Raw genomic sequence first — 144,179 nt, 5'->3', positions numbered from 1 at the left:
CATTTCCCACCCTTCTCATCAGTATGAAAGTGTTACATATACATTATCTTTTCTCCTTGCAGTGACTACTAATAAACAAGCGTATAAACAATGTTGGAAAAATAGCTCTGATGCTGGTTCTAATGGCTTTCACATTAGAGCTGAGTGCAACTGAGGGATCAAAACGCTTGTTCTGAATTCTTGCAGGGCTTTTCAGGTTGCTCAGGGCAGAACCAAGGCATCATAAAGGAGATTTCCACCAGATTCTGCAGGACCTTGATTAGGCTTCAGCCAGCTTGGCCATCACCACAGAATAGTTCTGAGCTTGATAGCTTGCTCCCAGGAATGCAAGAGTGTGAGGGCTATTGAAAACTACCCTGTGCCTTTGGTCTTGAGCTGTATGCGGGCTGAGACCGAGAGACTGGACCCAATAGCCAGACCCCAGTTGATTTCTAGGTTTGAAGATACTGCCTCCTTCCTTCATACAATGTATGGGCTGGTGGTGAAGGCACAGAACTGAAGGGCTGGAGGTCTTTATTCTATTCAATCATACTCTGCCAAAGGCCTTCTTATGCTCCCTGGCTGCACAATGTGGGGATGATAATAATAGATCTCACTGTGAGGCTCAGGCCATCCATGTTTGTGAGTGCTCAGATGCTATGGGGCAGAGACCCCTAGGAATACCATTTTGTTCTTTACTGGTTGGAACTATAGTAAAAAACAAAATTGTCAGACACATAGATGAACATAATTTGTTGGGAAAGAGTCAACATGGTTTTTGTAAAGGGAAATCCTGCCTCACCAAGCTACTAGAATTCTTTGAGGGGGTCAACAAGCATGTGGACAAGGGGATCCAGTGGACGTAGTGTACTTAGATTTTCAGAAAGCCTTTCACAAGGTCCCTCACCAAAGGCTCTTAAGCAAAGTAAGCTGTCATGGGATAAGAGGGAAGGTCCTCTCATGGATTGGTAACTGCTTAAAAGGTAGGAAACACAGGATAGGAATAAATGATCAGTTTTCAGACTGGAGAGAGGTAAATAGTGGTATCCCCCAAGGGTCTGTACTGGGCTCAGTCCTATTCAACATATTCATAAATGATCTGGGAAAAGGGGTAAACAGTGAGTTGGCAAAAGTTGCAGATGATACAAAACTACTCAAGATAGTTAAGTCCCAGGCAGACTGTGAAGAGCTACAAAACGATCTCACAAAACTGGGTGACTGGGCAACAAAACGGCAGATGAAACTCAACATTGATAAATGCAAAGTAATGCACATTGGAAAACATAATCCCAACTGGATGGGGTCTAAATTAGCTATTACCACTCAAGAAAGAGATTTTGGAGTCATTATATATGGTTCTCTGAAAACATCCAATCAATGTGCAGGAGCAGTGAAAAAAGCAAACAGAATGTTGGGAATCATTAAGAAAGTGATAGATAATAAGACAGAAAATATCATATTACCTCTATATAAATCCATGGTACGCCCACATCTTGGATACTGCGTGCAGATGTGGTTGCCCCATGTCAAAAAAGATATATTGGAATTGGAAAAGGTTCAGAAAAGGGCAACAAAAATGATTAAGGGTATGGAACGGCTGCCATATGAGGAGAGATTAATAAGATAGGGACTTTTCAGCTTGGAAAAGAGATGACTAAGAGGGGATATGATAGAGGTCTATATAATCATGACTAGATAAGTTGATGGAGGATAGGTCCATCAATGGCTATTAGCCAGGATGGGCAGGGATGATGACCCTAGCCTCTGTTTGTCAGAAGCTGGGAATGGGTGATGGGATGGATCACTTGATGATTACCCATTCTGTTCATTTCCTCTGGGGTAACTGGCATTGGCCACTGTGAGAAGACAGGATACTGAGCTAGATGGATCTTTGGTCTGACCCAGTACGGCCGTTCTTATGTAATACTAAAAAATAAAAGGAAAAAAAACAATAATGGGCTACATTTAGTGTTAGTTTGGATCAGGACTCTTTTCGCTCAAGTTCAAATCCAGGTTTCAGTCCATAGATGTGAAGTGTGGATGTGGCTCCAGAGTCTAGAGGCAGGGTATTTTTGTTTGGGCATCTCATTGTTTACCTGGGAATGCTCTGTGTTCAGGACAGTACCAAATTACAGTAGTGCTCCTAGAGAAGGACAGAGGAGTTCATAATTATATTCAGAAGCTCTATCAATTTGTCTAGTGTTCATTTCGATGAGGTTTTGCCCATATGCTTGTAACCTTAGGGTTAGAAGGAAGGGCAATGGCCGTCTAATCTAACCCCCTGCCAAGATACAGGATTTGTTGTGTCTGACCCATCCAAGACAGATGGCTATCCAGCCTCTTTATGAAAACTTCCACTGAAGGCACTTCCCCAACCTCCCTGGCAGTCTGTTCCATTGTCCTATTGTTCTTACAGTTAGGAAGTTTTTCCTGAGATTGAATCTAACTGTGCTATAAGGAATACATTTGGAATGCTGTTACTACAAACTGTTCCCAGAGATGCTCCGGCATGTTACTCAGGATGACACAGTACTATTCAAATAACTTGTTACCGTGTCTATTGTCATGATCAGTTGCCAGACTGCTTAGTGGTACTTCGCACTGTGTTTTACTTTTACTGTAAACAACATTCTTGGCAGCGGATTTCATTCAGAGAGTGGCTCTAGTATATTCCTATCAAGCCAGAAAGAAAAGCCTCTTTTCACCATAGCAAACTATAACATTTTTGATACTTCCCAGCCCAATTGGGCTTTCATTTCTCAATGTTCTTCTCAGGTTTCTGAACTCTATTAATCAAGCATGTACTCCAAATAACATCAGCTCAGTGGGTGAGATGTCAGGGACCATCTCTTTATTTTTTGTTTGTATAGCACCTAATACTATAATCCATAAGATAGCTACGCAAAACATGCCCATTTCAGGTCCGACTAGTTTCAACAAACTATTCAGGTGGTTTTGGGAGGTGGGTCTTCTCACCCTTTGCATTTTTTCCCCTTCAACTTTCGGTTTAAAAACCAAACAAATGTGATAACTGCCACATGCGCCGACTTTTCAAAGTGCCGGGGGGTGCTCAACCCCCGACTCTGCCCCAGGCCTTGCCCCCCTTCCCCTCTCCCTGCAAGACCCCACCCATGCTCCACCTCTTCCCACCCCTGCTCCACCCCCACCCTGCCCAGTTCCTCACCCTTGCTCCTCCTCCCACCCCCTCAGCTTCCTCCACGCTGCAAAACAGCTGTTTGCGACGGGCAAGAGGCGCGGGGAGAGAGAGAGAGGTGCTGATTTGTGGGGTCCACTGACTGGCGGGAGGCACGGGGAGAGATGAGAGGGGGGCTTCCAGTGGGTGCTCAGCACCCACCATTTTTTCCCCATGGGTGCTCCAGCCCTGGAGCACCCACGGAGTTGGTGCCTATGATTACTACAGTTACTGCCACTGGTTGGCTCATTAGACTCACCAATTGGACTTTGAGCTAGACTATGTAATGCAACCATATATTATTGTTACCCCATCCTCCTTTTCCATCCTGTCCACTTGCCCACCTGCTACATCTTGTCTTTCAGACTGTAAGTTCATTGTGGCAGGGATTGTCAGTTATTCAATGTCACTACAGTGTGTAGCACTGAGGGGGAAAAGGGGCAGAGAGAGGGTGACCAGGTTGACACTTCTAGGTGCTGCTGCAAAATAAATGAAAGTCCTTAGTATAATAAGTATAATAATAGATTCATCTGGTTTTGCACAAGCTGAGGAGGAGCCGATGGTCATACTACGCACAGGTACCAATGACACAGGGAAAGGTAGGAGAGTGGTCCTGGTGGCCACATTTAGGTTGCTAGGTAAGAGATTAAAGTCCAGGTCCTCCATAGTAGCATTCTCTGAAATGCTTCCAGTTCCATGTGCAAAGCCAGTGAGACAGGCAGAACTGCAAGGACTAAATGTGTGAGATTGTGTAGGGAGGAAGGATTTAGGTTTATTAGGAACTGGGGAATTTTTGGGGGAAGGAGAAGCCCAGTGAATAGGGGAGAAGCAATAGATGTGATATATCTTGATTTTAGTAAGGCTTTTGACACAGTCCCATATGACATTCTCATAAGCTAACTAGGGAAATGTGGTCTAGATGAAATTACTGTAAGGAGTTGAAAGACTGTACTCAAAAAGTAGGTATCAATGGTTTGCTGTTAAATAGGGGAGAGCATATCTAGTTGGATCCAGCAGGGGTGAGTCCTTGGTCCGGTCATTTTTATTAATGACTTGGATAATGGAGTGGAGAGTGTACTTACGGAATTTACAGATGACACCATGTTGGGAGGAGTTGCAAGCACTTGGAGGACAGGATTAAATTCAATAAAGACAAGTGCAAATACTTCACTTAAGAAAGAAAAATCAAAAGCACGATTACAAAATGGGGAATAACTGGTTAGGTGGTAGCACTGCTGAAAAGGATCTAGGGGTTGTAGTGGATCACAAATTGAATATGATGCAACTGCAAAAAAGGCTAACAGCCTGAGGTATATTAACAGGAGTGTTATATATAAAACATAGGAGGTAATTGTACCTGTGAGGGGGTTTACAGCCCCCACACTATACCAGGGTGGGGAGTGGAGCAATACTGGGCTAGGATGGCCCTGGCCTCAACAGGTGCAAGGCATGTGCCCAGTGGAAGAACAGTTTAAAATGACACTGGTAGCCCAGGAGAAGGGGGAATGAGCTGCATGTGGTACCAGGAAGCAAGGCTGATTGCTCTGCAGGGAGTGGCAACCACTTTGTGAAGGCTTCTCTAGCAGCAGGGACTTGGGTTCCCCCCCGTCATTGGGAGTTGAAAACCCAGAGAGAGATTGACTGACTGAAGTGGACACTGACTGATGGAGGAGAGCCTGCTAAGCCTGTGACTACACAGGGGGAGCAACCTGAGCCAGAGGGGGTGAGGGAGGCTGCAGCCGGGACACCTTCAGGGCCAACTAGAACAGAAGAATCTGTAAGACCATGAGCTGACCACTAGGTCAGCTAGTTACCAGACCTTCCCGCTACAGTCCCTCTTTACTCAGCACTGGTGAGGCCTCACCTGGGGTACTGTGTGCAGTTCCGGGTGCCACACTTTAGGAAAGAGGTGGACAAATTGGAGAGCATCCAGAGGAGAGCAACAAAAATGATAACAGTTTAGAAAACCTGACCTCTGAGGAAAGGTTAAAAAAACTGGGCAAGTTTAGTTTTGAGAAAAGAAGACTGGGGGGGGGGGGGGGGAGGGACCTGTTAGCCTTCAGATATATTATGGGCCTGTTATAAAGAGGACAGGCATCAATTGTTCTTCGTGTCCACTGAAGGTAGGACAGAGGCAATGGGCTTAATCTGCAGCAAGGGAGATTTAGGTTAGATATTAGGGAAAACCTTCTAACTATAAGGGTAGTTAAGCTATGGAACAGGCTTCCAAGGGAGATTGTCATATCCCCATCACTGGAGGGTTTTAAAAACAGGTTGGATGAAAACCTGTCAGGGATGGTCCTGCTCCCGCACAGGGGACTGGACTTGATGATTTCTTGAGTTCCCTTCATTTCCACAATACAGGAGGGATGGGCTCTACCTAAACCAAAATGGAATCAGACTGCTGGGACGTAAAATTAAAAACCCTGTAGAGGATTTTTTAAACTGTGGGCTGGGGGAATGCCAACAGGTCTAGAGGAGTATGTGTGTTGGGTGGAGACATCCCTTTGGAATAAAATTTATTGAAGTAGAAACTATTATGATGGATAGGAAAGAAGTCAAATGTAAAAGAGTCCCATTTAAACATAACACATGAAGGCAAGCAACTAAACTCTGATGAAAATGTACAAGTGCTTATATACAAATGGTGGCTGTCTAAATATTAAGATGGGTGAATTAGAGTGGCTGGTGTTAAATGAGAAGACTTGCATAACAGGAATTATGGAAACTTAGTAAAATGAGGATAGTGCATGGGACATAGTAATACCAGAATTTACAATATATAGGTATGACAGAGTATGTCACGCTGGTGCAGAAGTGGCATTATAGATTTAAAAAGAGACATAGAGGCAAATGAGATTAAAATCTTAAATCAAATAGTACCATAAAATCTCTATGGATAGAAATTTCATGCTTGAACAATAAGAGTATGGCGGTAAGAATATACTACTGAGCACCTGACCAGGATGGTGATAGTAATTATGAAATGCTCAAGGAGCTAAAAGAAGCTGCAGACAGAAAATGCAGTAATAATGGGGTATTTCAACTATCCTCATACTGACTGGGATATGTCACCTCAGGACAGGAAGCAGAGATAAGATTTCTAGACAACAGTAATGACTGCTTCTTGGAGCATCTAGTCTTGGAACCCACAATGGGAGAGGCAATTCTTGACAGTCCTAAATGGAGCACAGGATCTGATTCAAGCTGAATAGCTCAGTAATAGTGACCATAATGTAAGTAAATTTAACATCCTTGTAAGGGGAAAATACCAAAAAACGCCACCACAGTAACATTTAACTTAAAAAAGGGGAGCTACACAAGAATGAGGATGTTCATTAGACAGAAATTAAAGAGCAGTCACAAGGGTAAAATGCCTGCTAGCAGCATGGAGACTATTTTAAAACACATAACAGATGCTCAGACTAAATGGATATCTCAAATCATAAAAGACAGCAGGAGGACCAAAAGAATCCCACCCTAGCTGAACAGCAGAGTAATGGAGGATGTTAGAAGCAAAAAGGCATCCTTTAAAATTTGAAAATAAAATCTTAATGAGGAAAATATGAAGGAGCACAATGCTTAGCAAGTAAAATCTCAAAGTATAATTAGGCAGGCCAAGAAAGAATTTGAGAAGCAACTTGCTAAAGAAGCAAAATCTAACAATAAAATTAGAAACAGGAAGCTTGCCAAACAGCAAGTGGGCTACTAAACATGTTAAAGAGAACTCAGGGAAGACGCCACTGCAGGGAAGCCAAATTAATTCTTTGCACTGGTCTTCACTGCAGAGGATGTGGGGGAGATGCAGTGGAAAATACAGGAGGATATATATATGTTCTCTGTGTGTATATCTAATCTATCTATCTATCTTCCTACTGTATTTTCCACTTCTTGCATCTGATGAAGTGGGTTTTAGCCCATGAAAGCTTATGCTCAATTTGATAGTCTCTAACTGTGGTAGGTAACCTGTTGCTTAAATCAACCTGTGTACTAGGTGACTGGAAGATGTCTAATATGATGTAATTCTTTAAAAGGGTCCCAAGGAGATCCTGGCAATTACAGGTCCGTGAAAGTATAGTAAAGAACAGAATGATCAGACACAAAAGTAAACATAATCTGTTTAGTGAAGATTCAACACAGCTTTTGTAAAGGGAAGTCATGCCTCAAAAATCTACCAGAATACTTTGAGGAAATCCACAAGCCTGTGGATAAGGGTGATCCAGTCTAAACTGAGTTCTTGGACTTTCAGAAAGTCTTTGACAAGGTCCCCCACCAAAGGTTCTTACGGAAATTAAGTAGCCATGGGATAAGAGGGAAGTTCCTCTCATGGATCAGTAACTGGCTGAAAGATGAGAAATAAAGGATAGGAATAAATGGTCGTTTCTCACAATGGAGAGAGGTGAACAGCTGTGGTCCCCCAAAGATCTGTACTGCACTCTATATCTGACCGATCAGTCCTCATCCCCAAAGGAAACCGGCACAATGATTTCAAAAGACAAGCCTAGGAGCTTAAATTCATCACTTTGCTAGACAATAAAAATCATGGTCTTAATAAAGACATTAGATTTATGTCATATTACAGCTATCAGTAATCCCTAAAGCCCCCTTTTTGTGGCTACAGGGGTGTTAATGGGCCACTTATGGGCCTTATGGCTACAGGGGTGTTAATGGGCCACTTCACCTTGAATAGTCCCTTAGAATATATGCTAAGTACTTATGCTAAACTGTCTGTTCGATCTTGTATTTAGTTATGACACTCTCGGTACTTTTACCAGTCCCTTCTGGCCTTAAACTCTATGAATATGACTCTATTTAAATCAAGCAGACTACTGGTGGTAAGAAGCTTTCCATAGTAAGCATTTGCAGAGAGAGGTCCCTGGATGGCATTATGTTGATTTGCTTTCTTTTTTGGTTCTTTTCTACATCCCAGTAATACCATGGCAGCAGATCATGACATTGTACAGGTAGTGTTCTGATTATATGACCGGATTAAGTAGAAAAAGCAAGGGTTTGGAGGAGAAATGGTACTCAAACTTCAGTATCAGTAATGGTGCCAAAGAGAACAGACAGCGCCACTTGCAAAATCAATTCTGTTTGATACAAATGTTCTTTTTTTGTTCCTTTTGTTTATTTTTTAAAGTTGCCTCAACTGAACATCATTTTTAAAGCATGGAGGGGAATCTGCTACATCTTGCTCTGTTGTTGATATCAGATAACAAAGACCATTCATAGAAAGAATTAGAGGGTCATCCAGCTAAGATCGAATGATCTTGACAAATAATGTTGTGTGGAAAACTCAAGCCATGCTTATCTTCAAACCACAGAGAGAACATAGAAGTAAGTTTGTGTATAGAAGTTTGTGTATCGCCAGCCAATTTTGTTCTGAAATAATTGAGTAGACCCATAAATGTGTCTAAATTCTCAATGCTGTTGCATAACACTGCTCAGCATGTTTTGTACTCCTCCTTCTGGTTCGGTGACTCAACCACTTAGCTAATTATAGCTGCAAGTGGCAAAAGGCAGCACTAATACCAACTATGTTTTGAAGAAAATGCTTCTTCCCTTCCTTAGATGGGACTGCTTTCACTTTGCTTGGGAGATGTTTGGAAGGCCAATATTTTTTTTCTCTATCGTACAATTGAATTACAAATTGTTATCATTGTCATAACGGTATTCTCCTTTAGATCATAAACAGTAATCTGGGTTGGTCAGAAATCAGTTGGTCTGTCTATCCTATTATAAGCATTTATAGCATCTTCATTTCTGTCACGTCTGACCACATGTGTTAGGGGGCTTATTCCTTCACTCTCCCACCTCCCTGGTCCTTCTCGCATGAACAGAGAGCAACAATACCCAAAGTCCGAAGGTGCAAACAATTCGATGTTTATTGGGGTGAACTTCCAGCAAGCTTAAATCCAAGTTCCTTTTTCCTTATTTTTGAATCCCAACTTACTTCCTGTTTGCCCCTAATTTATATAGTAATATTCTTACCTATACCTTAACCAGTCATTCTACTGAAATTTACCTAACCAATCCTAACATATTGTAACATGATTAGCTAACCAATTATATCCCACCACCTTAATTAGTTTACACCCAGCAAAATTAATGATACAGCAGACAGAAACAATCACAGAACCAGACAGTGACCATGCAAATAAACAATAGCAAAATGGGAACTATAATGACAAAACAATACAGAAGGGAGGATTTCACAACTACATCTATAAAGACATAAGGGTTTCCCAGCTGTGTCTACTGATAAGTGAGTTCTTACCAGACAAAAAACTATCAGACTAAATTTCCTTTTACATCTTCTATGCTCTTCCCTTTCTCTAGACGTGATAGATCAGAACATCTTCCTAACAGCCCCATATTGACTAGTTTGGAGTGTGAGGATATGACCATTCACTTCCCAGCTTATGGCTGCCTCTGCTGCTTAGCCAAAGGCATTGACCTAAGAACAGGGCCTCAGACTGTCACAGTGAAAGAAGGCCCTTACACGGATTCTTTCTTGTATACCTCTATTACTAGCTAAATAATAAACATATACCTAAATTCTTAAAGTATAGGCCTTTACAGGCAGGCCTGAATATCTATATCCTAACAACATGTATAGACAGGGACCCAAGCACTGTCTACAAGATCATGAAAACTATGCCCACATTAATCTTGATTATTCAGAGAAATCTCTGGGGTCAAAGGCCCTGCAGATGCCAAAGGTCAGCCTCAATAAGTATGTATATCCAGTTTTGGACCTCTAGTTGTAAAGAAGAACTTGAAAATTAGATGCATTATTGGTTTGTGGCTTTTAGCTACAGCCATATACTGGGGTCAAGTCAGAGCACCGTGGTCCTAGCTGCAGCCATGGAAGGCGAAATGCCTTCTGGAGCACACCTACTGTGCATTTCCATTGGCAGGGGAGTTTGCGCTCCCCAGGACCCCAATCCCCACTCCCCTCTCTCACTCACACACACACACACAATTTGGGACAGCACGGTATCTTTGAGGCACTGGCAAGAAGACCACAGGAATTGAGATTGTGGTAGACCCCTGCACAGAAGGCTCAAGTGTGGGGAGGGCTTATTGTTTGACCCCTCCTGAACAAGGGTCAGTCCCAATCCGGCCCTGAATTTAGGGCTAGATGGTGATTTTGGCACAAGCCCGGAGTAGGACATACCGTGACTCACAATATGGACTCTGGTTCCCCCTCTTTCTCCAGTGGGGGAAGGAATATGCAACAGTCCTTTACTCCTTTACCCAGTACACATACATGCTTTGTCTTCTGCACTGGGTCAGTTGTACTTGCTGGTGTATTGGGTCACCCACCTTCCACCTCTGCCTGCCCACTCCCCGCCCACCTGTGCAGCTGGGAAGGTAAAGGCCCAATGAAGGCTGCTTTACCCACCTTCACTGCACTCCATGAGACAGGTAGCCCCTGCAGGAGAATATGGCAATGCCTTACACCCCATACTACTCCACAGTGAAATGCCCAGTGATGCAAGTGGAATCCATTTCTTACTGGTATGGGGGGTGGTGGTGTGGGGGGTACATGACTTCCTCACGTGATCTTCCATGTGACTTCTCCTCACCCCACCCCCAGCCCGGGCCTCCCATGCTCTTCCCATCCCCTTCCCATGATCCACCCCCTTATGTGGGGGTGGGACTTTGTCCTCCTCCTGCTGCACTGGAGAAGCAGAACGTGGGGCCACTGGGTGGTGCTTCGCCTGCAGCTCCTTTGGCACAGCTGTACCTCCCCAGGCCTTCCACACAGGGTCTCCTCTGTCTGTACAGCAGCCCTGTAGGAGGCCAGGGCTGGAGGCAGGGATGGGGGAGTACAGCCGTGCCGGAGGAGCTGCTGGCGTGGGGGCGCCCGGTGGCCCCATGTTCTGCTCCTTTCCCCGCTGCAGTTCCTGGGAGAGTCCTGTGGTTCTGCTTCTCTTCTTTCTGGTACACAGTATTAACTATAAATATCTTGCTGGTAGGGCCTACCGTACCGTACTGCGTTACTGCACATACCAGGGTGCAATTCAGAGCAGCGGGGGCTGTGTCACCCCTTCCCTGCAACCTTGGATGCCTTACAATGCCTTTCTGTAGAAGCTCCCACCTGGGTCACTCACAAACAGCCTTCCAGCATGCCAGTCACACCCTGTGTGTTTGTGTGTAACTGCAGCCGACCAACTACACCCTGGCTCTCACCAGCCTTGGTTATACTGCAGGGTGACCCCAACACACCCCCAGTCCCAGATCTTTCCCCAGAAATGTATGTTCTCCTGCACTATCCAGCCCTCTCCTGGACAGCACAAATATATTTAATCCATTATTCCTTTAAGGATTAATATGCCAGCTTTTATTATTTTAAATAGAGTACACAGTCACTCCAATTTAAACATACTGGATTAGATAAAAGAGTAAAACAAGTTTGTTAACTACAGAAAGATAGCCTTTAGGTGAGTACAAGTAATGAGGCGTAAAAGTCAGAAATGGTTCAAAGAAAAGTAAAGATAAAATGCTTACTAGTGCCTAATTTAACAAATTATTCAAGGAAAGTTTCTCACCACATGCTCTAGCAGATTAGTGACCAAACTCCCAGGTGAGAAAATCCCCCTCCAACCTTGAGTCCAATGGCTGTTTTCCTTTGTCTTCGTAGATGCAATGCCAGAGACAGACAGGGAAAAAGAGGAGGCTGTTTTGGGGTGTCTGCCCCTTCTTTTTGTAGCCCTATTCCCCCACTTAAAGAAGCATTTCCAGCTGGGATTAAGGCAACAGGCAATCTAGTGAAGAAAGGAAACTCCATGCTTTTTCTTTGCTAAAGTGTAAATTTTTGCTCCTGCCCCTTCCTTGCCAAAGAATGGCCACTTAGCAGGTAATGGTCCATCAGCCTTGTTGACACCTAGCTGAAGTGTCAGCTTTCCCTTTGTCTCTGAAGAACTGGTTTAGTCACTCCCCAGATTTACCTGGGAAACATACATCAGTCATGATTTCAACTTCTCTTCAGAACTTTACATAAAATGTCGCCATGTGCATTTTGCCATGATATTACTGATCAGTAAGTTACGAGTTCCTAAATAATACCTCACAAGGCACACCTTGTACAAACGTTATAACAATACTGTGTTGGGTGTGAACACATGGGGATATTCTGTCACAATAGCGCAGGTCACAACTGTGGCCATAGTAATTAAAAAGCACATGATCAGCTGATTTGGACACCAACATTTGAAAAGAGGGCTTGAGAACCCGAGTGCAACAGATAAATTGGCTTGACCTTTAAAAGAAAGAAAAAGAAAATCCAATGAAAATGTTGTTCTCCTGCAGTGTTTGCCGTTCATAGCACCAAATGAAGCTTTGTAAAGCAGACTACTTGGCTAAAATCCAGGAAGTTTTTATAGACCCAGTCCCGCTCCTGCTGAAGTCAATGGGAGCTTTGCAATTGGTATAAACAGGAACTCATTGTGCTAGGTGCTGTACAACATACTAAAAGATGGTCCCTGCTCTGAAGACAGACAAAGGGTGGGAGAAAAGCAGGGTTTTTTAAATCCCCATTTTACAGGGTGGGAGCCAAGGAACAGAGCAACTGTGTAATTTGCCCAAGATCCATAGGAAGTCTGGGGCCCAGTCAGGAACTGAATCCAGATCTCAAGTCCCAGAAGAACACCTTAACCTTAGCTGGTAAGGCTTTTTTTATTATTATCTGGTTTTTATCCCAACAATACATTTTTAAGCATATGAATTTAAATTCCTTATAAAGATCAGCAAAGTTCATAAGAATATTTGAAATATATTCCCTAAAGCACTTGAGACTATCTGAGGGACCTGGCCTTCTTCCATTCCAGTCAGTGGGCATGTTTCCATTAAAATTTTAAAATGAACAAGATCTGGTCCTTTGTTAACATCAGTCCCTCCTTGTCTGGGACCTGAACATCACCGAAGTTAGGACTGCATTGGTCAGGCCTATACATTTCCCTGACACAGGATTTTCAACAGGGTTACACTTCTTTCTTCCCTAGAGCAGATTTATTTCCCCCCCGCCCCGGTCCCAGACTGAGGTCACAATGCCTGACAAGATGTAACAGGTTCTGGACTGATCTGCACTATGGTCATGTCAAGAGAGCAAAGTGCACTTAGAAACGATGGCAGGCATTTTGATGGCTAAGTAAGCAAAGCAAACTCACTGATACTTTGCAGGAATGCCTGGCACTTAGTGGGATTTATACATTGATAATCTGACCTGACAAGTAGGGATCTAAATCTCAGGGGCATTTGTACCATACTTTTAGGGTCAAACAATAATTGGCTCTGTTTGGACAATGTAAGAATTAAGATTCTTTCTTGATGCTTTGTTGTTTAATGTTTGGGTTTCTTTGAGGGGAAGGGTTTACTGTAAATTTAGGGCTCATTATAGTCCTCATTTCATCTAAGAAACCAGTTAAACATGGGCAGCAGCAATACAAATCTCTTCTTTTTTCACCAGCATGCCTCAACCCTGACTGCGAGAGAATACCTCTAAGGTAACAGCTCAGTCCCTATGTCCTACTGCATTCTTGGCTTCCATGCTGAGACTGCCAACAAAGATACCAATTACCGCCAGCCATGGTAATTGTTTTAGGGAAGTGAACACCTGGTGGATACAAGCCACTTGAGCAGCCATTACACACTAATAACTTTTGATCACCACTGACCTAGTAGTTCATGTTTTACATCTTATTCACGTGAAATACTTTCTGGTGTTCACAAATGTCTGTAGCTCGCAAACTGGCCGTGACCTCAAGGAAGATTTTGATGTGAAGAAAATGAACTTTCTTTCCAGTTTTCCTTATTTTTTATAGTATTGTGTCAGTGATCCCAGTACTGAGTGACACACATGACAAGCTCTCAAGCATTGTCAGAGCTTAATTAAGGCCAACAGACGGCAGAGAAAAAAATGTGGGATTCCTTAGAGCCGTGGCTGGAATGCAGATGATCTGCCTATCCTCATCACTTCCCTCTTTTCCCCAGGATAAAATGTCTTGTGAAGTATTTGTAGTGTATTCCTTTCCTTTATGTGAGTAATCAAAGAGGTGAGGCATTGACTGAAATGTTCTATTCTCCTCATACTTTTCCAGAAATTTAGAGGTAGGTTCTCTGCTGCTACAAATTGTCATAGTTCTACTGAAGTCAATAAAGAGATGCCAATTTACACCAGTTAAGGATCTGCTCCTTAAGGGGTTAATTCTAGGGAAATTAGCTAGGGAAAAAAACACCCTACCTGATGTATCATGGAATTCCAAGATGGCTCTCTTTTGGGTGTCTCTCCCCCCCACCACCCAAGCTATTCCAAGTGTGCTGGCCATGATCAGAGACAGGACACTGGACTAGATGTATCACTGGTCTGGTCTAAGCTATTCAGTTAAGATTCTTATACCACCTTCACCACTGTGGTGTCTGAGCACTTTCCAGCCACACAACTAATATGTTAAGTGTAGTCTGGTTTGGTAAGTCCTCTGTATGTTTATTTGGGTTCCTTTGTGTTGAGTTGGGGCAATACTGAGGAAGTTATGCAAAACAGGAGCTACTGAAACTGGTTTCTTATGAAAGGCAGTGACTTGAATAACCCTTTCCCTATTAGAAATGTAACTTTCTGTGGTAACGTCTCATGGTCTCTCAGAGGCTAAAATCATCAGTTAGTAGGATTCAGTCCTACAGTCAGTACAAAGAATGAAATTTGGTGCTCTTTAGCTGAGATAATGTTCTAAAGTCTCCACCTAAAAGGATGATTGGATGACTAAACATGGCTTAGATTTGTGGCTGGTTTTCATTTATAAGCTAACAGTACAGGTGCTCTGTGATCCCAGCACTTCAAAGTGCTGAGAGCCTCCTGTGAGGTGCTGAGCTCCTTCATCACCAACTGACGTCAAGGGAGATCAGCATCTCACATTAACCAACGTATGATGGGCCTCACTGTGTTCTTCATTAAACCAGTGTTACAAAACATATGTAACAATGGTATAATCTAGCATAAACCCAAGTGGCCTGATTCTCCTCCTTCACCAGTGTAAATGAACAATAACTCAATTGAATCAATGGAATGACGCCAGCCTGAGAAAAGATTCAAGTCAGTTAGATTTATTCTGGGTTTACACACATGTAACTGAGATCAGAATTCAGCCTGCTGCATATGAAAAAAAGAAAAAGATGCTTTCTGTTGTGAGAATTAAAAAATATTGGATACCTAATTCTGCTTTAGGATTATTCAGATGTGTTTTAGTTGCAGAACTGTATGCATTTAAAAAAAATCAGATTAGTTATGTGTATTAGAATCTGTGTTGAGTGTGGTATGGAAATATCTCCTTTTTATGGCAAGTAAACATCATCAGTCCTGTAGACATCCTGTACAGGAAATGTTCAACAATTAAAAAAAAAAAAAAAAAGACCGGAAAATAACAGTACCATTAAGCGACAGCAAATTCAAGATTACAACCAGTGTTGTCCCTGGGGTTACGATTTTTGTTTTTATCCAGCACAAGTGCTGGGAAATGAAAAATCAAATCAAATACTCTTATAAAGCAACCCTCATGTTTTGATGCTCAGTTAGAAAATACAAATGGGGAGGTTTTGAAGCACTTTGCAATATGCAGGTGAAAACACCGGCTCCCATTCTTCCCTTGATCTTTGTGCAATTAATGTCAAAAGGATTTCTGTGTATAAAATGAGGAGATAATATTTTTTTCATTTCTGGAGCACTTTCCGTCCAAGGAGCTCAAACACTTTACAAAGAGTAATGAATGAAGCCTGAGAGGTGAGTATTACCTCAGCTTTATGGCTAAAGAAACTGAGACACAGAGAGGTTCATGGCAAGTCAATGTCAATCCCAGGAATAGGACTCACACCTCCTGACTCCTAGTACTTTGCCTTACCCACAAAACCATCCTTCTTCCCATAGTATGTAGCCCAGTATTGCGTATGCACTTATATTATAAGTATCACAAGAGCCATACAAACAGCAGCTCCTATCTGAGACCAGCATAGCACAGATTCTGCTGGCAAGAGCAGGTTCCCCTTTGGCTCAACATCTGGAGCACCTGATCTGAGAATCCCAATTGGAGTCAGAGCTGTTACTTGTGAGATGCACACACAGCAATGTCGGCCACTGGATGGTGGAGCTCTGTCAATAGGTTACATCTTCTATAGTGTCTGGCCACCAGCTGGCAGATGCAATAACCAATAGATACAGCACCAGACATTTTTTCATGCACAGTCATACTTTTGTGGGAGATATTGTGATGGATATGACTGTTTCCTGCAATATCCTGGACAACCCTTATGGAATTAAATTAAACTCTATTGAATTAAGTTAAACCTCATTGAATTAAATTTAATGCTTTTGAGGTCCATTGTATTAAAACGGCAATTCTTTATGTGTTGTTGTAGGATTGCATGTGACTTCTTCAAAGGATTTTTGGAACAATAAAGTGAAGTGGATTTCCTAGGAGATGAGGGGACTGCAAATGACCCACCTTGAATCCATCCTTTTGAAGCTGCCCTTTGAGCAGAGACCCGTTGTCTGGCTGATTTGATTACCTATCCATGGTCTCCTCAAAGAGCCAAACTGGAAAAATGAGCGACTCTTACTCATGAAACCACAGGAAAACCCCTGGATGGAAGTTAAAGGAGTACTCCTGCCAGATCCCATGTTGCAGTTGAGGTGATGTCCAGTAAGCTTATTAGTATGTGTGTAGGTTTTTTATTATGTTTTCTCTGTAATGCTTCTACCTTAAGAATAAAATGTGCTTGCTTCAAAAGAGCTGTGCGGAAATGCATACCTGTGACAATGTACCTATGTACCACTTCTTAAGAGAAGGCAAAAGAATACTTAGGCAGCCTGTCTTTTTTGTTGGGGATTTCACAGTATAGTCAGGGGAGCGTGCAGCTTGGAAACTCCCCATTTGGAAGGGAAAGAGGTATTTGTCTTCACACAAGAGAGCCAACCCTAGGGTAGGTGCCTTTGCTGGAATATAGAAGGAGAATACAGGTGAAGTTGCCTGAATTGTGACATATATTACTTGAGTTACTTACTAGTGGTCCTAATGTGTCCATACATCCTGTTTTGGCTGGGATAGTCCCCTTTTCAAGCCTTGTCCCAGACATTCTGACTTTTTTGGCAAAACTGTCATTTGTCCCATTTGTCCTTGTCAACTGATCATCTGTTGGCAAGAGCAAATGGGACAAATGCCCAGTTTTGCCAAAAAAGTGGGGCACGCCCTCCTAGGGGGCTGCAGAGGAACGTTCGGGGGGGGTGGGGGGTGAAGTGGCTCCATATAGTGAGACTTGGGCCGGCCCTGCATGTGGGGGACGGGGAGAGGAGAACTCGGGCCAGCCCCGTGTGGGGAGTGGCCTTGGGCTGGCCCAGAGTGGTGTCCCATTTTCACTTTGGGAAATATGGTCAACCTAAGTGGTACGGTTGGGAAGTTTAAATGTGCCTACCAGTATAGCTTCTCATTTCAGCTCTGAGGCTAGCTGCTAATAGAGTGCAGTGGTTAGTGGTAACAATTTAGACCATTTACTGGTTGTCCATCCTTTTCTTTAACTAGTTACTCATGACAGTTGGCCTTCATTTCTCTGATCCAGACAGAACATGGTAGATTCAGCATGTGAACAGGCAGCTGCTTGAGTATGTTTTGTTCAGGCACTTGCTAAGAATAAACAAGGTGGTGACTCAGGGCTCCAAATACTGTTCTTGTGGTTGCATTGAGGTACATCTACCCAAAAATCCTGACTCCTGTCCTTTTGGAAAAGAGTTGGTTTTTATTCTTTGTTTTTTCTTTTCAAAATCAGAAGCTGTACCCAAGTCCAAGAGTTTATCCTTATGTCTGTAATGAACACACCCTGAATTCAAACACCCTAGAAGTTTGAAAGTACTAGGGAGAGGGGGCTGACATCTGGATCTCACTTTGACAGCCTGGGCCCATCGCTGTCTATTGCTTCTATTGGCTATACAGTGCCTATTTAGCAACTTCTATCATCCAGGCACTGAAAAGTCTTTAGTGGACGCAATGAGACTTTGGTAGAAAGCTATTACTGCAACACTGCTGTGGTTTGATATCAAGTCTGTTCCTGGGGCAGGGGGATGCAGATAGAGGTAGAGAGAGAGAAAGATACGTAGGATTATTTCTGTTTTGTACCCTAGGGTCCCATTTGTTCACATCAGTATCCATAGCAGAATAAAATCCTTTTTATTGAAACATGTTTTCAGTCGTTGGCAGCCAGCCTGCTCCAATTAGTTCTCCTATCATATTCCTCAAAGCCAGGCTCCAAGGTGAACAAGTGACAACCTGACAATTGGAATGTAAAGCTTCAGGTAAGATTAAGGGCTTTTACAAGCCCACACTGCACGTGTATATTGTTTTCTGTAATATCAGGAAGGAAAAGGAAGAAAGAGACTTTCTAATCTCACTGGAGACAGCACCTCTCTGTCTCACCGTCAATAAATCTTCAGACTTCAGCCATTTCAGTTCTTCGCTATTTCCAACCAGAGAAGGGACAGAGCAGAAGATTTCAGAGCTAGATCCAGATCTCGATTTCAAATAGTCCCAAAGCTCAGGGGTAGAGCAAGTCAGAAAACTTCAACTGAACCATTTTTGTCAGGAAATGCAGGTCTATTGAAATCAAAATGCTGCATGAAGAAACTTTGTCTCAGAGGGAAAAAAAGGGGGGGGGGCAGAGTTCAAACAGTGACAAGACATTGCATTGCAACATTTTCAGAATGCAATGTTGATTTTTTTAAAGTGACTTTAGTTTTCATTTTTTTGTTTTGTGTTATATCTTCCAATATAAAATAAAAAAGTGAAAATCTATATGAAACATTTAAATTTTGGCAAAAAGAAAACAAATGTCAAAATCCTGTGCAAAATAGAATATCTGTCCCCTGCACAGCTCTGTTTGGAGGTATTTGGATCGGGAGGGGGGCGGGGAATTTGATCCATTCTGAAAATGGATTCTGAATACCACTTAATTCCAGGTATGCTTAGATCCAAAGTTCTGGATTACACCAATCTCAGTTTTCAATTTAGTTTTGATATTGGGTAGGGGGAAAGTGTCTGAGTTCATTGTATATGCAAGAAATGGAGACTGGTTTCTCCTTCCACTGGGATAAAGTGAAACTTCAGGTTTCCCTGATGAGAAGGGTATAAAATATGAACTAAAATGCACAAATGAGACTAAGCCATGCTGGAAAATCTCCCTCCTGTCTCACCATGAACCTCTTTTTCAGCAACAACATTAATATGTTAAACAAAGCATATGAACGTGTATTGCAGGGGAAAATGCTACTGCAGCAGCAGATGGACTAGATGACCTAATACTCGTCTACTCATTGACCACTTCTGCACAGATGAAACAACTGTCTTTTAGTGTCGTGCAAACTAGCTATGGCTCAACCAGGTTTGACATTGGCCAGTGTGAACTAAAGATGACAACAAAGCAACACACAATCCAAAGTTTCTCCCAAATTTGGAGAAGTTCAGTACATCTACCTATACTGTGGTATTTTAAAAATCCACTCAAGCGTAGCTATGGGGGCGTAAAAGCTCAGATACATCAGTGAAGAGCACAGTTTAAAGGCCTAGAGGAGCAGAGAGAGATGATGTTCACTGTCCTATCCAGCTCCCTCCTCTCTGATGAATGGATAGGTGTCAGTCACTGCAACCTCCTCTCCTCTGGGTTCCTCCAAGTTTTCAAAATCCCAGACAGACTCCAGTTGTGTTTGCAAAGTACTGTGAGGTCCTTTGGTATTATCACTGCTGCTATACACTTTCCTCAGTGCACACGGGTAGCTGCCACTAGCATACCTGGGTGTTGGGAGCAGGGCTACAGAATATATGCCTTGTGGAGATATTGTCTGCATGTGAAAATATACCCCATGTCACATTTATTAATCTTCTTTATCAGAGCATCTATCATTAATACACACACAAATCCCCAGCTGTAGCTGTCTGTTTAAATGAATATCTGGAGAGTGAGGACTATGAGAAACATTTCTGTATAGGAAAGATTAAAGAAACAACAGAGAATGTATAAAGGCCAGCTGCATGAGTGTTGTCAAGGTACCAAATGTATTGAGGTTCTGAGCACCTCCATTAGGCACTCTGCTATATGCCCCCAATTGGCTGCAGTGTATGGTTTTAAAAATAAAACGTTAAAATGTTAAATTAAAAATGATTAAAAATATTTTAATGCTGCCAGTAAAAATCTCAGCTGTGTCTAATTTATACTCAGGGTAGCTGAAGAAGATGGGAAAGATGGCGGTAAACTATCTCCTGATACATTTGATCCTAGGGCCACAAGGTGCTGAAATAACCCTGGGCATATTTTAGAACAGCTTTAGGGCACCTCTAAATTATGTATGCTGGATGCATTTTACAGAGTTGGCTTTACCAGCCAAGGCTTGGCCTGAGCACTGTGTGCTCTGACTTCATTTCTTCCCCCAGGAACTACTCTTCCTGCCCTGACACACCCGTATGATTGAAGTAAGGGGAGAGGGTGGAATAAAACTGGTTTTTCATTCTTTGAATATCCCACACTGGAGAAATTTTCTGCTACCTCTTTTAGGCATCTTTACATCCCTCTTGTGCTGCTGGCATGGTTCAAAGGCAACTTTACACAAGATTGAGGATCTGGCCCTTTATTTTCACAGCAAGAGCCACAGGTTGACTGAGTGAAAATGTGAAGCTTTAATGAATCTTATGTGTTTCTTGCTCATAATCTATTATTTATAAAGGCTGTAAGAGGACATGACTGAAATTTGACTCTGCCCTGAGGAGTTTCCAGACCAACTTGGACACATGCAGTAATTATGGTACCATTGATGGATGGCTCTGTCTAATCTGGTTCTCTCTCTATCACCATCTCATGTAAATGGTCAGACCCCAACCTGAGAACAGACAGAGTTGCATCTTTGGAAAGTTAAGTATGATATAAAGATGTAGATATAAAGGATATAGATATAGGATAAAGATATAAAGGATTTGACGGAGGAAATGAAGATCAATTAGGTCATGGAGGCTGGAACAAAGAGGCTGCCTATTCCTGGGTGTGGAGTTCTTGTGGAAGGAATTGCAAAGCCAGGAGTGAGAGTGAATATTAGGCAAAGCATAGGGTGTGAGGCATGTGGCTGGGTGTAGGGAAGGAGCAGAACGGAGAGCCCAGGAGTGGGTGAGGCAGATGTGAAGAGCCTCGAAGCTGAGGAGTTCTAAATTATTACATGTTTAAAGAAACATCCCAGTCAGAGGCCTGTCGCTAGAACTCTCAGACTCAGTCACATGGTGCGTAGTGCGTGTTATCACATCCTGTGCTGGCGCTTGTTGAGAAAGTGTTTTTTTGTGAACATTGTTGAGAAAAGTGAAAAACCTTTTCCTTAAAATATTGCCTCTTTTTTTTCCCTTCAGGTTTTCATTGAAAAAAATAACTGAAATCTGAAAAATATTTAGCTGAAAAGTGAAAATGTTTCCATGTTTCTCTGAACAGTTTTCACTTTAGTGTTTGTTCACATAATACATTGTGATGGTATTATCGGTAAGTAGGTGAGTCTCTGATACGGTGCCAAAAAGTGTGACATGTATTGTAGATGGCCCGAAGCTCCAGCCAGTTGATATGGAGTGAGGACTCCTGCTCCGACCACAATCCCTGTACTTTAAGTGACCCTCGCTGTGCCCTTCCCAAGCCATCATGGAGGCGTCGGTACAACGGACTTGGTTGGCAAGGGCCAGACAAAGGGAACGTCTTGACAAATGTTCTGTGGACACATCCACCACTGCAAGGAGTCTAGGACCAGTGGAGGGAGATGAACCAGGAGCAGTGTCTTGTGAGGGGGTCCCTGAAGAGGGATGGGGGTATGGTGGGGAGGACATGTAGAGAGGACCTGGATGGCACAACCGATCTGATGGTACTTAGGAACCAGCTGTCGATGGTGATCAATCCCCAAGCATTGTGAAATCAGGCCAGCCTGTCCCAAAAGGGGGGAGGTGAGTTGGGAGGAGCAATGACTGGAAAAGTGTTCTGGACCAAGGAGTCAAAATTGGCGCTTTGAAGGCACCAAGGGAGGGTGTGTGGACTGGCTGAACCCTGAACCCGACTGCTTACTCCTGTGGGATGTATCCTTCTTTCTGAGGTAATTCCCTCACATCCCTGCATGGGAACAAAATAGCACTTTTCCATGTGCTTAGCCACAGGCGGTACTGAAGCCGGCATGCTCCAGAGAGTCTTAGCCAGTCCAAAGAACGCATTGTTGATAGGGAGGGCTACTTCCCAGGGCAGACGGCTGTACAATGTCCACCAATTTGTGGGTGTTTTCTTGCAAGACCTCTGCTGAGATACTGAAGGAAACATATACATGCTGCAAAAGGTCTTGGTACACCTTAAAATCCTCTGGTACTAAAGGGGAGGATGAGCCAGGCAGCACAGCAGTGTCCAAAGACAAAGATAAGGCCCTTAACTGAACCAAAGCTGGATCCTTTCCAAGGCTTACGGACTCGGACAGGGACAATTCTGGAGGGTCTGCAGGGGGAAAGACCACTGGTGCCTGGGCCTGCAGCAGATTGACGGTCACCACCACAGACCTGACTGGTGATCTCATCTTTGAGTGAGATGAAGAGCGGGAACTCTGTGACTGAGGAGCATCCCACAGATTCCACGGAGGGCATTGACATGGATAAGGCATGGGTGGCCGGTAGGCGCCATGCCAGGGACTTCCATCCTGACCACGAGACATGCACCAATCGTGGTATCTGTAATGGGATATCAGTGGCCCTTGATGTTGGTCGGGCAATGGAGAGTGGAAGACTGATAACCCTGACGCACATGCAGATGAGCCACGGGATCCCGGAGATAAGGGAAGAGTGAGACCAGAGGGAGAGAGCAGGCCATCTGACTCATCCATCGCCCAGAACGAAGCAGGAAGTAGCATTGCCATTGGAATTGGTACTGTCGGGACTGAGCATGCTGGTGCAGAAGTGGTGTTAGTCCCAAAGTGAACAGCAGTACTGGAATGTCTGGTGGTACCAACATCGAGGATGGGGAAAGATGTCACAGAAGCATTTGTGGCCCAACTACAAGGGTGTCAAGGAGGTTCCCGATACCGAGGTCCCCCGTACCAAGCCCAATACTGGCCCAACTTCCACAACGTGCGGAAGGGGAACATTGGGGTGTAGTGCTGACAGACCTGAGGGTTCAGCGGCTTGTTTAATCAGAGGGGCTCTAGTTGATGCAGTCCTGGCAAAGTCCTAGACCAAAGGAGAGGCTGGGATCAAAAGGTGGAGGAGGTCTGTAGCTGCCTGGTACACTGCTGATGTAGAAACAGTTGGTACCAGCATCTCCCCCATCGGTACCAGTCAATGGACCTCTGGAGGCTGGAACTGGAGTCAAGGGTATAGGGTTTCTAGCTTCCCTTCTGTACTGGGGAAGGGTTAGAGGTACCTGTGCCATCCTGTATGCTGGCACCAGCTCTGTGCCAGTCCATGCTTTTCCTGGGGGAGACAGATGGGTCACCTGAGACCTGGAGCCATCTTGATTGGCCTTATGAGATCTTTTCCTTGACACAGTTGATGGAGAACAGACCCTCCATTTCTTCTGGGGAGGCGCCTGTTCTGGAACATGCAGCAGCAGTGTTCTCAGAGTCCAAGGGCAATCTCTGATCTGATGAGGGCTTCCGTATTGAAGCAGGCCGCCTGGTCTGTTGAGTAGGTGCTGCTTGAGTCCTGAGCCACTTGAATCCATTTCTTAAACAATCTGCAGACCGTGCAATGCTCCTTGGCCTGGGCCTCGCTGAGACACAGCAAGCATCGTGTGTGTGTGGGGGGGGGGGCGGTGCTGGGGATCACTCCCCACACAAAGGACAATGTTTAAATCCCGAAGGAAACAAACGACTACTACTAACACAACTTCGCCTAGCAGTCAGGGTACTACTAACTACATACAATAAGAGAAAAAACTAAACTAGTTGAGAGGTTGAGACCACACAGAGCTCTGACTCCAGCCATGGGCAGTAAAAAGGAACTAAGGGAGGGCCAGGGTTGCACTGTCACATATAGCCAGGGGAGGCGTCATGGCCGTGAAGCATGAGTGCTGCCCCTCTATGTGTACTGCTAGGCAAATTTCTCCACCGCTGGGCCAACACACACTTAAGTGGAATGCATGGCTGTATCTACTTGAAGAAGAACGCTAGTTTGCTATATTTAAATCCCTAGTGGAAGATAATCATGCACGCAGAACCCCCCCAGGAACTGCTGCTCAGCGTGCAGTTCTGGTATCACTTGCATCAATGTCAACTAGTAGCAATTCTATTGAAGTAATGGAGTCATGCATTATTGTAAAACTGGCATCGGTGAAGTCAGAATCTGGAGACTGTAGTAGTGGTTGCTTTAGAAATGGGGATGTGTGCCAGAGAAAATGAATGAAAATAAAGTTGATTATTAATTATTTATATTATAATAGCACTGGAGTCCCTCATCTGAGCTCAGATGTCCATTATGCCAGGCATCAGGCAAACATGTAGAAAGTTCCTACTCTAAATTACTTAGTGTTGTTTAATGTCTTAAAAGCCAGAGGCTAAGCGACCAAAGGGAGCTAGCAAACAGGGGACCGCAAAGAGGGGAGGTTGAGGGGGGAGAAGGAGATTCCCCCGCTGAACGAACAAGGTGCGAGTACTAACTTTGGGGTGAGTGAGTTTGTTTGGCTGTTTGTGTGTTTCTTTCTCTTTCAGGTTATTTCAGTTATTTCAGTTACTGGGTCAGTTGGGATTGTATGTTTGGGGACTATTTGAGCCTTTGTTCCCTGGATCATCCTTGATCAGCCCTATTCAGCCTTGTGATCACCCTACCCCTCTGTGATTAACAAGGGGGTAGGGCTGACTTTTACTAAAAATACCCGTGACAGAATTTCAACCTCAGCTATAACACAGCAGTAAGCGAATGCAGAGGGGATGGAGGGTGGGTCTTGGAATACATCACATCTCTAAGAACCACAGGTAGAAACAGTTTCATCTTCTTTGAGTAGATGCAGCCGTATATTCCACTTAGGTGACTCACAAGCACTACTCTCCCCCCGACCCCCAGAAGGCAGGCTCAGAGCCTACCTAAACAAGGACTTCAGGATCACGCTACCAAAGTTTGCATCCGCACTGGAAGATGCGGTTATGGTGTAATGGTTTGTGAACATATGTATATGTAGCTTGCTCAGGAAGGACAGGCAGGGAAAAAAGGGAGGAGGTGTTGCCTTATATATATTAAAAATGTATACACTTGAACTGAGGTTGAGATGGAAATAGGACTTGTTGAAAGACTCTGGGTAAGGATAAAAGGGGTAAAAACAAGAGTGATGCTATGGTAGGGGTGTACCAGAGACCACCTAACCAGGAAGAAGAGGTGGATGAGGCTTTTTTTAAACAACTAACCAAATCATCCAAAGCCCAGGACTTGGTGGTGATGAGGGACTTCAACTACTCAGACATCTGTTGGGAAAATAACACAGCAGGGCACAGATTATCCAACAAGTTCTTGGAATGTATTGGAGGCAATTTTTTATTTCAGAAGGTGGAGAACGCTACTAGGGGAGAGGCTGTTCTAGGTTTGATTTCGACAAATAGGGAGGAACTGGCTGAGAATTTGAAAGTGGAAGGCAGCTGGGGTGAAAGTGGTCTTGAAATGATAGAGTTCATGATTCTAAAGAATGGTAGGAGGAAGAACAGCAAAATAAAGACAATGGATTTAAAGAAGGCAGACTTCAGCAACCTCAGGGAGTTGGTAGGTAAGATACCATAGGAAGCAAGTCTCAGGGGAAAAACAATTGAAGACAGTTGGCGGTTTTTCAAAGAGACATTATTAGGGGAAAAGGGCAAACTATCCCATTGCATAGGAAAGATAGGAAGTATGGCAAGAGACCACCTGGGCTTAACCAGAAGATCTTCAATGATCTAAAAATAAAAAAAAAAAAAGTCCTGCAAAAATGGAAACTAGGTCAAATTACAAAGGATTAATATAAACAAATAACACAAGTATGTAGAGACAAAATTAGAAAGGCCAAAGCACAAAACGAGATCAAACTAGCCAGAGACATAAAGGGTAACAAGAAAACATTGTACAAATACGTTAAAAACAAGAGGAAGACCAAGGACAGGGTAGGCCCATTACTCAATGATGGGGGGAAATATTAACAGAAAATGTGGAAATGGCAGAGGTGCTTAATGATTTCTTTGTTTCAGTTTTCACCAAGGTGATTGGATGCCTAACATAGTGAATGTCAGTGAAAATGAGGTAGGATCAGAGGCTAAAATAGGAAAAGAACAAGTTAAAAATTACTTAGACAAGTTAAAAGAAAAGGAGTACTTGTGGCACCTTAGAGACTACAGCTAATGAAAGCTTATGCTCAAATAAATTGGTTAGTCTCTAAGGTGCCACAAGTACTCCTTTTCTTTTTGTGAATACAGTCTAACACGGCTGTTACTCTGAAATTAGACAAGTTAGATATCTTCAAGTCACGAGAGCCTGATGAAATGCATCCTCAGGGAGCTGACTGAGGAGATATCTGAGCCATTAGCGATTATCTCTGAAAAGTCATGGAAGATGGGAGAGATTCCAGACTACTGGAAAATGACATGTATATTGCCCATCTATAAAAAGGGAAATAAGCACAATCAGGGGATCACAGACCAGTCAGCTTAACTTCTGTAACCGGAAAGAAAATGGAGCGAATAATTAAGCAATCAATTTGCAAACATCTAGAACAGTGGTTCTCAAGCTGTGGGTTGGGACCCCAAAGTGGGTCTCGACCCCATTTTCTCCAGTTCCCATTCACGAGTGGAGAAATGGTCTGAAGAAAAATGGGATGAAATTCAATAAGGACAAATGCAAAGTACTTCAATTTAGGAAGGAACAATCAGTTGCACACATACAAAATGGGAAATGACTGCCTAGGAAGGAGCACTGCGGAAAGGGATTTGGGGGTCATAGTGGACCGTAGGCTAAATATGAGTCAACACTGACACTGTTGCAAAACAAGCAAACATCATTCTGAGATGTATTAGTAGGAGTGTTGTAAGACATGAGAAGTAATTCTTCCATTCTACTCTGCACTGATTAGGCCTCAACTGGAGTATTGTGTCCAGTTCTGGTGCCACATTTCCGGAGAGATGTGGACAAACTGGAGAAAGTCCAGAGAAGAGCAACAAGGTCTAGAAAACATCACCTATGAGGGAAGATTGAAAAAAATGGGTTTGTTTATTCTAGAAAAGAGAAGACTAAGAGGGGACATGATAACAGTTGTCAAGTACATAAAAGGTTGTTACAAGGAGAGAGAAAAATTGTTCTTCTTAACCTCTGAGGATAGAACAAGAAGCAATGGGCTTAAATTGCAGCAAGGGAGTTTTAGGTTGGACATTAGGAAAAACTTCCTAACTGTCAAGGTGGTTAAGCACTGGAATAAATTGCCTAGGGAGGTTGTGGAATCTCCATCATTGGAAATTTTTAAGAGCAGGTTAGACAAACACCTGTCAGGGATGGTTTAGATAATATTTAGCCCTGCCATGTGTGCAGGGGACTGGACTACATGACGTCTTGAGGTCCCTTCCAGTTCTATGATTCTATGATAATGATATATGGAGCAGGTGAATGAAAAACAAAAAATACGTGGGAGTATAGAAGGATGAGATAATACATGCATGCTTTTGCACAGACCAGCTATGTGCACAATGTAGCTGTCATAATCAGAGATTAGCCGAGTCCACAAAATTTGGTGGTGATCTCCTGCAGTGTTCAGCATGAGGGTTGGATCTAAGACCTGGCACCTAATTAAAATGATCAAGTAATGCCTCAACTCTTGCAAATCAGCTCTCTCCACAGCTCCTTATGAGTTACAGAGAGGACACCACATCACTTTCTTTCTGATTGAAAAAGATAAATTAGTTACTGCCCCAGATAACATTATTATAAATGTCTTTCGGATCCTGACCTGCAGTTGTTGAAGGTGTTAAATAAAATAAATGAACAATGTTTTGCTTTCATTTGATTGAAAGATGCCAAGATTTTAGAATCTTTAAAAATATTCATGCTGATAGCTTCTAAGTTATAAATAGCAAAGCTGAATACATTTGGCTAAAGGTTACATTCCACTGGGTACTTGTAAGAGAAAGGATCAACGGAGAATGTTAAACTCATAAAATGTATGGTAGCCCATTGGACAGATGTATTGGTGGATGAGAAGCACAGACTGTATAACATGTAATTGTCAACTAATCTCTCAAAGATTTACTTCTCCAGAAGTCTCTGTCCTGAAAGCAACATATATTTAGATGGCTTTTAAACATATTCTTGGAAGTTTAAGTCTGCCTCGTCATTATTTACTGGAATCTATGTTTTTATTAAAGAGATTATGAGTAACCCAAACTCGCCTTTATATTTTGTGTTTATTTTGATTTAGTATAAAATCTAAAATATTTATTCTTTGCTTCTTTATATGGACCAGGATGAATTTAGGGCCCAAACTCTCATGATTCCTAACAACGCCCTGTGACATCAGTACATATTATTATCCCCATTTTATAGATGGGGAAATTGGAACAGACAGGCAGTGACTTTCCCATGTCATAGAAAGTCATTGGAGTGGCTGAGCTGGTATTAGAATTAAGATTTCTCACTCCCAGGGGCTTGCACTAACTGTTAGAATGTGCTACCATTTCATCTCATTATTTCACATTTCCTGATCTTAATGCAAAAGAGGCAGAGTGGAAGAGGTGCTGATTGACAGACTGCAGCTGCTGAGAATATTTGTGGAAGTGAGAAAGAAGCACAAGTGAGATAAAGCAGAGCTAGAAAAGGCTGTGACTTAAAAACAAAAAGTTAAATCTTACACACAACGCTGGCTAATACTTTGGAACCAGCGGTGCCTGGCCAGAACTGTAACAATAAGCTGCTTGACTTGTGTGTGTCAAACTAGAAACTGGGCTTCCGTATTCCGAACACCTTGTGAGCAGACATGCCAAACCTGCGAAAAAAACACAGAAATTGGGCTTGTTTTTGGCTTAAATGGCTTGTGAGTTGCTTGTTGGCTAGTTTTTGGCTTGTGGCTTGTTTCAGTTGTAGCTTGTAGCTTCTGTTTTTTGATTGGCTATCGGCAAGCAGGGGCAAGGTGGGGGCAAGCATGGGCAAGGGGGGAGAGTCAGAGGTGCATAGCAGGCCCACCACAGTCCCAGACTGCAAGCCGGGGGGATCTAGTCACAGAGTGTTGGGGTTCTTGGGGATTGGCTTGTTTTGGCCTTGTTTTGAAATGGGATTAGCTTTGGCTTATTGTGAAAGTCGGGTGCTTATTTACTGCGTGAAAGTTGGCAATTGTGCTTGTAATCTCAGGAAGACCATGTAAAGAGGGGAAGGGAGAGGGTACAAGAGTGTCATTTTACAGTGCATAAAGCATAGATCAAGATTTTGGTGGCCTGCCCATTTAAGCACTGGTGCATGCAAATGATGGGCACTCAGTTATTAAGGTGGAATGAACAGCTGAGCTAACCACTGTCCCAAACATTCATTTACAGCAGCCTGTGACTGTCTGGCCCAGCAGAGGATGGGGGCATCTTCAGGGCAGCCTGTTTATTTCCTGGGGGAAGGGAGTGCTTCATTTTTCTCTGCACAGAGAGTTTGGGCTTGTCCACACCAGGAAATCATATCATGCTAGAAGACACCCTGAGCAGTCATGGTAAGTGACATAATATTAAACACAGTGTAGATGGGGCCTGTTACGGTTCACCAGTCATCAGCTGACATGCTATTAAACAGTCCCAGCATACCTTGACTGCTAAAGTGTTTTTAACATCATGTTATTTACCCTGACTCTTCAGGGCTATGTTCTAAGATGTTGTTTTATAGTGAAGTCAAATTCTTTGTAAGATTGGTCCAAAATGGTCATTTTTTTCATGGAAATTTTTTGTTGATTTCATACATTCACAGATTTTCAGGCCAGAAGGGACCATTGGGATCACAGAATCATAGGACTGGAAGGGACCTCAAGAGGTCATCTTGTCGAGTCCCCTGCACGCATGGCAGGACTAAGTATTATCTAGACCATCCCTGACAGGTGTTTGTCCAACCTGCTCTTAAAAATCTCCAGTGATGGAGATTCCACAACCTCCCTAAAGAATTTATTCCAGTGCTTAACCACCCTGACAGTTAGGAATTTTTTCCTAATGTTCAACCTAAACCACCCTTACTGCAAGCCCATTGCTTTTTGTCCTATCCTCAGCAGTTAAGAGGAATAATTTTTCTCCCTCCTCCTTGAAACAATCGTTTATGTACTTGAAAACTGTTATCATGTCCCCTCTCAATCTTCTCTGATCATCTAGTCTGACCTCCTGCATTTCACTGGCCAAAGAACCTTTCCCACTAATTTTTGCATCAAGCCTATGACTTCCGTTTGAGCTATCACATATCTTTTAGAAATACACCCAGTCCTGATCTAAAGACTTTAAGTGATGGAGAATGTATCATATCCTTAGGTAAATTGTTCCAGTAAATAATTACCCTCACTGTAATCTACAGTTAATTTCTAGGCTGAATTTGTCTAATTTCATCTTCCCACTATTGGATTTTGTTGCCTTTCTCTCCGCTAGATTAAAGCGTCCTCTGCTATCAGAAATCTCCTCCCCATTTTTCATTATTTTGGGGGGGGGGGGGCTTTTTCAATGAAAAGCTGAAACCATAAACCAAAAATGTGTCACTATTCAAGTGGCATAATGGGAAACAAGAAAAAGGAGGAGGGAAGGGAAAAGGGGAGAGGAAAGGGGGTGGGGGGCATAAAACCTGTTTTTTACGAACCTTTTACTGTTTTTTTTTTAAAGTGCTGAGCAACTGTACACTGAAAATCAAACCCCTCTAAAATGCTGCAGGACTAGAAATGAAATGTTTTCATTGAAAATGACAGTTTTGCAATGAAAAAAATTCATTCCTAGTCCTGCAGCATTTTAGAGGCCTGATTGAGGATTGCTGGATAGAACTAATTTCAGTTCTCCTTGCCCAGATTAGTAGATATATTGACCTAAATTTTCAAAAGTAACCAGTGCTCCTGTGTGCTTCCATTTTTGGGACTTCAGACTGCTTTTAGGGGGGTTTGATTTTCAGTGTACGGTTGCTCAGCACTTACCGAGAACGAGGCTCAGATTAGCAATCTAAAAATGGAGGCACCCAAAATCGCTAGTTCCTTGTCAAAATGCAGGCCCTTATCAAATTCTATTTTTAAATGCCAGCCTGTCCATTAATGAAATCACACCGATAAGACACCACAGCAAATAAGCCTAACTGCCACCTCTGAAGAGAAATCTTTATTAAAGGAGGAGTCACCTTGTACAGAACATCTGCCTGACAGTCTGGCTTTGCTAACACAGGGTATATGCTTGCCAGACTGAGACCTTTGCTGGGACATCTATTTACACACTGGGAGGCAACATTTCCTAAGATGCTTTGGCAACATTTTCCTGCAGAAGCGTTTGAAGGGGTGACATCACATGCTTGGCAGTGGGTCAAATAGAAATAAACAAAGTCAAAAGAAAATCAGAAGATTTGGGGGGTTTTAAAAATAAAATGTCCTTTAAAGAGTTCAGGGCCAACATTTTCAGGCATAAAATAGGCACAGCTTCACTGAAGTGAACGCACTTGCATATGTCGCTTGACGTATAACACAACTCCATGTTATTGAACACCAGTTCACAGAAATTCACTGATAAATGAAACTGAGTTATATCCCCAAATGTTTTACTCAAGTCTGCACTGAACACCATACAGCACATTTATTTGTGTGTGTGTGTATAAGAAATATACACAATGGATATATTGTGCCTACCAACATCTGTCTAGGTACATGAAGAAAGATGTAAAGATCACACTCAATACGTCAATAATCTAGAGTTAAGATACTGAAAATATTATACTAAATGGACCTCCTATACATCTACTAAAGCCCTTCCCCCTCAACACACTTTTAAAGTATGTAAATAATCCCATTCTTATTCAACAAAGCACTTAAACACATGCTTAACATTAAACACATGCTTAAGGCCCACTGCACTTGGCACTTGTAAAGAAACCTATTTTATGAAGATTTTAGATGTCTGCTTGTGACGTATTCAGCCTTTGCAACTCCTTGCTGGGGGCCCTATGGTCTTCCTACACCTGCCCCAAGAAGCAGCAAGCTGAGAGGGAAAAAAGCAGAAAAGATGGGTCCTCCAAGCTTCCCTAGAGAGGACTTTCTCTGGCGCAGACATTTTGAAAACCACAGAGGTCTGGCGCTCCAAGGGCTAGAAAGGCTAGCAATAGACAATCAGGGCACTGCTGGCCCAGATAAAAGGAGCTGCCTGGCCTTAGTAAGTCAGATCCTGGCTGGGACTGGAGAGTAAGGTAGGGTGCTAATCTCTGGCCAACGGACCTTGTGGGATAGCCAGAGTTTGTTTTCTGAGTGCATGTTGCATAGCTGAGTATGCAAGGAGGGCTGGTCAGGTGGTGGCCCAGAGAAGCAGCAGCAATGGACTGAAATTGAATAGTATGTGGTTACTGTGTCTAGTGTCCTTGGGTTGGAACCTGGGGTGGTGGGGGGACAGACCTGGGTTCCCCTACTGGCCACAGGTAAGTGGCATAAAGCTAAAGATGGGGATGGAGCTTATTTGGGAGTCTGAACAAAGGGCTGGTTTTAAATGGGCCAGGGCTGGGGCCGAAGACCCCAGGGAGGGCAAACAGTCTGCTTGTTTGTTGGACTCTTTAATACCCCAGAAGGGATTCATTAGGACTTTGTGACTTGGCTGGAGGACCAAGCTACTGAAGACTCAACAAGGTCAGCTGGCAGCCTGCAAGGAGCACCAGGAGCAAGAAAAGGATGGTGATACTACACCCTGCTGCTTGGAGGTGCTCCAGAGGTGAGTGCCCTGTTGCACTGCTATTCTGTAGTGTCCACTCTGTTTGTGAGGTTGTATGTCACCTGCATTGGTGATACTGTGTCAGAAAATAGGGGTTGTAATTCAGTATAAATGGTGTTAGGGGTTTTAGAGGGGGCTGCCCATCCCCACATTGCATAGATTCTGTCTTCCACAAGGAGCCAAAGTTAAAATGCTGTAAAGTTTACAGTGTTTGTTCTCTCAAAGGGGTGTATTGTGTTGGGACTTCTCCCTTTGGTGGGGTTCCATTCTGCAAATGGACGTGCATGTGCTTGTGGTTGAATCTATAGCCCCCTCTCTACTCAGGCTGTCAAGGTTAGGACCACGATTCAACACCTTGCATAGGAAGCTGCTATGGAGTTGATGTAGGGTACGTTGTTACCGTTCTGGGTATAGCTTCATCTCTCTGCTCACCAGCACAGGACACTTCTCTGAAACAAAGCCCAGCTGAGATTCAAACACAATGAAAATGAGGTAAGAACAACAGAGAAAGTGAATAGGCACAGCCATTACTGTTAGGGGCCTCATCTTTGGAACAGAGACTGTACATCACCTAGCGTGAAGGCACCCCGCTCTCCTGAGCACTGCTGAAATACTTAATAGCCAGAGTTCATTTTAAGAGGTATATTTCTGATACCTCCAAGACAGCTACTATTGTAATGTGATTCTGTGGCAGAAAAAAACCAGGCATCTCACTTGTCACTTATTCCACACAGCAGGCCTGCATGAACTTCAGTCATCACCAACACCAGACTCTTAGAACACACCGGCTTCTAAAACATTTGAACTTCTATTGTTGGGGCAAGAGGTTCACAGTTCTCTGCATGCTGATGAGTGTGACACCCAGGAAGACACTGACTATGAAGTTACGCAGACATGTATGTATCACATTGAGTTCACTTGTCACTGTAAAACTGTCCAAGAAAACTCATAATCCAACACAAAGAACTGCATCAAGGACACACTGTCTCTTACTCCTTATCCTATGATGAATGAGCTAGGGGATCAAGAATGGATGGGACTGGTGGCATGAAATAAGCATGTGGGGTAATGCCTGGAAGTCAGTGGGACTCAGGATCCTAAGTTACTTGAGTGCTTTTGAAAATTTTACCCATGCTCATTTCAGTACTGTCAGTGTCCATAGAAGTGCAGCCAAAACAATTGCACTGATTGAGAAGGACGGAGAATATCACAGTGGATTTTTACTTTTAAAAGTATTGCTTCTTTATATTTTGTGTAGCTTTGCCTAGAAGGTGAAATTCACCCAGAAGGGATAACATAAAGAGTTTGTACCACTCCGAGCCAATGCAAACACCATTTTAAAAGGTCTTAAGAGCGCCTGATGCTGGCACTCTTCGTGGGGTAAATTTTACACAGAATGAATAGCAGTCTACCTTAAAAATTATGGAACAGAAGTGGCTCTCTTACCATTCTTTCACTATAGAACCCATACAGAAGAGGTATGTTGCTGTCCTGCACTGGATTTGTTCTTTTATTTACTTAAGTGTCTATGCAAGTAATATGCAATGCTTCTGATTCAAGTTTTGTGAGTTTTTTTATTTTTTATTAAAAAGAATTAGTATCAGTATTTCAGTTTGTCTGTGTGTTATTGGACCAGCAGATTATTCCTCTTTCTAAAATCTAACCAACAAAAAAAATTAAATTAAACACATGTGCACCAGAGAGGTCAGGCTATACATTAGTTATTGATTTGTGTTACCGTAGTGCCTTGGAACTCTAATCATGGAATAGGACCCCACTGTGCTAGGCATTGTACAAACACAGAACTAAAAGACATTTTCCCCACCCCCAAACTGCTTATACTCTAAGTACAGTATATGTGCCACCATTGGGGAGATTTATTCTCAGAGTGCTATAAGTGTAGACCACGCTTTACAAATGTGGGAGGATCCAAGTTATTTGGGTTCCACCACTGGAACTTAAACACGCTCTAGGCTGTCATTGCCAATCCATATGCAAGCCAGACAACATAAAATTCCCTTTAACATAAAATTGCATTCTATTAATGAAAATCTCCATGACAGTTACTTTCTTTTCTCCTCCATCTTTTAAGTTTAGATATGAGAGGTAAACAAAAAATGAATGGCACAGGGAATGACTTAGAGCGTTCCTATTTACTATCTCATAATTAAAGAGTAAGGACATATTTTGTGCAAGTGAGAGGCACCAGTGAATTAAAATCTGACAAAAGGAAATACCTTTTTACCTACCACAATTAATCTGTGGAACTCATTTCAACAATATATCATTGAGGCCAAAAGGTTACCACTAGTCAGCAAAGGATTAGACGTTTCATATAAGAAATGGTATCCTATTTAAAGGGATGGAAATTCTCATAACTGAGGGCAGAAGCCAACCACTAACTCTGAGTAAATTATTCCTTAATTGTCTTCTACATTGTTTCTTGCATCTGTCACTACAGCACTTACTCCTAGCCAAGGTCAGAGACAGGATACTAGATTAGATAGACCAATGGGTCTCATCCAGTATGGCAGTTTCTGTGTGACTTATCTGGATCCTCCCTGTGATCTTGTGTCAGTGGAGATAAATAGTGATGAAGCTGTCAGCAGCCAATTTGTTTTGGCTAATTAGTTAATTTAACCTGTTAATCATAAAGTACTAAGGGATGAATATATGTCACTTACATGCATATATTTGAGTGGGAAGAGTTTAGATCAAGTATTTTGATTTTAATTTAGGATTAATAGTTATGGAGTTGAGATATACCTTTGAAAGTAACTATAAGGTATGGCGCTGTCATGCCATCCGTCTCTGTGGTAGTAGCATAGATATATCAAGGCATGTTCAATGCCTGGCCTGTAAAAGCAGCACTATGGTTGGTAGTATGATCAACCCACACCCTTTTCACCTCTCTAACCTCCTACATATTAGATCCTATGGAGGAGATTTATCAGGTAGTGCTATGGTACCAAAGTCTAAAGATAAGTTGCACTATAGGTTCAATTCCCACCAACGGCAGAATTTCTTTTATTAAATTCTATTTTGCACCCTTCCATCTCCCTCCAGCAATAAACAGTTGGGGGAGTCAGTGGCTGGAAGCCACAAGACACAGCTGGCATACTTTTCCCCTGTAAATCCTAAAGACAGAAGACCTAGAAGGATGGAACTCTTTAAACATAAGAATGGCCATACTTGGCCAGACCAATGGTCTGTCTAGGCCAGTATCCTGTCTCTGACAGAAGCCAGTGCCAACTGCTTTTGGCCGTTGGAAGTTTAGAGACTCTTGGAGCATGGGGTTGTGTCCCTGACCATCTTGGCTAATAGCCATTGATGGATCTCTCCTCCATGAACTTATCTAATTCTTTTTTTTAACCCAGTTATACTCTTGGCCTTCAGAACATCCCATGGCAATGTATGCTGTGTGAAGTAGTACTTCTTTTGTTTCTTTTAAACCTGCTACCTATTAATTTCATCAGGTGACCCCTAGTTCTTGTGTTATGCGAAGGGGTAAATAACACTTACTTTCTCCATACCATTCATAATTTTATAGACCTCTATCATAACCCCCCTTAGGCATTTCTTGTCTAAGGTGAACAGTCCATCTTTTTAATCTCTCCTTATCTGGAAGCTGTGCCATACCCCTAATCATTTTTGTTGCCCTTCTCTGCACCTTTTCCAATTGTTCCCCCATAGGGGATGTTGGGGTTCTCCCCCCCACTCTGAACTCTGGGGTACAGATGTGGGGACCCCCCTAAGCTTATATTCTACCAGCTTAGGTTAAAAACTTCCCCAAGGCACATATTTAATTTCTTGTCCTTGGACAGTATTGCTGCCACCACCAAGTGACGTACACAAAAATTCAGGGCAGGGTCACTTGGAATCCCTGTCCTCCTAAAATATTCCCCCAAGTCCCTTCACCCCCTTTCGTGGGGAGGTTTGAGAATAATATACTAACCAATTGTCTTTAATGTAAGTACAGACCAGACCTTTTATCATTAGGACACTAAAATTAATCAGGTTCTTAAAAAAAGAACTTTATTATAAAGAAAAAAAGTAAAAGAATCACACCTGCAAAATCAGGATGGCAGGTAACTTTACAGGGTAATAAAAAGATTTAAAACACAGAGGACTCTCCTCTGGACTCAGCTTCACAGTTACAAAAACAGGAATAAAACTACTTGTTAGCATAGGGAAAATTCACAAACTAAAACAAAAGATAATCTAACGCATTTCCTTGCCTTACTTACAATTGTTGTAATCTTAGATGAATCATTTCAGGTATGTTTTCAAGAGATGTTGTACCTGCCTGGTCTCTCTCTCCATCCGGAGAGGGAACAAACAAAGAGCACAAACAAAACCTCCCCTTCCCCCATTTGAAAGTATCTTCTTTCCTTATGGGTCCTTCTGGTCAGGTGCCAGCCAGGTTATTTGAGCTTCTTAACCCCTTACAGGTAAAGTGATTCAGTACAGCTGCCAAGGAGGGATTTTATGTTACTCTCCTTTATATTTATGACTGGAGAGAAGGAGAAAAGCCTGTGCTGGTAAGCTTGATTTACATGAACTATAATGTTTACCCATAATTCCACCTACTGCATTTTGTTGGAATTTGCATATGTTTTGATTGATTGTATAGATCATTACTATTACTCTACTGATGAAAGGGGTGCAGGATTTGCCCTAGAGTGTGTGGGTCACCATGAGTGTACAGGCTGTGGACTTTGGTTTGATAATGAAACTCAAGCTCTACCAAGAAAGGGAGAAAGCTAGAGATCTAGGAGTTTTGGTTCAAGAGTCCTGTTTTTTCTCTGGGTTCTCTACGTGGGTGGAATCTGTGGGACCAGACCAGATCAGCCCAGTAGCAGTTGTGCTGGGGCAGAGCTGATTTTGTGGGAAGGATTAACTGGACTAGGAGTGGCACAGAGTTGGCTTTCCATTGAGTCCACAGATGACAGTGCTGCAGAGGTGAAATCATTGCATCCCGTCAGAGCAGGACCTGGCAGAGGTATGGAGGAGAGATGCCCTTTAAACTACCCCTGAGACTAATTAAATCTGTGAGGGAGGCTTGAGGTGACAGGGTTTGTGGTGGGACTAAGAGTTCTGGACCTCAAGAAGCTGGACAATTATTAATAGAACTGTGGGGTTCACTAAATGCACTGATTTAGGTTGCTCGTTTTCTTAGCTGTAAATATAGAGAGGGGTTTTGTATTCCTTTTGATGATTTCCCCCTTTTCCCGAAGTAAAATGATCCTTGTAGTCTATGTTCCCAAAGACTGAGGGCTTGTGAGCAGCAAAGAGCCAATTGCAAAAATGACCATGGGGGTTTTATTTTAATTTCCCGCAGCCTGAAGTAGGAGTTGAGCATGAGGGAGAGGGTGGGGGCTTAAGTCATAATTCTGTTTGTTTTAGAAAAGGACCCCTAAACAGGCTGAACCTGGCTTTTGCTGCTGCTCTTGGCACATGGCAGAAGGGTTAGAGCCCCAAATCTTTACAGAGTCAGCAGTGGAGGAGGAGAGAGTTACAGCCACTGCAGAGACACAGCGATAAATCCTATGTTTCTCCCCACCCTCCATATGCAGAGAAGGGAGGTAGTGGAGAAGTGAGACATTAAGGCCATTCCACAGTATCTGCCATTGGCATCAGGGAAACTTTCCCATGGGACCCAGGATCCTAGCACTGAAGACAATTTTCCCATTACATTTAAGCAGGTAGATGCAGCCTTAACCTTGCAAGGATTATTTAGCCATATGGAATTCATGACTTTAGTTTAATTTTACTATATTTCACTGATGGTACATCACAAACTTGCAGTGTGTGGGCTCTGTAAAGGCTCTGATTTTTCCTGTCTAGTTATACACAGAGGTAACTCCATTGCCTTCAATAGTTACTTTTGCTTTACAGTGGTAAAAGGAAGAGGTGCACAGCTGCTATGGGAATGAAGGCAGTATTAGTACCTACCTAGATAGGCAGGTAAAAAGAGAAGAGGCCCACTGGGCTGCCTGTACATCATGTGCAAATCTGTTTTGTTTGTTTGTTTGTATGTATGTACTGGGGATACCTTTAGTGAGGGGGCAGACATGGTAAATTTAGTAAACGTCACAACTCTAGGCCATTTTATGTATTACACCAAAATTGGCATAGATCCAGTTAATGCATTACATCTTAGTGCAAGGGGTTACATTTCCTCAAAGGAAATTTAACTCTGGCCTGAAATATGTTCCAAGTGTTTCCACTCAGTGTTCTTTTACGGTACTAAATCTGCTTTGAACGGATTAATATTTAATTAAACTGTAGATGATAGCTTAAAAATATCCCACAATTTACCTATTTTACCTGGCCTATTTTGCTTTTTTCTTATTTTTATTGCTATAGGAGTGCCTGAGCTCAGAGCCTCGTGGTGTGAGACACTGTATGTATACATAGTAAGAAACAGTCCCTGCTCTAAAAAAGAACAGGAGTACTTGTGGCACCTTAGAGACTAACAAATTTATTTGAGCATAAGTTTTCAGGAGCTACACTGAATGCATTCGATGAAGTGAGCTGTAGCTCCTGAAAACTTATGCTCAAATAAATTGGTTAGTCTCTAAGGTGCCACAAGTACTCCTTTTCTTTTTGCGAATACAGACTAACACGGCTGTTACTCTGAAACCAGTCCCTGCTCTGGCGCACTGAGCCGTCCCTATAGTGCTGAGAGGGTTAACATTTACAACACCCTTTTATGGGGTGCAGCATAATCCCCATAAATTATGAAAAAGAATCATAACTAGCCATCTGGTTATTCTCTCCACACACCATAGCTGGCAAGGACACAAAGGACACCCAGTGGATTTGATATTTTTTTATTTCATGTGACACTGAATAATTGTAAAGTTTGGTTTGAGTAATAAATGGGGTTGTCCTTTTCAGTAAAGCTGCCTTAGACATATTATTCCCTTTATGGCGTGTTCTGCCAAATTCCAGATGTTGCTGTTTATTCAAGACAAAGTTCATCCAGAAAAGAAAATGGAGTTGTTGATGGCAGAAAAACTGCATTAGCCTCCAAGTACAGTCAGTTTTTCTAGGTATTATTGTTACATAGAGCTTTACTCCGAGATAAGTTATTGCAAACTTATGAATTGTTTCTAGGTAGTGAAAATAACTGTCAGTTCCCATTCCCTCCATTAACCTTTTTAATGTGATCTTGTTAAATCAGTGTGTGGCCTGGGAAGGCTGAGGAGAAATTAGTACACAATGAAATAGATTAGAATCATTTCTGTACATAATGGTGAAAGAAACAACCCTTTCCTTATTTCAGTCTACTCCTAATGTAACTGTCCTACTCTATACTGACAGAATGGGACAAATGGGAGGAAATAATGCTGTTATTCTTTATATTGTGGTAGCACATAGGAGCATCTGTCAAGGACCAAGTCCACACTGTGCTAAGTGGTGTATGAACACAGGACACAATGACTGTCCCTGCCTCAAAGACCTTATAGTTTCTGTAGAAGGGCTTGTCTACACAGGGATGCTCAGAAAAGTTCATTTGAATTAACTTTTAATGTAGATTAGTTCAACCTGTGTGGGTGCTCTTATTCAGAGTTAGAGTGGTCTTAATTCAGTTTAGTTTCCATTCGTCTCTCTAAGTAGAATCTCTGTACATTTTAAAAACACCTAATCTTAAAAGTGCAGTCTCGCCAGGAAAGGAGAAGTCGGGCAATTGAAGAGCACTGCTATGCCTGCTTTCTCTAGAAGGAGCAGGAATGGCTGGGTGAACAGAGAAAGGGAGTCACAAAGTTGATATGGGTAGATGATTAACACATGTCAAAAGTAATGTTGCTACATTTTCCCATTGCTTTCAAAGTAAATGGCCAGCTCCTCAGGGCAGACTAATTACCCCTTGTGCAGCCAAGCTAGCATAGCTCTCTCTATGCTACTCACTCCCCTGTAATGGGTCTGCTGGATGGGAGGGAGCATGTCCAGAACATTGTACCTCAGTGATCCTGGACTGCCAGAAGAGTTCTTAAGGGACCCTTCCAGCCAGTGTGCATTAGAAAGGTATGTCTACACTGCAGTCTGAGGAGTGATGACAGCATGCGTTCTGTACTTGGGAAACAATCGGACGACGTAGTCTCATCGTGTTATGATGATAGCTTACCAAAAGTGATCACTCTCCTTACAATGTGTATGATAATCAAGTTGGGCCATCATACACATTGTAAGGAGAGTGATCACTTTAGATAAGCTATTACCAGCAGGAGAGTGGGGTGGGAGGAGGTATTGTTTCATGGTCTCAGTGTATATAATGTCTTCTGCAGTTTCCACAGTATGCATCCGATGAAGTGAGCTGTAGCTCACGAAAGCTCATGCTCAAATAAATTGGTTAGTCTCTAAGGTGCCACAAGTCCTCCTTTTCTTTTTGCGAATACAGACTAACACGGCTGTTACTCTGAAACATGTTATGATGATGACACTCTTTCCGTACCAATAGTAACTCATGAGGATGTTACATAGCAGCTGCTAAAGTTGGACATTTCTAAATCAGCCGGTCCAGATAATTTGTATCCAGACATTTTAAGAGACCTGGCTGAGGAGCTCACTAGACTGTTAATGTTGATTTTCAAAAGTCTTGGAACACTGGGGAGTTCTAGAAGACTGGAAGAAAACTAATACTGTGCCAACAGTTCAGAAGGGTAAACAGGATGACCCAGCTAATTATAGGCCTGTCAGTCTCACCTTGATCGTGGGCAGTAGCTGATATGGGACTTGATTAATAAAGACTTCAAGAAGGGTGATATAAATAATGCCAGTCAATAGAGGTTTATGGAAAATAGATCATGTCAGTCTAACTAGATATTTTTTGATGAGATTACAAGTTTGATAAAGGTAAGAGTGTTGACATAATAGACTTAGACTTTGTAAGGCATTTTGATTAAAAAAAATAGAATGATATAAAATTAACGTGGCACACACTAAATGGATTGAATGGCTAACTGATACGTCTCAAAATGTAATTGTAAGCAGGAAATCATTGAGCAAGAGTGTTTTTTCACAGGGTGTCATAGAGATCAGTTCTTGGCCCTACACTATCTAAAAAAATTTTATCAATGAACTGGAACACAACATAAAATGATAACTGATAAAGTGTACACACATGCAAAGACTGGGGTGTATGGTAAATAATGAGGAAGACTATTCACTGATACGGAGCAATCAGATCGCTTGGTAAGCTGATTGCAAGCAAACAATGTGTTTTAATGTGGCTAAATGTGTGGGTGGCTCATCGGAGGAGGGGGGGTTCCAAGTGGGGAGGGGTGAGGCTCAGTGGGAGTGTCTGGATATGAGGGGGTCTGGATGCACAGGGGTTGGGTGGATGGAGGAGCAGCTCCCTGTACACGGATCCCTCCCCTTTCAGCCGAGGAGCAATGGTTGGGGGGAAGTGTATTCAGAGCTTCCTGCAGCTGGGGGAGAAATCTGGGAGTGGGTTTGACCCAGCCTGGATGCCATGCAGGGGAAGAGGAAGTCCCATCCTCCCCAGCTCAGCCAGGACTAGCAGCTGAGCCCAGCGCAGTGTAGGAGCCACCAGCCGGGTCTTCCCCAGTCCCACCTTCATGCCCCAGAGTGATTTATCTCTCTGCCAGCTGCCTTGGGCACCCGAAACATACTTCTGGGGAGGGTCGCATGACTTCACTTGTGGCTTCTGTTTGCTTCCCCATCAGAGAGTCATTTTTCTGCAGGGAAACAAAGAAATCTGCAGGGAACATAAATTCTGTGCATTCGCAGTGGCACAGAATTCCCCCAGGAGTAATGACTAAAGGACTAGAAAACACGATCCAATTGAAACTGACAGTTGAAGCTAGACAAATCCAGGCTGTAAGTAAAGCGTACATTTTTAACAGTGAGGGTAATTAACCATTGGAACAATTTTGTAAGTGTTGTAGTGAGTTCTCAATCACTGGCAATTTTAATTTGATTGGAGTTGGGTTTTTTGTTTAAAAGATCTGCTCTAGTTCAAACAGGAATTAATTCAGGAAAGTTCCCTGGCCTATGTTATGCCAGACTAGATCACAATGGTCCCTTCTGGCTTTGGAATCTATGAATCCCTAAACCAGCTCAAATAACAATAGCAGTGAAGCCGTAGCATCCTGGGCTATACACTTCTGTTTGGGACCCTAGGTATGCATGCACATGGTTAACCCTTGCTGCTGTGGCCTCACTGCTCTCATTATTCAAGCTAGCTAGATCAAAGCTGATTCAGATAGGTCTACATGAATGCAGACATACCCTTAATTGGATCAGTAACCAGTTTAGCATAGCATAGTGGGGTAGGTATAACAAGTCACTGGCCCTGCCACATCTGCTGATGTAGCACACGTAGACAATGTGCTCTGAGTACAACCAAAACTTGATGTCTTATGTGGATACTCTGCTCCTGGAACGTGCTCTGGTTCAGTTACAATGTCCAAGTCACAACAGTGTAATTCTGTAGTGTAGACAAGGCTGCAGTTCATTAGCACTTTTCCTGTTGACATGTGCAGATAGATCTGATCATGAACCAGCCATTACAGGATTCTCCCATGGATTAACAACATGATCTAAATTTGGACCATAAAACCAGACCATTATTGCTGACCTATATTCAGTAATTTGTGTGAAAATGACTTTTTTAAATCATAGAAGCTCTACAATGGGGAAACAGAGGGGATATGATTGCTCTCTCCAAATAGCCAAGGGAGGTAAACATGAAGAACTATTAAAACTGAAGGGCACAAGGACAAATGGGCATAAATTGGCTATGAATAAATTTAGACTGGAAATTAAAAGGCTTCTAACGATCGGAGGAGTAAGGTTCTGAACAGCCTTCCAATAGGAGTAGAGGGGGCAAACCACCTAATTGGTTTAGATGGGGCCTGATAAATTTTTGAGTAGGACTATAGGGCAAAGGTTCCTGTGATGCCAGGAGACTGAACTCGATGACCCAGGAGATCCCTTCCAACCATTTTGACCACCTTTTCCCCTCCTTCAGTATATTTTAAAATTCTTATTAGGCATGTTTATTATGGTAGTGCCTAAGGGCCACCCAAGAACAGGGTGTGTGTGTGTGTGTGTGTGTAAATACACACACACACACGTTAGGGGGCTTATTACTTCACCCACTTACTTCCCTGTTCCTTCTCGCAAGAACAGAGAGCAACAATACCCGAAGTCCAAAGGTGCAAACAATTCGATATTTATTGGGGTGAACTTGCAGCAAGCATGATTCTAGTTTCCTTCCTTAGTGTCCCCCTTCCCAGCTCTGACACCACAGAGCCATACACCTGTGTCCCTGTTCCCATTCCTGCCCTTAGCAAAACATGATTCTAATTTCCTTACCCCCATTCCCTGTTCCCATTTCCCCCTTTAGCAAAACATGGTTCCAATTTCCCCACCCCCATTCCCTGTTCCCATTTCCCCTCCCCACACCCACCCTCTCACTTCCTGATTGACTGCAGACTATATAGTAAAACTTGAGTTCTGCTTAGCTATACCTTAACTAATCATTTTCCTGAAATTTAACTAACCAGTCCTAACATATTGTAACATGATTATGTAACCAGTTATATCCCACCACCTTAATTAGTTTACACCCAGCAAAATTAATTATACAGCAGACAGAAACAATCACAGAACCAGACAGAGATTATACAAACAAACAATAGCAAAGTGGGAACTATAATGACAAAATAATACAGAAGTGAGGATTTCACATCCCAGCTATTGATAAGTGAGTTCTTGCCAGACAGGATGCTATCAAACTAAGTTTCCTTTTACATCTTCTAGGCACTTCCCTTTCTCTGGAGGTGACAGGCATTATCAGGACAGAAGTGTATTCCTAACAGCCCAATAGCACCTTCTTTCAATGTGACTAGTTTGGAATGTGAGGATGTGACCGGTCGCTTCCCAGCTTATGGCTGCCTCTGTTGCTTATCTGTAACCCTTCTGCCCGTCAGAGTTGGCAGCAACAAGGGCCGGGTTCAATATCTAGGGGTTCCATTCCAATAACACAATGCAAACCGGCTTGAGCCCCCACCCAGTGACCTGGGACAAATATATACCACCCCCGCTGGGCGCCTCCAAGAGGCAATACTTCCCCTCTCGCAAGCACATAGTCTGAGTGTAGCAAAAGCCTTTTAATAACAGAGAGAAACAATGTGGCATTATGTTGGGGAAACACCACCAACAGGATTCATAACACAACCCATGAGCAAAAAAAACCCACCCCAGGCAAAGTGGGGTATGCCCTTTTCCCTTTGGTTCTTGAGTCCAGCAACCCCAAATCACCCAAAGTCCCAAAAGTCCAATGCCCCAAAAGTCTCTGTCCCTGGTCAGGGCAGCCCCAGAGTTCGAAAGTTTATCTGCGGAGCTTTACCTCCCAACCTGGGTGGAAATGGGACAGGGGTAAGAGGCACCTTACGTGATCTGAAGCTGACCGCCCCATAGCTCCATAGTGGCGCTCCGCTCCGCCAGCCGCCCCACGAACTCCTTCACTCAGCTCCACGGCCCACAAGCAGCTCCTGCCATCCACACACTGCGCAGCATCGAACTGCTCCACAATATATCTTCAGGCTCCCCCACTACTTAACACAACACTCAGTGATTTCAGCTCTTAGGTGAATTCAGCTTATAATAGGGGAGCCCCAGTGCTGGTGCACTGTCAGCCCAAAGTGAGCTCAGCAGCCTATAACTAGACTTTTAATGAAATCAAAATTAACTCTGATATTCCACAGTGGAGAGAGGAGGAAGTGCAATTAGCATGTAAGGCCCTCACCCAGAAGCCCATGCCACCAAGTATTAATACTTGTCCCCAGCCTCTCTCCATTCACACAGTTTTGGAACCCATGACCCTTGCCTAGCGAGTGCTACTTAGTTGATGGTGAATCCCTCCATCATAACAAAAGGCCACGTGCAGTTCCAAGCACAGTTCCCATAATCAGGGTAATAACAATTTATTCTTCCTGCCCCAATAACAGAGACACTGGGGATCCCACAGCAGCCAAAGTGACCATTTGGGCAGCTATGGTCTCATTCTAGGCGTGGTGGGCGTGCCTATGCAAATGAGATCGGCCCCTGAAGTTCTTTTCCACAACTTGCCACACCTCACCACCAGATGTCAGGGTGGAGCTCATCCTGACACTGCTTACATATCCAAAGGCCTTAGCCTAAGAACAGGGCCTCAGACTGTCACAGTAAGAGAAGGACCTTACACTGGCAGACAGTGATTTTGATTCTTTCTTTTATACCTCTAACTAGCCAAGTGATAAGAATACACCAAAATTCTTAAAGTACAGGCCTTTGCAGACAGGCCTGAATATCTATATCCGAACAACAGACAGACAGGCAGACAGACAGTGTGATCCCTGCCCTGAAGAGGTTACAATCTAATTAGACAAGACAGACGCAGGGTGGGAGAAAGAGGTGTAACACAGAAGCAGAGTGAACAATCTGATGGCAGCAAGTGGCCTTTTAATTCCACGATAGCTTTTGTTTTTATTTTGTAGGGCAAGGGCAGAGGGGCTTAGTTAGGAGGGGATTAGCTAAATGGAAGGGACAAAGGGGACAGGGCAGGAGAGAAGAGCATAAAAAGGGGAAGTGGGAAGAGACTGTGAGGAAGGGTGAGGGACAGGGTTGGAACAAACAGCAAATCAGCACAGGGCAGAGAAAGGCCAGTCAATTGTAGGAAATTCTCTGATGTCATGGAAGTGCTGTGTCCATGCACTTGACTCAAGTGCTGGGAGCTCTCACCACTTCTCTTATTCCACAGTCATTCTGGATAGTTACCATCTGCTGACGATAGCGTGAGAGGAAAGATATTTAATCACATTGCTCATCTACTGGACTTGACTGCCACTTGACCTTGCCTTGTAGAGAACAGTAATGTGAGGTGCTGAATAACCATCTAGTGTGGGCATAAGACAATGTTAGACTTCAGTTGCTAAAACTAGAGGCAGGGGAATAGTCTGGCTTTATGTGGGATAAGGGAGAGGCTGAAATGACTGCAAAGAACTAAACATGAGCAGTAGGAGATGTGGCCAAACAGCTGAAGAACACAGAATGGTAGCAACCTGTATGGTTGCTCTGTACACAGATGATCACTCTGCTAGATGATTATCCAGGTGTGAGGTCAGCAGCCATCTAGCACTCCCTCCCCACACCCTGGAGATTGCGCTCATGAGGTATACGTCTAAATCCCCAGGGGTGAGAATGCTGTCATTGCTGGTGGTTTGCAATTGGCACCTGAAAAAGAGCATCATGGATTTATCATTTCAGACCATCTGTTGGTTTGGAACACTGCCCACTTCTTGCAGATATATTTGTCTTTGGGTCTTTCCCCACCACAGTCACTACTAAGGCCTTGGTGATCTTAACTTTTTTTTCCTTTTTTGTCTAGTTGCAAAAACAATAAAATTCCAGAGGAAACAGAAGAGTGAGTGAATTGCTAACAAGGCTTTTTTTCCTCCTTTGTACCTGAATTGTTTTTCATCTGAATATTATTTTAACAAATACTTTGAGAAATTTGTGTAGGGGAAAAAATCCCACCACTTTTCAAATGACAGTTACAGGATTAGAATAACTGAAAACTGCACTCTGCTGTTTATTTATAGTGCAGGTGATACAAGTTCAATTCCTTGCTCTACCATCTTCCTGTGTAACCATGGGTGAGTCCGTTAGTCTCTCTATGCTTCAATTTCCCATATAAATCGGGGATAATAGCCCTGCCCTATGATGTGAGGCTAAATGTATTAAGGATTGTGAGGTGCGTGGATACCCCAGTGATAGGGGTTATATGAGTACCACAGATAGACTGTATGGCAGGGCTATAGAGGTTCCCTATTCAAGCCCACTAGTCAACATGAGTTACATCACCACTCTTGTCGAAAGGAATCGAACAAAATAAAATGATTACTGTCTGTATTACTGGGGCCTCTACTGGCCCCCAAGTCAAACAGCAGAGCTCCATTGTACTATACACACACAGAATGACAAGACAGTCCGTTCCCAAAGAGCTTACTCTCTAAGTAAACAGAGTTATCCACAGAATGCTTTGATAGTTAAGTTTCCTTTATGAGGAATGGCTACCTGGGTGCCACAGATGATCTCTCCAGAATCCCCCCCTCCTCCCACCCTCACTTCAACTTATTTAGGGTCATAAATGTAAATTTGAAACACCCAACTTTAGGCACCCAAGTTAGTAAGGGTTGCCTTCAAGAGTGAGCTCAAGAGATGTACCTGCCTCAGAACAGCATCGTGAGTCCTAACTAGACACCTGTATGTAACCCTTCTGCCCGTCAGAGTTGGCAGCAACAAGGGCCGGGTTCAATATCTAGGGTATCCTTTGCAATAACACAAGGCAAACCAGCTCGAGCCCCCACCCGGTGACCTGGGGACAAATATATACCACCCCCGCTGGGCGCCTCCAAGAGGCAATACTTCCCCTCTCGCAAGCACATAGTCTGAGTGTAGCAAAAAGCCTTTTAATAACAGAGAGAAACAATGTGGCGTTATGTTGGGGAAACACCAACAGGATTCATAACACAACCCATGAGCAAAAACCCCCCGAAATAAATTTGGGGCATGTCCTTTCCCTTTGGTTCTTGAGTCCAGCAACCCCAAATCACCCAAAGTCCCAAAAGTCCAATGACCCAAAAGCCTCTGTCCCTAGTCAGGGCAGCCCCAGAGTTTGAAAGTTTATCTGCAGAGCTTTACCTCCCAACCTGGGTAGAGATGGGGGTCGGCGGGAGAGTTCTCTTCTGCAGACAAACAACGGCTAAACTGTGCACCTTTTAGTGGCCCGGCTGTAGCAGCACAGCCGTGTCATTAAAAGGTGCACAGTGTAGACAAAGCCTAATTCCTAGCTCTGCGCTCACTCCTCTAGATCACGTAGACTGTCAGGGGCTACCACCAACGCCACCACTCCCTGACAATTCACTTCAAGCTACAGGTTCACACGCTTCTGAACTCACAAACAGTCCTGTTTTTATTGAACAATCTTCTGCGTCACCAGCTTTAGCACAGAACTATTTGCACAAAGAATTTCCTCTTCAGTTGTGATGGCAACCCTTTATTAATTAGTCTGGGTCGAATGGCCCCTCAGTAAAATAAAAGTTGAATGCAGGAAATATAGGAGTCTTTTGTCTTCATTTACTAAGAAAATGGAATCTTTTCCTTATTTTCCCAATCCACCATCCTTTCCTTAACCTCAGACGATTTCAAACATCTGTGGCATTCAAGGAAATAACTGTGACGTCAGTTATTGCAAGGTCGGAGGAAGGAGGACAGAGGCTCAGAATGTGTGACACTCCACGCCTCCCCTCCAACAAATATACACTATGCAGGGGTTATGTTTTGGTTATAAAAGGGATCCTCATGAGATTATTCTCTGCTTAAAATCCCCAGCTGGAATTTGAGGAAGGACTGCAAAGAACGAGGTTAATCATTGTATGAGTAATCTTTAGCTAGGGGGTTTCCTGCATTCAAAAAGAAAACTCACGTTGTAGCCGTTTGTAACAGATGGGAACAAAACATTAACTAAAGATAGCTTGATGTCACATCTGAACCCAAAAGTACAATCCATCTGCTTTAGGATGCATCTGAGCAGAAAGACCAGCCTAGCTACATTCGTTAATAACTTACCCTTTAATAAGAAAACCTTTCTGCAGTCTCTGCAATACACATTCACAGAGAGACTTTACAGGATGTGCAATACAGACAGCACTGAGCCCAAATCTCTCACATTGATGTAAATAAGAAAAAATCAATGGAAATCAATGGACAAGATTCTCAGCAGATATAAGTCAGCATAGCTCAACTGAAATTAACAGTGCTATGATCTTTCCCAACTGAGGCTCTAGCGTGAAATTATGCTGATATAAAGCTGGTGTAAATAAGAAGAGAATCAGACTCACTATCTCTATTGTTCACAATAGCAACCAGGAACATATGGTCAAAGCAATCAATTCCAGCATGGCTTGGATTTTCAAGCTATATAAATATCTTAGCACCTGCTCACTTCATAAAAGAACTTCCACTAAATATTATTTATTTGTGTGGAAGAAGCTATAAGTAAAGACCCACTGCCATTTGTGGACCATGTCAGTATTCAATATGCAGGAAAGATCTCAGCCAGTGGAGTGCATGACTTACTATTTGCACTGAAGTGTGGTATATGCACAGGACAAAATATTGGCCCAAACTGTGCTCAGTTACACCAGTTGAAACCTAGCATATTTTCACTGATATAAATGGAGTTACTCATGATTTACACAGAGCAGATGTTGGAGCAAAATTGCATTTGTATAAATTTAGGGTAGGATTTTCAAAAGCCCTGTTGGCCTAACTCTTCTCCCATTGAAATTAATGATACAACTCCTAATGACTTCAACAGGAGAGGAATTAGACCAACACTGAGCACACTTGAAAATTCCACCCATATCTACTGCATGCAGATATAAAACATGGTGGCCTAAGACACATATTTAGGTTGCTTTATGTGACAGGAAGCAATCCCATGCACTGTGTAATCTTATATCTAATTACTTGGGAAGTTCCATAGCATCTAAGTCTAGGACTCGGGGTCACTGTATAAAATGAAACAATACAGAGAAAATCACAAGTAATCCTCTGGAAAACAAATCATTCTCATCAAAAAAACAAACACAACACTGAACCAGAAAACAATTCCTGTATATCAAATGTCTGATCAATACAGCTGTAAACTCATCACAGTTATAACGCCCCAACTTCACACAAGAAGTAATATGCTCACTAGAAAGGAAGGATTATCTTGTGGTTAAGGCACCAGGCTGGGACTTTGGAGAGTTAGATTCGATTCCTGGTCCCACCACATCCTTCTTGTGTAATTTGGGACAACTCACTTTCTGTGCGTGTGAAGCTGATGCTGGTAAATGATGCCAGATGACAGCACTGCAGTTGGTCATTTCAGCTTACATGCAAATAACCAGCAGAGGTGCACATTTACCCACATTGCCCTACCAATGTGCTTCAAATCTGACCTGGAAGGTGAGAGTGTAATTCAGTCTCCCTGCCAATTCATGAGATAACTGGCTCTGAGGATGAGGGGAAAGCAGTGGACGTGTTGTTCCTTGACTTTAGCAAAGCTTTTGATACGGTCTCCCACAGTATTCTTGCCAGCAAGTTAAAGAAGTATGGGCTGGATGAATGGACTATAAGGTGGATAGAAAGCTGGCTAGATTATCGGGCTCAATGGGTAGTGATCAATGGCTCCATGTCTAGTTGGCAGTCGGTATCAAGTGAAATGCCCCAAGGGTCGGTCCTGGGGCCAGTTTTGTTCAATATGTTCATTAATGATGTGGAGGATGGCGTGGATTGCACCCTCAGCAAGTTTGCAGATGTCACTAAACTGGAAGGAGTTGTAGATACACTGGAGGGTAGGGATAGGATACAGAGGGACCTAGACAAATTAGATTAATAGATTCATAGATATTTAGGTCAGCAGGGACCATTATGATCAGCTAATCTGACATCCTGCACAACGCAGGCCACAGAATTTCACCCACCACTCCTGCAAAAAATCTCACATCTATATCTGTGCTATTGAAGTCCTCAAATCATAGTTTAAAGACTTCAAGGAGCAGAGAATCCTCCAGCAAGTGACCCATGCCACATGCTACAGAGGAAGGCGAAAAACCTCCAGGGCCTCTTCCAATCTGCCCTGGAGGAAAATTCCTTCCCGACCCCAAATATGGCGATCAGCTAAACCCTGAGCATATGGGCAAGATTCATCAGCCAGATACTACAGAAAATTCTTTCCTGGGTAACTCAGATCCCACTCCATTTAATATCCCATCACAGGCCATTGGGCCTATTTACCATGAATAGTTAATTACCAAAACCATGTTATCCCATCATACCATCTCCTCCATAAACTTATCGAGTTTAATCTTAAAACCAGATAGGTCTTTTGCCCCCACTGCTTCCCTTGGAAGGCTATTCCAAAACGTCACTCCTCTGATAGTTAGAAACATTTATCTAATTTCTAGTCTAAATTTCCTGGTGGCCAGTTAGAGGATTGGGCCAAAAGAAATCTGATGAGGTTCAACAAGGACAAGTGCAGAGTCCTGCACTTAGGACTGAAGAATCCCATGCACCGCTACAGACTAGGGACCGAATGGCTTAGCAGCAGTTCTGCAGAAAAGGACCTACGGGTTACAGTGAACGAGAAGCTGGATATGAGTCAACAGTGTGCCCTTGTTGCCAAGAAGGCCAATGGCATTTTGGGATGTATATGTAGGGGCATTGCCAGCAGATCGAGGGACGTGATCAGTCCCCTCTATTCGACATTGGTGAGGCCTCATCTTGAGTACTGTGTCCAGTTTGGGGCCCCACACTACAAGAAGGATGTGGAAAAATTGGAAAGAGTCCAGCAGAGGGCAATAAAAATGATTAGGGGACAGGAACACATGAGTTATGAGGAGAGGCTGAGGGAACTGGGATTGTTTAGTCTGCGGAAGAGAAGAATGAGGGTGGATTTGATAGCTGCTTTCAACTACCTGAAAGGGGGTTCCAAAGAAGATGGATCTAAACTGTTCTCAATGGTAGCAGATGACAGAACAAGGAGTAATGGTCTCAAGTTGCAGTGGGGGAGGTTTAGGTTGGCTATTAGGAAAAACTTTTTTACTAGGAGGGTGTTGAAACACTGGAATAAGTTACCTAGGGAGGTGGTGGAATCTCCTTCCTCTGAGGTTTTTAAGGTCAGGCTTGACAAAGCCCTGGCTGGGATGATTTAGTTGGGGATTGGTCCTGCTTTGAGCAGGGGGTTGGACTAGATGACCTCCTGAGGTCCCTTCCAACTCTGATATTCTATGATTCAGTTCATGACTGCTTTGCTCAGACTCTCAATACATACTGATTAGAGTGGATTTCTTATGGAGGGGACATTTGTCCACTAGAAGCTGGACTGAGACCTTACGAGTAAACCACAGAATCATTAGATCTGGAAAAGACCTATTAGATCATCTACTCTGTCAGTGAAGGATCGTTCCTTACAATCTATTTCTAGTGACTTCTTATATTTCTCATTTCTTCTTCCATCACTTTTCTTGGGAGATTATTCCAGGGTCACGAATTTCCTTCTGTTATTTTGCCTAAACTTTCCTTTTTCTCAATTTCATCTGATTACTCTGTGTGATAGAAATATAAACAACATACAATTGCTTTGTACTGTACTAAATGTGCCTCCTTGCTGACTGTCTTCTCCAATGTCTTGGAGTAGTACTTTTCTGTGAAACTACAAGTCATCTCTATTTATAAACAAATAAAGGCAAAGCTATTAAGTTATCTTACATCATTATGCTATTTTTGAGAGACTTCAGTAGTTGTGTTATTCCTGAACGAACTTTACAATGTTAGTCTGTGTCAATATCCTCTTCTGTTGGCTCCATTACTAGTAGATGTCCTGAACAATTTGTTCTGCCATTGTTTTGCTTGGTGTTTCCCTTGGGCAGGAGAAGGCAATTGGCAGCTGAAATTTGGCTGTTTCTGGTTAGCCTTTGTAGAATAAAATGTTGATGCACCATGCAGCTTGGTCAGAGGGCAGCATTGCATTATGGGAAATGCAATTCCCATTGCATTATGGGAAATGTAGTCCTCCAGGGAGCTGGGTCAGAGGAGATAATGGAACTCCAAACTACAACTCCACCAGACAATGCACTGATTACAGAATAATTAAACTTACTGTTTTGTTTACCTGATTTGCAACTAAATGTTCTGGGTCAGTTCAGAAAACTGAATATTCTGCTTCAGGTTGCACTGATCTGAAATGAAATATATTTGATTTTTCCCAATAGAAAAATCAAACATTTCATGCAAAATCAAAATTTTCCCACATAAACTGCATTTTCCTTTGAGAAATCATTCTGATGGAAAATTCCTGACCAGCTCTCCTTAAAAGCTCTTCAGGGCAGGGACTATCTTTTACCATGTGAATGTATAGCTCTGAGCACAATGGAGCCCTGATCTCTGTCCAGGCCCCTCGACACTAACATGGCATAAGTGACAATGATAACTCATAGACTTTAAGGTCAGACGGGACCATTGTGATCATCTGACCTCCTGCACATCGCAGGCCACAGAACCTCACCCACCTACTGCTGTAATAGAACCCTACCCTCTGGCTGAGTAACTGAAGTCCTCAAATCATGATTTAAAGACTTGAAGTTACAGAGAATCCACCATTTACACTAATTTAAACCTTCAAGTGACCCGCACCTTGTGCTGCAGAGGAAGGCAAAAACCCCTTGGGGTCTCTGCCAATGTGACCTCGTGATCAGTTAGATCCTGAGCATGTGGGCAAGACCCACCAGCCAGACACCTGGGAAAGAATTCTCTGTAGTAACTCAGAACCTTCCCCATCTAGTGTCCCATCACCAGCCATTGGCGATATCAAAACTTTCCAAAACATTCACCTTTTCTGGTGAAATGCTTCATATTTAGATTCTGCTGGAAGTGAAAATATTTTGGCGAATTTGGGTAAAATCTCTTCAGTCATATTTTTTGAGTTCAGTGAAATTAAAAATAATAGAATTTTTGCAAATTGCAAAAACATAATGATTTAATTTTAGAGCAAGCTGCAACAAAAATGTCTGAAGTTTGAAACCTATTGTCTCCTAATTGTGGTCAAGTGGCTTTGTCTGGCATGGAATAAGTTGATTTTGATTTGCCAGACCTGATCCACAGTCCATTGGAGTCATTGGTCTTTGGATCAAGCTCTTAGATTTGTAGTTCCATCATATTTCTGTAGAGAAAGTTTAATGGATGAATACCTCTCTGCTGTTCAGTTCTCTCATATAGACAACAAAAATGTCACCAACAATACTGGTTACAAAGAGGGACTTTAGTCATGTTAAATGCTTGGAGACTAGGCTTGACATAACAGTTTTTTGTTTTGTTTGTTGCTCTTGCCTCATTTACTGTAAAAGGACCTGACCCTGAAAAATCTTACTAGCAGTCCATTGATATCCTCAAAACCACTGCTTGGCTTTTGCCTAACCCTCTAGGTGCCTTAAGTCAACTAGCCACCTAAGTTGTGACGCTGCCCCACAACTGATGAGCTGCTCACTGGCCCTGCTCATGCCTAAGCCCCAGCAGGATTCTCAAATTAGGCATTCCCCTGCCTGTAACCTGTGGGGCCCTGTCCGGTAGTCATTCTTAGAATATTTCTATGTGGTTGCGTCTTGCACAAAAGATCGCCGGGGGCAAGCAAGACGGAAATTTTGTGTGCATGTTTGTGGCAGAGCATGGATTTGAATCTGGGTCTTTCACATCCCAGTTGAGTGTCCTAACTACTTGGCTATAACAGGGTCTCCCCCTCTCTCACTTTTCGTGAGATCTGCCTGACCTGGCTTAGGCGCTAAATGCCAGGAGAGGATTCATGGCTGGCAATCTTGAGCGAAGACAGTCACTTAAATACCTTTGTGAACCTGAGCGCTAAGCCCTCTCCTTTCCCCTGCACTGCACTCCTGCCTAGTGTAGGTAACTCCCCACTGCTGGCTTTTGCTTTTTTTTTGTAGGTGCCTAACTCTCCCCATATGTTGTATGGGGAGTCTGGGTGCCTAACTCAAAGCTGTGAATTCCACTGGGCAGCAGGTCACCCTAGGAGTCAGGAGTTGCAGGTCTAGTCCTTAGTGTCTTTCTCTCTCAGATGTTTCTAGGCTAGAGTGTTCTACTCAAGTCTGTTTGTGAAGCCACCACCCTCCAATATTCAAATCTCTCCCAGAACTCACTTGTGCTGCAAAACCAACCAGAGGACATGAAGAGGGAAGTAGATAGATGAGGGGAAAGGGTAAGCTAACCAACAAGTTATAATTTTTTTTAAAAAAAGGAACTGAACCACCAAGGAGAGCGTGTGTCTTATGAAGTAATCACTGATCTTGTGACAGTCACCCTTGAACTTCCTCTTCCCTTCACTACCCCTCTCTCATATATATATGTCCCTCACTTTTAGTTTCATATCTTTTCCAGATTGTCAGCACTTTTGGGGTAGTTACTTTCTTTTGCTTGTTCAGGAGGTGCCCAGCACATTTTTGGATGCTCAGATGATGATGATAATTAATAATACTGATAAGATGGTAATTCAGGCTCTATGCCCATTTTATTTTTGGCCTCTCTGCTTGACATTCATAACAAAGATTCCAATTCTTACCAATTGGAGGATGGATTATTTGATGAACAGCAGTCACCTAGCCACCGGTAGCAGGATACCTCAAACTCATGTCACATAGGCCTCCAAACAGCTGTCAGATGGATCAGGTCTGAAACGAAAACCTGGAGGTAAAAGGCCTTGAATCCCATCACAAATCTCTTGAGCCGTCAGGCAGGCATTTGTTTGCTTTCTGACACTGAAGGATTTAATTATTAGAGATTTATCATTTTTCAGCGCACCTCTAATTATTGTTAAGCATTGGTTTGGAGAACAATTTCCAAGAGCTCCTTTCTCTTTTTACTGTCAGTGTTTCTCTTCAGGTCAAATTTCATTATTATTATTTCAGAGTGGTAGCCGTATTAGTCTGTATCAGCAAAAACAACAAGGAGTCCTTGTGGCACCTTAGAGACTAACAAATTTATTTGAGCATAAGCTTTTGTGGGCTAAAACCCACTTCATCAGATGCATACATACATACAGTAGGGAGGTATAAATACACAGCATATGAAAAGATGGGAGTTGCCTTACCAAGTTGGGGGTCAGTGCTAACGAGCCAATTCAATTAAGGTGGAAGTGGGCTATTCTCAACATTGTCAAGAAGGGGTGGAAAACACTTTTGTAGTGCTAATGAGGCCAATGTAAACAAGGTGGCCCATTTCAAACAGTACAGCTATTCTGTACAGCTGTTTGAAACGGGCCACCTTGTTTACACTAGCCTCATTAGCACTACAAAAGTATCTACAACTCCTCCCAGTTTAGTGACATCTGCAAACTTGCTGAGGGTGCAATCCATGCCATCCTCCTGATCATAAATGAAGATATTGAACAAAACTGCCCCAGGACCGACCCTTGGGACACTTCTCTTGATACCAGCTGCCAACTAGACATGGAGCCATTGATCACTCCCGCGATCGCCATGAGTTTTCAAAGATAATGGCCAATGGCTCTGCAATCACATCCGTCAACTCCTTTAGCACTCTCGGATGCAGCATATCCGGCCCCATGGACTTGTGCTTGTCCAGGTTTTCTAAATAGTCCCGAACCACTTCTTTCTCCACAGAGGGCTGGTCACCTCCTCCCCATGCTGTGCTGCCCAGTGCAGTAGTCTGGGAGCTGACCTTGTTCGTGAAGACAGAGGTAAAAAAAGCATTGAGTACATTAGCTTTTTCCACATCCTCTGTCACTAGGTTGCCTCCCTCATTCAGGAAGGGGCCCACACTTTCCTTGACTTTCTTCTTGTTGCTAACATACCTGAAGAAACACTTCATGTTACTCTTAACATCTCTTGCTAGCTGCAACTCCAAGTGTGATTTGGCCTTCCTGATTTCACTCCTGCATGCCTGAGCAATATTTGTATACTCCTCCCTGGTCATTTGTCCAATCTTCCACTTAAGCTTCTTTTTTGTGTTTAAGATCAGCAAGGATTTCACTGTTAAGCCAAGCTGGTCGCCTGCCATATTTACTATTCTTTCTACACATCAGGATAGTTTGTTCCTGTAACCTCAATAGGGATTCTTTAAAATCCTACTACCACGCTGTCCCCAGTACCACAGGGGGATCTAGATCCTAAAGACCCCAAATAAAGTCATGCAGCTGCCAGAACATCTCCATGGGGATACAGTCCCCTCTGAAACCTACAGGTGCTATGGTCCCCTTCCTCTTTATACCTGTGTCAGTGCACAGTGGGAGTTGAAGCACCATTATCTCTCACATGGATATTGCTAGGTATTAATTGTGTCTCCAGGGTAGCAGCCCACACAGCAGTTGCAGACTCAGTCCCAGCCCTGTCAGACCCTCTCAACATCTGAAGCACAAAACCTTTGGTGTTGCAATGGAGTAACCACAGCAGGCTTGCGGGGGATGCGGGGGAGCGGGGGCGAGCAGAAGGAAACACACAGTGGATCCCCTTTACTCCAGCTTCTGCTCAACTCTGCAGGAGAGGTGTGGGGGAATATGAGTCCCTGTATTTTTGGGGTGATGTGGCTAATGGGACGTTTTAATGATGGGCACAGTGAGACTTAGTCACTGGAGCTCCTGCTCACTACTTCCATGCATTTTCCCATAAATGCACAGTGACGTTATCTAATTAGAGTATGACCATGAAAGTCATGTTGCTAGCACTGTTATATAATTGCAATGAATCTTATACAAAGTGTGATGCATGGCCAGAAAGAGTTAAGCATCCTGCAGGATAAATGACCCAGATTCAGTCTTTAGAGACATGCTAGAAAAGTATGCAAATGGTAATTAGGGCCATTCCATGCTAGATAGGCTAGAACTTTGAAGTGTAAACCTGTATTGTTAGAGAATTAGAGGTAATACTAGTTGTGTGTGTTTATTTATATCTTGTTAGATGCTAGCCATGTAGACAGACAGTTCCTGTCTGTCACAATAGCTATTGATTCAGAGATCAAAAGAGAATATTAACATTTAGATGAATCCTAGGTGCAATAATGTTATTGTCTATATGTCTCTTTAAAGTTTGTGATAGACTGCCTTGTGGCTAAATTGCCTTATGTTAATTTGTGTAGCTAATTACTGGTGATGCTTAGGAAATAGGTCTACTTCAAAGGCTCCATAATTGCCTATTGTTCGCCTAAGAACCCCGAGCTGTCAAAGAAGACCTGGAACGGCATAAAAACGCCTTTGGTCCTGATCCTTTTAATCTCAGATCTGCCTGATGCTTCATGCAGGGGAAGCTTAAACCATAAATCTGAGATCTCCAGTCCCAATCTGGAACCACCCTGAATATGAACATTGGACTATAACCTATGGATTAAATCTAAAAGAACTCTTTGCAGCTACAAATCTCACCCTGATCTCTACTATGAATTTACTCTCAAGAACTGTACTCATGTCTGTATGTATGTTGATCTTTTAACCAATACTCTGTCTCTCTCTTCTTTTTTAATAAATTTTAGTTTAGTTAATAAGAATTAGCTGTAAACATGTATTTGGGTAAAATCTGGAATATTCATTAACCTGGGAGGTAATGTATCCCAATCCTTTGGGATTGTTAGAACTTTTTTATATGATGAATAAGATTTTCAGTAATCCTCATCATATTTGACTTGGGTGTCTGAGTGGAGGCCTAAGGCTGGGTTACTTTAAGGGAACTGTGTTGTTGGCTTCTGGGAAACCAGCAAGGTATTATAGAAGCTGTTTTATGCTGGCTTGATAAATCTAAGTATTGGAATGTCCACCAGCTTTGGGGATTGTCTGCCCCATTCTTTGCAGTTCACCCTAATTGGCTCCCCTGGGACTCTGGTCACAGGCACATTGACTTATGCAAGTTGTAGTTCTGGAGGCTGATGCCTTCATTCTCCTCTATGGGCCAGGCTCCCTGGATGTACTACATCTCCCGTGATACATCCAGAGTCACAAGACTTCCAACATGACCTGAGGAAGACCTGAAGAAGAGCTCTGTGTAGCTCAACAACTTGTTTCTCTCACCAGAAGTTGGTCCAGTGGACTCCAGTAAAAGATATTACCTCATCCACCTTGTTTCTCTAAAGAAAACTTTGACACTTCCAAATCAACATTTTTCAGAATTTCTGTTTGGTAAAAAATATGAAATACACCCCACTTTTTTTTTTCAAAACTGGACATTTGTCACATTTGATCTTGCCAAGTGATGATCAGTTGGCAAGAGCAAACAGGACAAATGCCCAGTTTTGCCAAAAAAAATAAAATAAAATAAAAAAATAAAAAAGTCAGGACATCCAAGACAGGGTTTAAAAAGGGGACAGTCTCAGCCAGAACACAACATTAGTCACCCTAGTATTACAGTATGTGAACACTGACTCCTTACTATTCCCAGAAACCACTTTGCTTTACCACATGCTCATCAGTTAGATAAAAATCACAGGAAAGATCTGGATCATTATGCAGTTGCAACCCATATACTTTCTGGTGTGGTGTTCTGTCCCTTCTAGTGGCACTGAGACCACTTAGAGAGAGCGAGCCAGTGGACTTTTAGCTCATGCGGTAGAGACCTCTGACTACTATGTTTCTGCTCCAGCTAAGTGACATCTCTGCCGATCCTACAGGCTTCGTTGCCACTCCAGCCACTATATATAATTGTCACCTTTAGATAGAGCACTTCCTGCCACTTGTGGACAAGATCTGCCACTTCATAAAGTGGGGCCAAGCCAAGGAATGTGCAGTGGAGAACCAATCAGATTAGCAGAGGCCTTGTTTGCTTTGGCAGTAGAAATAGTAGTCCACTTGTGATCAACAATGGATTATACTTTGCACTTATGTAGCATCACCAACCTCAAAGCAATTTGAGACACCACCATCAAACAACCCCGTGATGTGGGTATTACAGCAACTATACCAATGAGTGAACTCCAGTACAATGAGGTTAAGGCCATTTGTAGACACCTAAATAAGTGGACTGATTTTCAGAGGTACTGAGAAAACACGCCATATGGCAGAGTCCAGCACAATTCAATAGGATTAAATTTATGGGTTTCTATAGATATTTAAGAGAAATTTCTCTAAAAAGCAATTTATAGAGTTCCACATCCTTTCCATAGGTTTTTTTTTAAACTACATTATAGGAGATATATAATTTTCTATTAATTAAATTCTATAGAATAGTCCAAAAACAGCTATAGAAATGTTATACCTTTCTATGAAGTTCTCTGAAACTTTTCCATTAGGTGTAATTCCCATTGGAATCAAAGGAATCACTTTTGGGCCCCCAAATCTAATATTTTTAATTGATGTAGAAACAACAAAGATCTGTTGAAGAAGAAATTAGATTTGCAACAACTGTTATGCCTGGAGGCATTCAACACCTTGGAGTATTGGTTGACCACAGGATGACTATGAGCCGCCAATGTGATATGGCCATGAAAAAAGCTAATGCAATCTTGGGATGCATCAGGTGAGGTATTTCCAGTAGAGATAAGGAGGTGTTAGTACCATTATATAAGGCATTGGTGAGACCTCACCTGGAATACTGTGTGCAGTTCTGGTCTCCCATGATTAAGAAGGATGAATTCAAACTGGAACAGGTACAGAGAAGGGCTACTAGGATGATCCGAGGAATGGAAAACCTGTCTTATGAAAGGAGACTCAAGGAGCCTGACTTGCTTAGCCTAACCAAAAGAAGGTTGAGGGGAGATATGATTGCTCTTTATAAATATATCAGAGGGATAAATACCGGAGCGGGAGAGGAATTATTTAAGCTCAGTACCAATGTGGACACAAGAACAAATGGATATAAACTGGCCATTGGGAAGTTTAGACTTGAAATTAGATGAAGGTTTCTAACCATCAGAGGAGTGAAGTTCTGAAATAGCCTTCCAAGGGAAGCAGTGGGGGCAAAAGACCTATCTAGCTTCAAGATTAAACTCGATAAGTTTATGGAGGAGATGGGATGATGGGATAACATGGTTTTGGTAATTAATTGATCTTTAACTATTCATGGTAAATAGGCCCAATGGCCTGTGATGGGATGTTAATTGGGGTGGGATCTGAGTTACTACAGAGAATTCTTTCCTGGGTATCTGGCTGGTGAATCTTCCCACATGCTCAGGGTTCAGCTGATCGCCATATTTGGGGTCGGGAAGGAATTTTCCTCCAGGGCAGATTGGAAGAGGCCCTGGGGTTTTTTTGCCTTCCTCTGTAGCATGGGGAATGGGTCACTTGCTGGAGGATTCTTTGCACTTTGAAGTCTTTGAACCATGATTTGAGGACTTCAATAGCTCAGACATAGGTGAGAGGTTTATTGCAGGAGTGGGTGGGTGAGATTCTGTGGCCTGCATTGTGCAGGAGGTCAGACTAGATGATCATAATGGTCCCTTCTGACCTTAATATCTATGAATCTATAAACCTGTGCTTGTCTAAATGCAGCCAAAAGCACATGGCCCTCCTGGTGCTGAGCTAGCTAGCAAACACTGGCTTACACACCTAGGTACCAGGCAGGTAGAGACACAAATGTGAGTCATCCGAAGCACAAGAAGGTGAATAACTAGGAGATGGTTTCAGCCCCGAAAGGCACAAACACCACATTTAGGGAAATATGGGTTTGCACAAAGCTAAACTTTTATCTACTCTCCTTTTCAAGTTTCTTTTTATTTGCCAGTTACACTTTTATTTTTCAGCTGGGCAGAAGTACTGAGTGAAGGAAATATGTGAGCCAGTCCCAGGCAGGTCTTTGAGATTGTTGGATCAGGAATATTACTAGGGAGCATTTGAGCTGACCCTCTCGTAGTGGATCACCTGTTGGTATGAGTTATCCATTTACTAACAGAGGCCCTGATGAGTCACAGTTGCACTAAAGCCCCTTTTAGCCCATTCTGGCAATAAACAGGAGCCTTAGCCCTTGTCTTCACTGGGAAAAACAGATGTAATCTGTATTAAAATCCTAGCGTGGGCAAGGCCAATTGTAGTTTTAACATGTTAGCTGGTTTGAGGTAAATTCTAGGCTCCTCCCTAGATCACTTCAGCCAGCCAACATGTATCAAAACTACAACCACCTTGTCTGCCTTAAGGTTTTAACACAGTTTATTCTAAGGTGGACATGGTCTTAAAGGAAGTAGAAACAGCCCCCTGAGCTCCACTTGGCATGGCCCTTCTTCCTGTCCAACATGGAGTACACATATCTCATCATGTGTGGGCGTGAATGTGGAAGGGAGGGAGGGAGGAAGGTGGTACACTGTGAATAGGAGACGGCATAATGCTTTATAGCTATTTTCTGCTTCCTGAGGGACAATAGCTCCAGGGCAGCTATAATTTACACCAGAAGCTGGGCAAGTTGTTGCCCATTATTGCAATTTTATACATTTGTTGTTTTTCTTAAGCCTCCAGCTCTTGGAGTCATGTGATTAGGTGAGAATCTCAGCTTTCATTTACAAAAAATTAAGTTTCTAGAGCTGTGGTTGCAGAGAAAGCTTGAAAACATGAACTCTAAAAGACTCCAAACCCAGAAGACTAATGAAAAGAACCCAATATAATTATTCATGATTATGAGGCCAGTCTAATAATTATAAAAGATTGTGGCTGGCAATACTGAGTGTATGGAGTGCAAAGGTGGTTTAAATCAAACTTTCTTCCCCCTAAAACCTCTGTTTTTGCCCCAAACTCAAGAACAAAGTACCTAAGAATTGGGTCCCCAGCATTCATTTGTAATCTGATTGCACAGACTACATTCCAAGAGGCCCAATCACTTACATTACTAGCCGTCCCTGTTCTAAGCAGGATAATTAGCTCTTTCTCCTAGTGTCTGCTGATAGCTACCTGATGCATTCCGCTCAAAAATGTGCTGATTGTTTGTATGCTATGCATAGAGTAACAGTTTATGGGGAGAAAGTCCATCAACATCCTTAGCCAGCAGTATGAAACAGCAATTACAATGTAGTCAGACAGCAAGGAGCCTGTGCTTTTAATGCTATTAATTCTGTCATGGCTTAATACATTCAGTGCACTGGAGTAGTCAAGACTGAAGTTTAATAAGCACAGCACTGCAAGTTTTTAACCTATTTACCTTCATATTTTTAAGAGAAATCTGCCCTAATCTGAGGCCTCTGATAAATTGCAAGCAGCAACAGCCATAAAAGTCTTTTTTTTTTAAATCTGGTATTTTTAGTTTCTCATTTTGTACATGCCTCACAAACTCTGATTTTTAAAAAACAAACCAAAATTACATACCATTTCCATGGAGTTTAAGGGATAAAATTTACCACCCTTCTTTTCCTATGGGGTGTGTATGTGGAGGTGCAGGGAGGACAATGGTTTGGGGTCCTTCACCACTTTTTAGGGGGGGGTTGGCGAGAGATGCCAGTACAGCATCTTCGTCCTGCTGATGGATGCTGCCCTTTTTCAGTTTTGTGGGATGGGAACATTGGCTAGCTCTAGGGCCTTTGATGGTAGTGGGGGGAGTGGAGGGACCATCCAATGAAGTGAGCTGTAGCTCACAAAAACTTATGCTCAAATAAATGCGTTAGTCTTTAAGGTGCCACAAGTCCTCCTTTTCTTTTTTCAGGCAGTTGTGTCATTTTCACACTTAATGGGGTCTGCTAATTCCATCCCCACAGCACCCCTGTGAGCTACAGAGGGTAATTTTCCCCTTAATTTTACAAATGGGGAAACTGGCAGGGAAATTAAGTGACACACGCGAGGCCATAAGGTGTCACTGTGTCATTATCAGAGCAAGGGTTAGAGCTCAGGATACTCCCAGTCCAGAACACTAGACTGCAGCTCTTTATTGTAACATACAAGGCTTTATGAATGTGAACAGTTAAAAACCTTCCCTTCCCACAATGTGTGCAAACCAATTTCATTTTTGCAAAGATTTTCTATTATGAGAGATAGGTGGGGGGGGAGGGGGAGTGGGGAATAAAAGTTTCCTGACAATATGACCTTGTGATCTGAACCAAGGTCAGATATCTAGGTGCACTTTTTCAGATGATTAAATGTATATGGCTACCAATATCACTGTACAGGGACCTTCCATCCCAGAGGATCCCAGAGAACTTTATTAACTATTTGCAAGGTAGGAATCCATTAACTCCAGTGGTGCAAGTAGAAATCATTTCTTGCCAGTACTGCATTCATGGGAGGGACACAAGGGAGGGCATGTGACCTCCCCATGTGACTTCTCCCTGCCCCAGCCCAGGGCCCCCACTCTCTCCCCATCTCCTCTGACACCCCCCTTTGTATATACAAACATCAACATGCGTAACTACTCACTTTCCCCCCGAAATATGTAGTGTTCAGTCTGTTTATATGGAATATGGGAGTTGGGTAAGGAGCCATTTCAGCATATGTATGACTTATTAAAAGACAAATTTTAAGTAGAACTGTATCCTAAACTGCTTTATGGTATTGTGCCCAAACATTGCATTTCAATGGGGGATTCAACTTCCTTTATAGGAACAGACTCCTGAAACTTTTACCAGCTCACAAAAGTGGTCCATAGTCAGGCAAATAGTCCCATTGTCTTCAATGGGATTGGTCACATGATTAAGGGTTTACAGGATTAGGTTCCAAGTTTGTAAATTGTTCTGGATGAAACTGACAATGTCTGAGCTGTCAGATCAGAAGGAGCTTCTTTCGAATAAAGGTGGGCAAATGTGTGATAAGTCTTAGCTCCATTGCTAAGATGAGGAACATATTTTCAGCAAAGTTCTTGGAAGATTCCCGAGGCAGCTAGCAGGCTTAAGGCTGGTTTAAGGCTTCACTTATAGTTTTCCCACCCACAAAGCTGGAAAATGAGGCATTTGTTTTCTTCGTTTTGCTGCTTCAGTTCCAGTTAACAAAATTCATGTTAGACTAGTTTGGCTGCAAAGAAGAATTCTAGGTACACTGGGGACAACACCTGATTCCCATCAGGCTGCAGAACTGGGCTGACATCAGAATCCAAACATCCTCTGGTCAGTGCAAGCAGAGGCATTCCTCTAATGATTTGGACTTGCTGTAATGCCATATGGATGTCATGGATAATTCGGAACAATGGGGAGAAACAGAATAAAAAACACTATTTAAACACCTTTCTTCCCCCCCCCCACCCCTCCCCTCTTGAGGACTCCTGACCAATGTAATAGCATAATATATATGCTAACAAACTTAAACAAAGCCTTTGTTTAAGTTTGTAAGCATATGTATTGTGCTGTTAAAGCCATATAAGGAATGAATGTCCTCTCTAGCCGCATTCTGCTCCTTTAAGGCGGGGCTAGCCCCAAGTCTTTCAAATACCCCGTACCCACTAAAAATCTCTTGCCAGGACTGCATACTGGAGGGTACCCCCTACTTGCACCCTTGGTTAACTCACAAGTGAAATTTAGCTACTTGCAGTATTCTGCATATGCAGCAGCTGTCTAGCAATACACAGCACCACACAGCTTTTTAAGGAAGGAAGTGAACAAGAATTCAATAGCCAATTGAAACTGCAGGGAGAATTTAGAACCAGAATTTGGCACTTGAATTAACAGTGCTGCTCTTGAGAAAAGTGTCCTGCAATCTGTAATAACAGCAAATGGTCAGGACCTCAGTTTGGACGTCCAATCCTGTCAAGGTTCCTCCCCCACTCTGAACTCTAGGGTACAGATGTGGGGACCTGCATGAAAAACCTCCTAAGCTTATCTTTACCAGCTTAGGTCAAAACTTCCCCAAGGTACAAAATATTACACCCGTTGTCCTTGGACTGGCCGCTACCACCACCAAACTAATACTGGTTACTGGGGAAGAGCTGTTTGGACGCGTCCTTCCCCCCAAAATACTTCCCAAAACCTTGCACCCCACTTCCTGGACAAGGTTTGGTAAAAAGCCTCACCAATTTGCCTAGGTGACTACAGACCCAGACCCTTGGATCTTAAGAACAATGAACAATCCTCCCAACACTTGCACCCCCCCTTTCCTGGGAAATGTTGGATAAAAAGCCTCACCAATTTGCATAGGTGACCACCGACCAAATCCTTGGATCTGAGAACAATGAAAAAGCATTCAGTTTTCTTACAAGAAGACTTTTAATAAAAATAGAAGTAAATAGAAATAAAGAAATCCCCCCTGTAAAATGAGGATGGTAGATATCTTGCAGGGTAATTAGATTCAAAAACATAGAGAACCCCTCTAGGCAAAACCTTAAGTTACAAAAAAGATACACAGACAGAAATAGTTATTCTATTCAGCACAATTCTTTTCTCAGCCATTTAAAGAAATCATAATCTAACACATACCTAGCTAGATTACTTACTAAAAGTTCTAAGACTCCATTCCTGGTCTATCCCCGGTAAAGACCAGCATATAGACAGACACAGACCCTTTGTTTCTCTCCCTCCTCCCAGCTTTTGAAAGTATCTTGTCTCCTCATTGGTCATTTTGGTCAGGTGCCAGCGAGGTTACCTTTAGCTTCTTAACCCTTTACAGGTGAGAGGAGCTTTCCCTTGGCCAGGAGGGATTTCAAAGGGGTTTACCCTTCCCTTTATATTTATGACAAATCCCAAAGACGAGGACATTGATTTCTCAAGGGAATTAGGTTATACTAGAGCTGTGCATTTTCCCTCAGGCTCAAAGCCTCTGCAGAAAATGACTGCTGAGAGACTTTAAATGGGTGTGCCTCATTGATATATTTCTGAAGAAAGCTTATTTGCTGGCAAGCCAGTGCAGACTGGTTTAACTTGACCAGTTTCAGAAGTCAGAAAATGTAGTTTCCTCAGTAAACTTTGACACATGAGGCTTCAAATAGTTAGGAACTGCTAAATAACAAACAACAATGTATTATGTCTTTCCTTCTGCCAAATAGCTTTTGCTATATGAATGCCATGGAAAAGTATACCCTTTTTATGCTACTATATTTCCCTTGCCATCTCTAGAATGATAGACCTTGTAAAGGTAAATGGAAAATAGTGTACCAAAGATTTATCTTGCTCTAAAGACATGAGGGGTGGAGATAAATCCTGATCAAGCCGAGCTCACATAAGATTAAATGCAATAGAAATGACAAAGTTTTCTAATTATGTGGAGATGGCAGAGCTGCTTCTGATACAAAAATATGTATAAGAACATACATGTTATATACCCTTCTGTGCTGGTACATATGGGAAAAAAATGTGTTCCGTTAATTCTTTTTCTATTGCCAGTAGGGTGACCGGACAGCAAATGTGAAAAATTGGGACGGGGAAGCGGGGGTAATACGAGCCTATATAAGAAAAGGACCCAAAAATCGGGACAATCCCTATAAAATCGGGACACCTGGTCACCCTAATTGCCAGGTAAAACTGGCAGCACACGTCTGGTGCCAGGCTGAGAATGAGGCTGCCTCTTTTACATATGCTTAAGTGAAAAGTGCTACCAAGAAACAGACTCAAGGGAGAAATTGTGTCCCATTCATAAGAACCGCCATAGTGGGTCAAACCATGTATGGAACTCCTGCCTCCCAGGTCCTATAGTTTTTCTGAGGCTGGGGCAACAGATGGGGCATTCTCAGTGTGTGAAACTCTTGGTGGTAGAATGTGCAATGCCTAACCCCATATAGGCTTAGCTACAGTCCTGCCAAGTTTAAGAGCATTTTGGGGCTGAGGGCCATTTCTACAACCTGGAGGGCTGTAACCACCTTTCAGTTAATGGAATTTGATTAATATGTGAATATTAGGGCTGTCAATTAATTGCAGTAACTCACATGATTACCTAAAAAAAATTAATTGCGATTAATCGCAGTTTTAAATGCACTGTTAAACAATAGAATACCAACTGAAATTTATTAAATATTTTGCAGGTTTTTCTACATTTTCATATATATTGTTTTCTGTGTTGTGATTGAAATCTAAGTGTATATTATTTTTTATTACAAATATTTGCACTGTAAAATGATAAACAAAAGAAATAGTATTTTTCAATTCACCTCATACAAGTACTGTAGTGCAATCTCTTTGTTGTGAAAGTGCAACTTGCAAATTTAGATTTTTTTGTTATATAATGGCACTCAAAACCAAAACAATGTAAAACTTCAGAGCCTACAAGTCCACTCAGTCCTACTTCTTGTTCAGCCAATCGCTAAAACAAACAAGATGGTTTACATTTACAGGAAATAATGCTGCCCTCTTCTTATTTACAGTGTCACCAGAAAGTGAGACCAGGCATTTCCATGGCACTTTTGTAGCTGGCATTGCAAGTTATTTATGTGACAGATATGCTAAACATTCATATGCCCCTTCATGCTTCAGTCACCATTCCAGAGGACATGCTTCCATGCTGATGACACTCGTTAAAAAAAATGCATTAATTAAATTTGTGACTGAACTTCTTGGGGGAGAATTGTATGTCCCCTGCTCTGTTTTACCCGCATTCTGCCATATATTTCATATTATAGCAGTCTCGGATGATGACCTAGCACATGTTCATTTTAAGAACACTTTCACTGCAGTTTTGACAAAATGCAAAGAAGGCACCAATGTGAGGTTTCTAAAGATAGCTAAAGCACTTGACCCAAGATTTAAGAATCTGAAGTGCCTTCCAAAATCTGAGAAGGACGAGGAGGGGAGCATGCTTTCAGAAGTCTTAAAAGAGCAACATTTCAATGTGGAAACTACAGAACCCGAACCACCAAAAGAGAAAATCAACCTTCTGCTGATGGCATCTGACTCAGATAATGAAAATGAACATGTGTCGGTCCACACTGCTTTAGATTGTTATCAAGCAGAATCTGTCATCAACATAGACACCTGTCCCCTGGAATGGTGACTGAAGTATGAATAATGCCGCACCAAAGATGTGCAGTAGGTCCTATCAGCAAAATGGGTCAAATTCTATACTGCTTGCACAGCCAAAATTCACACTGTAGGCTACAGGAATTTTTCCTGTTTAAGGAGCAAAGAATAACTCTTTAGAGCTTATAACCATTTCCAAACAGACTGGCTCACCAGGAACTTGCTATTGGGAGGTACTAGGATGGTGGTTGGCTACAGTATGGTTTGGGCTAGCAAGGCTCCCATTAAAATAAACAAACAAACAAAACAACACTCTGCACAGGCCAGGGAACCCATGGTAGAGTTGTGATTGCAACAGGCAAAACAGTTGTCAAGCACAGAGGAGGCACATTCATGCTCGACAGCTGGTTTGAAACTCCAATGTTACTAGCAGGCCTCCAGCTGAAGTGAGGACAGATTTGCTATGCCTACAGGACCCTGTGCATTTCCCTTTTTTTATATGTATCATGAAATAATATACTGCAAAATATAAAATGTCAGTATCGATCCAAGTGTGCTGCATGGGTTGTTCCAATTAGGAAAGGTCACAGAAGGAAGCCCTGCTTGAAGTGAGATCTTAGCAAGTTTAGCAAATTAGCAGACTGTGTAAAAGGAATTCGCCCACAACAAGAAAAGGAATCGTATTGCACATTCTTTGGCGCTGATTCACTGAGAGCAGAAGAAGCAGGCTGCTGACCCATGCCCCCAGATTCAGCTCTGGGCAGTTTTTTCTGTTACTTTAGTTGAAGAATGATTATCAAAGAGAAGTGATGAAAAGGAAACATCTAAGTCTGTAGAACTCAATTCTTTTAATAAAACCTCAGCTCTTTGTGTGTGTTTGGGGGCAGGGTGGATTGAATAGAAGATATTTTACAAAGAGAGCTCTTCTTCCCTTCTCTTTGCACAGTGTAGGGGGTGGAGTCCCCCAAAATTATGAACATTCTGCAAGAAATTTGCCCAGTGATAGCATGGCAGACAAAGATAGTGGGTCACACTTAATGTTAAAGTTCCATTTAAAAGTACTCTATGAAGATCTAATACATGATCAATAGACAATTAAGTAGATATTAAAACAATTGTTAGAGATGGTTAATATCCAGCAGGTCCATAGATTGCTTATAGCTAGGTCTAGTCAAAATGTGTCCACTGAACCCTTTTTTTTAGATGAAAAATTGGGTTTTCAATTGAACAAATATTTTTGCAGCAAGTGCCTGGTAGTTTTCAGATTTTTCTTTTTTATCAGAACCCAACTTTTTCAAACAAAAATGGAACATTTTCACATTTGGAGTTTTTCAAAGACAATTCAAAATTTTGCATGGGGAGGGAGAGGGGCTTTTTTCTGACCAGTTCTACTTATAAACATCTTTAACACTTCCTTCTGATGTCTTTATAACTCACTATCAAACATACTACTCTTGTCTGGTAATGACAACATGAGAGAGACAAGGTGTGTGAGGTAATATCTTCTGTTGGACCAACTTCTGTTGGTAGAAGGCACAAGGTTTTGAGCTTCACAAAGTTCTTCCTGAGGTCCTGTGAAGCTCAAAAGCTTGACCCTTCCCCCAACAGAAGTTGGTCCAATGAAAGGTATTACCTCACCCACCTTGTCTCTCTCATATCCTGGGACCAGCACAGCTACAACACACTGTAACAACATGCTTATATGTGTTAATAATTCATTAACGCTTCATAAACCATTTATAAATTAAACCTTAATATAAAGTATCCAGTGCATCTCTCTGAGTGTGGTGTCTTGTGGCAGATTTCCTTTTTATCTGTTTTCTGTCTAATCTGGGTGAATTTTCAGAAGGGCTCTGTGTTAGCCTAACTCTGTTTCTCTTCGGTGGGAGTTTTACCATCAATTTCCATGGAAGCCAAGTTAGGCCAATGTTGAGTTGGCCCACGAAAGCTTATGCTCCAATACATCTGTTAGTCTATAAGGTGCCACAGGACTCTTTGCCGCTTTTACAGCTCCAGACTAACATGGCTACCCCTCTGATACTTGATCTAGCCCAGTAACCCTGGGCAGCACCAGATACTTCAGAGGAAGTGGGAGAGCCCCACAGTTGGCAGGTGTGGGATAATCTGTTCCCCTATGAAGGTTGCATCCTAACTTCTCAAGCATGGAGATTAGTTTACAGCCCTGAAGTAGTTAACATGAACTATTATAACTTTGGAGGTTATTGTTATCCATATAGCCATTGCTCTTTCAATCTTGCTAAATTCTGGCCATGGTGACATTCTGTGGCAATGAATTTGGCAGTATTGATTTAATGTATAGAAGTTTAAGTCATTAATAAAGTACTGCACATATTACTGTAAATTTTCAGGGTGCTTTACAAACAGAGCTACTAGCGGCAAAGAGTCCTGTGGCACCTTATAGACTAACAGATGTATTGGAGCATAAGCTTTCGTGGGTGAATACCCACTTCATCGAATGCATGCTAGATCAGTGGCTCTCAACCTTTCCAGACTACTGTACCCCTTTCAGGAGTCTGATTTGTCTTGCGTACCCCAAGTTTAAACTCACTTAAAAACTACTTGCTTACAAAATCAGACCTAAAAATACAAAAGTGTCACAGCACATGATTCCTGACAAATGGCTTACTTTCTCATTTTTACCATATAATTATAAAATAAATCAATTGAAATATAAATATTGTACTTACATTTCAGTGTATAGCCTATAGAGCAGTATAAACAATTCATTGTCTGTATGAAATTTTAGTTGGTACTGACTTCCCTCGTGCTTTTTTTTGTAGCCTATTGTAAAACTAGGCACATATCTAGTTGAGTTGATATCCCCCCTGGAAGACCTCTGCATACTCCAGGGGTACATGTACCCCTGGTTGAGAACCACTGTGCTAGATGGATCTCAGGTCTGATCCAGTCTGGCAGTTTCTACATTCATTTATTTTTCCATGCACCCATCCATCCCAGAACCTGACGGACTCATCTCCATAACAGCTAAGCATTGAGGTAAAACACATTACAAGAGGAGCTATGTCCTTCTCCCTCTCATCCATTCAAATTCCTCCTTTGCATCTGTGCAGCAAGGGCCAAAGGCCCATGGTATCACAGCAGGCTAAGCCATTCATTGGGAATTTGTCAAGTCTCTGAGCCATTTCCCCCCCCGGCCCCTCCCTGTGCTATGCAAAGGATTGATCCAATGCCCTCTAGAGTTAATGGAAAGACTTCTATTGACTTCAGTGGGTGCTGGATCAGGTCCTGGGTCAAGAAGCAGTAAAGCAAGTGTAACCCTTCTGCCCGTCAGAGTTGGCAGCAACAAGGGCCGGGTTCAATATCTAGGGGTTCCATTCCAATAACACAATGCAAACCGGCTCGAGCCCCCACCCAGTGACCTGGGACAAATATATACCACCCCCGCTGGGCGCCTCCAAGAGGCAATACTTCCCCTCTCGCAAGCACATAGTCTGAGTGTAGCAAAAGTCTTTTAATAACAGAGAGAAACAATGTGGCATTATGTTGGGGAAACACCCCCAACAGGATTCATAACACAACCCATGAGCAAAAACAACCCCACCCCAGACAAATTGGGGCATGCCCTTTTCCCTTTGGTTCTTGAGTCCAGCAACCCCAAAAGTCCAATGCCCCAAAAGTCTCTGTCCCTGGTCAGGGCAGCCCCAGAGTTCGAAAGTTTATCGGCGGAGCTTTATCTCCCAACCTGGGTGGAAATGGGACGGGGGTAAGAGGCACCTTACGTGATCTGAAGCTGACCGCCCCATAGCTCCATAGCGGCGCTCCGTCAGCCGCCCCACGAACTCCTTCGCTCAGCTGCGCTCCGCTCCGTCAGCCGCCCCACGAACTCCTTCGCTCAGCTGCCCCACAAACTCAGCTCCACGGCCCACAAGCAGCTCCTGCCATCCACACACTGCTCCGCGTCGAACTGCTTCACCAGCCGTCCCGCAAACTGCTCCACAATATATCTTCAGGCTCCCCCACTACTTAACACAACACTCAGTGATTTCAGCTCTTAGGTGAATTCAGCTTGTAGTAGGGGAGCCCCAGTGCTGGTGCACTGTCAGCCCAAAGTCAGCTCAGCAGCCTATAACTAGACTTCTAATGAAATCAAAATTAGCTCTGATATTCCACAGTGGAGAGAGGAGGAAGTGCAATCAGCATGTAAGGCCCTCACCAAGGGGCCCATGCCACCAAGTACTACTACTTGTCCCCAGCCTCTCTCCATTCACACAGTTTTGGAACCCATGACCCTTGCCTAGCGAGTGCTACTTAGTTGATGGTGAATCCCTCCATCATAACAAAAGGCCACGTACAGTTCCAAGCACAGTTCCCATAATCAGGGTAATAACAATTTATTCTTCCTGCCCCAATAACAGAGACACTGGGGATCCCACAGCAGCCAAAGTGACCATTTGGGCAGCTATGGTCTCATTCTAGGCGTGGTGGGTGTGCCTATGCAAATGAGATCGGCCCCTGAAGTTCTTTTCCACAACTTGCCACACCTCACCACCAGATGTCAGGGTGGAGCTCATCCTGACACTGCTTACATCCTCCCCCCAGCCGAGACTTTGTCGTCCCGACAAATCACACTCCCTTTATACCAACTCATTGGTTTCCTCCAAAGGGCCTCAGGAAGCCCACTTTAGCTTCCACAAGCCTGTGTGCTAAATGTATTGGCTCCTCACTAGTCACCCCAGGTGCATCATAAGTTAACCGTTTCACTGGTCTTATCACCCTGTCTCGTCTATTGAGAATCTCTGTTGCCGAGGTAGGGGGAACATCCTCTTGAGTGACGGATGGAGAGGCTTCCCTGGAGGGTCCCTCGGCTACTGGCGTAGGCCCCTGCACTCCTAGTTCTAACGCTGGAGGGTCCAAGGTGCCCAGGACATCCTCTACCTGTCTGTCCCCATTGTCCAATAACCTGTGTTTGTCATCACAGGGGGGTCTCATCAGCAGCACCGGGGTATCAGAAAGGGGCCTAAATAGTTCCGCCATTGGGTTTAGGGCGGAAGAGGGAAAACTCTCGTTTGGTTCAGCTGATCGAGACTGAAATCTTGTCTCCATCCCAGGATACACCAGGGTTGTGTCTTCCTCCTCAGACTCACTCTCAGATGTGCAGAATAGGGGTAAGTTAGCTGCAGGGGGCCCACTGTCTGTGTTGGATGGCGGCTTTGGTCTAGCACCTCTGTTCTGCCCGGCGGCCCTGCCGTGGCCCATCTCACAAGGGGTGCTTACCAATTCCCCCACAGGGAGCAAAAGGTTTCTATGCACCGTCTTTATTTGCCCTGGACCGTCTTCAGGTTTGATCTTGTAGACCGGCAGATCTCCCAGCTTTTCCATCACCAGGTAAGGTATTGCCTTCCATCTGTCAGCTATCTTGTGTTTGCCAGCAATACCCAAATTTCGCAGCAGGACTCTGTCCCCCGGCTGGAGCTCCTGCGAACGCACTCTAGCATCATATCGATGTTTGTTGCGGTCTGCGTTCTTCCGAGCCGCAGCGGTAGCTAAGCGATAAGCATCCCGCAGCTTTTCTCTTAGTCGGGATACATACTGCTGATGAGTTTCATAGCTATCTCCATCCTCTGATACACCAAAGCACAAGTCTATGGGTAATCTTGGTTCTCGCCCAAACATCAAGAGATATGGGGTGACTCCCGTAGCATCGTTCTTTGTGGCATTGTAGGCATGCACCAGAAATGCGACATGCTGGCTCCAGGTTGCCTTCTGCTCTGGTCGCAAAGTTCCCAACATATCTAATAGGGTTCGATTGAACCTCTCGGGCTGAGGATCACCTTGGGGGTGATAAGGCGTTGTCCTAGACTTTTTAATTCCTGCTATCTTCAGCACCTCCTTCAGAAGGTGACTCTCAAAATCCCGCCCCTGATCAGAGTGTATCCGAGCCGGGAATCCATAGACTGAGAAATATTTGTCCCACAATACTCGAGCAACGGTGGTGGCCCTCTGATCACGTGTGGGATATGCTTGTGCATACCGTGTAAAATGGTCAGTCACTACTAGAATGTTTCCAACATTCCTCTTGTCTACCTCCACAGACAAGAAATCAATGCATACCAACTCCAAAGGTTTGTTGCTGGTGATGTTCTTGAGATATGCAGCCCTCGTGGGCAGAGTTTTCCTTTGAACACATCGAGCGCAAGTCTCACATTTCCTGCGAACATCTTCAGCCATTCGGGGCCAATAGAACCTACTACGAATAAGTTCCAGGGTCCTCTCCATCCCTAAATGCCCAAAGTCATCATGCAGGGCCCTCATGGCCAGGGCTCTGTACTTTTTTGGCAGTACTAGTTGTGCTCGTTGTTTTTGTAAAGGGTCAGTGGTCATTCGGTGTAGCACTCCCTGAATCAGTTTTAGTTTGGTCCATTCTCTCAATAGTAGTTTACCCTCCGGGTTAGGTGGGACAACCGCAGCTGGGCTTCGCCCCTCCCTTTTGGCAAGTAGTGTATCACGAATGTCAATATCTTGCCGCTGGGCTTCTTGCCAGTCAGCCGCATTGAGCATGGGCAAAGGAGATTGGTCTAATGCAATATAGTTCACCGAAGCAGAAGGCATGCATTCAGGGGGCAGGCCCAAAGCTTCTGCAACACATCCCTGAAAGCCTTCACGGGCCTCTGGCTCTCGGCGACTCACACTGCAAATAGCTCTCACTCCATCTGTGGGTATCACAGCAACTTCTGGAGCCTGCGGACGCCTGGACAATGCATCTGCATCTACATTGCTTCTCCCTGATCGGTACTGAATGCTGAACTCATAGCTAGCCAAGGCGGCCACCCATCTCTGCCCTGTAGCATCCAGCTTAGCACTTGTTAACACATAAGTCAGTGGATTGTTGTCTGTCCACACCTGGAACTGAGCACCATACAAGTAGTCTCGAAATTTCTCAGTGATGGCCCATTTCAAGGCCAAAAACTCCAGCTTGTGGGTGGGATAGCGAGTTTCACTATCAGACAATCCTCGGCTGGCAAAGGCTACAGGTTTACATTTGCCTTCCACTTCCTGGTACAGGACTGCTCCCAGACCCTCCAAACTGGCATCAGTATGCAGGATAAATGGTTTGCTTGGGTCAGCAAAAACTAGGACTGGAGCATGAGTTAGGCAAGTAATGATTTCTCGAAAAGCCCTTTCACATCTCTCATCCCACCGTGGCCCAAATGGTGCAAAGGGGCCATTGTGTCTCTGCACAGGAGGCTTTGGGGACCTCCCCTTATTCTTGGACTTAGATTTGTTCTTGCTGGACTGATGTCCCCTGGTAAGATCATTCAGAGGCTTTACAATCGTAGCATAGTTTTTCACAAATCTGCGGTAGTAGCCACTAAATCCAAGGAAGGTCTTGAGTTCTCTGTAGTTACTTGGACGTGGCCATGTAGTGAGTGCTTCTATTTTATCAGGATCGGTACTCACACCTTCTTGGGACACAATGTGACCCACATACTTCACTGAGGTTCTGCAGAACTGGCATTTGTCAATTGAAAGCTTCAGACCATAATCCTCCAACCTATCAAGCACTTTAAGAAGTCTTTCTTCATGCTCCTCTAAGGTTCTTCCAAACACAATCAGGTCATCCAAATAAACTAACACTTGCAGTAAATTCATGTCTCCCACAACTTTCTCCATGAGACGTTGAAAGGTGGCAGGTGCTCCAGAAATCCCTTGGGGCATGCGTTCGAACTGATAAAACCCTAATGGGCAGATGAAGGCTGTCTTCTCCTTATCTTCTTCTCCCAGAGGGATCTGGTAGTATCCACTTCGAAGATCCAACACAGAGAACCACTGGCTTCCCAGCAAACAGTCTAAGGCGTCTTGCACTCGAGGCATAGTGTACTGGTCGACCACAGTACGGCTGTTTAGGGTGCGGTAGTCAATACACATCCGGATTTTCCCATTCTTTTTGCGGACTACCACAATGGGTGAGGCGTATGGGCTGCGGGACTCTGTAATGATGCCATTCGCAGCCAGCTCCTGAAGATGATGTCGCACATCTTCCATCTCAGAGAGAGCAATCTTCCTAGATCTCTCCCTGAAAGGTCGAGAGTCATGTAGTCTGATATTGTGCTCTACTCCTTTTGCACATCCCACATCCCACTCATGCAGTGAGAACACCTTGGATCTTTCACAAAGTTTCTTCCTCAGGCGATCTTTCCAGTCCTCGGACACTGGTGAATCTCCAAAGTCAAACTTTGCTGGGTCTATTGCCGAAAGTGGAGTTTCATACTGGGGTTTTACAATCGACTCAGGCTCAAAGAGGTCTGCTATCTTTTGTCCTTGCTTCACAAAAATATCACGACTCGTTTCATTAGCAATCAGTATAGTCACCCTTTCCTGGGCTTCAGCAGGTAGGGTTATGACTCCACTGGGGACCAGCACTCCTTCAGGGAGCTCTCCTCCCATCGGCTGCTCTATCATTGCTAACGTCCCTTTACTGCCTTTCAGACAGGTACTCATGACAAGCACTTCTTGCTCCATCCTTGCAGGCACTACTAAGGGGGTTGTGCCCGCGTACTTCAGTGCCCCAAGCGGTAGCTCAGATGTGTCCCTTTTAGCGCTCTCAATTTTCCTATAGGCTTCAGCACAAAGCGTATGGATCATCAGGGTATTCAGGTACTGGTCCCCAGCCCGCCTTCTGCAGTAATCCGCGAGTACCTTGAAGAGACTGGAGTTGGTCCCTATCAGCACAGACACATCAGAAGTCCCTTTAGGGTCAGGGCATATTAAGGCAGCTGTGTCTACCTCTTCTCTTACCCCAGCAACCTCCTCTGGGAATTCCAGGTGCACTATGACATACCCTTGATAGGGGTATTCATCCATGCTGAGGCCACATAGGCCAAGGCCAGTCAGTGGCTGTATAGGCAGGTGCCTAAGCATCTGTTGGTAGAATGACTGAAATATAATAGTCACTTGAGATCCAGTGTCAAGCACTGCTTTACACTCCACCCCTTCGATCCTCACCATGACCTCTGCTCGAGGCCCTATCAGTCCTGCAGGGATCCCAGCTGGACAGTCTTTTCTGGGGGAATCTTCAAATCCTGCAGACCTGGGGGGTCCCCGTCCCCAGACCCTCTGGCAGCTACCGGATCTCTCCCAACTGATCCTCAGCTTTCCATACACTAAGGAGGGGTTTTCTTCATTACGGCACTTGGCAGCACTGTGTCCATCCTGACCACATCGGTAGCAGAAGAATTGACCTTTCCCCCTTCGCCTGGGGGGGATGGTGGCTCTAAGTGCGGGCTTCTCAATCGCCACAGTTTGAGGCTTCTTATTCCTAGAAGTCTTAACTCGGTCAACGGTACTTTGCAGCTCAGCTATCCGTTCCGTCAGGACCTGCATTTGTTGGGCAAGTTCCTCTCTGGTGCTCACCATCAGTACACTGGCCATTTGCAGTGGTGTTGTGCTGGCTGGCTCCGATGTTTGGGCTTCCCAAAACTCACTGGCAGCCTGCCTTTCTTCCTCCTCTCTGACCTCTTTTATCAGCTGGGAGTAACTTGGGGGATGTTCCCGTCGTTCTCTTAGCTGGAGATGAAGTAGAATCGGGTTCTGATACTGAGTTCCTCTTACAATTTGAGCCAGTCTGGTCTGATCCATCTGCTCAGCAGTCACTGCTCCCCTCATGACAGCTCTCTGAAGCAGTCTCTCCAGTCTCTGTATGTAGGCTGAAGCCTTCTCGCCCTTTTGTTGTCGGGAATTAAGGAACTTACAGTAGCTGTCTTCAGGGCCCTCTACGCTCCCAAAGTTGTGTTCAAGGGCCTCTAGGCAGTCCTTCACACTGACCCCAGGGTCAATGAGCTTCAGGGTGCGAATCACATCTAATGCTGGGCCGCCAAGGCTCTCTATAAGGCATCTTCGCTTTTCTGCATCTGGTACGGCCCACTCTTGCAGCATTTCAGTGGTATGCTCTAACCAGGGTTCAAACTCCTCCTCCCCAGCAAATAATCTTAACTTACGACAAGAGTCTGACTCAGCATGGGGCAGCACAACCTTTTCCAATATTTGCCCCAGAGCTTTTGTCCAATCATCAGCCGAGGCTGCAGCCTCCGAGCTAGAAGCTGCTGAGCCAGGGCCCAACAAACCTGACATATTAGCCATTATACAAACAGTAATTTCCTCAAAATATAAGCACAAAAAAAAATATAAATTGTTTCCCAATGTAGTGGATCACTCAACAGGTGCTTGCGAGGGGTACTGACCCAGGCGATCCCGGACGAGCCCCCAAAAATGTAACCCTTCTGCCCGTCAGAGTTGGCAGCAACAAGGGCCGGGTTCAATATCTAGGGGTTCCATTCCAATAACACAATGCAAACCGGCTCGAGCCCCCACCCAGTGACCTGGGACAAATATATACCACCCCCGCTGGGCGCCTCCAAGAGGCAATACTTCCCCTCTCGCAAGCACATAGTCTGAGTGTAGCAAAAGTCTTTTAATAACAGAGAGAAACAATGTGGCATTATGTTGGGGAAACACCCCCAACAGGATTCATAACACAACCCATGAGCAAAAACAACCCCACCCCAGACAAATTGGGGCATGCCCTTTTCCCTTTGGTTCTTGAGTCCAGCAACCCCAAAAGTCCAATGCCCCAAAAGTCTCTGTCCCTGGTCAGGGCAGCCCCAGAGTTCGAAAGTTTATCGGCGGAGCTTTATCTCCCAACCTGGGTGGAAATGGGACGGGGGTAAGAGGCACCTTACGTGATCTGAAGCTGACCGCCCCATAGCTCCATAGCGGCGCTCCGTCAGCCGCCCCACGAACTCCTTCGCTCAGCTGCGCTCCGCTCCGTCAGCCGCCCCACGAACTCCTTCGCTCAGCTGCCCCACAAACTCAGCTCCACGGCCCACAAGCAGCTCCTGCCATCCACACACTGCTCCGCGTCGAACTGCTTCACCAGCCGTCCCGCAAACTGCTCCACAATATATCTTCAGGCTCCCCCACTACTTAACACAACACTCAGTGATTTCAGCTCTTAGGTGAATTCAGCTTGTAGTAGGGGAGCCCCAGTGCTGGTGCACTGTCAGCCCAAAGTCAGCTCAGCAGCCTATAACTAGACTTCTAATGAAATCAAAATTAGCTCTGATATTCCACAGTGGAGAGAGGAGGAAGTGCAATCAGCATGTAAGGCCCTCACCAAGGGGCCCATGCCACCAAGTACTACTACTTGTCCCCAGCCTCTCTCCATTCACACAGTTTTGGAACCCATGACCCTTGCCTAGCGAGTGCTACTTAGTTGATGGTGAATCCCTCCATCATAACAAAAGGCCACGTACAGTTCCAAGCACAGTTCCCATAATCAGGGTAATAACAATTTATTCTTCCTGCCCCAATAACAGAGACACTGGGGATCCCACAGCAGCCAAAGTGACCATTTGGGCAGCTATGGTCTCATTCTAGGCGTGGTGGGTGTGCCTATGCAAATGAGATCGGCCCCTGAAGTTCTTTTCCACAACTTGCCACACCTCACCACCAGATGTCAGGGTGGAGCTCATCCTGACACTGCTTACACAAGGGAGGTGGAGAACAGGTGCCCATAATAATGCTCTGGGTTCACCCTAAGAGGAAGCACCTGACCTATTTCAAGGAATTATATTCACCTTTGCAGCCTCTTGGAGTGAGAACAAAGGTATTTGGGTCCTGATTCTGCAGAGTGCTGAATACCTCCTAGCATCCCATCAGATCATGGGAGCTTAGGGAGTTCAGAACCTTGCCATACCAAGCCACTGGTGATTGATGGTACTAAGCACTGCAGAGATGCCGGCTGAATGAGCCCAACCTCAATCCATGTGATCTGTGAGAGTAGATATGGAAGGAGGAGTCCAGCATTATTCAACATACAAAGTTCACACTAAGGGCTCCATTTGCCACCTGTTGAAGTCCATGGGAGTCTTTCCAATGACCTTAGTGCAGCTAGACCTGGTCCTTAATGTACACCTTGCATAAGACAGCATTCCAGTGCTCCCTAGGAAATAATCACCAATTACAGAATGTCTTGGCTCTATCATTTTTCTTTTTAATGAAGAATGAATTTAATGAAAGCCCCTCTATTTTAAACAAGTATTAAAGTTGCAAAGAGAGAGACTGAAAATCAGCAATTGCCAAAGTTAAGACTGCCCTTGTGCTTATGTTTTATTGTCGAGTCTTTGATTACAAGATCAGAAGCTGCCTCTTTTCCAAAGGACCCTGCCTGATTCAGGGCATGTGTTAGACATTTTGCAGTGAATGTGGCAGGGATATTTAGGGATTGAGAGATCAGGGGACTAAACATGCTAAAAGTCAGGTACATGCTCAGGTGCTTTTCTGAGGTGAGCCTGGGTGCTCAGTACCATGTAGGACTGAGCCCGGATTAATAAGCAAACTCATTAGGAAAAAAGCAGGCAATTTAATTTGAATGCTGAATGGGCTTTTTGGATTAAGGGATGTAGTTATGTCGCTATTCTTTTGATCAGAAGGGAATTATTACAAGAAGTTTTTGTCCTTCCCAAATAGTCTAAAAGGATATCCTTGTCTCAGAACAGAATCAAGCCATATTCCAGATGTTGCAAGAGGATGTTTATTAAATGACCTAGGGACTACAGACAGACTAGACCAAGACAACTATTTAACTACATTCAGTCATTAACTCTTGGATGCCAGAAGTTTGACTAGCCAAAATCATCTTGCAGATGCAAAATGTTCAGGCTAACATGGGAGCTTCAGGGCTGTTGATTTATTCGTTTTTAAAAAGATAATATTCTGGAGGGGGACAAGGTTTATAAATAAAAATTGTTTGAATGTCACAGAAGTGAAATAAATCTCTCCGGGGGGCACGGGTGGGGAGGAAGTGTCTTCCCCAGTTTGTGCAACCTAGTGAATTATATGGCCAAATAAAAATATATTCTCAAAAGATTGTTGCCATAGTTCAGAATGAAAGGGGGTGACTTATCACTCCAACGTAACAACCTTTACGAAGAGGAAACAAGAAGGGATTGTTGTTTTCTTATGCTCTATTTTTCCAGTAGCAATTTCTTCAGCTATAATGCCTGAGATTTATAAGTTTATAGAAATATTTTCATTGGCTCAAAATCCATCTGAAAGCTGCAGGCACAATAAAAAAAACCACCTTCCTCAGCCCAGCTTGTGTCCCTTGAAACTTCCCCATCTAACACAAATAAGGTCCTCACCACTCAAATTCAGTAAAATACATTCTCAACACACTAAGATCACCGCCCCCAAACACAATCCTGCTGGAAAGGCCATGGCTTATCTAAGCATTGGTGCATGCCGTTAAAGTCAATGTACCAGTGTCAAGGACCCTTTGCTGAAAGCACGCTTTGACAGTCAACAGCTGTTTAAGCTTTGTCAACCCACAGGCTACAGCTGGCTACAACTGTCACTGTCTTAAGCTCATCGAAACCTGCAGCAAACTGTTCATTTCTTTCCATCTTGGCATAAAAAGACTCCAAAGGAGAAGTAAGCAACTAAGAGATCCAGCACCATCATTAGCAAAGGTAAGATTCCCCTTTACTAACGTGCATAGGATTCCAGAGACTAGTGTTAACTTTAGAGTTATCAGTGACCTGCCCTTGACTCTTGCAGTAATTCAGATGCATGTATTGTCCACACAAAAACTATGTTAAAAGGGCATTATTAAAGTTGCAAAGTCAAACCCTCAAAAGTTAGGAAATGCCAGAATTAAGCTTCCATTCCAGGCTCTGTACAGTAATAAGCACAGACTCTTTTGCCTTTTCCTCCCAAGCGTGACCCCTTCTGCCCCATTCCCTTCAACCTGTCCCTGTCCTATCTCTTACCCATCCTTGATTCCTGGTCCCAGTCCCATTCTCCTTACCAGCCAGTCCCAGGTTCCCCTGGTCTGGATCTTCATCCAATCTGTTTTCTTCCCCTACCCTGGCCTCCAATCACGCCCCCACCCTTTGTACTCCAGGACAGATATGGTCACTTACTATGTGTAGGTAGAGTGCACAGCTGGGCTCTGATCTTGCTTGGGGCCTGTAGGTGCTACTGTAATACAAATAAATAATAGTAATAATAAACAAAAATATCACTTGGTATATATATGCACACAAATACACACACACACCCCCTGCACCCAAAGAGAACCCTTGAGTAGTTCCCCGTGCTGTTCTGGTCTTAAAGTGTTAACAGCTCTCTGTATCCTGGACATGGGTTTATTCAAAGCCAAACTGGGAGGAATTTATAGTCAGGATGCTTGGAAATTGTGTGCTTTTGAAAAGAAATAACAAATGAAAAAAATACATACTGACAAAAATGCTTGTCATATGGGAAAACACAAAGAACAAGATTTATTTGGAAGAACTGCCTTTCTGAGCCCTCTTTAAATTAATCTGAAAAACACTTCCCTAAATCAGTTAACCATTTGTATCATTTACCTAATGTTTTATAGCCTCCCTTATAAAACCGCAGGCAGCTGGAATTCCACTGCATTTGCAAACTTGTCCAAAGATTCACCTGATCATGCAGTCATTCCTGCCCAAGCTTTTAAGTCACCTATAAGGAACCAATTTCACATTCAAGTCAAATAGTGGGGAAGGGATTGTTATTTCACTGGAGGCCAAGTTATCTAGACTGTTTGTGCAGCATCAGTTAAAGGTCCCACAGCAAACAAGCAAGTTTGTTTGGAATCTTGTCCATGCTGACCCAAGTTATTTTCAATATTCTCCCAAGAGAAAGCACTAAGCATTACAATTGGTTGACACTAGTTAACACTCCTGCTTAGTGCATCCCAGAAAGGAGATATCGCACACATTCATATATCATCTGGCCCTAGGTATGAAAATAATTCAGGTCCCTGTTGCAAACAGTGTCCTGCTGTTGCCATGCTTTGGTAAAGCTGCTACTTTAAGATTAAAATGTGTAGCTAATCTCTTCCAATTACTGCATTAATAATGCTCTTATTAGAAATCACTGGAGCTGGCTGGATAGTTGAATTATGCTTGCTGTGACCCAGGGGGATCAGAAGTTCCAATAAGAAGTAGCAGTGCTGGGAGAGTGGTGTTATGCTGCTATTTAATCTCAAGAAAAGCCTTTTTTTCCATATCAAAGGCAGCAAAGACATGACAAATTTTACCAAAATGTTGCCATTTTATCATGGCATTCTGAAATCTGGAAAACATGACACAAAGCCCTGCCCTGTAATCCTACCATCAAAGTGGGCAAAAGCCAAGCACAGGACGGGAGCTGGGACACAACAAAAATAGCTGCCCAGTGGGCATATCTGGTTTCCCCTTTCATCCGAGGTGTTGATTTGCTCAGCTAGAGTGGCTCTCAAACTCTGGCCTCATGTGATACCCTTGTTGCTCCCTTTGTAGATACTATGGTGGCTTAACAGTGGTTCTGGGAATTGAAACAGCTTTAAAAAGTCAACTTTTACCTCAGTTTATTACTTAGAATCAAATGACAATACTGCTGTTATTCCTTAAGTAGAAGGAAAGACTGCAACAGCTGGGTGAAACCTGTAGGAACTGAGTAAATATGCAGGAAGGAATAGCTTCTCAGCTGGTGTGAGTAAGAACCGCTCTGTTGACTTCAGTGGACCTATGCTCAGTCACCTGATTCTGACCCCTGTATGACTGAGGTGAAAAGTTTTTCCTGTTCTCAACGGTCTACACCACAAGGAACCAGCCAGCTAAGCTCTTGGTGTGGTGTGCAGTCTTGAGCAAGGTAAAAGACACTGTTGGTGCCACCAGAACTGCCCTCAAGTGATTCCAGTCATAGCTAGAAAACGTCGGCGTTAGCTCTTAGGATTTGTGGAAAGCCTTGGACTGACCACTCTGGGCAGTGACAGTTCAAGCTACATGCCACGACTCACCAATGTATTTCAACACTGTTCCAGCAGACGCAGCTCTGGTGGCGTGAGGGAAGTTTGGTTTCCAGGCCTGGTTAGTGAATGGCTGCTTCGCTGTAACCATTCACTAGCAACTGAAGTTTGGGAGTTTAGGTTCTATCATTTCCTTATGGGGTTTTCTGTTTGTTGCACACACTTAAAACTGTGTAAACCCAGACATCACGGTTTTGAGGAGCTTATAAAGCTTCTACTTGGGCTGGCCAGCCTCAGAAAAAGATTGTAATCTCCACAGGCTTCTAAATGAATGATAAATATTTGGAAATGGAATTGAAGAAGCTGTGTGAGATACAACAAAGCTGCTAATCCAGAGCCTGCCAGTTGTCAAGAAAGATTTTGTTTCCTTATGAGGTTAAAGGAAAATCTTTTATTTAATGAAAAACAACCCTGAACATTTACAAGCTTCTTAATAGCATCTGACCAAGTCTGTAATTAATTCCCTTCTGGACCCTGAAAGAAGTGCAAAATGAAAGGGTCACTGACATGACCTTGGAGATGTGGTTAATCTGGCAAAACACCCCTTGATGCATACGTCAGGCCATAAAAGATTATTTTCCCTGCCAGGGCCTTTCAGCCTTGAGATAGCAGCCTAGAGCAAATTCAAATAGGTGCATCATGCTTTTCATCAGATTAGCTGCACTTTAGTTAGGAAAGAAACGCAATGAAGTGGTTGAACAAATATCTTTCAATCCATGTGGTCTCTGAAACCCAAGCATCCATTTCAAAAGGGTAACACAGCAAGGCTGTCTGTGTTTACATGTGCACGCTCTCTCTCTCTCTATATATATATATCTCCATACCTATGTATCTGGGGAAGGTCAGAGGGAAATGAGATATTGCCAGGCTGCCTTCACCAGCTTATTTTCCTCTAAAGCAAAAGTAAACAAAAGCTCCACGATGGGTTTATTCTGTAGATTTTAAAAAGATACGGAGAAGTAAAGCCGCAAGCTAATCTCAACCAGTTTGTGTGTGCACTGGTAACTATTAACAAGGCAAAAAGAATCCTATTGATCATACCTTGATATCCAAAAAAGAATCTGAGGAACAGTTAGCCAAAGACTCAAAAAGTAATAGCAATTTTATTTTAAGTACATCAGAAGTAGGAAGCCTGCTAAACAACCAATGGGGTCACTAGACGATCGAGATGCTAAAGGAGCACTCAAGGACGATAAGGCCATTGCGGAGAAACTAAATGAATTCTTTGTATCGGTCTTCACGGTTGAGGATGTGAGGGAGATTCCCAAATCTGAGCCATTCTTTTTAGGTGACAGATCTGAGGAACTGTCCCAGATTGAGGTATCATTAGAGGAGGTTTTGGAACAAATTGATCAACTAAATAGTAATAAGTCAGCAGGACCAGATGCTATTCACCCAAGAGTTCTGAAGGAACTCAAATGTGAAATTGCAGAACGACTAACTGTAGTCTGTAACCTATCGTTTAAATCAGCTTCTGTATCAGATGACTGGAGGATAGCTAATGTGACTCCAATTTTTAAAAAAACGCTCCGGAGGTGATCCTGGCAATTGCAGGCCCATAAGCCTGACTTCAGTACCGGGCAAACTGGTTGAAACTATAATAAAGAACAATATTGTCAGACATATAGATGAACATAATTTGTTGAGGAAGAGTCAACATGGTTTTAGTGAAGGGAAATCATGCCTCACCAATCTACTAGAATTTTCTGAGGGGGTCAACAAGCATGTGGACCAAGGGGATCCAGTGGATATAGTGTAGTTAGATTTTCAGAAAGCCTTTCACAAGGTCCCTCACCAAAGGCTCTTATGCAAAGTAAGCAGCCACGGGATAAGAAGGAAGGTGCTCTCATGGATTGGTAACTGGTTAAAAGATAGGAAACAAATGGTAGGTATAAATGGTCAGTTTTCAGAATGGAGAGAGGTAAATAGCAGTGTCCCCTAGGGGTCTGTACTGGGACCATCCTATTCAACATATTCATAAATGATCTGGAAAAAGGAGTAAACAGTGAGGTGGCAAAATTTGCAGATGGTACAAAATTACTAAAGATAGTTAAGACCCAGGCAGACTGCAAAGAGCTACAAAAGGATCTCTCAAAACTGGGTGACAGGGCAACAAAATGGCAGATGAAATTTAATGTTGGTAAATGCAAAGTAATGCACATTGGAAAGCATAATCCCAACTATAAATATAAAATGATGGGGTCTAAATTAGCTGTTACCACTCAAGAAAGAGATCTTGGAGTCACTGTGGATAGTTCTATGAAAACATCCACTCAATGTGCAGTGGCAGTCAAAAAAGCAAACAGAATGCTGGGAATGATTAAGAAAGGGATAGATAATAGGACAGAAAATATCATGTTGCCTCTATATAAATCCATGGTACACCCACATCCTGAATACTGTGTGCAGATGTGGTCGCCCCCTCTCAAAAAAGATATATTGGAATTGGAAAAGGTTCAGAAAAGGGCAACAGAAATGATGAGGGGTATGGAACGGCTTCCATATGGGGACAGATGAATAAGACTGGGACTTTTCAGCTTGGAAAAGTTTGTCAAGGGGAGATATGATTGAGGTCTATAAAATCATGACTGCTGTAGAGAAAGTAGATAAGTAAGTGTTGTTTACAACTTCTCATAACACAAGAACTATGGGTCACCAAATGAAATTAATAGGCAGCAGGTTTAAAACAAACAAAAGGAAGTATTTCTTTACACAACACACAGTCAACCTGTGGAACTCCTTGCCAGAGGATGTTGTGAAGGCCAACACCATAACAGGTGTTCAAAAAAGAACTAGATAAGTTCATGGAGGATAGGTCCACCAATGGCTATTAGCCAGGATGGGCAGGGATGGTGTCCCTAGCCTCTGTTTGCCAGAAGTTGGGAATGGGCAACAGGGGTGGACCACTTGATGATTACCTGTTCTATTCATTCCCTCTGAGGCACCTGGCATTGGCAACTGTAGGAAGACAGGATACTGGGCTAGATGGACCTTTGGTCTAACCCAGTATGGCCGTTCTTATGTTCTTATGTGTATACGAAATTATATTCCTCACTAGCATGCCACCTATGTGCACTGCCAAAAAAACTCTACACTGTTGGCTTATGTTAATAGCTGGCTCTAAACTAAATCAGCTACAGAACTGCTTTGTAGAAAGATGTTTACAATATTCCCCTGGAATCATTGTCTTTACTGAATTAGAAATGGAGCCAAGATGAATTTTTCCCTTACACTATAATCAAACTAAACAGTTGATGCATTAAGTAATGCTTTGTTAAGAGGCACCTTTATCACCCTTCACCTCTTCTCAAGCACAGCACACAGAGCTATGGACCTGATCCAAAGCCCAATGAAGTGAATGCAAGTCTTCCTATTGACTTCAGTGGACTTTGTATCAGGCCCTAGGTGGGATATTTTGTCTTCAACCAGCAGCTGTTCCTTTCTTCCATAAACTGTTAATGTCACATCAATGAAACATCCCGGCTCCTCCAACATAAAGTGCAGCCCGGGAGCTTACTTTTAAGCTTAGGTTTCATTCTTCTTGATTAACCACAGGAATATTCAAAAATCACTTCCATTAACCTTGGGAAATGGAAGAAAATTAATTCAAGGCCTCATTTTCAAGCTTTAGGGGCAATCCTTTATTCTTAATAAACCTGGTTTATTTTAGAGTCTCATGGTCTTCAACTATTTTGTGGATATTTATCCCAGGAGTAGATTGTAGGATTTCAGCCCACACCCAAAGAGTTGGGCTGGATTCCACAAGCGGACTGGATTCTAAGCCTGTATATGTAACTCAATCAAAGACTGAGTCTGTCTGTAAGCACAGTCTGAATGAGATCTCCCCTGACATCTAGTGATGAGCTGTGAAAAAAGACTTCAGGAGCTGATCTTCTTTGCACTGGGACACCCGCCCTGCCTAGGTGCTCAGTATGATGGGATTGCTTGCCCAAATGATCACTTTTGGTTGGCGTTGGATCCCAAGTCTCCTTGTTATTGGGTAAGGAGTAATAAAAGGTTGTTATCCTCATTGTGTGAATCAAGGGCAGCAGGATTGTGCTTGGAATATCCTGATTAAAGGGCTCACCCTCAACTAAATTGCACTCGCTAGGCAGGGGACATGAGTTCCAAAGTCGAGTGAGTTAAGAGAGGATGGGGCTAGACACTTGTATGTGGTGGTGTGGGCACTACTTAAGGGTCTTAGACGCTATTTGACCCTACCTCTCTCCACTGTGTAGTTAAAAAAAGCTAATTTAGATTCAATTGAGAGTCTTGTTACACACAGTAGAGCTGAAATTGCCGATACCTAGGTCTGAGCATTGGACCTGCTTTGGGACAGTATCACTGATGCAAGAGACTGCCTGGTATGCACCAGCAGTGAGGCTCCCCCACTAACAGCTGAAATCACTGAGAGCTGGGTTAAGTGGGGGGACCTGAAGACAACCAGTGGATTCATTATTGGCTGGCAGAGAGGCATGGTGATTGGCCAGCAGGGCAGCTGGTGGAGGGAGCTGAACATCAATTGGCTGGCAGGGTGGCCAGCGAAGAGGAGCAGCGAGAGTGTGCCTGGACAGCAGAGGGAGTAAGGTGCCTTCTTACCCCCCCCCCACTCACATCGTGGGTGGGAGGTGAACTCTGCAAATGCACCTCTGAACTCTGGGTCTGCACTGACCAAGGACAGCAACTGTGAGTGGGGTGCAGAGAAGGGACGGGAATGTTAAAGGGACTTTTGGTTGCTGGACTTAAGAACCTGAAGGAAAAGCAGACTTCCCAACTTATGCAGGGGTGACTCTTTTGCTCACGGTTTATGTTTATGAACCCTGTTTGCAGCGTTTTCCCAAATTAATGTCAGGTTACTTCCCTCCTTTTATTAAAAGTTTCTTTGCTACACTCAGACTCTGTGCTTGCAAGTGGGGAAGTATTGCCTCTCAGTTATGTAATTGCCCCAGGTCACCGGATGGGGGCTCGAGCCGGTTTTGTGTTGTATTGTTGAAAAGGAACCCCTAGATACTGAACTGGACCCTTCTTGCTGCCAACTCTGACTGGCAGAAGGGTTACATGTCTCCTACACTTCAAGTGATCCCAAGGCTCTTCTTGCCTCATCCAGTGAGAAGAGCTTAATAATCATAGTGAGAGTTTAACATAAGGTGACACTAACAATACAGCGCTGATTTTGCTATCATATTCATACTGAGTAGTACTTTAGCCCGTATGTTGGTTCCTCTGATCTCATAAACAGAGCAAGAGATTTCTCAATAGGTGTATAGGTGGAAGATTTGGCCCACAGTAAGACCTACCTGTATATTTTTTTAGAAAAATAATTATTATGGTAGAAGCAAGTGGGAAATCTTGCTGAATTCACAGGATGTTTGCCACTGTAATTGGCATAGAAGATGGGGAGTTGTGACAAGTATGTTCAGTTTGCCTGAGATTTAAATGCCACCTGATAGATTTATCCAAGTTCATTTTTACTGCTTGTGTTTTGGGAATAAGCTTTCACTCCAGAACTTGGCAGGATTGGCCTACTTAACCTGGGAATCAAAGCCTGTCGCTGCATGTTGGTCAGACAGGTTCACGGTACAAAACAACAGCTTAGAGACATGTTTGGAAGGTGGGGAGAGGGGAGAAAAATATATCTGCAAAGGCCCATTTAAAATGGGCAATGTGTCAATAAATTCCAAATCCCGGGGGAAGGGAATTAGTTGGTGCACAGAGATTATTGTGATTTTGCACCTATAAATATAGCAAGCTAGATTTTCAACAGCTCCACGTTTGCACTTGATGAGACCGTGGGAAGATGGCACTAGGCCACATTTTCACTTCCCTGATCCTTAGCTGGTTAATTACTGGGTAAGTTATAATGGTTTCAGAATGATCTTAAACTCGCTGGAATGCATCGGTAAACCACTGGTGAGTCTCTCTCTGTGCTTGATCCACCAAGGATGTGGATTTAACCGTACTCCCAACCAGTGCTTAAATTGTCATATAGCATTTTCCGGCGCCCCCCACAACCTCCCTATTCGGGGCTCTGGGCTTCAGCTGTGGGGGGGAGGGGGTCTCAGGGCTTTAGCTCTGCAGGGTGCTCTGAGGCTCAGGGCTTCAGTTCCATGGGACATGCTGGGGTGTATGGCTTCAGCCCCATGGATTTAATAATATTTACCAGAGCTCTGCTCTGGACAGCTCTGGCTGAATTTAAACCTGCCCCCACTTAAAGAACTTTCACTCATGCTATAGCAGTGTCTGCTTTTATCTATGGAGGTCACCAGTTTGATCCTCTTTGTGTTGGCCAAGATATTGGCCATCCCATGTCTTTTTAGGAGTTTTCACCAGTGTAACTAAATTGTTTCCACATGGAACTGTCCCTAACATTTAGCCTAGTGGTTAGGGTACTCCTCTTGGATGTGGGAGACGCACCTGAGAAGGGAAATTTGAGCAGGGATTGTCAGTGATGCTGGAACAATTTTTATAGTGGGGGTGCTGAGGGCAGAAACCAACTATTTGGGTTGTTCTTACTATTTCAAGCAAAGGGGTGCGTCAGCCCCCCTAGTTCCAGCACCTATGGGGATTGGTACCTCTCTAGTGACTGCCCAAGCAACTGAGCTCTCAGATAGTCTGATGTGGGCTTCCCTCAGTCTCTCATGTTGAAGCTGTTTCACTGTGGATTAGTAATAAAAGTATCGTTGCGTGAGAGAGAAAGAAACAGGGCAAAAGCATGAGTGAATTTCTGTTGCCTGGTGGTTACAGCACACACACAGGATCCGGGCCCACCCCCCAACTTCAGTGACTAATGATTTAGCCATAATGGAACAGTTTCAACAGGAAAGCGTGAGGGAAATCCACATAAGAATTGCCCAGTGGTTATGGCATTCACCTGAGAGATGGCAGATCCCTGGTTGTAACATAGACTCCTAAGGGCCTTCTGCGCCAACAAATTAAAAATTTGGTGCCAAAAATTAAAGAATCCACGCACAATATTTTAAAATTCTGCAAATTTTATCAAATAAATGTGGAGGCTCCAGCATGGCATTGGGGAGCACAGGCCACTGGCTGCACAGAGGTGGGAAATCACTGAGCAGCACCCCCACCCCCCAGGGGCACAGACTCAGCAGTGAGGCTGCATCCAATCCTGACATAGTACAAGGACTGGGCCTGCCCCAGAAACACCCCAGGGCCCTGCCCCTCTGTGTCAGGTGTGAGCTGAGAGGGTTCTGTGTGGGGCAATCTGGATGCAGCAGCTCAGTGGGGGATCCAGATGAGGGGGGGGTCTGGATGCACAGGCCTTGTTGGGGGGTTCTGGGTGCAACAGCAATGGGACTCTGCAGGGGGGTCCAGGTGAAGGTGGTTGGGGCTCAGCAGGGGGGTCTGGGTGTGGGGGTTCAGTGGGGGGTCCAGATGCTGGAGGAGTGGGGCTCAGTGGGGTGGGGAACCAGGTGCAGGTGGTTATGGCTCAGTGAGGTGGGGCTCATTGGGGGTTCCAAGTGTGTGTGGGGGGGTGAGACTCAGCGGGAGGGTCTGGGTATGAGGGGGTCTGGATGCACGGGGTTGAGAGGATGGTGGAACAGCTCCTTGTACACAGATCCCTCCCCCTGCAGATGAGGAGTGATGGTGCAGGAAGCAGGGCTTCCTGCAGCTGGGGGAGAAATCTGGAGGTGGGTCTGACCCTGCCCCAGATGCCATGCAGCGGAAGAGGAAGTCCCGTTCTCCCCAGCCCAGCTGGGACTAGCAGCTGAGCCCAGCACAGGGTAGGAGCCACCAGCCGGGTCTTCCCCAGTCCCACTCCCTGTCCCACAGTGATTTACCTCTGACAGCTGCCCTGGGCACCCAAAACATACTGCTGAGGAGCATCTCATGACTGCTCTTGTAGCTTCTGTTTGCTTCCCCGTCAAAGTCATTTTTCTGCAGGGAAGCAAAGAAATCTGCGAAGGACATCAATTCTGTACATATGCAGTGGCACAGAATTCCCCCAGGAGTAAACATACTGGTGCAATCCAAACCAGAGAGGGCTATGCACCCCTTCCCTGTAACCTGGGGTCCCTTGCAATGACTTACTGCTCTAGCCTCCCACCTGGACTGCTCACAACCAGTCACCAGCATGCCGATCACTCCCAGCTGTGTTTATGTAAGTACAGCCTGCCAGTCACATCCTGGCTTTCACTGGAATTGGTTATGCTGCAGGGTGTCCCCAACACACTCCCAGATTTCCCCCCAGAAATGTATGTCCTGTGCTACCCAGCCCCCTGCTGGACAGTCTAAATATATTAAGCCCATTTTTCCTTTAAGGGAATAATATACCTTAGCCTGCTACCCCAAATAGAGTTACCCTGACACTTTAACTTAAACACACTGGTTAATGAAACAAGTTTATTAACTACAAAGAGATTTTCAGTGAGTACAAATAATGAGGCAATAAAGTCAGAAATGGTTACAAGAAAAATAAAGATGAAACACTTTGTAGTGTCTAACTTAACAAGCTATATTAGATTCAAAGCAAAATTTCTCACCAGAGGCTTCCAACATTACTGACCAAACTCTTCCAGTCAGAATCCATAGCTTGAGTCCCCTCTTGAAAAACATTTCCACTGGAGAACCAGGAGACAGTCTGTGGAAGGATGTTCCCGCTATTTTTTTCATCTGTTTGAACCTCCTTTGCTTTCCCTTCCTGCTTGATGACTCAGTTTATGGCTTAAATGCAAATTAAGGCACGCACACATTCCTTTGTTTAGAACAGACCAATTCCCGATTTCTGCCTGGACAGGGCTGTAGCGTTTGGAACATGTGTTGATAACGCCATACAGGGGGATATTATAACTTCACATACAATGTTGCCACATATTTTACTAGAACAATACTGACCAGCAAATTATGAATTTTCAAATGACACCTTTGTAATACTGCACCCCATATTCTTCATCATAATATTATTATGATAAGATTATGGCATAATTATGATGCATTTTGTATGAGACGGGGCATATAAGGGGTCATTGGAAAAGTTATGATTTGCTGAATAGGATTATCCTATTTGTATGTGTGATGCACGTCTAAAAAAGGGTTAAACATCCTGCAAAATAAATATCCCACAGAAGCCATGTGGGGAGATAAGGTTTGTGTTTTTGTGTATTTACATACGTATGAGTAGGGTGGACAATGTGATCAACAGTCCCTGTCTATGCTGTATTCTGATAATTCAGAGGTCAAAAGAACATCCTATCATGTAAATGAATTGTAAACATGAGATATCTCAGTATTCATCTCTCTTTGAAATGTAGTGTGAATGGTGGAGGAACAAGCAAATGGTCTTATGTTAATTAGTACAGTTAAGTACCAGTGATGGACCTCCTTCAAAAGTCATCCCAATTACCTTTTGTTCCCTGAGGAATTCCAACTTGTCAAAAGACGTGAAATTGTATAAAAGATCCTTAGGTCTGATTCTGTGATCTCAGATCTGCTTACACTTCATCAGGGGAAGTTTGAGTCACAAGACTGAGGTCCCAGTTATGCTGGTATACTCTGAATAGGAGATTTGGACATTGGACTGTGACCTATGAACTGAATTCTAAAGGAACTCTTTGCAACTATGAAGCTCACCATCTCTGCTATGAATCTGCACCTCAATGAATTGAACTTATGTCTGTATGTATATTGATCTTTTAACCATACTCTCTCATTTTTTAATAACTTTTAGTTTAGTTAATAAGAATTGGCTGCAGCATGTTCTAGCAAAGTTGAGACTCACCGGTGCAGCGCCTCCTGTTTGTCCTCTGGGAATTAGCTCTTTTCCAGCATACAAAGTGCCCACTGCAGGCCAGTGTCTCTCCTGCCACTGGCCTCGTGTCCCTCCCGGACCACGGTGCCCCTTTACCTCAGGGTTCTGCCCCCAGCAGTAACCCACGATCTGGGTTTCCCCTCCCAGGGGAATCCCCAACCTTCTAAACCCACCTCGCCTCAGTGGCTTCTGCCAGTCATCATCTACCCCCTTTCCCTGGAGCAGGCTGCAGTCTGTAGTGGCCACGCATCACTGACAAGGGGTTAGGACCTGCTGCCTTTGCTTATTCCCAGGCTGCCCCTTTGCAGCCCCAGTACCTTTGTAAGCCTTCACCAAGGCCTGCAGCCTAGGGGTTTACCAGGCTGGAGCTCCCCAGCTCCTCTCGCCTTTTTCCCCAGGCCAGGCCAGGCAGCTAGCCCTTCCCACTCCAGGGCTAGAGTGAGACTCCTCCAGCTCCTGGCCTTCAGCCCTCTTATAGGGTCAGCTGTGGCCTGACTGGGGTGTGGCCCCAGCTGTGGCTGCTTCTCCCAATCAGCCTAGCTTTTCCCAGCAGCAGCCCTCTCCAGGGCTGCTTTTACTATTGGCTGCACCAGGCAGCCCTCTCCCAGGGCTGTTTTAACTCCTTCAGGGCCGGAGTAGACCACCCCGCTACACGTCTATTTGCGCAAGATCTGAAACATTCATTAACCTGGGAGGTAATGTATCCAATCCTTTGGGATTGGTAGAAACTTTTCTTTTATATGATGAAATAAGATTTACAGAAATTTTCATCATATTTGACGTGGGTACCTGGATGGAGGACTGAGGCTGGATCACTTTAAGGGAACTGTGTTGTTTGGACTTCTGAGTAACCAGTAAGGTAATAAAGAAGCTGTTTTATACTAGCTTGGTAAATCTAAGTATTGGAATATCCACCAGCTTTTTGGGGATTGTCTGCCCCATTCTTTGCAGTTCATCCTAATTGAGTGACCACAGCTGGCTCCACACTAGGACCCCAGTCACAGTGTGCATGTATCATTTTATTATTTGGAGTTACGAATATTAACTATGTATCTGTACTTCACATGTAGTCACACCTGAGCGACACCCACTAGGCAAAATGCTTCCAGTCTAACTAGCTGGTTGTGAAGGGCTCATTCCGGGTAATGGGCCATTAGGGAAAACAATAGGCCTTAGAAGAAGCTTATTCTTCTAAGCTTTAGGTTGGTTGAGGTTGGATATTAGGAAAAACTTTTTCACTAGGAGGGTGGTGAGACACTGGAATGCGTTACCTAGGGAGGTGGTGGAATCTCCTTCCTTTGTAGTTTTTAAGGTCAGGCTTGACAAAGCCCTGGCTGGGATGATTTGGTTGGGGACTGGTCCTACTTTGAGCAGGGGGTTGGACTAGATGACCTCCTGAGGTCCCTTCTAACCCTGATATTCTATGATTCCCCCACCTGGCGAACCTTCCTGTGGACATTTCGGCCAACAGGTAAGTGATGGCTGCTATGACTGTACAAGGGCATGTGACCAGGCCGCATGACTCTGGACTCCATTTTGGAATATCTGTATTTTTCCACAAACTAGTCTGGGAACCAAGTTTGAAACAAAGGGTTCCCACCATATGCTAAAGCTACATAAGTCAGGGAGTGACATCATCTGTTGTTCTTCACTCCCCTACAACTGAAGACCTTAGAGACGGTCCTAAGAAAAAGGACTTGGAATGGGAGTGGGGATCCCAAGTTGCAAAGCAAGTGCAGCTTGTGCCTTGAGACTCTGCAAGCCTGCTTGTATCATCAGCCAGGGTGAGAATTTGCTTATTCACAGCCTATCTTTCTCGTATCTTAGGCTTAGTTTACATTTTTGTTTATTTACTAGGTAATCTGCTTTGATCTGTTTGCTATCACTAATAATCACTTAAAATCGATCTTTTTGTAATTAATAAGCTTATTTTATGTTTTAATCTAAACCAGTAAGTTTGGAGTGAAGTTCTTGGGAATCGTAGCTCAAGGGGCAGGGGCTGTTGCATTTCCTCTTCAGATTGAGAGATGGGCGAACTCTATGAACTTATGTTGTACAGTTCCCTGTGCAGTCCAAGACGGTACAATTTTGGATTTATACTCCAGTGAGTGGATGCCTGAGGAGCTGGGGGTTATCTTGGCTGTAGCCCCTCTATTGCTGGTCAGAGAGCCTGCATGTAACTGCAGCTGGGTGTGTCCCTACTTGTGTGAATGCTGGTGGAAGTGTAGGACTGGAGCGGGTCAACAGCTTGTCACAGCAGCACAGTGTGAGAGGGAGCCGAGGCTGGTGAGTCAGAGGGCTCAGTGGTACCCCACTTCCAGGTGGCACTTCAGGGGGAACCTGTTGCAACCTTACAAGGCACACATTGTTCAAAGATTACTACAGTAGTGTGTATGGTGTGAATACAGGGGTGTATTCCATCACACTTGTCAAATCCTTTCTCCTCCTCAGATGGAGGGGGGCCGAGAACTGGGGTTTCCCAGATGAGTACCCTAACCCCTGGGCTAAAGCTATGAGATAACTCCTCCTCCTCCTTCCCCAAGAAGGGGTTTGCAGCTGAGAATCCCAAGCAGAGGTAGGCACCTGCACTTAGGCCATGAACTCAGGGCAGGGCCTTGGACACCTCTGTCCTCAGCATCTCCTATTGGCTAGCTAAGGCAAGGAGCCACCTATAATGCTGACTTTTGTGAATCCCATTTTTAGGCACCTATCCCGCACCATTCATAGTACGAAAGCCTGAGCACCTAACTCAGGCTTTGTGAATCCCAGTGAATTGTAGGTGCCTAAAAGTTAGGTGCTCAGCATCATCATCATCAATGATGAGGGGGAGCTATAGCTGGGTGGTTTGAGGCTTGGCCTGCTAAACCCAGGGTTGTGAGTTCAATCCTTGAGGGGACCATTTAGGGATCTGCAGCAAGAATTGGGGATTGGTCCTGCTTTGAGCAGGGGGTTAGACTAGATGACCTCCTGAGGTCCCTTCCAGCCCTGTGATTCTATGATGATTTCCACTGAGGCAAACAGTTTATTTGGCTATTAGGATTCTTTTATAATTAGGTAATATTTTAAACATTGACTTTGTAGCTATGTATGTAACAAAAATACACAAGGGAAATTATAGTTTCAGTGCATAAATTCATCACCTGTGAAACTCAAAGAAAGCTCATTTTTCTTCACCATTTTGTACCACTGACCAGCTGCATCATGGGACTTGGACTACTGCTGGAAGCAGGATCCTGAACTAGCTAAATCAGTGATCAGATCCAGGAATGCAACTCCAGTGTTTTATTATGAACTACACACTTTGACACCATTCTGTTCCTTTAATTTAAATAGATTTAAATTCAAAACGCCATCCACAAACTTCATTTGTGCTTAAAACTACACTGCTTAATGGAATTTCTGCCTCATCCCTTGTGGCTAACTATTCATCCCTCCTTTTTGTCAGACATCCCTAAATATAAAATGATTTATCTGAGCTCTGCCACGCTGTAAACATGATCGCAGGAACCTGTTGATGGGAGACATCCATAACGTTAAACAATCAGTATTTCCTAAGACATTAGCTCAAAGCCAGTTGTAAAGTGCTGTAATAATTTGCAATTCAAATGAAAGTACAAAATGTCCTGTATCTTAGAGATATGCAGCTTGTGCTTTTTGAGTGGCAATCTAAACTTACTCTGCCTGCTATTATGACAACCTTTAGCACAGGTTCACACTGCGAGTTACAAAAATTAGAGCCAGAAAAGACCTATTAAGTCATCACATGTTCCTCTACTAATGCAGACTTGTTCTAGAGAACATATTATTGAGTGCTATTGGTATGTCCAGCCTAGTTTAAATGGACCAAGCAATAGGAACTCCAAAACTGCCTTCAAAAACCATCCCACAGCCTAATAGACTTGATCAGTGGAAAAAATAATTCCAATAGTCAAACTAAATTTCATTTTCCTCAGTTACATCTCATAACTCCTAGTTACACCTACTTGAACCATCCTGAATTTTGGCTCTCCATCCTTGGTGTATATATATTCTTCAAATACTTGTAGACAGTTATTGTACATGCCTTTCCCATTGTTTAACCAAACTAAACACATTAGTTGAAACTTTCAAAGCAGGCTAGAGGATTTTAGTCACAATTCCCAGAGAGAATAATGGGAGTTGACTAAAGATTTAGCCACATAACTCCTGTTAATTACAGTGGGAGTTGTGTGGTTATGTCCCCTAGTCAGCTTTGAAAAGATCAACCAGTTGGGTTTTCTTATTTCTCACAGGGTAAATCCCTCCCAGTACTATCATTATTTTTCTTGATGTTCTTCATAGAATATCAGGGTTGGAGGGGACCTCAGGAGGTCATCTAGTCCAACCCCCTGTTCAAAGCAGGACCAATCCCCAATTTTTGCCCTCATCCCTAAATGGCCCCCTCAAGGATTGAGCTCACAATCCTGGGTTTTGCAGGCCAGTGCTCAAACCACTGAGCTATCGCTCCTCCCCGACATGATGTGATGAGACTGGGTCACAATGACCAGACTGCTAAAGCTGGTCTCACTCAACTGATTCAAACAGGGCTTGCTCAGTGCCTTCTGAGTTTTGCCTGAATAGATTTCTGGGGCTGAGTTAACAAGTTGACAATTTCAGCAAACCTTTTTGTTAGAGTACTTTCCCATTGATTTTAGTCAGAGTAGCAATGGGACAAATCACTTGTTTTGCCGTTGCTATTTCCTAACATGTCTCTCCAAATCACCAAGAAAGTCAAATTTGTAGGCTGGTTTGGATGAAAGAGCTGCTCGCTACCAAAGCTCTAGCAACATGAGAATGAGGTCAGTCAGAGATATTTGGGGGGTGATCAAAGTTCAAGACTTCTGCCAATGTCCACACCCCAGCCACATGGTCAGACCAGTTCAAGGATAATAATCATTATTTATCCTTCCACCAGGTAACTCTCCCACCCACTCACCTCCAAGCCACTTCTGAAGACAGCAGAATAGCTCTCAGGGTGCTAATAGGCCTTATATGTCAAGCTACTGGGTTTGAAATGGTTCTTGACTCCACACATACTCCTCCATAAAAGTCTATCAAAATCTAAAATTGTGTCTGAAGGAAGTCTCCAAGTACCATGCCTCTCCACCGATTGCATATTGGGCCTGATCCAATGCCTGATGAAGTCACTTGACTTCATAGAATCATAGAATCATAGAATATCAAGGTTGGAAGGGACCCCAGAAGGTCATCTAGTCCAACCCCCTGCTCAAAGCAGGACCAATTCCCAGTTAAATCATCCCAGCCAGGGCTTTGTCAAGCCTGACCTTAAAAACCTCTAAGGAAGGAGATTCTACCACCTCCCTAGATAACGTATTCCAGTGTTTCACCACCCTCTTAGTGAAAAAGTTTTTCCTAATATCCAATCTAAACCTCCCCCACTGCAACTTGAGACCATTACTCCTCGTTCTGTCATCTGCTACCATTGAGAACAGTCTAGAGCCATCCTCTTTGGAACCCCCTTTCAGGTAGTTGAAAGCAGCTATCAAATCCCCCCTCATTCTTCTCTTCTGCAGGCTAAACAATCCCAGCTCCCTCAGCCTCTCCTCATAACTCATGTGTTCCAGTCCCCTAATCATTTTTGTTGCCCTTCGCTGGACTCTCTCCAATTTATCCACATCCTTCTTGAAGTGTGGGGCCCAAAACTGGACACAGTACTCCAGATGAGGCCTCACCAATGTCGAATAGAGGGGAACAATCATGTCCCTCGATCTGCTCGCTATGCCCCTACTTATACATCCCAAAATGCCATTGGCCTTCTTGGCAACAAGGGCACACTGCTGACTCATATCCAGCTTCTCGTCCACTGTCACCCCTAGGTCCTTTTCCGCAGAACTGCTGCCTAGCCATTCGGTCCCTTGTCTGTAGCTGTGCATTGGGTTCTTCCGTCCTAAGTGCAGGACCCTGCACTTATCCTTATTGAACCTCATCAGATTCCTTTTGGCCCAATCCTCCAATTTGTCTAGGTCCTTCTTCCCACCAACTTCCATGGGCCTTGAATCAGGCCCACAGGATGTAAACCCTCTGATGAAGTAAAGTAGCTGAAGTTAACATGATATGACTTAGTTTGTTTTAGCACGCAGGGTGCTTTACTAGTACAAAATTAGCCTTTTGGGTCAACTATTAGACAAGGGCATGAGCTGTCAGGCCTGATTCCTCTTCATCATACCATATGATTTTAGTCACATCTGTTCACAGAGAACGTTACCATGCCTTACTTATATGGATAGTCAACCAGCTGTGCCTCTGAGATCATAAACCGTCTCTTCACTCCAACATTGAGACCTCATCAACTGTTAGGCATTGCTGTGAGCAATGAGACAAGAAATTGGAATCTTGTGCCCTTGAAGGCACATTGAACATGACACGTATAAAGCACTATTATATTAAAAGTGCAATAGGCAATAATAGCATGTCCCTACAGTGAGGAGACTTCAATACTGCAATAAAACATCAGGCAAATATTCCAGATCAATTTAGATATGTATTCTAGTGTTTAGCCTCAAGGCCTGAGAACTGGATCCAAAATTACTTTCAGCCACAAGAAAGGATGCACAGCTAACCTGAGATTTATGAGAGAAGCTATACGGTGGACGCTGATCTTAATTACTGATTAATTAGGCACTAAAAACAATTAGACAGCAAATAGGCACCACCAGCTATAAACCCCTACTGGACGAAGAGGCTGCTATAGTGCAGATTCAAACTTTTTAAATTAGCAGAACCCAACTCCTCCCAGCTGAAGCTGACTTGAAAATTAGATGTTACTGCATCTCTCATAAGCAGACAAGGATCTGTTTAGGAAAAATCAGTGACAGGGATTAAGAGAGCTCCTGTTCCTACCTCTGACATGCATTTTACTTTCCACATTGTACACACTGAAAAAATGCCCCCTACCAAAAAGCTGCACATACAATCATTCTGTAGACAGAATTAGCAAAGTATCTGGTTAGAGCCAGATTCTACCACCCGTACACACAGTGACAGTTATTATTTATCTGTATTACCATAGAAGCCCAGCTGAGATCAGGGTCTCCATTGTGCTAGTACACTACTATCATAGTAAGAGAGAGTCCCTGTGCCGAAGACATTACACAAGGTGGACAATGGGTGGGAAGAGGAAAAGAGAACACAGGGAGAGAAGTGAAATGACTTGTCCAAGGTCACGAAGCATGTTAATGGAAAACATAGGTCTTCTGAATCTCGGTCCAATGCCCTAACCACTGGACCACACTGCTTCTCACTCATCTTTCTCCATGAATTATCTCATTGATTTCTATGACCTTATTCTGGAGCAAAGTATAACATTAGAGAGATTCCAGAGGACTGGAGGCAGGCAAATATAGTGCCCATCTATAAAAAGGGGAATAAGGGCAACCCAGAGAATTACAGACAAGTCAGCTTAACTTCAGTACCTGGAAAGATAATGGAGCAAATAATCAAGCAATCAATTTGTAAACACCTAGAAGATATGAAGGTGATAAGTAACATTCTGCATGTATTTTTCAAGAACAAATTATGTCAAACCAACCTGATAGCTTTCTTTGATAAGGTAACAAACCTTGAGGATGGGGGAAAGCTGTAGATGTGGTATATTGTGACTTTAATAAGGCTTTTGATACTGTCTTGCATGACCTTCTCATAAACAACCTAGGGAAATAAGACCTAGATGGAGCTACTATAAGGCGGGTTCATAACTGGTTGGAAAACCGTTCCCAGGGAGTAGTTATCAGTGGTTCACAGTCAAGCTGGAAGAGCATATCGAGTGGGGTCCCACAGGGATTGGTTCTGGGTCTGGTTCTGTTCAATATCTTCATTGATAATTATGATAATGGTATAAAGGGTCCATTTATAAAGTTTGCAGAAGATACCAAGCTGGGAGGGGTTGCAAGTACTTTGGAGGATAGGCAAACTGGAGAAATGGTCTGAAATAAATAGGACGAAATTCAATAGACAAATGCAAAGTACTCCACATAGGAAGGAACAATCAATTGCACACATACAAAATGGAAAATGACTGCCTAGAAAGGAAATCCTCAGAAAGGGATCTGGGGGTTATAGTGGGTCACTATAATGAGAATGAGAATTCAAGCTAAATAAATGAATCAACAGTGTAACATTGTTGCAAAAAAACTGAACATCATTCTGTGATGTATTAGCAGGAGTGTTGAAAACAAGACATGAGAAGTAACTCTGCTCAGCTCTAATAAGGCCTCAGTTGAAGTATTTTGTCCAGTTCTGGGCTCCACATTTCAGGAAAGATGTGGACAAATTGGAGAAAGTCCAGAGGAATGCAACAAAAATGATTAAATGTCTAGAAAACATGACCTACAAGGAAAGATTGAAAAAATGGGTTTATTTAGTCTGGAGAAGAGGATACTGAGAGGGGGCATGATAACAGTTTTCAAGTACATAAAAGGTTGTTACATGGAGGAGGGAGAACTTGTTAACCTCTGAGGCTAGGACAAGAAGCAATGGACTTAAATTGCAGCAACAGATGTAATTTACTTTAACTTCCTAACTGTCAGGGCAGTGAAGTACTGGAACAAATTGCCTAGGGAGGTTGTGGAATCTCTGTCACTGGAGGTTTTTAAGAACAGGTTAGACAAACACCTGTCAGAAATGGTCTAGTTATTACATAATCCTGCTTTGAGTGCAGGGGACCAGACTAGATGACCTCTTGAGGTCCCTTCCAGTCCTACTCTTCTATGGTTCTATGAGTGAGGGATGCAGGATATAATAGCCCCTAGTGATCTGAGGAAGCTTTCAGCAGAGTCTCCTGTAGTTATTTTGAGACTACATTCTCCAAGAGGTAAAACCACCACTTTTTAGCCTCACAAAATTCGGTCAGTTTTGGTTTTTGTAAGATCATCCATCTTTGTGGTATCTGAGCAGCTGCTATGAAAAATAAACATAAAAATATCTCCTAAAATTTTTAAACTCTTTAAAAAATCTATTAACAATCTTTGGACCAGATTCCTCCAGGCACTCCAGCTGCTTTTGCACTTTTGCATAAAGCAGACAGCACACTGGTGAATGTGGCTGTTTATACTTACTCACTAATAAATATCTCCTGAAAGTTTTTTTACTATAAAACCTTTGAGCTCATTAGTTGAACTGGATCAGAGGTGCCTATTGCTGTCAATAATGTATCTGATATTACCATATCATCACTCCCAGAATATTTTTGCAGTACTTTTTGTATTTAACGAGGCTCTATTTATTCATTAGTTTTTAATAGCTAATTTTCACTGTAAAAACATTGAAATTTAAATAGAATTTTCAGCAGAATGTGCTCCAGGCAGTGCAATAGCATAACTGTGTCCCATTTTCTTTGATTAGGTTGAATCTTGATGTAGCATATTAGGTTAACCCTTGAACAAGATAGAACCTCCATATCCTAAACTCTCAACCTCTCCTGGCTAATCCATTTGAACACAGAATAGTGTATATGAAATGGAAACTAATTGCATTTAAAAATCACAAAGATAGTGCACCTCACTGACCAATATAATGCCTCCCTCATCACCATAATATCTGAGGACCTCAGTCGTAAATGGATTTCTCCTCACAACATCCCTGTGAAGTAAGGAAGTGCTAGTATCCCCATTTTATAGATGGGCAACTGAGACACAGAGAGGCTAAGATCCAGATTCAAAAAGGTATTTAGGTGCCTAACTGCCACTTTAGGCACCACTGAGATTCTCAAAACCATTGCTCAACTACCATTTAACCCCATAGACTCCCAAATCCCCTAGCCACTTAAGTTTCCACCAGGCAGCACTCACAAAACTGCCTAAATGCTGATACTGCCCCCAAAGCTAAGGAGCAGTTTGAAACCCTAGCTTAAGCCAAAGCCCCAGACAACCCAAAGGAGGATTCTCAGACCAAGCAGGGGAACATGCATCTTGCCAGCTGGGCCTGCCCAGATCAGCAGAGCCCAGTGCTCAGAGAACATCCAAGGCCTGATACCTGTCACAACAGCCAGCTGAGGGTGAGCAGGCCAGGAATTTTCCAACAAAACTTGTGTATGTGTTCTGCCAGTCAGAACACCCACCTGGGATGTGGGAGAGCTAAGTTCAAATCCATACTCTGCCTGATTTGGAGGAGGAACTTGGACCCAGGTTGTCTACATCTCAGGTGAATGCCCTAATCACCACGCTACAGCTTATTCTATGGTGTGGGTTTCTTTCTCTGTCTCTGTTTTTTCACACAAGGATCTGGTTTTCAACTGCTAGGCCATGGGCTGGTTAAGATGCTTAACTCTGGATGGTTCACTGCTGAGGATCCCAAGTGGAGGGAGGTGCCTATCTCTGGTCCATCAGTGACCAAACTCAATGGGAGTTAAGTGCCTAAATACCATTGGCGATCTGGACCTAAGCCCTGCCCCTTTCCTTTGCATTTCACATCTGTCTAGCTTGGCCAGCTCCTTGCTCAGGTTGCTGGCTTCTGAGAATCCCTTTCTTTGGCACCGAACTCTCCCTATACAACATACAGGGAGCATAACCAAGGGTGGAGGAGTCCATTTGGTAGCAGGACACCTACGAGTTAGGTGTTGCAATTCTGAGCAAAGCAATGCCTAACTGCCATTGAAATCAATGCTTTCAATAGGAGTTAGGTGCCTAAATACCTTTGAGGATCCAGGCCTAAGTGCCTTGCCTGAGATCACATGGAAATTTTGTGACGGAGCAGGGACTTGAACCTACATCCTCGGCTAGAGGCCTAACCTCTGGACCACCCTCCCTCAGTAGTACCACATTAACTGTCATAAATGACATGCTTTCACACTAAGTCGAGAAAGAGAACTATTCACACTATGCATGCAGATCTGAACTTTGCAGCTGATGCCTAAAAACAGAAAGGACTTGAAAACACCTACTGACGGGATCCTCAGAAGCCATCGATGTCTCAAGAGAGATCTCAGAACTACCCAGGCTCTGACTGGGAGATCTGAGTAGTGCTGCTGGCTTGCCCCTTTGAGGGCTGCTAGGTCATGGTTAAATAACTGTTAAACATAAACTATTCTGTGTTATGACTATTGCATATGGGTTCTGAATTACTTGGCTAAAAGACAAGTGTCAAAAAAAGCACTTAAACAGAACAGCTGCTTCACTGCTGCCATCCTTCCTGCTGTGCAACAGTTGGCTCATTTAAATTGGCCCCAAATCCCCGTGCAAAGAGAAATTTTCCTCTGCAGGAACACAGGAGACACTGCTTAGGGGTATAGTTAGTATTTGTTACGTTTTAACATGAGTCCCCAGATCCACTTTGCTACTGGTCTCACCCCCCCGCCACCATTTTTGAAGTCACTCGGTTCTGACTTACTTTAACTTAAGTAAAACTAAAAGAAAAGGAGTACTTGTGGCACCTTAGAGACTAACCAATTTATTTGAGCATGAGCTTTCGTGAGCTACAGCTCACTTCATCGGATGCATACTGTGGAAACTGCAACAGACTTTATATACACACAGAGAATATGAAACAATACCTCCTCCCACCCCACTGTCCTGCTGGTAATAGCTTATCTAAAGTGATCATCAAGTTGGGCCATTTCCAGCACAAATCCAGGTTTTCTCACCCCCCCCCCCCCCGGAAACACACACACACACACACACACAAACTCACTCTCCTGCTGGCAATAGCTCATCCAAACTGACCACTCTCCAAGTTTAAATCCAAGTTTAACCAGAACGTCTGGGGGGAGGGGGGTTAGGAAAAAACAAGGGGAAATAGGCTATCTTGCATAATGACTTAGCCACTCCCAGTCTCTATTTAAGCCTAAATTAATAGTATCCAATTTGCAAATGAATTCCAATTCAGCAGTTTCTCGCTGGAGTCTGGATTTGAAGTTTTTTTGTTGTAAGATAGCGACCTTCATGTCTGTGATTGCGTGACCAGAGAGATTGAAGTGTTCTCCGACTGGTTTATGAATGTTATAATTCTTGACATCTGATTTGTGTCCATTTATTCTTTTACGTAGAGACTGTCCAGTTTGACCAATGTAAATGGCAGAGGGGCATTGCTGGCACATGATGGCATATATCACATTGGTGGATGTGCAGGTGAACGAGCCTCTGATAGTGTGGCTGATGTTATTAGGCCCTGTGATGGTGTCCCCTGAATAGATATGTGGGCACAGTTGGCAACGGGCTTTGTTGCAAGGATAGGTTCCTGGGTTAGTGGTTCTGTTGTATGGTATGTGGTTGTTGGTATTTGCTTCAGGTTGCGGGGCTGTCTGTAGGCAAGGACTGGCCTGTCTCCCAAGATTTGTGAGAGTGTTGGGTCATCCTTCAGGATAGGTTGTAGATCCTTAATAATGCGTTGGAGGGGTTTTAGTTGGGGGCTGAAGGTAACGGCTAGTGGCGTTCTGTTATTTTCTTTGTTAGGCCTGTCCTGTAGTAGGTGACTTCTGGGAACTCTTCTGGCTCTATCAATCTGTTTCTTCACTTCCGCAGGTGGGTATTGTAGTTGTAAGAATGCTTGATAGAGATCTTGTAGGTGTTTGTCTCTGTCTGAGGGGTTGGAGCAAATGCGGTTGTATCGCAGAGCTTGGCTGTAGACGATGGATCGTGTGGTGTGGTCAGGGTGAAAGCTGGAGGCATGTAAGTAGGAATAGCAGTCAGTAGGTTTCTGGTATAGGGTGGTGTTTATGTGACCATTGTTTATTAGCACTGTAGTGTCCAGGAAGTGGATCTCTTGTGTGGACTGGACCAGGCTGAGGTTGATGGTGGGATGGAAATTGTTGAAATCATGGTGGAATTCCTCAAGGGCTTCTTTTCCATGGGTCCAGATGATGAAGATGTCATCAATATAGCGCAAGTAGAGTAGGGGCTTTAGGGGACGAGAGCTGAGGAAGAGTGAGAGAACCTGGATTTGAGCAGGAAATGGCCCACCTTGATTATCATACACATTGTGAAGAGAGTGGTCACTTTGGATGGGCTATTACCAGCAGGAGAGTGAGTTTGTGTGTGGGGGGGGGCGGAGGGTGAGAAAACCTGGATTTGTGCTGGAAATGGCCCAACTTGATGATCACTTTAGATAAGCTATTACCAGCAGGACAGTGGGGTGGGAGGAGGTATTGTTTCATGGTCTCTGTGTGTATATAATGTCTTCTGCAGTTTCCACGGTATGCATCCGATGAAGTGAGCTGTAGCTCACGAAAGCTCATGCTCAAATAAATTGGTTAGTCTCTAAGGTGCCACAAGTACTCCTTTTCTTTTTGCGAATACAGACTAACACGGCTGTTACTCTGAAACCTGTCATTAAGTAAAACTGAGGGCTTCATTTTTGCTATTTTACATTGTGGTAGCACATAGCGCTAGATCCACGAAAGGGACGAAGGCGCCACTGAGCTGCTCAGAATGCCGGCTCAGCTACCGCCTAACCCTGTAGGTGTCTAACACCCCTGGGTGCCTACCAGTAAGGCACCTACTTTTCTGCCAGGGGGCACGCGTAGAGCGGCCTAAGTCCTGACACTGCCCAGCTCGTGCCTAAGCCCTAGGAAGACGATCACACTCAGTGGTTTCCTCACTTATCTCCCCTGCAGGGCCCAATCTGGTGGATGTTGTCAGAGCATGTCTAACTTGCACACTTGATAGCTGTAGTGGTTCCAGTCCCCAACTATACCCAACGGCTCAGTGGTCAGTGCACTCACCTGGGGTGTGAGAGACCTTGGTTTGAATCTCTGCTCTGGCTAGTTTAGAGCAGGGGTTTGCAACCAGGTCTCCCACTTAAGGGCCCTAACCACCAGGCTGTACAGTCAGTCTCACTGTCTCTGGGTCAATGCATATTAAATATGCTATCCAAAGTGGAACAGCTTCAACAGGAAAGGCTGAGCAGACCCCACCCCAAAATGCCCAGTGGTCAGGGCACTCACCTGGGAAATGGGAAAACTGGGTTCAAATCCCTGCTCCAATTCAGGCAGAGCAGCATTTCAAACCTAGGTCTCATGCATCCTCGGTGTGTGTGCTAACCACTGGGATATTGGGTATAAAAGAGATTCCTACCCCCTCCTCATTTAGCAAGAAATGTGCCTAAGCCTAGTCAGCTCTAACTCCAGAAGAGAGCTCACGACTGTGAATCCTTAGTGGAGGAAGGTACCTCCCTCTATCTCAAAGTTAGGCACCTAATTCCTACCTCTCTCCTCAACATTTCTTACTGGCTAACTTAGGCGGTTCCCCACTCAGCTTGCTGGAGTCTGTGGATCGACTGCATTCTTGGGCACCAGCTCCCTCATGCATTGTATGGGGAGCTGGGGTGCCTAATTTGTGGCTGTGGGTTCCACTAGACAGCAGGGCACCTAAAAATTAGGCTTTGCAATGCATAAGACCCTTTGTGGATCTAGCCCATAAAGGCCAACCAGATAGTTCCCCATTTGCTAGGCCTGATCTAGACGCAGCTTTTGAACCAGCATAACAATGTCAGTTAGGGGGTGTGGGGTTTTTTGCCGATATAGTTATATTGGTAAAACTCATATAGTATACTCATAATACAGTATTATCAGTATAAAAGTGTCTTGTAGCAGTATAATATATTCCCCTTCCTGTACCGGAATAGCTATACTGGTTGAAAGCACCTTTATACAAATATAACCATGTCCACACACTCGGGGGCGGGGAGGGGGGAGAGAGAGGTCACACTGCTTTAACTATACAGGAATAGTTTAAGTAGTACAACTTTCTAGTGTGGTAAGCCAATAGAAAATAACAGTGCCTTCCCCAAAGAGTTTACAGTCTAAATGACGAGAGATAACTACTGGATGAGACAGAGACGTGAACAGGGATCCAGGAGGGGGAAGACAGTGCACCAAATAATAGGATGGGTGCAGTTATTAGCCAATCAGAGCAGTAATCACAATTCCCAACCTGCCACACCATTTTCAGGTTGCACTTCACAGTATGCATTATGGAAGTCTTCGTTTTTGACTGTTTCTTTATTTACAATCATGCTAATGCTCGAACTGAAATACCAACTTCAAAGCACTACGCAATTAGTTCCGGATAAGGCCGAGGCAGGTAAAACTTACCCACCTCCGATGTGTTCACAGCTGGTGACATCAGCAGAATCTCCAAGTTCCTTTTCCCCCAGCTCTTCACCAATTCACTTTGCATAGTTTGTGAAACCAGTAGAGCTTGGAAATCCATTGAAGAAAGTGCGCACTGAACTAGCTGCCCATGTACGCACAAATATATCCATCTTCTATTACCATCACATTAAAGGCCCAGCAACAGTGGAATTTTCAAAGCCACCTATGATATTTGGATGTCCAGGCCCAGATGCTAACTGTATACAGCAGCCTAACTCCCACTGAAATCATTAATTTCTCATGGGATTTTGGTATCCAAGTCTCTTAGGGGGCCACATGAAGAGTCAGGTGTCATCAGTGACACACAACCTTCACGCTGCTCTTCTGTGCACTTCAATACAGTTTTCTATTACAATGTCACATACTATTTTCAGTAGAAGAGCTGCCTCATTCAGTGTACAACCCAGAACTCCTAACCCAGAGCCTTGACCACAACACCATTCTTCCTCTACTAGGGAATTCCTACCTCATTTACGATATACCCTACAACGTCGGCAGTGAGAGAGGCAGGTGTGCTGCAGCCACCTGACTAATTCGCTACCTAACTCTGCCGTATTCTTTGTTCAAGATGCTCATGAATGAGGGTTCTGGGGATAAACAGCTCATGTGCTTATACACTGCATTGCAATGCATATGCTCTGGGACCTAGGCTTGCACAGGCAACTTTTACTTTACCCTGCCTAAATTAACCTGTATCTGAACCAGGGGTGGCCAACCTGAGCCTGAGAAGGAGCCAGAATTTACGAATGTACATGGCCAAAGAGCCACAGTAATACATCAGCAGGCCCCCATCAGCTACCCCTCCCCAACCCTACTCCCAGCGCCTCCTGCCCACCGGCAGTCCTGCTGATCAGCATCTCCCCCTCTCTCCCGGCACCTCCGGATCAGCTGTTTCGTAGCATGCGGGAGGCTCTGAGGGGGAGGAGTAAGGTCATGGCAGGCTCAGGGGAAGGGGTGGAGTGGGGGCTGGGCCTGTGGCAGAGCCAGGGGTTGAGCAGTGAGCACCCTCAAGTCGGCGCCTGTTGCTCCAGCCCCGGAGTCGGTGCCTAGACAAGGAGCCACATATTAACTTCTGAAGAGCCGCATGTGGCTCCGGAGCCACAGGTTGGCCACCCCGATCTAAACTGATTGTGCTCAAACTGCCCCCTAAACCACCATCCTCCTACTCCCCGAAGTAATCATACCACACCGGAGCTCAGACCAAGAATGGAAAATTTCATCAGAAAAGCCAAAATGCTTCAGAAAGAAACCAGCCTGAGAAAACAAGGGCCATTGTTTACAGACACCATTTTGCAACTGTATGCAGAGTGGACACTCTCCAGTGCCTGCCATCATGACTTGCAGCTTGTTGAGAACCTTACCTTTTAATATCCTAATTTAATCAAACTCAGAGTCATGATCCAAAGGGTCCCCTGTCCTTTGCAAACACTTCTCACTCAGACCTGACAAACTCACTACACCAAACACATGCCTTGCAGGATATTTATCCATAGAGTCACACGTAAACTATCTACAGAAAGAGCGTAACTTATTGAGATTCATAATCATTACGAGATGTATGTATGGGTAATGTTTAAGGAATAATGTATTTATAGTGCAAACATGCTTTATGGATTTGGAGTAAAAGTTAGTCCCGTGGGGATTATATGTCATGGTGATGACCCATTCGAGCAGGAGGGAGTTAGCCCCCACCCTGGTTAGCCAGTGATATAATGCAAGGCTCAATTGTCTAGAGTTTGTCCATCCCAAAACTTTCAATCAAACCAAACCATCAGCAACAACTGCAAACAATAAAAATAATGTGGAGGTTTAAAAAGGAACATTACAACAGATAGAGAATCACCCTGCCTATGAAAAAGACAAAAGACAGTTTCAGTATAACATGGAAGAGGAGAGGCACCCTGTAGCCTTTCACTGAGGAGACATCTGGAGCGTGTGCAGATGTTCTCATGAAAAATTGGATCCTGATTCCTATCTAGCCAGCCAGCTCTGCCACAGACTTCTCTGGGGGGGAAAACCTACTTTGTTAGATAGGAAAAGTGACTGTTAATGGGTGTAGACCCAGATTCATGGCTTTGTATTGTAACCATTTGTTTCCACCACTCTCTCTACATTCTTTCTTAAATAAACCTACCTTTGTTTTATTATAAGTGCTCACAAGCGTTGTGTGATTTTACAGGGGCAGCAGTTAAAGATAAAACTGGTAAATTGCGGTACACTGCTCATTTGGGGGCAGAAGTTCTGGGCTTCCTGTGAGTAGCCAGTGTCAGGGGCTGATATCACAGGGGAATGCTTCCAGGGGACTTAGGGGCTGGAGTGCACCTCTTGTTAACCTGCAAGGCAAACACAGGCTGGCGCTGCCTGGAGGAGAGTGCTTGAGTGGCTGAAAGGCTGGTGGGGTTAAGGAGTTGACATTAGCAAGACTCTCTCATGCTTCAGGCAGATCCTGGGTACCCCCCAAAACATCATAAAGGACTCACTGGCAAAACTCCCATTGACTTCCCCGGGAACAGGAACAGGCCTTTTACAACAGTTTTGGATGTCATTTAGTTCTAAGGCTAATGCTTTCTAGTTTAAAGTTACAGACTTTGCTTGTTATTTAATCCCCACCAGAAATCTCCTGCCATTGCTTTGGGGGTGGGTTTGTTTTAAAAATATTTATTTCAATCAATCCCCTCTTCCTCAGCTAATTTTGGTGGCTCCAGGCACACACAGTGACAATGTTAAAGTCACGGCAGCTGCAAGTGAGCTTCATGCGTCTTTCCAGCTGTATCCTGGCAGACTTTGCTCCAGAAGTCTGTTCCACTTAAGCTGGGACAAAGGAGCACGTTCCTTGTTTATCTGTATGATAACTATGGCAACGCTTCACAAAGAGACCTCAACAAATAACTGGCCAAGGCACAGCCTACTATCGAGCTGGCAAAGAGTGTTCTCTGGGAGCTAAACTGTGCTTCATTTTCATCAATTCTTAAACTGTGCTTCATTTTGAGCAAGAGCTTACTTTGTTACCTAGAAACAGGCCCCTGGTTTAATGTCTCCGGTAGCTGTCAGCTAAGGCACATGCTATGTCTGACAAATAGAACTGCACAGGATTGATCCCTAAGGCAGGTTATTACGCTTCCTGTGCTCATGGTTAGCTTGATGCAGAACTAATCTATTCCTCTAACAGAGAGTCTTGGCCTGCCAGGCCCTCAACACCTCCGGTACTGCCTGCTGTCCCACAGCACAAATCACCCTGGGATCCATTTCAGTGAGTTTGGTTCAATGCCTCTAGCTACGTGGCCAAATTCTAAGATGACGTTAGGTCATACAAACATAGAATCATAGAATATCAGGGTTGGAAGGGACCTCAGGAGGTCATCTAGTCCAACCCCCTGCTCAAAGCAGGACCAATCCCCAACTAAATCATCCCAGCCAGAACTTTGTCAAGCCTGACTTTAAAAATATCTAAGGAAGGAGATTCCGCCACCTTCCTAGGTAACGCATTCCAGTGTTTCACCACCATCCTAGTGAAAAAGTTTTTCCTAATATCCAACCTAAACCTCCCCCACTGCAACTTGAGACCATTGCTCCTTGTTCTGTCATCAGTTACCACTGAGAACAGGTCCTTAGTCATTTAACTACTTTTGTGACTGTAACTTGACCGAGACAAGCGTTTTGTAAGTCAAAGAAAGGGCTAAGCTTAAATAGTTAACCCATTCGCTAAAACCATCACAAATATGAATTCCAGTGGTGCCTGCCACTATTGCAACCAGTTTAACTTGGCGTTACCGGTATCTGAAAGTGATATGCTGCTTGTTCTAGATCAAAAGGGAACCATGCACGACGAGATGAAGCAAAAACTAAATTGGAGTGTGCTGCCAGCAAATAATGCCAAACTATGTATTTGCTTCTGCAGAAGGCTGCTGAAGCAGCGAGTTGTCCACGAGGCAATGACCTTTAATCACTCAAAAATGTGTCTGTGTATTATGTTGGATAATTTACATTTGATCACTGTGTCTCTGCCTTTCCTTATGTAACCCGCCATTATCCAACTACGGCAGACTATATTCTATCTATAGTAAGAAATTCGAATGAAGCCTCATTTGGAGTGGAGTGCCATCAGCTGCAGTGGGTAGTGAAATACCCCCTAGAACCATGTGTGTTGCTATTTGCACAATGGTGGTAACTTTGTACATACCAACTGCAATGGGTATGGGAACAGCCACCCAGAAAAACAAGTGGGAGCCATTGTGAGCTAAACAAACATAACAACCAGGGCAGTCCCTAGCCATTTTGGTGCCCTACGCAGCCCCCCCAGGCCTCCGTGGGCGGGGGGGGGCTGGCCCCAAGCCTCTGCAGGGGGGCTGGCCACTTCCTGCGGAAAGTGGAGTGACCCGGCCCCAGCCTGCTCTGCACCCCTGGCTCCCAGGCTTGGAGGGCAGGGGGGAAATCACCCCACCAGCACTCGCTGGCGGCGTGCCTGGGAGCCAGGGGAGCGGAGCAGGCTGGGGCCGGGTTGCTCTACTTACCGCCGCCGGTGAGTGAAGGAAGCCCAACCCCTGCTGTAGTCCTCAAGGGAAGGGCTGGCTGGAGTGGGGGAGGGGCTGGGGCGGAGCAAGGGTGAGAAGAGGTGGGGCGGGGGCAGAGCAGGGGCAGGGGCTTTGGGGAAGGGGTGGAGTGGGGTGGAGCAGGTGGGAAGAGGGGGCGCTGGGGCAGAGCAGGGGTGGGAGCCATGAGGAAGAGGTGGAGTGGGGGCTGGAGTAGCACACAGCTGCGTAGGGCACCAGGAAATGTGGTGCCCCAAATTTCCTGGTGCCCTACGCAGCTGCATGCTTTGCGTATGGGTAGGGACGGCCCTGATAACAACTATTTATGTTCCGCAACTGTGTGAGTGCGAGCATATGCTCAAATCACAGGCATGCCTTAGTTCCACTGGGGGTGGTGAACCCTATTTCTGTCGATACCTAGTGAGCCTTCTGTACTCTTGTAACACGTAATTGGTACGGTCACCCTTGCCCCTGCATTACTTATTTTACCTTATGGATACTGCCTGCCCTCTGCTGGCTACACAGGTTAGCGAACCATATGACTAAAGGACCTTTCCTGTTCCCCAGCCGCGCATCTCTGCCACTGTTTCTGTTTGTCCTCGCCCCCTCTTCTCTGACCTTGCCCTGCCTGCTTCTCTATAGTTGTGCTCGGCCCATTCGTTACAGCTGTTTCATGGCCAATGGCAAACGTTCCCTAGCAACAGGCAGGACTGGGTAAAACGCCGCATACGCTATCAAGGAATACTCTGGAGTCACAATTTATCCACTTGCCAAACGGTGTGCATCTAATTAATGGTGTTAGGGTTTTTTTTCCCTTGAAATGCCCTTTTTTGGCTAGCTTTCTCCCTTTCCCCCTATACGCTATGCAATTAGGCTCGTTTGCAGTAGTTTTGCCCTCCCAACAGAATGCTTGCTTCATGAGGTCAGCTTAAAGATATTTGATACTTACACCCTTCCCCCCACTTTTTAAATGCACAAATCGTGACATCATTGACAGCAGTGGGAGAGGCGGATACTCCTCATCACTCGGGATCAGGCCTCTAATAAGGAAGAGGCCCGCCGACAGCTATTTCAGGCCCCAGGGCAGAACAGCCAATGGGCCCCCCGACATGCACAAGCCGCACCTGCAGATGCTGCATCTGTGCTGGCTGCGCTGCCTGGTGCACTCTTCTAGCAGGGCCAGGGCTTCCACATACCCCACCTGGCAGGGTTGCCAACTATCTAATTGCGCAAACCCAAAGATCCTTGCCCCGCCCCCCTGCCCCGCCCCTTCCCTGAGGCCCCACCCCATCCCGCCCCTTCTCACTCCATCCCCGCTCCCTCTGTCCATCGCTCTCCCCCACCTTCACTCATTTTCACCAGGCTGCGGCCGGGGGCTGGGGTGCGGGCAGGGGTGTGGGGTGCGGCCTCTGGGAAGGAGTTTGGGTGTGGGCGGGGGTGTGGGTTGCAAGCTCTGGGAGGGAGTTTGGGAGCAGGAGGGGGTGCGGGCTTTCGGAGAAAGTTTGGGTGCGGGAGGGAGTGCAGGGTGCAGGCTCCAGGAGGGAGTTTGGGTACGAGAGGGGGTGCGGGCTATGGGAGATAGTTTGAGTGCACAGGTGGTTCAGGGTGCAGGCTCTCGGAGGGAATTTGGGTGCGGGGAGGGGGTTCAGGGTGCAGGCTCTGGGAGGGAGTTTGGATGTGGGAGGGGGTGTGGGCTCTGGGAGGGAGTTTGAGTGCATGAGGGGGTTTGGGATGCAGGCTCTGGGAGGGAGTTTGGGTGTGGGAGGGGGTGGAGGATGCGGGCTCTGGGAGGGAATTTGGGTGCAGGACAGGGTACAGGCTCTGGGAAGGAGTTTGGGTGCAGAAGGGGTGTGGGCTTTGGGAGGGAGTTTGGGTGCAGGAGAGGTTTTGGGGTGCAGGCTCTGGGAGGGAGTCTGGGTGCGGGCTCTAGGCTGGGGCAGGGGGGTTGGGTGTAGAAGTGGGGCTGGGGGCCAGTGCTTACCTCGGGCGGCTCCCAAAAGTGACCCTCTGGCAGCGGTTCCTAGGCAGGGGACCCAGGGGGTCTCCGCGTGCCACTGCCCACAGGCACTGCCCCCGCAGCTCCCATTGGCCGCAGTTCCCGGCCAATAGGAGCAGCGAAGTCGACGCTCAGGGCAGGGGCAGTGTGCGGAGACCCCCTTCCTCCTCAAGGGGCTGTAGGGCTGTTCTGGCCACTTCTGGGAGTGGCGTGGAGTGAGAGTGGGCAGGAAGCCTGCCTTAGCTCCACTGCGCTGCTGGAGGTGGCAGCCACTGGGGACCCCTGGGCCCTTTTAAATCACCCCTGGGCAATTGTCCCCTTTTTCCCCACCCACCTTCGGTCGATGGGCCTGATAAGGAGAAAGAGTTGCTTCCAAGCTTGTAAAATGTTTGCAGAAAAGAACACAATGCTTTCAAAAGCAAAGTTTGTTTCCAGATTCCAGCATGCTTCTGAGTGCATATCTTTTTCTTAAGTAACCAGAAATAGGTTATTTAAAAAGAACACAATGCTTTCAAAAGCAAAGTGCCAATTTTATTTATTTTTCTTTACAGAATTTATTAGCTGAATTAAATGTTAAAGTTGTTAGGTTACTTTTCCTCCATTGGTTACATGAAAGGAGAAAGATCTCTGAAGCTTGTAATATTGAACAGCTAATCTGGTTTTGATAGATAGATAGAAGAAAGATAGTAAAGGAAAAAAAGGCTTTTTACACTATTCACTTCTTGAGCTTTTTAAGTTCATCAAGGATTTAACAGCCTGTTGGGAATAGCCTGATGAAAAGTTTAAAATCCTTTAAGAGATCCTGAGAAAGCTATTTAAGCCTTTCAGTCTATACTGCACCTCTGACATTTAGGAACTATGGATCTAGCCAAACCCATTTTACAGAAGTAAAGAAAGAATAAAGAAAGACACAGAGAAGTTAAGCTACTAGCACACGCCTAGGGTGACCAGATGTTCCGATTTTATAGGGACAGTCCCGATATTTGGGCCTTTTTCTTATATAGGTGCCTATTGCCCCCCACCCCCATCCCGATTTTTCACACTTGCTATCTGGTCACCCTATACAGACCACACAGTGAGACAATAACAAATTAGGGATAGAACCCATCTGTCATAAGTCCTAATGCCCTTCTCTAACCAACAGATAACTTTGGCTCACTAGGACCCTACAGCAACCTCAGTTCAGAATTTCTTTGTGACATCTCTGGGTAGATTTTATATTTTGCATTTTGCATTGAAAGTATTTTATGCAACTTATTTGGATTTTCCATATTTCCCCATTATGGCCGCAATTCAGCAACATACGTAGGCATTTACCTAACTTCGAATTCACAGGGACTAACACACATACTTGAAGTTACAGATATGCTTAATCATAGAATAGAATATCAAGGTTGGAAGGGACCTCAGGAGGTCATCTAGTCCAACCCCTGCTCAAAGCAGGACCAATCCCCAACTAAATCATCCCAGCCAGGGCTTTGTCAAGCCTGACCTTAAAAATCTCTAAGGAAGGAGATTCCACACCCCCCTAGGTAACCCATTCCAGTGCTTCACCATCCACCTAGTGAAATAGTGTTCCTAATATCCAGCATAAACCTCCCCCACTGCAACTTGAGGCCATTACTCCTAGTTCTGTCAGGGTATGTCTTAAGGGCATGTCTACACTGTAATTAGACACCCAGGGCTAGCCCATGCCAGCTGACTTGGGCTAAGGGGCTGTGACGCTATATGGATTCTGGGGGACACTTTAGGATATTATGAATACAAATATTGTAAAATTGCAGTGAGTTGTGCCAGATATGCTGTGTAAAGTATCTGTGAAAATGTTATAATTTGCCAAGTATAATAATCTTGTTTATATGTTTGTATCACCTTTGTATTATGAGTTATAGATATGTCTGCTATATCTGTATTTCCAAACTTGTGCTGTGTTTCTGGGTGACATCCCCCAGACAGATTGGCATCAGCACTAGACCTAGTTGATGGCTCACCAAGGGACATCAACAGTACAATGAATTCATAAAAGGGCCAGGGACTACCCCTTATGACTCAGTAAGGCATGCCTATGGTGAGACTCTAAGGCCTTTCAATGCCATGTGCTATGAGTTTGTGTTTGGAACAAAGGAAGTACCAGCCACATGGCAAAAGATGATAAAAGGCAGCTGCATCATCTCCATCTTGTCTTCAATCCTGCTTCTTACCTTTTTTGCAAACTGAAGCTCTGAATAAAGGACTGAACGACCCATCCAATGGATGTGTTCCAGAAGGACGTTCAAGCCTGCAAACTCACCTGTACTGCTAAGAACCTGAGATATGTACTTTGAAGTCTTTGTATGTTTATGACTGATTTACCATTTAACTCTCTATTTTTTTCTTTCTTTTTTCTTTATAATAAACCTTTAGTTTTAAATGCTAAAGGATTGGTTGCCAGCGTGGTATTTTGGGTAAGATCCAACCTAAAATTGACCTGGCAATGGGATTGGCCCTTTGGGGGTCAGAAAAACATTTTGTATAGTGAGCAGATATTTAAAATAACTCCTCACCTTACTGCACCTAGGTGCTGATTAGGAGCCAGAGAACTGGAATGCAATAAAGGGGGCTGTGTGATTTCTTTTTTTGGTTCTTGATAACCAGTGTTGGGGATCAGGAGCACAGTTTGTGACTGGTTGGGGAGATTAACTTCAGTGTTAGCCACCAGTCTTGGGAATATCTCTCTCCCTTTTGCAGCATGCCCTGACCTTGGCATTTATAGTGTAGGCTACCCCAGGCACCTTGGGTCACAGGGGTTCAGGCTATGGGGCTGTGTAGACTTTTGGGCTTGGGCTGCAGCCCAAGCTCTGGAGTCCTCCCACCTAGCAGGGTTCTAGATCCCGGGGTCCAGCCTGAGCCCAGACATCTACACCACAATTAAACAGCCCTTTATTCCGAGCTCCTTAGCCAGAATCAGCTGGCACGAGTTGGCCACGGATGTCTAATTGCAGTGTAGACATACCCAAAGTGTCTTACTGAATTATGGCCTCTCAGCTGCATAATATACTTAGTACTATACTAAAAGCAGGATTCCCAACATTTGAGGAGTTTATGGATATGTCTACACTGCAATGTATTTGTTAGTAAATTTGTTAGTCTCTAAGGTGCCACAAGTGCTCCTTTTCTTTTAGCTTAAATATAGTCTTCTTATCTATGGCCGGTTATGCTCCAGTCGTCTCCCCTTTCCATAGTTGCTGCATTTCAATTATTAATGAATTCAAGGCAAATGCTTTCTGAAAATCAAAGCCACTCTTTTACAATGGTTGTATCTTAAAAAGAAAAAAAAACCACACACATACACAAAAATGTACCAGCTTGTCAGGGATGCCTGTACTTCCTTTTCTGAAATGATCCTTTTTATTAGGGCTGGTTGAGTAGAAAAACAAATTTGTGAATAAAAATGCTCAGTTTGGATCCCTGTGACTCCTGGGGATATTTTATTTGTTATTCATAGGACTACTGAGTATTTACGAGTCCAAGCAATTTTACAATTTTAGTACAAATTATTCATCCGAAATTCATTAGGAAAGTTCATTATTTGTTTTCCTTGCATTGAAAAAGTTTCAATCATCCTGTCAGGGAGCTGGAACAACAACATATGGTTAGGGGACCAATCACCTAACATGAATAACAAAATCATCAGAATGAGAACCACCTATAGGTAGAACAGTGGTTCCCAAAGTTTAACAACCTGTGAACTCCTTTCACTAAAATGTCAAGTCTCACGAACCCCCTCCTAAAAATGAATATTACCAGGCATTTTCTCCTTTACCTGAGTATAAATCATAAAGCAGTGATCTTGGAAATATAAAATTTGTTTTTATGACATGCTTATTACACACTATTTATTATTAATCATTACAGTATTTTTATTACATTATGAAAACGGAAGCAACACTCTTCCAAGATCTCACTTTCGTAGCTTGTATCACTTTGAATAAGCCTGTTATAAGACAATGCTCCTATGGTTCATCAAGGAGTATCAGATGTGAAACAGCATGAAGGAATTTAAGAAGCCAACTCAAAGCGTTCCTCTTACACAAGCATTCAGGTCTTGAGCAGTCCAGGCAAACAACTCACATTACAACAAAGCTTAAACTTGTTCTTCATGATAATTTTAAAAACAATACTAGTTGCCTATTTAATTTTAAAAACAGCAAAAAATATCCACCTCCCTTTCCATTTCTTATAAGGAGTCTTGAAGTTTAAATCTCCTCAGTGTGATAGATATGCTTGCTTTGATATGCTTAGCTCTTGGAAGTCCAGGGGCTCCGGGCTGCTGGCCCCATGCTCTCTGGGGTCCCAAGAGACATCTCTGTCCGCCATTAGGGAATTTTTCCCTGAGAACACCCTGTAACATTTCACGAACCCCCAGGGGTTTATGATCCCCAGTTTGGGAACCACTGAGGTAGAACATTAAATGAAACTATTTGGTGATTACATATCAATAATGAATTCATTCACTGAAATCAGGATTGGTTCATGAAAGGGCTAAATTTGTAACTATCACTGGCCCTGATTTGGGAAAGCACTTAACTACGTGCTTAACTTTAAACATGTGCAAATATTCCATTGACTTTAATGGGACTTCAGAATGTGCCTAAATCCTGTCCTGAATACAGGTGCTTTGCTGAATGAAGGCCACTTGTTTTAACAAATACTTGGATCTACTCTCTCCTTATTCTCAATTAGAAATTGTTTCGTACCCTTCCTAATTTGTTCCTTTAAAACTTCCCTCACAGTTAATATCAAATGGACTTAGAAGCTGCGGCTGTTACGCTCCTGGGCCTTTCATTTAGTACTATTTATTTGCTTAAGCTAATACTGTCCTATCCCCACATCAGTGTAATGATTCTCTTCTGAAGCGTCTGACCTTGGAAAATTCTGCCAAGGCTTCTCCCGTTACCTCCCCCCACTTCCTTTTGCACTCTTGGACGGATGTTGTCTGCACTTAATGCCTTGTCAATACCAAGAGGCTCTAAATCTTCAAAGGATTTATCTGCAGACTTCCTAATTCTCCAGCTTCTCTCCCTGTAAATCTGATCGCCAGTTTATGTAAAAGTCCACACTTTTCAGTCCTAAAGCCAGATAAACAGTGGTCTAATAACTCTGATATTCTGTTATTTTTAGACTGGTTCCCCACTATCATTCCTTCAAGGAATAATCATTTCTGTCTCTGTCTGGAGCATACATTATAAATATGCATTCAGGTCTCTCCAGTTAATACTGCTCTCCCAGGGTACATCAAGCTTATTTTTCATTCTATATTTCATGTTTTTTTCTAGCTGTATTTGTCTTTCCCCCACCTTCTCCTCCAATTTATTAGTTGTCATAGCTTTCCTATTTGTACAGCACTTCACATTTATATAGTGTGAATCACCCGGAGACCTCAAAGCATTTTACAATTCATTAAGGGAGTGAGTCAGAGCAGGGAACTGGGATTTGCTATCCTGGGTTCTAGTCCCAGCTCTGTCAGTGACTATCTATGTAACTATGGGAAAGTCCCTTAACAGCTCTATGTCTCACTATGTTCATCTTAGAAATTAGCAGAATAATTACAAATCTCTCCTGGGTATTCAGAGATTTACTGTGTGTATAGCACGCAGACTCTCTTGGATGAAAGCCACTGTATAAGTGTTCAGCTATTAGGATGATGAGCATGGCATTAAAAACTAGACAGGGGTTAAGTAACAGTAAACCCATTTTACAGATGGGTAAACTGAAGGACAAATAAGTTAAATGATAACATAGTCCCTATTTATCTATACTATGAAGAGCCCAACATACCATGATAGTTACATATATAGTTACAGAAGACTGAAATTTTCTTTCATGTCCCAACCTTTAGTAAAAGATTAAACAAGAGGACGTGAGCAGGGCAAAAGTTAAATTAAAACCTTTCCAGACTGTCGGGTATTTGTTTTGTTCTATAATGTCCAGGTTTTTCTTCCTTTAACCTTTACTCTAGATTTCCATACTTTAAAAATGAAAACTTTTTCAACAATATATCTATTCTCAATTCTGTGCAAACAAAGATTTCCTCCTGGAAATATGGGGCCTGATCTAAAATACATTGAAGTTAATGGAAAGACTCCCATTTACTTTAGTGAGGTCCAGATCAGTCCCATGTAGATAACTCACCCATTGCAGAAGTGAAGCCACTTCATTAAACAGCCCATTAAGCAGAAACACCTCAGCAATTTAAGAAAGGACATGATGAAGAACATTATATCCAATGAAAACTGGTTTTATCATCAAGTGAAAAAGCAAAGGTGAGATTTCACTAGACAGCAAACGCATCAATGTCTCCTTTGCAAAGTGCTTTCACTGGCCAACTGGGTCATGTCCTGGAAAACTATACTAGCAGATTAATTATTAATAGATTTCTAACAATAGTGTAGCAGATATGAACAGCAGAGAAAGACCAGGCTCTTGAATTGAATTATTATACTTGCATAGCTTCTTAGATTGAGCACTTTATGCTTTTGATCAAATTATTAGAATTAATATATGCTTTTCAAGCAGCAATCTTCCTCAAGAGGTTATTTTCTCACAACCATTTTCTGTGGAGTAATTTTCATGACAACAATTTGAGTGATGTCAGAAGAAAAAAAAATTATGGATCTCCATTACACAAAAGGTTAAGAAACTAGCTTAATTCTAAAGAAAGAAGCTTTTGGTTTTATTAGAAATAAATACTTGCTGTTGAAATATTCACAATTACATTAAAAGGCAATTTAGTCACAAACTAGATCTTTTGCAGTATTTCTTTGTGGCAAAAGTTACTTTCAAAGGAGGGTTACAAATGGGCTTTTAACATCTGGCTTGAACCTTTATTTAAAAGTGATTTTGTAGTAGGGTGGCCATACGTCTCATTTTGGCTGGGACAGTCCCCTTTTTAAGTTCTGTCCCAGATGCCATGTTTTTTTGGCAAAACCGGGCATTTGTCCCGTTTGCTCTTGCCAAATGATGACTTGTATGCTATTCAGAATAGACTAGTCTACTCGTAAGAAAATCTTTTTTTATGTTGTTATTCAGACCGTCCAGGATACAGTAAAAAATTAAAAAGCATTTAGATCAATTAAGTGGTGGCTTACCTCAACATCATAAACTAGAAGTTTTCAAATTGTGGGGCAGGCACAGAGGAATGTTTTGGGAGGGGGGTGGGGCAAGTGGTGATGTCAGGCAGCTCGGACCAGCCCCCCTAGGCAGAGCTCGTGCCAGCAGCCATGCCAGGCAGCTCATGCCTGCCCCATGCAGTGGCGCTCGGGCCAGCAGCAACACCTAACCGGGCTTGGGCAGTCCTGTGTAGCTTCACACCCTGAAGAACAGCAGCAGACAAGGAGCAATACCAGTAACTAGTGAATTGTGAGTAAAATATGTGAAACTAAAAAAAAATATGAGCATATAGATAAAATATATGAAACTGCCTTATCTTTTTTGCATACAGTAAGTAAACTCCCCTGAGCACTTACCCAGTGGCCTGTTTTCAGTTTAAGGAAATATGTTCACCCTACTTTGTAGCTAATGGCATAAGAGGGTCATTGTACTTTTCCTGACTGAGAAGAGTGACAGATATTTATCCTAGTAATGATTCTTATAGCAGAAAGATTTAGCTACTCAGAATTTCTCTTTTATTTCCTCAGCATTGAGTTCAATAGGAGGTGCAGCAGCTCTCAGGATCTGGTCCTAATTTTTATTGTAAGAATATAAGAACGGCCACACTGGGTCAGACCAATGGTCCATCTAGCCCAGTATCCTGTCCCTGACAGTGGTCAGTGTCAGATGCTTTAGAGGGAATGAACAGTATAGGGCAATTTTGAGTGATCCATACCCTATTTTGTCTAATGCCAGCTTCTGGCAGCTGGAACTTTAGAGAAACTTTCTGGCCAATGCCGTGGAGATAGGGAAGTCCAGAGGGCCAGGAGTGGGCCCCTCAACCCCTGAGATCACTTTCTAGGTTGTGTTTGGATGGGAAGAAGCAATATAGGAAACAGGGCAATCCATAGGCGCTCTCAGCACCCACCAGCAGCCCCACCGATCAGCTTCTCCCCCTCCCTCCCAGCGCCTCCTGCCCACCATGATCAGCTGTTCAGAGGCGTCCAGGAGGCACTGGTGGGGCGGGGGAGGGGCAGGGGCAGGAAGAGGCGGGGAAGGGGTGGAACGGGGTAGGAACGGGAAGAGGCAGGGAAGGGTGGAGCAGGGGTGGGAAGAGGCAGGGTGGGGATCGAACACCCTCTGGCAACTCACAAGTCGGTGCCTCTGGAGCAACCAGAGCAAAGGTGGGTGATGAGCAAGTCATAGGCTAAAGTTGGTGGAAAACTGTTTTATAGAGAAATTTTGAAATTTTTCCATGTGCTGGTAAAAACTGGTTTGTACTTTCCTCTGAGAGGATTGCAAAGGCTAAAGAAAATGAGAAGCTCACAGCAAGCAAGGTTGCATAGGCTGTGGAGGGGCATGAGTGAAGGGCAGTGCACAGTTGCACTGTCCCAGGAGCAGACTGAAAAATAAGCTGTAATGTGGCCCGAGCTAGCTGCATGCCAGCACTATAGTGGGCACAGCTTAGCCCTCTGTGCTGGCCGGTGCATTGCAAGGAAGATGGTACAGGCAAGGCTCTGTCTATTCCCCTTTTCTGCCCACTCTGCTGTGGAGAGAGCCCATAACAGCCTTGTGCAGGCTGCTGTTCCCCCACACGCAACCCAACGGGACACAAAAATGGCACCTTATGTCTTTGTACAAGAGCTGCTCAGAATTGGAATTTCCATCCTGGGTTGAAATTCCAATTGTTCAACATTCGTTTTCCTCCCAAAAACGGGGAGCAAAGGGGGAGGAGTCAAAAATACCACCATTTTTCACAGAAAGTTTTTAAAAAAATCTATTTGGAAATGCAAAAACATTTCATTTCAGTTCATGTCGACATTGAACTGCATCCGCCTGACCTTCCATTGTGCCTCATGGGAATTTTAGCTCAGGTACTTCATGCTTCTATGTTTCAATTCACTTAGACAAAGCAAAAACGTTGACCTCATCCTACAGTTCAAATCTGTATCCAACCTGTCCAGTAGTTTCATCAGATATCACTGTAATTAATCAATAATAAAAATAGTCCTCTTGAGCTGGTCAAATTTTTTCAAACTAACTTTTTTAAATTATTTTTAAAATTAAAGTGATTTCTTTTGATTTCTTTTAAATTTTCATTTTTTGCAGAGCCCCGAATAAATTTTTTTTCATTTTTTTTTCCAGTGGCAAAATAGAAACGGGAAAAGGGAGGGATGGGAAAAAATAATAATGGAGGGGAAAACCCAAACCCTTCACATTTTCAAAATCAAAAATTTTCCAAAAAAACCTGTTCCTTTTCAAAATCCACATGACAAGCATCACAATTGTCTGATTTTTTTCCCGGAAAAATCTTTATAGTTTTTTTTACCAGCTTTACACTTTTCATCCATAGATTTCAAGGCATTTTACAGAAGGAAAACAATTTATCACTGAGTCACAAAGTTTACCTGACTGGTCCCCAGTCAAATGCACAGAGTCAAGAAAAGAGCCAGGAACAGCCCCCTGCCCCACTCCAGGGCCTAGTCACAGAGTTACACAGCCAACATTTTACAGCTTTCTGCATCCTGTAAGAGTCTGAAAATCCTCTACAAAATACAAGCGACTCTGGAAATCTTCAAAATGAGAGTGTTTGCCGAGAAGTTATTGTTAAGGCATGAAAAGTGGTATCTTGGCTCGTGCTTACTGTGCATTATTTATCTTATCTCTCTTCCTTTAGAGTCAAGTAATTCAACTAACTGTCATTTCTCACTCAGTGGCTTCGTCCAGTATTGAACTTTCATACTGGTGATCCTCAACAAAAGGAACAGCTTTGTAATGGTTTAAATTAAGGCTGCGAATGAGCTAATGTTGCCAACTTTCTACACACACAAAACCGAACAGCCTTGCCCTGCCTCCTACCCCGCCCCTCCTCCAAGGCCCCGCCCAGGCCTCACCCCTTCTCCGGGGCCCCACCTCACACTCACTTCATCCCCCCTCCCTCTGTCGCGCGCTCTCCCCACCCTCACTCACTTGCTCATTTTCACCGGGCTGGCTCAGGAGGCTGGGGTACCGGAGGGGGGGAGGGCTGCAGCTGTGGGTGCAGGCGCCAGGGTGGGGCCAGAAATTAGGAGTTCAGAGTGCGGGAGGGAGCTCTAGGCTGAGGCACTGGGTTCAGAGGTGAGATGGGGTGACGGCTCCAACTGGGGATGCGGGCTCTGGGGTGGGGCCAGGGATGAGGGGTTTGGGGTGCAGGAGGGGGTTCCAGGCTGGGGGGTGGAGCTGAGGGGTTTGGAGTATGGGAGGGGACTCTGGGCTGAGGCAGAGGGTTGGGGAGTGGGAGGAGGTACGGGCTCTGGGCTGGGGGTGCAGGTTCCAGGGTGGGGCCTGAAATGAGGGATTCAGGGTGCAGGAGAAGGCTCTGGGCTGGGGCAGGCAGTTGGAGTGCAAAGGGTGAGGGCTCCAGCTGGGGGTGCAGGCTCTGATGTGGGGCTGAGGCTGAGGGATTTGGGGTGCAGGAGGGTGTTCTGGGCTGGGACTGAAGGGTTTAGAGTGTGGGAGGGGGCTCTGGGCTGGGGCAGGGGTGCAGGGGAGTGTGAGGGCTCTGGCTGGGGCTGCAGACTCTGGGATGAGGCTGGGGATGAGGGGTTTGGGGTGTAGGAGGGTTCTCCAGGCTGGGACCAAGGGGTTCAGAGGGCAGGAGGGGGATCAGGGCTGGGGCAGGGGGAATTTGAGGGCTCCGACTGGGGTTGCGGGCTCTGGGGTGGGACTGGGGATAAGAGTTTGGGGTGCAGGAGGATGTTCTGGGCTGGGACTGAAGGGTTTAGGGTGCGGGAGGGGGCTCTGGGCTGGGGCAGGGGGTTGGGGTGCGGGGGAGTGTGAGGGCTCTGGCTGGGGGTGCAGACTCTGGGGTGAGGCTGGGGATGAGGGGTTTGGGGTGTAAGAGGGTGCTCCAGGTTGGGACTGACGGGTTTGGAGGGTGGTGGAGGGGAATCAGGGCTGGGGCAGGGGGTTGGGGCGCGAGAAGGGGTGAGGAGTGTAGGGTCCATGAGGCACTTACCTCAGGCGGCTCCCAGAAGAGCAGCATGTTGCCTCTCCGGTTCCTACATAGAGGCGTGGCCAGGTGGCTCTGCACACTGCTCTGTCCACAGGTGCCACCCCCAGAGCTCCCACTGACCGTGGTTCCTGGCCAATGGGAGCTGCTGGGGTGGTGCTTGGAGGTGAGGGTAACGTGTGGAGCCCCCTGACTGCTCCTACGCATAGGAGCCAAAGGGGGGATATGCCAGCTGCTTCCTGGGAGCTGCGTGGCATGAAGGCTGGCAGAGAGCCTGCCAACCTGTACTGTGCGGTGCCGCCAACTGGACAGTCAACGACCCAGTCAGTGGTGCTGAGCGGAGCCACTGGGATCCCTTTTTGACCAGGTGATCCAGTCAAAAATCAGACACGTGGTCACCCTAGAGAATGTAAGGCCTGATCCTGAAGTCCTTTTGCACACAAAACTTCCATTGCAACCAACGCACGTGATCAGACCTTTAATGTAAATGCAACAAAACAGTACTGATAATTAAACACAGTTAATGATGTTTATAACATGGGAGACCCACATGTGTAAGAGACCAAGTGATGCACAGACCACAGAAAAATGCATCTGACTGGAGCTCATCAGTCTGCACATTGGAAACCCTCTTAAAACCCAACAGAACTACAGTTCGACCTCCCAGATGTTATCAGCAGAGACCAGGAAGCAGGAATGGCGCTGGCAGCGTGTGCTGGGCCATGCAGGCGCCAACAAACCCTGCTGAAGTTCTTCTTTTGGACTTATTCCAGGCTTTCTTATTCCACTGCAGCAGAATTGACTGTGCTCCGTATAGCTGATCGGAACCCAGTTCCCCCGACTCATTGAAACCGCCAGTGCAGACTCTCCAGCGTCACAGCATGCCATCTAACCAAGCTGGGAGCAAGTCTAATGAACATCGGTATGTTTCTGAATCAGGGCCTAAGTGTGTGGCTAACTTTAAATAATGAGAGTACTCATTTGCTTAACATTGCATATTTGCCTAAATACCTTGCTGAATCAGCACCGTAGCGTGCGAAGTGGCGCTAGCCACCAGAGTCCATCTCCTCTAGAGCTTTCAAGTATGCTGACATGGCTCAGCTGACTTGGTATTAGCAACAGCAGAACATTTCCCGAGTGCAGGCAAGATCTAAGCAGCTAATCTGACCATCCCTCAATAAACTAGAAACTGAGCCTGTGTGCAGCCACATTGCTTTAATGATGTATTTATTGTGCAATTTTATAAATGCCTCATTTTACTTGGGCAGGGTCATTTCTGGGGTCACTGGGATTTGCTTTTATGAAGTAATCAAAACTTGTGCAAGGAGCGGTCGTGAGAATCCACAGAGACCACACCAATTCCTTGTACTATGTATGAAACCCCTGCGGCATGTGGAATTACACTTTCATGAATACAAATGGAGCCTCCTTTTGAGCCCATTTAATCCACCGAGATGAAACTCATTTTGAATGGCTGTCTTCCCTTTAGTCATAACCATAGCCAAAGGAAAAGACAAATTACAGGCTTGGGGAGAAAAATCAGCCTCTCTTACAATCACAGAAGCAGCAGTTGGCCTTTTCAGATCCGATCCATCTTTTTTTCTCTTTCAAGATGTTTCTCCTTTTTAGTTCGTTTTCCGATCGAGCTAAAGATTTTTTTTTTAACTATTCTAATCCATTCATGTTAGTGTGATCAGCTTCCTCCTAAAAGCTAGTGGCAGAAGTGCTCTTAAATATTGCTTGGAGTGCTCACAATCTTTCAAAGAAAATCAAAATAATGTTTATGTGTTCTTTCCAATCATTTAAATTAGTCTGGCCAATTGTCAGGAAAACAAAGGATCACTGGTTGTAAACAAACCAAGGAAGCTTATTCAATGCAAAATTTAAACGTTTCTGTTTCGATGTATATTAAAATATTTCTGGAAAAAATGCAGATCCATGAGAAAAGGTAGGCACGTCTGCTTCTAATAACAATCCCTTGTATTTATACAGTGTTTTTCATTTTAAAAATCCAAAAATAGCATTTTATAGCCTGGCTGAGATTTCAAAAAGCACTCAGCATTTGAAGTCAATGGGCATTCTACCATTGGCTTCAATGGGAGCAGAGTTAGGCCAGCCTTTGTTCTTCTGGGCATATTACCCTGTGTGTATGGGGAACCTCCATCCCCAAACACACTATAGTATGGCTGTATTAGCAATGCTAGACAGGGATGGGGACAATGCAGATAGCAATATTAGAATCCTATCTAAAGCAACAAGGATATAAATAACTGGGTCAGGAGGCTTTCTGGGTCATCTCCGGGAGATTAAAAACCTACTCTTTTTGTAACAAGTTATGTTCTTCAGGTGAGGAGAGAAAACATGACTATTAAAAAAGAGGGTTTAAGAAGCATTGAATGTGTAGGATGGGGGGGGCTGCGGATAGTGCGGATTTTTTTAGTGGGGGAGGATTATTAGGTACTCAGCTATCTCAGGGTTGGGTATAGTACAGAAATTAAGCAGAATAGAAGATAAGGTCTTTCTCTCACTCCTGGCTCCAGGAAGTTGTGCGTTTGCCTGGCTGCTGCAGGATAGGATATGGGACACAAATTCATTGCCCTGATTTAAAGATGTGGGTTGCTAATCTCAAGCAAAGCTTTCCACCATAAATTCCTCTTTTGTAAATTTACCTTCAAGAGTTAATACTCACAACAATTCCTGTGTAGCTCATTCTTCTGGCTTCTGCAGGCCTATGGAAAAGTTGCTACACCCAATAAACTGTAGTGTTTCAACAACTTTTGCCTCGGTTTCCCCAACCTTCTTTTGGCCTATTCTGGCCATAGAAGTGTCCTGGCCCTCCAGCCAGGCCACTTTACAGTGCACAGCTCCTTCTGGGGCCACAGACTCCTTGATCAAACCCCAACAAAAGTCTACACAAATCAGACCTCGCTGGGTTCAACAGACTGTCACCTCAGTGCATGCATGCTTCTGTTACTACTGCTGCTGTCTGGTTCAACTAGTCCCTCAAACCCAGGGGCTGACACACTCCTCCCTTTACTCAGCGTGTCTAACATGCTCCAGCTCATCAGGGCCCTGTCTCAGTCAGGCTTCCAGCTCTCGCTTGGAGAAACCTATCCTGCCTTTTTCCCCTTACTCCCTCTCAGGGTATGGCTACACTGTAATTAGACTCTAGTCTATGCCAGCTGGTCTATGCCAGCTCTCTTGGGCTAAGGGGCTGTTTAATTGCAGTATAGGTGTTTGGGCTCAGGCTGGAGTGGGAGGCTCCCCGAGCTCAGGCTGAAGCCTGAGCCCAAACATCTCCATCACAATTAAATAGCCCCTTAGTCTGAGCCCTGCGAGCTGGAGACAGCTAGCACAGGCCAGCCCCGGGTGTCTAACTGCACTGTAGACATACTCTCAGCCTTCTTTTCAGTTTTTTTCCCAGCAAAAGGGCACTTCCCACCCCCTGCCCTCTGGGTCTTCTTTCCCCAGTTGGGCTCACCCAACTCTTTTTGGAGTCAAATCCTCCTCTCCCCCAAGCTGGGCTTTATTTCTAATTAGTGCTGGCCCACCCTCCAGGCATATGCAGGCTAGTTAATCAGCTTCTCAGGCCCATATTAAGCCTGTCACAACCTGTGTGAAGTAAACACCCCATCACAAGGCCCTATGACATCAGGCAAAGCTTTGTTAATGTTTTCAGGATGATCCATCTTCCACTAAAGCTGTTTGTCTCGAGGCTTTGGCCTTGGCTCAAACGAAAAATGCCACTGAAAAACTTTGAAGAGCAGACTCTCCATTTCCTCTCATAATCCACTAACCGAATTTGGGCCTGATTTATCCCTGGCTAATCTCTTGCGAAGCCAGTGGATAAACCTGGCCCAATAAATCTATCTTTATGATAACAAGAAGTGGCCTTGACCTAGTTTTAATGTGCTTGTCTTCTGTTGATGCAAAGAAAAACAAAATTCAGATTTTCAAATCGGAGCCTCTGTGGGTGGTGGTTGGATGTTCAGCATTAAAATACGTTTCATAGAGAACCTCCATCTTCCCTGACACATATATTGTGCTCATTTATTAGGAGTCAGATGAATACTGACTCTTCTACTACAACTGTAACAAAGTAGATCAGTGGTTTCCAACCTTTTTACGCCCAAGATCACTTTTTTAATCTAAGGGCAACCCAGGATCTACCCCGCCCCTTCCCTGAGGCCCCAACCCATCCCCAAAGCCCCACCTTGCTAACTCCATCCCCCCACTCTCCGTCGCTCGCTCTCCCCCACCCTTCCTCATGTTCACCAGGCTGGGGCAGAGGGTTCGGGAGGGGGTGAGAGGGTGCAAGCTCTAGGAGGGAATTTGGGTGCAGGAGGGGGCTCTGGGTTTGGGCAAAGTGTTGGGGTGCAGGAAGGGGTACAGGTTGCTGGCTTTGGGAAAGGGGTCAGGGCTGGGACTTGGGGTGCAGGAGAGGGTATGGGGTACTGGCTCCAGGAGTCTCCCGGTCGGTGGCGGGCGCAGTGAGGCTAAGACAGGCTCCCTCCCTACCCCAGCCCGACACTGCTCTCGAAAGGAGCCAACATGCCCTCGTGGCCCCTGGGGTAGGGGGGCGGGTGGCAAATGGCTCTGCGTGCTGCTCCTCTCTGCAAGCACCACCCTCGCAGCTCTCCCGGCCAATGGGAGCTGCAGGGATGGTGCTTGCTGGCAGGAGCAGAGCGCAGAGGGAGACCCCTGCCCTCCCGCCCCCCGGGGCTGCAGTGGCCACTTCCGGGAGTGGTGTGGGGATAGGCAGGGAGTCTGCCTTAGCAGTAGCCAGGCTCCACTGCTGCCGGAGATTGCGATCAACTGGTTGGTGACCACTGATGTAAGTGACTGAACCACACACAGCTGTTAATGAGTGACACATTACGGCATATTGCTTAATATTCCGTGGCTCCCAGAAGCAGCAGCATGGCCCCACTCCGGCACTCCAGCTGGGGAGCAGGGTCGGGGGCAGCTCCACGTGGCGCCCGGAAGCAGCTGCATGGCCCCCCTCTGGCTCCTATGCACTCCAATAGCCCCCTCTGGCATTCCAGTGGGAGCTGCAGGAGTGGTGCCTGGGGACGGGGCAGCATGCAGAGCTGCCTGGCCGCACCTCCACGTAGGAGCCAGACAAGGGACATTCCACTGCTTCTGGGAGCTGCTTGAGGTAAGCTCCACTTGGAACCTGCACCCCTGAACCTCTCCCCACCCCCGCCCCCTGCCCCAGGCCAGATGCCCCTCCAAACTCCTCAGTCCCAGCCTGGAGCACTCTCCTGCACCCCAAACTCCTCATCCCTAGCCCCACCCCAGAGCCTACACCCCGAGCCAGAGCCTGCACCCCTTCCCACGCCGCAACCCCCTGCCCCAGGCCTGATCCCCCTCCCGCCCTCCAAACCATTCAGTCCCAGCCCAGAGCAGCCTCCTACACCCCAAACTCCTCATTCCCCGCCTCACCCCAGAGCCTGCACCCCAAGCCAGAGCCCTCACCTCCCCGCCTCAGCCCAGAGCCCACTCCTGCACCCTGAACTCCTCATTTCCGGTCCCACCTCAGAGCCAGCACCCGAACCAAAGCCCTCACCCACTCCCGCTCCCCAACCCCAATTTTGTGAAAATTCATGGCCCGCTATACAATTTCAATTGCCAGATGTGGCCCTCAGGCCAAAAAGTTTGCCCACCCTTGGTGTAAGCCCATGAAATTCGCCCCCTCCCTCAAAGTGAAGAGAGATATGCAACAGCTTTTTGCTTCCCCAGTTATGTATTCCAGACACTGGGTTTTAGATAAAACAAAAACAGGTTTATTAACTACAAAAAATAGATTTTAAGAGATTATAAGGGATAGCAAACAGATCAAAGCAGATTACCCAACAAATAAAACAAAAATGCAATCTAAGCTTGAGATACTAAAGAAACTGGTTACAAGTAGTAATTTCTCACCCTAAATGTTGTTTTAGGCAGATTGAAGAGATTCTTGAAGGCCAGTTGCACTTGCCTGCAGCTTAAATCTTCAGATATTTCATTCACAGGCTAGACGACCTTCCAGCCTGGGCTCAGTTCTTTTCCTCTCATTCAGTCTTTGTTTCTTAGATGTTTCTCATCTTGGGCGGGGATGCAGTGAAGAACAACCCCTGATTATATCACTCCCCTGACTTAAATAGGTTTTACATATGGCGGGAATCCTTTGTCTTCCATTGTGATTCCCCTCACCCCTATCTGTGGAAAAATACTAGCATTATCATGGTGTCCAGTATCAGGTGACTTGATCACATGACCCTGCAGCCATCACTCAAAGGCTGTTTGTAGCGTCCCCAGGAAGACTTCTCTGTGGGAGATAAACATCTTCTGAGACCTATTGTTCTCTTTAGTGGCTCTTCCTCACAGTGAGCCATCTAGACTGATTGCATTCTGTCTGGTGGGCGTTCCTCAGTGTAAACACACTTGTAATTGATACATAGTCAATATCCCTAACTTCAGATTCAGAAATGATACCTGCATACAAGTAGGATAATCATATTCAGTAAATCACAAGCTTTCCAATGATACCTCACATGCCTTATCCTGCACAAAATAGATCCTAATTATGCCATACTCACATCATAAGAATATCTCAATGAAGAATATGGGGGCATAGTGGCACAATGAAATTTCATATAGAATATGGGGTTTTGTGCTGCACCAATTGGTTGTGTTCTCTGGTGTAAGGTTTCAATATGATCATAAGCAATTTACTGATTAGCAAGAGACTTTTCCAATCTTCTCATTGTTTACATTACTTACAAGGGAATCTTATGAGTTTTAATAACTGAATTAAAAACTGACTATTTCCACGCATGCTAGGGCCTCTGTAGAAACAGAACTGAGCGTTACAGTAAAATAATCTCAGTGAGATGAAAGCATTAGTTCTGAAACCAACTTATAAGAAAAGGGCAATGTACAGCCATCCACATCAAGCTTAAGCCAGAAATTGGCATTTGTAGCAATATTAGTTTAATTGCTAATTGAAAGGGTGACTGCTTTCCATACCTCAAGGCAGAAACTCTCTGGACAGTTTCTCGCCACTCTTCTGCTACCTCAAATAAATCCCATGAATGAAAACCTACTTGTACCAAAAATGTCCACACTGATCATTCTTCCAAACACAGTTGGCAGACATAGTTGCATCTTGCCAGTAGCCCAGTCTGCTAATTAGCTGGAAAACAATTCAAGTGGGCTCCCAGACTCATGAAATGATAGTAGAAAGATGGGACATTCTTAGTCCCCCTTTGGGAGGGTTTCCTGTGGAAGTTTAGCATCGCGGGTTATCTTCCAGTAATGCTTACAGGTGGGTCAGCTCTGTCAAACCAGTTCTCAATAGCCCAGATAAACAGGAGCCTGAGTTTCATATGGTCTCAGAAGGTAACCAGCTCATCATATGGAAAAATATCAGACACCTCAGTCTCTTTGGACTTGATTCAGGTCTCATTTCCACTGGCTTCAGAGGTGTTAATCTGGATTTAGATAAGGACTTTTCAAAACAGGAGTCTCTAAACAAATTATTTAAGGCCGCTTTGTCCAAGAATAGTAAATGGCAAGACCTGTGGGTTAGTTACAGTAGCTGGACTCAAGTTATATGTTTTCCTTTTACAGTTAGGACTTGTGTGATCTCTCATTTCCGAAGCCTTCATGATTCTACATTTATGACCAACATTATGTGTCCACTTTAACTATGTGAGGCAATACAATAAAGAATATATGAGTGAATATGATAGATACCCCTTTGTATATTACACTGAGACCTGGATTATCCAAACTTATGTTATATGAAACTACCTGTTATCTGAAATGGAGTCATGTTCCCTGAGAACAATGAATTACATTGATGACTGTGTATGCTCTCAGAATGTGTTGTGTGTGTCCTCTCCTCACCCCCTGCCTCCCTGCACAAATATTTAACTTAAAAATTAGTTGTTTCAGTCATTATATCTATGCACTATAAGATAAACTCAGCCCCTGGAAATCAATGGGAGTTCACAGAATTTAAGGATGGACGGAACCGTTTTGATCATCTAGTCTCAGCTTCTGTTTTATGAAGATCATTAAATTTCACCCAGTATTTCCTGCATAAAACCTAATAATTTGTGCTTGAACTAGAGCATCTCTTTTAGAAAGTCATCCAAACTTGATTTAAAGATTTCAAGTGATGGGGAATCCACCACATCTAGACCTAAGTTATTCCAATGGCTAATTACTCTTGACTTTCACAAGAAGCTTAAACATTAAAGATGGAAAACACTTATTAAGTAATCTAGGATAACATTTTCAAAGGCATCTAAGTGACTTAGACTCCTAAATATCATTTTCTAAACTGAAATAGATCCTTAGGCCCAGATTTCAAAGATATTTAGGTGTCAACTGCTATTCACCAAAACCTCACGAATGTCAACAGGACTTAGACTGCTAAGAGCCCAAGCTTCTTTTGAAAATGGGATTTAGGCACTTCTAAAAATTTTACTACAAGTCCATTTCCCTGATAATGAAGGCTTATTCCCTACAGCATAGTTCAAATATCTTCAACAGCAGCCATGGCCAAGGCCCCATCTTTATGCCTTTCTTTAAAGTTCCACCTTCATGTTTTTTCTTGCTGAGAGCTCATGAATAAAATGATTTCTGACTGACTGATTGTAGGAATTTTGCTAGTGCGTCCATCCACATGGCATTTTAGGGAACGTTATTGTATTTTTTTAAGGAATGGAAATGCTCTTTCAATTTCAAATGAATCACAGAAGTTTACAGATGGTAAAGACCATGTGGGTCATCTTGCCCATCCCATGGGTTTGCTTCGTTGGTCCCTAAAGTATATTCCTCAGTTGCCCTAGAATAGCTAGAAAATGAGCGAGGCTTAATAAACAGAGTTGGTATTGCAGTTCTGTTTCTAGAGGAAATACCCAAAAATGTTTATCTGCCATTAAAAGAAATGGGAAAGGGGAAAACTTGACCTAGAATATTTGCAACTTCCATATGATCATCTTTTTGCCTAGGGGGATGGAAGGTGTAAAGGAAGGCATAGAGTATATGAAGAATATTTGTCCCTGTTTGTACCCCCATTCCCTCCTTAGCAGTGACAGCCCATGACACTATTGCTGTTACGATTGACTGTGCCCTCATCTTTCCTCATTTAACCCCACCCATGTGGGTGACAGAGGACTTAGCAAAACTTGTTATTGATGCTCTGAGCAACATTAACTTCTGCGAGTGTGCATTTCAGCCTGCTGTGATCTGCCTATGAGCCCTGCATCCAACCGAAACCTCTAGGGACTTCTTAACAGCTAGAATAAGTGAAATGAGACTTTCTGCTTTTACTTATATACACATGTAATATAAAAACTAATGTATTCCAGTGGCTCCCTCCCTTTGGTCTTTTGTGGCTCATCCATTCTGCATGAAAGCCTTCGTGGTGGAGTGCAGAAGGAAGCACTTCAAGAACCAAACAGCAGGATGACCCTGGAAGGATCCTGCACTTACAAAAGTGGAAGGAACTTGAATCATAGAATCTCAGGGTTGGAAGGGACCTCAGGAGGTCATCTAGTCTAAACCCCTGCTCAAAGCAGAACCAATCCCCAATTTTTTGCCCCAGATCCCTAAATGGCCCCCCTCAAGGATTGAACTCATAACCCTGGGTTTAAGCACACCAATGCTCAAACCACTAAGCTATCCCTCCCCCCTGAGAGCAGAGGGACTTCAGAGTTGGGCCTATGGAAGTTTGGGTGCTGTGGGAGCTCACTACTAAGGGGGTATAGGCTCAAACAGAGGGAAGAAAATAACTTTGCAGTTCCAACTTCAGTCCTTGGTCTGAGAAGAATCTTTCCCTACAGGAGTCCCAGAGAAATGACCATACTCTCAGGCCCCTGAGGAAATTCCTGCAAATCCAATCTACACAAGAACTGCCCCCAGCAATCCCACTGTGGTGTTGAGTGGTGGGACCTGGGGACCAGGAGAGAAAATGACTTGAGCAGGTGTCAGGATAATGAGATTGGGGTATAGCGGGTTAGAAGAGTCAGGGGAATATGATTGGGATGACCCTTCCTCATTTAAATTTTTGCAGATTGATCACAATTCTTCCCCCCATCATCCCTTCCTCCCCTCCAACTGTGGCCCCTATGAGAAGTAGAGAAGCCAATATCAGGATGTACAGCCTGTCTAATTATTTCAGAAAACTTACATTTGTGTGTGTGTGTGTGTGTCCAACCTACACCCCGCAATTTAGGTGGGTGCTGGCTGTGACAGTAGAAATGTGTTAATCTGTTCTCCCTTAAGACACAACGAGCTCTATCCTGCCTGGAGCTGAGCACTCTCAGCTCACAGCACTGAGCCCTACACATTATAATGAATGCAAGATACATAAGTTAACACCTGGGCACAGAAAACAAAGACCAGCTCAGTCCAGCATATGCCAGAATTGCCTGAGAACAGTCGCTGCCTGTTCAAACATACAGGCCACAGACGTGCAAAGAAAGTAAAGCCGGCCAAAACGAGAACCGTGAAAAGGAAAAGGCTCTATATTAATCCTCATCTCGAACTGAGAGTCTGTTTTGCACAAGCTGAAATTCAATTTGTAAGTGTTAATCAAATTGTTCACCTTGCTTCATAGGAAAGAAGCACCCTGAGCATTCGCTGATAAAGAGTGTGGGATTTGAATGCAGAGGACAGACAGCTTTATAGGAGGAGAGCTGCGCTAACAGGCAGCCTTTACATTAGAATGCACGCGAAAACACTGAGACGCTGCGGATCCACTCATGAACGGGTGTCTTCGAAACCTCAAGGCCTATCTAGGCACTCAACCTCTTTCCAGCTGTACGTGCTTGTTGCTTTAAGGAGATGCACACAGAGGGCTGCAGTAACTGATGTCCTCGCCCTAGTCACCCCACAGGTGGCAGTAAAGCATGCTCCCCAACAAATATGCCTCACCTGGAAAGCTCATCTTCAGATATGGAGGGTAGATGCCCCTTCCTTGGCCACTCACTCCTGCAATTGCTCTTTCAGGTCTGGTACAGGTAGCTGAATAAGAGGGGAAATGGATGGACTCACGTTCAGGTCAGCCAGTCAGTTTATAGTGAGTAAACAGAATAATAAAATGGTTCCCAGCAGCAAGTCATTGATGTTGATTCCGCCAGGGAGAATTCCACCAGGGTTCTTTGATTTCAGTAGCACACTCTAGTTCTTTCCTTTGAGAATACAGGTTTGGTTGCTAAAGGTAACAGTGGTGACACCATAGCCTTCTGTAAATGGACTTTCAGCTGGGGGGACTGAACAACCTTAGAATTTATCTTTGCCTTTCCTGCTCTTATAGAAGCCATATGACTTTCCATACTTGTTACTCATTTCCCTTGACAAGGCTCCATCCTGAGTTGCTGAAATCTAAATATGCCAAAAGCTGAGCTAATTCACCCTTGTCAGGATGTCCTAAATGGCAACCGTTCGCATGACTCCTCCCAATTCCTGACTTTCTTCCCAGGTGTCCTCCCCACAAACACAATCTCATGCTGTTTTTAGCCTCTCAGCTGCAGAGCCTGCATCTCTTCTCCCTGGCTAGTAGCACTCAGCTGTACTTTGCGGCAGCTGGATGATAAGGTGCTGTAACACTTTACCCTTTGTCTCTGTTTCTATGACAAACATTTTGGACCCTGTCCTTCCCCTCAGTAAAACCCAGCACCAGTAAATGAGCGAACGATTGGCTGGTCCTTAATGAAACTGAAAGCAGTTCTCATTTACAGTACAGCCATGAGGCCAGTCACTATGATTGTGGTTTCTTGTCACACACTGACGCAGCTGCTTCTGGGTAACTTATGCTGGACACATTTCCCACGGTCTTGTTTGGACACTATCACGCTTATTACAAGAAGGATGAATTTGTGGTCAAGGCACAGGATTGGGTGTCAGGAGATCTGGGTTTTTCCCTAGCTCTCTGGCCACCTTCCTGTGGGATCCTGGTCAAGTCACTTAAATTTTCTGTACTACCTCACAGGTGTATTGTGAAGGGACAGATTGTGTCTTGGCCATCCTCTAGAGCTGAAGCAATACCCCTCCCCTCCTCCCCCACCCCCGCAAATATCAATCACAGTGCCCAGTGTCCTGCACCCCCCCAACACAGACTGCTCTCTCCTAACACCACCTCCATAATGCAAGCCACTCCAAAGGCGACAGATAATAGGTGTGGCCTTTGCACTCCCCCATGTGCTAACCAGCCATGGAGAGAGAATCACACTGCACCAATATGGGGGTATCTACCCAGACCCTCAACAAGCTCTTTACCCCAACCCTCTCTTCAAGCCCTATACACTGGCTGCTCTGCAGTGTATTCAGACACTTGGTATGTTTTACAGGAACATTTCCCACACAAACCTAATCTATGTTTGGCTGCCAATTTCTGGTGCCCTCCCCTCTTCAGTTATGGACAACAAAGCAACTCTGAAAACAATGAATAGGCTCTCAAGCCTCCCCTCTTCTTTTCAAGCCAATGCACCCTTTCCCCAGAAGACCTTGGTAATATATTGTCAGCACATCACTATGGAAACTCCAGGAAGACTTGGACTCCTTTCCAGAGTACTACCAACCCCCCTCATCCCTTCCCAGGCATGTGCCTTCCTGGCACGAATAAGCCCTTAATGTTTGTAAAATACTTCACAAATAAAGGCTGCCTCAGAAGAGTATTATTATGACTCCAGACTCCAGCCTTTGCTATTTTGACTCCATCCAATCATTCACAAGTAACAGCTGGCAATTCTTGGTCGCAGTCATGCTTGCAGTTTACAAAATGCTGTGAGAACTATGGCAGAAAAAAACATTCAAGACATTCAAAGCCACAGCTTTGTGCCCCCAACGCTCCACTTCCTGCTTGGCACTAGCCTTCCAGGAATCTTGATAACCGGCCTGCTCAAATGTGGCCCAGTTCGGTAATCAAGTGGTGTTAATCATTCTGCCTCTCTTTTGGCAGAGGAAATGCCTTAGTACTCATCCCAACAATAAATAAAGCAAGAAAAAAAGATAATTAGGGTCAGAGATCCAAGGGAGATGCAAATTAGCCTCCCTGTGAAAAGACCTGTATAGATCCTGGGATTATGTGTACTTATTACTACCATTAAATGTGGCATATTAAGAGGTTGCTGTTGCCAAAAATGCTCTTCTTACTCTCTCTCTCTTTCCCTGGCTTTGCTGGGCTAGTTCTTGAACTAAAGGTCAGAGAAAAGAAGAGGGAGAAAGCATTATATTTATTAACCACTCTTGGCTATTGGAAAGGCTGCCACATATATCCATGGAACATGCAATACACTGAAATACATCTTGGGAAAGTTTCCTACACAAAAAATCACAAGTAAAACTCCACAGTTCAGCATTTCTCGGTCTCTCCTGGCTGGTCTCTCTCACCTTTGCACAGATGTTTCCCTGCACTGTCTAGCTATTGTTCTTCCATTGTCTTCACAGCCATCTCTGCTGCTTCCTCATGCGGCCTTCTCTCTTTGTATTATCATGTTTGACCCTTTGCATGATCCATAATTAAATAAAGGCCAAACTGCACCCTTGATGCAGGATGCAGGACATTAGTCATCAAATAGAGGATGCCCCTTAAAATAGGGATTGGTGGTTACCCTGACGTGAAAAAGTCATTGAAAAGCCAGAATACAGCCAGTGTAATTTTGTACTCTAAAGCACAGTTTTATAGTGAGGTCTCAGATGCAGGAAGTTAGAAACTTGGGGTCAATTAGCAGGCACACAGGTTTTACTAGGGAGTTCCAGTTGCAAGTTAAGGTCCTACTTCAGTAAGCACTCAATCACATGCTTAGTTCCTATTGACTTCAATAGGATTAAACCAAATGCTTAACGTTAAGCACGTGCTTAAGTGTTTTGCTAAGTCTATCCCTAACTGCAGATCTGGTCCCATCCTCTTGAAAGTGCCCATAGCTGATTTGCAATTCTGGGGTCTATTCTCTGAGATGGGGGTGACCCTGCTGATCATTTCAGTGGAGGTTTGGTCCTGGTTTCAATATGGCTGGCTAGTCAACTGGTGATTTCCCCCTGCAACATTCTCACATGAACCTAATGGAACTCTGAGCCGACCTGCTGCTGGGCGGGGTGCTGGCACAGTGCCACTTCTGAATTGGGTCCATTCTGGCACCCATTGTAGTCTGAGATATCCACATCCCCAAGTGCCAATCCTGCACCTCAAACAAAGATTTCCTTTCCCATCAGGGTGTTGAGATAGCAGCAGTTTTGAGTGTGGTAGGGAAAGATCTTCTGGAGATAGGCCAGTTGCACGTACTCAGGAATCATGGTAGAACAAAGCATTGCAGTGTATGTTTGCTAGCGTTCAAACAACATCCGTTCTTTATCTCTCTGTGTTATCCTCAGGAGAGTGATATCATTCATGGTCACCTGGTTGAAATAGGGTGCTTTTCTTAAGGGGACATTCAGAGGTGCCTGTTCCTGCTGGGCTGTTTGCCTGTGGCTAAACAGAAATGTTCCCCGCTGCTAGTCACGGGGAGACGGGAGGGATGAGGGGCTAGTCACGCGGTGTGGGGAGGCAAAATGCAACCTTGGAACGAAAGCACATGTGCTATGTATGTAATGTTAACAGCAAGGTTTACCCTGAAAGAGTATGCCCATTGTTCTATAAAATGTGTCTTTTTAAATACCACTGTCCCTTTTTTTTTTCCCTCCACCAGCTGCATGTGTTTCAAGGATCACAGGATCTTCTCCTTCCCAGAGGCTAGCGAAGATTAGAAGGCGAAAAAAACGCACTCGCGATGAAATGTTCTCTGAGCTCATGCTGTCCTCCCACACTGACAGAGCACAGACGAATGCGTAGAGGCAGACAATGTCAGAGTGCAGGAAAGCACAAAATGACCGGGACGAGAGGTGGCGGGCTGAAGAGAGTAAGTAAGTGGCGGGCAGAAGAGAGGGCTGAAGCTGAAAAGTGGCGGCAGCGTGATGAGAGGAGGCAGGATTCAATGCTGAGGCTGCTGGAGGATCAAACTAATATGCTCCAGCACATGGTTGAGCTGCAGGAAAGGCAGCAGGAGCACAGACTGCCACTACAGCCCCTGTGTAACCAACCGCCCTCCTCCCCAAGTTCCATAGCCTCCTCACCCAGATGCCCAAGAACGCGGTGGGGGGGTGCCTCCGGCCACCCAGCCACTCCACCCCAGAGGATTGCCCAAGCAACAGAAGGCTGGCATTCAATAAGTTTTAAAGTTTTAAACTTTTAAAGTGCTGTGTGGTCTTGTCCTTCCATCCTCCACCACCCCTCCTGGTGCTTCTCTCCTCCACCACCCCTCCTGGGTTACCTTGGTAGTTATCCCCCTATTTGTGTGATGAATTAATAAAGAATGCATGAATGTGAAGCAACAATGACTTTATTGCCTCTGCAAGCGGTGATCGAAGGGAGGGGGGAGGGTGGTTAGCTTACAGGGAAGTAGAGTGAACCAAGGGGTGAGGGGTTTCATCAAGGACAAACAAACAGAACGTTCACACCGTAGCCTGGCCAGTCATGAAACTGGTTTTCAAAGCTTCTCTGATGCGTACCGCGCCCTCCTGTGCTCTTCTAACTGCCCTGGTGTCTGGCTGTGTGTAACCAGCAGCCAGACGATTTGCCTCAACCTCCCACCCCGCCATAAACATCTCCCCCTTACTCTCACAGATATTGTGGAGCACACAGCAAGCAGTAATAACCGTGGGAATATTGGTTTTGCTGAGGTCTAACCACATCAGTAAACTGCGCCAGCGCGCCTTTAAACGTCCAAATGCACATTCTACCACCATTCTGGACTTGCTCAGCCTGTAGTTGAACAGCTCCTGACTACTGTCCAGGCTGCCTGTGTACGGCTTCATGAACCATGGCATTAAGGGGTAGGCTGGGTCCCCAAGGATAACTATAGGCATTTCAACATCTCCAGTGGTTATTTTCTGGTCTGGAAATAAAGTCCCTTCCTGCCCCTTTTGAAACAGACCAGAGTTCCTGAAGATGCGAGCGTCAGGTACTTTTCCCGGCCACCCCAAGTTGATGTTGGTGAAACGTCCCTTGTGATCCACCAGTGCTTGCAGCACTATTGAAAAGTACCCCTTGCGGTTTATGTACTCGCCTGCTTGGTGCTCCGGTGCCAAGATAGGGATATGGCTTATGTCTATGGCCCCACCACAGTTAGGGAATCCCATCGCAGCAAAGCCATCCACTGTGACCTGCACATTTCCTAGGGTCACTACCCTTGATATCAGCAGATCTTTGATTGCGTTGGCTACTTGCATCACAGCAGCCCCACAGTAGATTTGCCCACTCCAAATTGATTCCCGACTGACCGGTAGCTGTCTGGCATTGCAAGCTTCTACAGGGCTATTGC

General features: G+C 44.3%; 1 long non-coding RNA gene across 2 annotated transcripts; it reads left to right on the top strand.

Annotated features, from left to right (window-relative positions):
• The first annotated feature begins 82,696 nt into the window (after positions 1-82,696).
• On the top strand, positions 82,697-143,176 carry LOC311518705. Of its 2 annotated transcripts, none has more exons than XR_014711084.1 (3): positions 82,697-82,945; positions 128,618-128,746; positions 142,509-143,176. It is a non-coding gene; the product is annotated as an uncharacterized lncRNA (long non-coding RNA). The 2 variants fall into 2 exon arrangements; XR_014711085.1 differs by having other exon boundaries at positions 128,598-128,746.
• The last annotated feature ends 1,003 nt before the right edge of the window (positions 143,177-144,179 follow it).

Source organism: Lepidochelys olivacea (assembly GCF_965140295.1).
Source record: "Lepidochelys olivacea isolate rLepOli2 genome assembly, chromosome: 3".
Classification (NCBI taxonomy): domain Eukaryota; kingdom Metazoa; phylum Chordata; order Testudines; family Cheloniidae; genus Lepidochelys; species Lepidochelys olivacea.
The sequence above is the reverse complement of the archived record's forward strand: the minus strand, read 5'-3'. Positions and strand labels throughout refer to the sequence as shown.